The sequence below is a fragment of the Vipera ursinii genome (genome assembly GCF_947247035.1).
Source record: "Vipera ursinii genome assembly, chromosome: 1".
In the NCBI taxonomy this organism is placed as follows: domain Eukaryota; kingdom Metazoa; phylum Chordata; class Lepidosauria; order Squamata; family Viperidae; genus Vipera; species Vipera ursinii.
The window spans coordinates 126409969-126554147 of record NC_139512.1 but is presented as its reverse complement, the minus strand read 5'-3'; the positions used below and the strand labels follow the sequence as shown (position 1 = coordinate 126554147).

Genomic DNA, 144179 nt, shown 5'->3' with positions numbered 1-144179 from the left:
AATGAAGAACAATAAATTATTCAATCTCATTTTGGTAAGGATATATAAATAAAAAATTAGAGAAATGAACTGCAAATAATAATGTAACATTTAAAGACATATGCAAAGTGCTTCAGTTAGAAAACAGAAATCAAATGCAAACATACAGAATACATAGCTTGCCAATAGTACTTATGAAAAACATTCTTGGAACTGTAATCAGACACTAATTATGGTCTTCAAGCTTGGCCCTTTTATGACTTGTGGACTTCAACTCCCAGAATTCCTCAACCAGCATCCCTGGCTGAGGAATTCTGGGAGTTGAAGTCCACAAGTCATAAAAGGGCCAAGTTTGAAGACCTCGTGCTGTAGGGGGTGAATGGGGTAAGTCTCAATATTAGAGAGGAAAAGATTGAGGAGGGACCATGTGACAAATTTTGATTATTTGAAGGAATGTCATCCAGACGAAGATCAAGGTTGTCTTGTCTTGTCGTGTCTTGTTCTACCTTACATTTTACCTTATCCTTATCATTCTAAAATTTGTGGATTCAACTGAAAACTAGACATCCACCTCTCTGGAATGTTTTGCTCTGAATTCTTGTATGGAATGGCAAAAAATTCCTCTATGATTGAAACAGTCTCTTCTTCTATGATTCAAACCTAATTGTCACCCAACTCTATTATTACAAATATTCAGATATAGCCTACATGGAGACAGAGCTCCAGGAATCCAGATGATTCCGCTTAGATGGAAACTAAAGATGGAGAAGCAAACTAATGCTTTACAATTCTTACTGAGGATAAACTCAGCTCTAAGTTTGCCCAGATGAAGAGAAATCCTTTTCCGTTGTAAGTTTGAGACAGTACTCTTATTCATCACATTTATCTAGGGTTTTAAAATGTCAGTAGAGAAGTTTTCAATCATTGAACAGCCTTCCCCAATATTTGGAACATTTTGTGACATAAAACAACAGAGCAGGTTACATTTTTTATATATATCTTATATATATCTTGCATTATTCTTCTGCAGAATTCATGCAGATTAATCTGGTTTTCTTTTTTCTTCCCCCCCCCCTTTTTTTTAAAGGTTACAGAAAGGGAAATTGCCTACAAAGGGTCATATTAAAACAAAGGATAAGAATTACCATAGGAAATAATGGGAGCTCTGTGAACAGCCTTAGGAAATAATAAGAGCTGAGAAAAGATTACTGCCCTGAATAGGCTCCATTGAAATCAGTGGAAGCTCTACAGGGAATAAAGCATGGAATGGATTCTGAAAGGAAGCAGAAGGGGCCAAAAATATTGAAATGAGTTTGTGTTACCCTTGCTGCCAGATGATTTTAAATTTCCTTCCTATTAAAATATTCTATTGCAAACATCAATGTATCCTCTATTCCAGGAGTGTCAAACTCAATTTCATTGAGGGCCGCATCAGCATTGTAGTTGCCCTCAGGGGGCAGGGTGGGTATGGCCTACTGGGTGGGCGTGGCCTACTGGGTGGGTGTGGCCAGCTCTACATCGTTCGCATCAAGGGTGCCTATGGGGGCCTGGGCAGGAGTGGGACAGATCTGAGGGTCTCTGGGCCAGGGCCAAGGCAGTGGGGGCCGTTCCCTCACTGTTTCCAGGATGGCTTTGCGGGCCGCATGAAACCACTTCGCGGGCCGGATCTGGCCCCCGGGCCTTGTGTTTGACATGTCTGCTCTATTCTCTTCTTCAGTAAATGCTAGCCAAAGAGGCATTTTGTGGAGTGGTTCAGGCACCAGACTAAAAACCAGAAGACCATGATTTCTAGTCCTGTCTAAGGCACAAAACCAGTTGGGTACCTTGAACCAGTCACTTTCTCTCAGCCCTAGGAAGGAGGCAATGGCAAACTACTTCTGAAATACCTTGCCAAGAAAACTTCAGGGACTACATCAGGTAGTCACCTACCATAGAATTGGACACGACTGAATGGAAGAACAAAAATATTCGATGCATAGGAAAATGTAAGGTAAGGCTGGAATAAATGACACCTGAGGTTGGAAAAGTGGGCTCTGAAATGATCTCCCTCTGAGGCTGAATGTGGAATGTGAATGATGGCAGCTGGGAAAAGAATGAGAGGGTAATATAATAGGAGTGTAATCATTCAAGATCCTGAACTAGCAATTGTCCTTTCAGTTCCACATTGCCATTTGTTCTGAGAGGGTCTGTCTTCTAATCCCTAATCCATTTCCCCATGCCCAGGTCTATTACTCCAATGACCTGCCTGCCATGTCCTTTAGGATGGTTCTACTGCAGCGTAACAGTTCACATCAAGTATGTAAAAAAAAAATATATATATATATACAGTATTTTCCAGCGTATAAGACGACTGGGCGTATAAGACGACCCCTGACTTTTGAGATGATTTTCATGGGTTAAAAAGTAGTCTTATACGCCGGAAACTACGGTAGGTTTTCTTGTTCCTGGAAGACAAGCATGTCTGGAAGTAGCTGTTTGTTCCCAGATAATTTGTGTGTGTGTGTGTGTGTGTGTGTGTGTGTGTACATGCTGAATGTATACATATTTTGTATACACACAGACACACACACTTGTAGACAGGAAGGATATTTTTATGATTGTCTATTACTTTGGCTATCTATATATTGAATCCAAAATTCTGTCAACCCCAAGACATAGATCAGCCCCAAGAAATCAACTCCATAATAAGAGGAAAACCACTATTATTAGATTAGCTTTAGTAAAGAATCTTGCAACTCTTGATCATGATTGTGGCATTACTCATTATTTACTACCATGTTACCTCACTGTCGTCATCTGTCAGATCACCTACATCTTCAACTATGGTAGATTTTATCGTATTTCCTAAGTAAGCAATATCCACCTGTTCTTTAAGAAAATCACTATATAGCATGGAAAACTACTACCTTACAGGTACAAGCCCCATGCATTACAAATGAATCTGGGCCAAATAATTTTAATAACATTCTACATTTGTGTCAGAAATCTAGCAAGCCCTGGAGAAATTATCACCCAAATTTAAGGATTCTAAAATATCCGAAAATAAAAAAATATATATCAAGGGATTGGTATTTTTTTTATTTTTATTTTTTTTATTTTAATTCCATTTATATCCCGCCCTTCTCCGAAGACCATTTACCAAGAGCAATATGCTCATTTTGTATTCATACAACCACTGTAAATGTCTCCTATTGCTTTGCCAGGTTAATTGTTCCAAATGAATGGCTCAGTTGTCACTTATCTTTAATGCTTCTTGACCTCCTTTTTTTTAATTAATGCCCATTCAAGCAGAACAGAAGGCATCTGCAGAGAGCTAAAAAAAAAAAGAAAAGCAAATTCAAGCAGAGATTTTTCTTGATTGTTTCTTCAATTAAGAGCTTCAGCCTCCTTTACCAGTCCTAGGCAGTGCTTCTGTTTAAGGTGATTTTCTTCACCCTTTACATCAGCCAAGATTATTATTTTTTCTCCTAGATTTCAATAGGGCCTCTTACTTAGCCAGCCCACAGAGATAACCTATCGATAGAGATGGATGGTAATTTTGAGGCAAAGGTTCAGAAATTGCTTTTTAAAACCCCCGCTGCTGAATTTTCCTTCCCTCACTCCTCTTTTCAACCACACTAAACTCCCACTGTGACCAAGGGAAAGCAACAAACCGCACCCCCCTGTTGTGCTCACAGATCTGATCTGGAAGCTCTTGACCTTGCATGGATTCTCAATTACTTGTTAAGACTGTTTTCCTCTTCTTCGTGAAAGTAGCAGCACCTCCTGGACCACCACCAGTGTCTTCCTGCCTCTTTTGGCTGCCCTTCTCAGCGACCCAGTAGCCTTGTCACTATGGAAGATGCACAAGTCTACCCTTGCTTACACCAGGGGTAGGCAACCTTGGCTCTTTTATGACTCATGGACTACAACTCCCAGAATTCCTGAGCCAGCTTGGCTGGCTCAGGAATTCTGGGAGTTGAAGTCCATGAGTCATAAAAGAGCCGAGGTTGCCTACCCCTGGTCTTAGACCTTTTAAGGAAAAAGAGCTAAATAATTTAAGAAGTCATTTAAATGCAAAACTGAACCCAGCTTCTTTGGTCATTTGCATTCACTCATTTTCTTCCATCGTCTCAAAAGTTGCCGGTAGCTTCCTTCTCATCCCTTCCCTGTTGCACTTCCCCTTTTTTTTTTTAGAAATGAACAGAAGATGCGTATCACTGAAATGCAGCCTGGGAGTTTGAAAACTTGACCAAAAAGGCAACTTTGCAGAAAGGAAAACAGAATCACTTTGGCAAAAAAAAAAAAATCAACTTTGCCGACTGAAGGAACTATACAAAAGGTAGTTCTCAACTTACAACAAATTGTTTCGTGACCGTTCGAAGTTACAACAGCACTAAAAAAAAAAAAAAGCGACTTATGACCGTTTTTCAAACTTAGGATGTAGCAGCATCCCCACGGTCATGTGATCACAATTCAGATGCTTGGCAACCGATTCATATTTATGACGCTCGCAGTGTTTCATGTGAGGGGGTCATGTGATCACCTTTTCCCACCTTCTGACAAGCAAAGCCAATAGGGAAGCCAGATTCACTTAACAATCGGGTCACCAGCAACCGCAGTGATTCACTTAACAACCGTGGCAAGAAACATTGTAAAATGGGGCAAAAGCCACTTAATAAATGCCTTGGCTTAGCAACAGAAAGTTCGGGCTCATTTGTGCTCGTAAATCGAGGACTTCTGGTGTTGCATGTCTTGTTCCCAAACAGATGTCATCGCACCAAACTAGAGTTCTGAGGGTCTCACTAAATCTTGCACTCCGGCTGGCTAAGTGCTGGTTGGACTAGTTATGGATTCCACATCATCTTCAGAAGGAAGAAATAAATGTTGGGATAATGTTACGTGCAGCTAGTGTTCTCTGAAAACATTCAATCCTGAAGATCAGTTAGTTAAATCACACTGCCCTAGATATTTGTGAACAATCTTTTTTGCAATGGAGAAATAATATTGTATCTCCCTCAAGAATTATTGAGGACCCAGATTGTTGGGGGCAATTAAGCTGACTTTGTAATAATGCCGCTTGGGGTGTGTGTGAAAGCCCTAATAAGCAGGCATATACATAGAATGAAGGTTACTGCTAAGCTTGTAAGCCGCCCTGAGTCTTCGGAGAAGGGCGGGATATAAATGGAATTAAAAAAAAAAATTATTGAGGATAAACAAATTGAAAAACTCTTATGTCTTTCTGTGGGAATTTTATTCTATGGGATATTTTCTCTGGATGTTTCAAATACTCTGAAATTATATGAGAAGGATCAGGGAAACAAATGACATGGAGATGATGATGATGCATTAGATTTAAAGAAGACAGGATTCCTGCAGGATTTGAAACCATTATGATTAAACATCAATCATTACCTATCAGCATGTCCTAACAAGCAAAAGTTTCTGAAGGCTGATAAGTGATCAATATTGAACTTTTTTTTTCAGTCCGAGGTTATAAATCTGCTTTCCCCCAAATACCACCACTAGATAACACTTTGGCACTTACATAACAGCTTACATATTATCACCCTTTAATAATAAAATGGTTACCACAACCTATGCATTCTTTTTTTTTCTTGTTCAAAATATTTTACAAAGTAAAGATACAATAATATTTTCTTTCAAAAATACATTAAGTGAAAGGAAAAGCAATTTTCTTTTAGCTCATGACCTGGTAGGCAACACTTGGGTTTTAATATGGATTTAAGAGACATTTACAATCTTTGATGTGAGGTTTACATTTTTTTTATTTAATCCATGCTGGAGCCAGATAATGCCACCAATCTTATTTTTTTCATATATTAACAGTAATGACATTTTAAGAAAACCAAAGCCAGGCTGCAAATTAAAAAAAATACCCATAATTTATTATCTTAACTTTTAACCATGTTTTTCCTGTGCCTGGGGTATGTTTAAAGTATTACTAATGAGGTTTCTTCTGGAAGTGTATGGTGGGTGCTTTAATCTGAACTTTGGGAGAATATTACCATTTGAAGCATATATTTGCTTACCTTCTTTACCCAAGATAGTCCGAAAAGCTTTATTCTGAGACAGAACTTTATCGTAGAATTCCACCCCACCTCTAGCAAAACTGGGAGAAATGGAAGCTGCCTTTCTGTCTGTCCTATAATCGAACGCCTGGCTTATGGTATCATATAACAGACAATAGCCCATCAGCCCAAGTGCCAAAACTGCCATGTTGTAAATGCTTCGATATAGTACTGGAGCATTATATAAACCCAAGACCTGCTTTACAGTTATTCCAGAAATATAGGACCCAGCCAGACAAATGGGACCAACAGTTGCACATATTAGAGGCCTATTTTGTTGCAAATCAATGATCTCTCTTGCAATGGCAAACTTCTGAGCTTCTGGAGAAAGTGTCAAGGCATCCTTCAAGGCCAGGCCCTCTGGGCTTGTCCAGTCCACTTTCTTGCCTCTAAGATGAACACCTATCTTGGTAATCTGCTGTTCGCCACCGGATCTGTCACTGAAATGATATGGGATGCCCACCATACAGCCTTTGGCTCTCCATGGTAGACCAGCGCTTACAGGGTGCAATGTGCAAGTCCTAATGGCATCGTAACGATCTGCTGATTTCACTTTGACTTCCTGAAGGATGTTACAGAACAAATTCTGCAACTCTTCTGAAAGCTCCAATGGCTTTCCATGGTTCCAAGCCTGATATAGTGATTTGAACAACTCCTTTGAGAAGACGTGGTAAGTCAAGTTGGCACCAAACAATCCAGCACAAGAAATGGACAAAAAAGCAGTCCTATGTTTCTCCATTATAGAGACTGCCTTCCATAGAGAATGAAATGCCATGTTCAACTTCCAGCCAGATTCTGTTCAAGAAAGAATATATCTACACAAAAAGAAAAATCTCAATGGTTAAGTGGAATTACTTTAAACAGATAGAGAAATAACACTGTATTCAATAACCAGAAAGCAACTGCAGGAGAACAGTAATGAAGCACAACTTTTCATGTGTTATCAAACCCACATCTTTTCCAACATCAAAGAGGACGTGCATGCATGTGCATAAGGAAACAGCCTGAAGCAGCTTTTGGAGCAGAATTTGGAAAAAGATATGGCTAGGAAAAGGCATGGGCTAAAAGAGGGGCTTCGTAATTACCAGATGTACAGCCTTAATCTCCTATTTATACTAAAATTTTGTACAGGTAGTCTTTGACTTATGACCACAGTTGGGACCAGAATTTCTTTGTTAAGCCAGGTGGTTAAGTGAATTGTGCTCAACTTTACAATCCTTTTTTCCACAATTGTTAAGCAAATCACTGCACAATTCTTAAGTGAATCGCTTGGTCGATAAGCAAATCCAGTTTCCCCCACTGATTTTGCTTGTCAGAAGCCAACTGGGGAGGTCACAGATGGTGATTACATAACCTCAGGGTGCTGCAACCATCAAATACATACTAGTTTGACAAGCACCCAAGTTCTGATCACATGACCATAGGGATGCTGCAGCGGTCATAGATAGTCATAAGTCAATTTTTCAATGCTATTGTAACTTTGAACAGTTGCTAAATGAATGATTGTAAGTCAAGGACTACTTATATAATGATTCAAGACAGCTGTCCAAATCAGTCAGGGATGGATAATCGTTTGCCTCAATATAGTCACAACTGGAATGCAGATGCTCTTATTATATATGCAACTTACAATGAGAGGCAAATCCCCATTCCATGATGATCAGAAAGCAGTGTCTCTGTGTATCTGTGAAGGCAACTTCTGATTGACTGCAGTGAAAGCAGAGAATTGAAACACTTTGTGTACAAGCTGTTCTTTGGGAACAACAATGGAAGACAAGTCAAATGCCAAAAAACATGTCTAGCTTGTGCTTACAAACACAAATTACAATCACAGAAAGCCAAGAGAAGTACTTCCTTTTCTAGATGCATAGTCTATACCAGGGGTCAGCAACCTGAAACAGTGAAAGAGCCACTCGGAACCGGTTCCCTCACAAAAGGGAAAACTGGGAGCCGCAAAAAATGTGTGCACATGCGCAGAACAGGGTTTGACTGAAGAGTGGAGCCAAGGCGAGCTATGCACCTACCCTGCATATTTGAATTGATTGGTTGAACTTTTTTAGTCCCACTTTTTTTTTAGACTGCACATGGCAGAGGACTGGGAGCTGCAGGAGACGGCTGAAAGAGCCGCATGCAGCTCCGGAGCCGCGGGTTGCAGACCTGTGGTCTATACTGTATAGATGTGATTATTATTAAAGAAATTTAATATAACTGGAATTAGTGGAACAGTGATAAAAAGAATTGGATTCTGATTCCACTTGACAGTCAGCCATTAAAATATCAATGTTGGGTTAATTGTTAATTTCTTATTTTACAATTTATGCCTCACTTGGTTGTTTATAAGCAATGCCCTGAATCATCAAGTCTCTCTCTCTCTCTCTCTCTCTCTCTCTCTCTGTGTGTGTGTGTGTGTGTGTGTGTGTAAAGGTAAAGGTTCCCCTGCACATGCGTGCTAGTCGTTTCCAACTCTAGGGGCCAGTGCTCATCTCCGTTTCAAAGCCAAAGAGCCAGCGCTTGTCTGAGGACGTCTCCGTGGTCATGTGGCCGGCATGACTAGACGCCAAAGAGCCTTGGTGGAGCAGTGGGCTAATGCCTCCTTAGGTAACACCAGCTGCCTGCAATCAGTGCAGGTTCGCATCCCACCAGGCTCAAGGTTGACTCAGCCTTCCATGGTAGGTAAAATGAGGACCCAGATTGTTGGGGGCAATTAAGCTGACTTTGTAATAATGCCGCTTGGTGTGTGTGTGAAAGCCCTAATAAGCAGGCATATACATAGAATGAAAGCTACTGCTAAGCTTGTAAGCCACCCTGAGTCTTCGGAGAAGGGCGGGATATAAATGGAATTAAAAAAAATAAAAATAAAAAAGGCGCACGGAACGCTTTTACCTTCCCACCGTAGTGGTCCCTATTTTTCTACTTGCATTTTTACATGCTTTCGAACTGCTAGGTTGGCAGAAGCTGGGATGAGTAACAGACGGTCACTCTGTTATGCGGCACTCGGGATTCGACCCGCCAAACTGCCGACCTTCTGATCGACAAGCTCAGCGTCCTAACCCACTGAGCCACCGCATCCCTTACATAACACACATACACACAAATAATTACTATACATTATTCTCAATTTTACCTTTTTGCTAGAGAAGCTTATCTCACAGGCATTATTCTATTGCATTTGTTGAGTTCTTTATCAGTCTTACCATTCTTTTCAGCACTGTGATTTTGGATAGGTTTTTTTTAAATTAAATTGATCATCATGATGAGAAAAAGCAGTACAAAGGGCAATTGCACTACAGATGACTCTGAATAGTAAAGTAAGTAGATAAATCACAGGATCAATTAGTCAAAGAAGGTCAGAAGAAATAAGATAATCTTTATTGTTATTTTTTACTATGGGCACAGTGGCACACATCAAAAATGAAATTTAGTTGCCCGCTCTCGAAGTGAAAAACACACATGACACACACCTAAAACATACTATAAACAACATATGTATAGACCCACACCCCTACATACATAACAATAAAATATTAAATACTGCCTCAATACAATTCTTTGGGGCATTGCTACCACAGCAAGGAAGCTGCTTTACTTTCTGTTCAAATACCAAGCAACAATAAGTTTAAAATAGCTACATGGGGCTGCCCTTGAGGTCCACCCGGAGACTCCAGCTGGTGCAGAATGCAGCCGTGCGAGTCGTCTTGGGAGCTTCCCGATACTCCCATGTTACACCTTTGCTCCGCGAGCTGCATTGGCTACCGGTTGCTCTCCGGGTGAGGTTCAAGGTGTTAGTTATGACTTACAAAGCCCTTCATGGCATGAGTCCGGATTACCTACGGCAACAACTGCGACCGGCGTCAACTTCCCTCCGTCCAGTGCGCTCCCACAGAGAGGGCCTCCTCAGGGTGCCGCCGATCAAAGAATGCCGATTGGTGACCCCCAGGGGGAGAGCGTTCTCTGTGGGCGCGCCAGACCTCTGGAACCGCTTACCGGTTGAGCTACGGACGGCCCCCGACCTTCGCTCCTTCCGGCGCGATCTTAAAACATTCTTTTTCGAACAAGCTGGCCTGGTCTGATGGGATGGGGTTGGGTTTTTAAAACTAGTTTTAATTTTAATATGGATTGATTTTATGGGCATGATGTTTAATGGTTTTTTAATTTTTGTATTCGATTTTTATTGTGTATTGCCCTGTTCACCGCCCTGAGTCCTTCGGGAGAAGGGCGGTATAGAAATCAAATTATTAAAATTAAATTAAAAATTAAATTAATATCCTTAAAGCGCATACATATATTTGTACAATGCTGCAACAATGCATAAAGTATATCAGCCTCAACCCTTTTTTTCCCCCTTCCCTCTTTTTGGCTAGAACAGCAACTCTGGGCTAATTCCAGATCACACAACTAATCTGTAGTTGGTAGACTGATAGCACAATTCAAGGACCTCCTTATTGAAATAAACGTTGCATTTAATTATCCTGTACTTTATTCATATTTCACCTTCTTTGGCTTGACTGGAAATCAGGCGGCATAAATTATAAAAATTATTATCCTCAACTCAATATAAAGCATTGTACCGCCGTTAAGAACCCCCGTTCAGAGCTAATTTCCAGTCCATGCCACCCATCAGATAGACCAGGGGTAGGCAACCTTGGCTCTTTTATGACTCATGGACTTCAACTCCCAGAATTCCTGAGCCAGCTGGCTCAGGAATTCTGGGAGTTGAAGTCCATGAGTCATAAAAGAGCCAAGGTTGCCTACCCCTGAGATAGACAGATAGATAATAACCTTTATTGGGCACAATGGCACACATTAAAAATGAAACTTAGTTGCTTGCTCTCAAAGTGTACACATACATAACGCACATTTAAACATACTATATATATACAACGTATGTATACAGATCAAGCTTTTCCCTTTCTAAATATCCCGACTTTATACAGAACACAGAAAAAGCCTTTCGCTTTGGCTTACCCTGTCGCCTCCCTATTGGGTTATTTCTCGTTTAATCTGAAAACCAAGACGCGTGCACATAATATACCAAGGCGGACACGGAAAGACTTAGGTTGCTACATCAGCGTGCAATTTAACAAGAGAGCAACTGCTCAGAATCCCGCTTTTACCTTTCAATAGCCTCTGCGCCAGGAGGAGGAGGGGGGGGGGAAAGACGCGAAAGCCGTAAAGCAGGTGAGCTGCCGCAAAAGCCGAGTGCCGCAACGCAGAGAGGGACTGACGTCATCGCAGGAGCTCGGAGTTGCTATGGCGACGAGGAAATCCTTTATATTCTGGCGCAAGGTCACTTCTTGCTTCGGGGCTTTCTCTAGTTGGGGGTGGGGGGTGGGGAGCGGGAGTCCCTTTTATGACTTTGATGTTTTTTTTTGTGATTCTGGGAGTTGAAGTCCACAAGTCCGCCAAAGGGCCCTCGTTCCCCACTTCTGCTCTTAGTGGGACTTTGCGTTGCTTTTTTTTTTTTCCCTTTCTACGCTCAGAGCTCGTTTTCTGGCTCCTAAGACCCACCCTTCGGAAACTTTAAAGTGAGGAGTCAGACAGACCTAAGAGCTAGTGGTGTCTTCTGGAGAAAGAAAGAATGAGGATGGGAGGAAGAAAGAAAGGAAGAAAGAAAGAAAAAAAAAACAACCTGCGTCTGCGGAGATCATTTAGGACAGGGGTCTTCAAACTTGGCCCTTTTATGACTTGTGGACTTCAACTCCCAGAATTCCTCAGCCAGTATGCCTGGCTGAGGAATTCTGGGAGTTGAAGTCCACAAGTCATAAAAGGGCCAAGTTTGAAGATCCCTGTTTTAGGACCACTGGTGTCTTTTACGTGGAAAGCACCTCTGACAGTTCCCAGACATTCCTGCACTTTAAATCTATTTCCTATCTGGGGATTATCTCTACACCATCCGTAATCATCTGCAAACATACGTTATATTTAATATAATTGTGCCTTAAGAGGTGAGGGGAGCCAAAAAGCAGCTGTTCAAGTTGGCAGGGAATGTGGCTTGGAAAAAAAATGGCCCGCCCTTGTCTACTCTGGACAGCTGTGGAAATGGCCAGATGCCTTGGAGGAGTAAAGGGCTCTTTAGCACAGAAAGGCTGGAATGAGACTCCCTTGCTGGAGGGGTCCAGAGAGGAAGTCCTCCCAAAGAGTCCTTGGCAAGCCCATCTATTCTGTATGTGATTTGTATTTTATATCGGAAATGGGAATGATTCAGGGTCCTTGCTATATTACAACTAGATCATGTCATTGAACATTGGAGTGTGTGTGTTTGCATGCTGCTTTTGAGTTACAGCTGTGGATACAGTTCTCTATACTTGCTGTTAAAGCACAAGTTTTGCTGTTGTGTTTTTAAAATATTCAAAAGCAAATACTGGAATCATCTTTTCAATGTTTTAATCAAGGAAAAAGCAGCAAGATAAATAAATGTATGCTTTCTCCTCATTTCCTATCCCTTTTAAAGTACTGCTTTTGATTATATATCAAAATGCTTTAGCATATGCACATACACACAACCACACTGGCTGTGTTTACTCACTTGGGCTGAGGCAAAGAATGATTTGCTTGGCCTTAGTGTAGTGTGTGTGTGTGTGTGTGTGTGTGTGTGTGTGTATAGATGGGTAGATAGATTGATTTTGTGGTTTGTCAACCATGGATTTCTGTCACCCACTTCAAAATTAACACTAATCCCAGAGCACTATAGCAATATATATGGAACTGACCAGTATATCTAACCAATAGCACATTTTTCATAATAATCCAAGAGTTGCATGGTGCTCCTCTTATCGGTTGATATTTTGCTTTGTTTTTAAATGTTTATTGGCGTTGTATAATATTCTAATGTGAAAGAGGATTTCTAACTAAATAAGAAAATGCAGATGATTTAAGGTGCAAGTTGATGCATGTATTTATTTTTATATTAGATCAGAGCAAATTGGCTACTATTTTTTGGAACTGTTGCATTTGTGGTTTGAGGCTTAAATTGCAGGGATTTAGTTGAGAAGGCATTTGGCCCCCTTAACATAGTTTTCTCCCCCTACCCAACTCTTTGCAATCATATGCAGCATTAATACTTGGCAAGGATCACCTCCTTCCCCTTCTTGATCTGATCATTGCTTTTTGAAGCTAGCTATTGGGAATTATTAAAAATGGCAGCTAGTCACCACTCCATCCTCTTTCTTATTCTGCCTTTGCCACAGTTTGTTTTCAAAAAGGGGTACCAAGATTAAAACTTCAACTGGCTACAGTGCAGATGGAGCAGCAATGCCAACCTAGAAGAAAAGATGGAAATGCGAGGAGGAGGGAAATCTTAGAATGAATCAAAAGGTAGGATGAGGTAGGAGTTCCTGCCAGTGAGAAACCATAACTCCGAGGAAATTCAGCAAAACCACCTTTGCAGTGTTTCTTCTGAGACTGACCAAGTTAATAATTAATCAGCTCAGTGCTCCAAACCCCATGGAAATCACATCATTGGGACTGGTGCCACCTATAGAAAGAGATTTGAATGGAGAAGAATGGAAAGATTGGTAACTTACCGTAGATGAATTATTTCATTACTTAAAAAAATGTAAAACTAAGTTTTGTTGTAATATCAGTGTATGATGGTTTGTTTGCCTAAGTTCTGGTACCTTAACTTTTGGGACTAACATATTTACAACAGATTTTTACTGCTCTGCAATGAAGTAAGTGAAACTAAAATCTAGGACTGTCCCCCCCCCCCCCCCCCCAGAGGTGACTGTGGAGAAAAAGCAGACCTGGATTTTAGTTTCAGATGTTTCTGTGCATGAGGATAATCATTTATTTCCCACCATCTATAGCCCCAGGTTCTGAACATGTAAGTATTTTACTATAGCCATTACATTTACAAATACATTTCTTATAAAGTTATCTCAGCTAGTAGCAATGACAATTTCTGGCTGCAAAAGGTTTTATGATTTGGGAATGAGTACCTGAAAATATTATCACAATTTACTTTTAGATTAGCCTGCTAGATGGTGCTATAGGACATATTCTGAATTAATTCCAATCTAGCAATTTATTGTGCTTCATTGGAACCAAACTAAAAGTAAAATTATACATGATTTTCATTTGTTTCAATTCTAGGTTTTTTTTAACACAGTACTTTGTTTCCTGTCAAATTGGAATGATGAAATGGAAAAAATGCTTGTGTACAAGGTTTTTCTCCCCCCAACTGTGCCATTTCTTTAGAATAATGCTTAATTCATTTCTTTGAATATTTTAAAACATATTTTCACAGTAGTGATGGGATAAGGAAATTGAATACAGAAGGATTTCATTTTTCCCCTTCTCCCCCTTTCCTATAGAATGAAAATTAGAACATCTGTTTGGTCTCATGATTAAGGCACCTGGCTAGAAATCAGAAGACCATGAGTTCTAGTCCTACCTTTGGCATGAAAACTCCTTCAGTGGCTTTGAGCCAGCCATTCTCTCTCACCCAATTGATTGATTGATTGATTATGCTGTCCATCTCACTATTCAAAGAGACTCTGAGGGGATTAAACATAGGAAAAATAGAGCTATAAAAGGAATTAGAAATATAAAAACAGTTTAAAATTGCAAAAGGTGAAATACAGACTAAACACTACAGGCTTAGAGTGGAGCAGAGATGGTGCATTTTCTGTTACTGCACCAATTACCTCCAGCCTGCAGCTTCCCTACACCAACTTTCTGAAGGTCAGAAAGGTGGGGCCAGATCTCGTCTCCCATGACAAGATTTTCCAAAAGGGCTGGGGCAAAAAAGGCTCTTCTCTAGATCCCACAGTTGAAATTCCTTGGCTGATGGAGTCTGTATAGGCCCTTTCTGCTAGAATGAGTGGGGCCTGCCAGTTCTGTTGGGGCAAGGCAGTCCCTCAAATATCCTGGACTCATGCTATAGAGCAGGGCTTTTCAACCAGTGGTACGGGTACCACCTGTGGTACATTGGCACCTGGCAGGTGGTACGCGACCATCCTAGAAAAGTGGTAGCGGGGGAGGGGAATGAGCTGAACTGGTGGCAGCACCGCACAAGCCTGAGCGAGAGATGGCTGGAGCTGCAGGGCTGTCAGGGCTCAGTGGAAGCACCAGGATCAGCGCCAGGCTCCAGCTGGAGCTCAGCGCTGATCCTGGCGCTTCTGCTGAGCCCAGAAGAAGCGCCGATCAGCTGGAATGTTGCAGCATCTCCAGGGTCTTATGATTTACATTCAGATGCTTGGCAACTGATTCTTATTTATGACGGTCACAGTGTCCCAGGGTCATGTGAAGTGACCAAAACCTGCTGCAACCACCCAGCAGAGGGAGGGGGGGAATAAAAACTAAACACCCCCCCACCCCAGCCCTGCTGCCGTTCCTCAACAGAAATGCTCACAACAATGAAAACCTCGGACAGGAGGAAGAGTGCCACCGGGCAGGCAGGCATCTTGCTTGGCTGTGGCTTGGGGGCCACTTTTTCCAGTGCCATTGTAACTTCGAACAGTCACTGTGAACTGTTGTAAATCGAGGGCTACCTGTACTTCATCACTTTTTTCCTTTTTTTTTTTAATTGAAAAGTTTTAAGATACAATTTTCCTTTAAAAAACCCCCCTTCCCCCTCCCTCCTCCCCCCCTACCTCCCCCCCTCCCCCCCTCCCTCCTCCCCCCCTACCTCCCCCCCTCCCCCCCCCGACTTCCCAGAGCTAAATACAAGGTATATATATAAAAAAAGCAAACATAAACAACCATATACTAACAACTATAAATTCTAAAATCCATCACTCTCTAACTTATATAGGATAAAACAAACCTTAGCAATATTAAATATATATAAAAAACTAAAATAAAAAAAGAAACACTCTCTAGCTTATATAGGATAAAACAAACCTTAATAGTATTAAATATATATTAAAAACAAAAAAAAAGAAAAAAACCCCAAGATAGAAAGAGAAAAAGAAAAAGAAAAAAAGGAAAAAAGAGTTACCGTATTCAAATACTACATAATACTTCTCAACCCTATACTTATCCTAAATAGACTCCATCCATTTTGTCCATTCCATGATATAACGTTCTTACAGATAATCTTTCAAATTAACCAAAATCTTCGCCACCTCAACCAAATCAGAAAACTTTAAAGTCAACTCTTTCCTTTTTTTTTGTCATTAAGTTTTTGACACCTTGCTAGGCGACTGGTGGTACTCAGATGTTGCCATATCTTAAAAGTGGTAAAATGGGTGAAAAAGTTGAAAAGCCCTGCTATAGAGGGCTTTAAAGATGATAACCAAGGGATCATGTGGGGAAAACAGGAAGAGGAAGGACTTTTGGTATATCTGCCAACTTGTGTTATTTGTAAAAATAATTAAGGTGGGATAAAGATAGATTAATAACCTGATATTTCTACACCACAACAATTACCATTCCCCAGTGACTTAACACTAGCCACACAGTCCCAAGTAATCATTTTCTATTGCAACCTGCCCCAAGGCCTGCAGTGTGAAACTTGCCTTTGCTTCCTTTGCACTCAATTGGCTATCCTATCCAATGTGATCATCTACACAACTGCATCTACAAGCTGATCACTAAGAACACAGGAGTACAACAGTGCATCCTAGATACACTCAGCACCTTCCAGGCAGGCTCAGACATCAATAGCATAGTGTCTCAGATATGAGCTTCTGCATAGAAGGAAAAGCTAGGTTTGCTTCTGCAGGGGGGAAGGGGGGGAACTTTGTATTTTAGAAAGCTGTGGCAGATCTCTGGGCAAAAGAGAGCTAGGAAGAATACTGGTGCAAAGAGGAGAAAACTGGGATCAAGATGGAAACACAGGTAATTGAAATCAGAAGAAAAATTTGACTGAGCAGGGATTCCTGTTGGGGAAAGAGGAAAAGAAAAAGAAAAGATAGTTGTAACTATGCAGTTGAAGCACTGCCTTTTTTGTACAGTATGTATTTAATACAGTATGTATGCCTCAGCATCGTGCTTGCATGTTTTGGTAAAGGGAGTCCAAACACAGACTTGCCAACATGCTAGCATTAGGATCCTGGAAGGCAACTGAAGCTTGCCACCATATCCAACATAGGAATGCCAAGATAGATTTGGAATTATTCTGTTTCACTGATGTTAAGAGGAGGAAATGTGTATTTAGTAGGATTGTGCAAAATGCGCCTATTTTGGAATACTTCAATTTCCAAATGTCGTATTTCAAGCTTGAAACTGGTAGCTCTGCCTTTAACTGGAACACTGTGGATAACGCAGCGCTGCTTTGATCATCTGCCTAAAGCAGTAGGGTGTGTGGACGCTCATGCTTATTGGACAGAAAACAGCAGGACAGATAGACACTGCCTTTATTTACAAACCATTGGAAATAAATTATAGGTATATTTTATATAATGTTAAGATGTAAATAATGGAAAATACAATCATTTACCTCTGAAATAAGGGTTGATGTGATTCAGGTGGGCAGTGCCATCACTATTTATGCAAATACGGCCAAAAATGCACTAGCATTTGGATTAGTCTTCAACTTTAAAATAGTTGTGAGTGGTCCCTGTGAGGGGGACCTTGGGGTCCTAGTGAATATGAGCTAGCAGTGTGTGGCAGCAGCCAAAAAAGCTAATACAATCCTTGATTGTATAAACACAGAGGCATAGAATCAAAATCATGTGAAGTATTAGTACCGCTTTATAAAAGCTTAGTAAGACCACACCTAGAATACTGCATCCAGTTTTGGTCACCACATTACAAAATAGATGTTGAGACATTGGAAAAAGTGCAGAGAAGAGCAACTAAGATGATTAAAGGCCTGGAGACTAAAACATATGAAGAACGGTTGCAGCAATAGGGCATGGCTAGTCTAGAGAAAAGAAGGACTAAGGTTGACATGATAGCAGTATTCCAGTATTTGAGGGGCTGCCACAAAGAAGAGGGGGTCAAATTATTCTCCAAAGCACCAGAAGACAAGACAAGAAACAATGGACGGAAACTAATCAAGGAGAGAAGCAACCTGGAATTAAGGAGAAACTTCCTAACAGGACAATTAACCAGTGGAACAGCTTGCCTTCAGACGTTGGGGGTGCTTCATCACTAGAGATTTTTAGGTAGAGACCGGACAGCCACTTGTCTGAAATGGTATTGGGACTCCTGTTTGAAGACCTCCAAGGTCTCTTCCAACTCTATTCTAGTCTGAAAAAACTTGGATGTATATTTGTATTTGGTATAAAAATGACTTGCAGTACAGTATAAATTGCACAACGGATTTGGCATCGTCAGATGAGAGTTGATTACATACTCTATAGTATTTCGTATTGCTTATATCAGACATGTCAAACACAAGGCCCGGGGGCCGGATCCAGCCCGCGAAGTGGTTTCATGCGGCCCGCAAAGCCATCCTGGAAACAGAGAGGGAACGGCCCCCACTGCCTTGGCCCTGGCCCAGAGACCCTCCTCCTGCCAGAGACCCTCAGATCTGTCCCACTCCTGCCCAGGCCCCCATAGGCACCCTTGATGCGAACGATGTAGAGCTGGCCACGCCCACCCAGTAGGCCAGATGCACTCTAGCCATGCCCACACAGTAGGCCACGCCCACCCGGCCCCCTGAGGGCAACCGCAATGCGTTTGACACCCCTGGCTTATATGTTTAAACAAGTGCATCCTAGTTCTTAAAGGTGAAAGGTTATGGGGTTGTCAGCCTTGTTAGGTATATGTCTGTGGCCTAACTGGTTGGGTTGGCAATATATATATATATGAACTACGATTGTATCATTGTTATAGAACTGTACCCTTAGTATCCTAGGATGTCTTGTCAAGAAAGCTATCTCCTCCTTCAAGCCTTCAGTTGTGTGTATCCTTTACACATAGTTCATTCATCCCTTCCACCTTTCTCTTTATTGAAACACAATTACATTTTTCTGCTGCCCCTTTATCAAGTCTTAAAGGGCATTGCTATATATTTCAACTCCCTCTCTGTTACACAAAGGAACATTTGGAGAGTTAAAAAGGGCCCACACTGGTTGACAATAGCAATATAATGGCTTACATGACTTTCTTAAATGGCACATCTACAATAAATCTGTTGTTCTACGGATCGCAAAGTTTAGATGAAAAATTTGCTCTGAGCTAAGCTGGAGAGCTGTTTCCCCTCCCCCCCCCCAAATTTTCTCAATCCAGAAAGTTTCTGGAGAGCGAAGTAATGTCCATAGAAATAAAGTGAAAATAGCGGAAAACAAAAGAAGTTTGCATCAAATAGTGATAGTGTGGCAAATAAAAAAAAAGAGTAAATGTATGCTAGTGATTAAATTAACTGAACACTACAAAAAACAAAACCAATTAACTAAAAGAAAATGCTGCAGAGACTGGTTATTAAATTTTTGCCTACTTTGAAATAGCTAAGCCTAAAAGCCATATTTTTCCTGCTTGTCCCGTCAGAGCAGGAAGGAAAATGTCTGACAGGATCAGACGAGATTGTGCTTATGGCTTTCCAGAAACTTTTTCCAGTCTGAGCAGAGAGGGAAAAATGTCAAATTTTAGGCTTAGTTGTTCTAACAATGTTGCAAATGCTGGCATTTAAACACTTAATAAAAAATGTTACTTCATTCGATTCTTTTTAAATGGAACTTGATGTATATATTTATTTATTTATTTATTTATTTATTTATTTATTTATTTATTAGTTGAATTTATATACCGCCCTATTCCCGAAGGACTCAGGGCGGTTCACAGGGCAATTAAAACAGTACAAAAAAGAATAAAATGGAATTAAATTAGTACAGGCCCACAATTCCTAATAATAAAATTAAAATTTTAAAATTAATTTAATATAATTTAATATAATTTAATTAAATACTTTAAAATTTAAAATCCCTCCATCCAGGCCAGACAATTCGAACAACCAGGTTTTTAAATCCTGACGAAAAGAGCGAAGGTCAGGGGCAGTCCGAAGCTCCATCGGCAGTTCGTTCCAAAGGGCGGGCGCACTCACAGAGAACGCCCTCCCCCTGGGAATCACCCGCCGGCAATCTCTAACTGGCGGAACCCTAAGGAGGCCCTCCCTGTGGGCGCGCACAGGACGATGGGAGACTGATGCTGGTAGCAGGTGCTCCCTAAGGTAATAATGACTGATGAATGAAAATTTGCCCCAAGTATATATGTGTGTAAGGGGACATGGTGGCTCAGTGGGTTAGGATGCTGAGCTTGTCGATCAGAAGGTCGGCAGTTTGGCAGGTCGAATCCTGAGTGCCGCGTAGCAGAGTGAGTGCCTGTTACTCGTCCCAGCTTCTGCCAACCTAGCAGTTCGAAAGCACGTAAAAAATGCAAGTAGAAAAATAGGGACCACTACGGTGGGAAGGTAACAGCGTTCCGTGCGCCTTTGGCGTCTAGTCATGCCGGCCACATGACCACGGAGACGTCCTCAGACAAGTGCTGGCTCTTCGGCTTTGAAACGAAGATGAGCACTGGCCCCTAGAGTTGGAAACGACTAGCACGCATGTGCGGGGGAACCTTTACCTTTATATATGTGTATACATACTTCATTCAGGAGGATTCTGGTCACAAAACTGTAATATTTCAACCCAGATCTAAGGAGAAGTATATTTAATGAGTTTAGAAAAGCAGCTGATGCTTCTTAACTAATGTATTTTTAGTATTTTTAGTTATTAGCGCAATTAAAAAGAACGGAGGAAAAGCTAAATATAGGTAGTCCTTGACTTATGACCACAACTGAGCCCAAAATTTCTGTTGTTAAGTGAGACATTTGTTAAGTGAGTTTTGCCCCATTTTACGACCTTGCTTGTCACAGTTGTTAAGTGAATCATTGTAGTTGATTAGTACGTAACCTGGTTGTTAAGTGAATCTGGCTCCTCCATTGACTTTGCTTGTCAGAAAGTTGCAAAAGCGGATCACATGACCTTGGGACACAGTAAGGGTCATAAATATAAATCAGTTGCCAAGCATCTGAATTTTGATCATATGATCATGATGCTGCTGCAAAGGTCATAACTGAAAAACAGTCATAAGTTACATTTTTCAGTGCTGTTGTAACTTTGAATAGTCACTAAATGATCTGTGGTAAGTCAAGGACTTGTAACAGAAAAGAAAATTCTAAACAGTCATAGATTCAATATCTATACTCAAGAGGGATATGAAAACATTTCTATTTTTTCCTTGGAGTTCTTTTGACCAAAGAGAAACAAATTTTACATTCTTTTGTTATTAAAAAGAAATGTCATCAAATTTAAAGGAAATTCTGTATGTGAAATATATTTTTCCTGTGAGGCTTACATTTCCCAAATTAGGATTCAATTTAAACTTTACTTTAACTTTTATTAAATTGAACAACTTAGAGCAAAGTCCTGAATTTGTGATATTAATGTAATGAAATAGGTCGATCTTATTTGAAAAGTTAGGACATAACAATATCATAAAATCTGAGAACTATTTGCATTGGGTGTGACCTACTGTGTTTTAAAGTCTCTGTTGAAATAACACAGCCAATTTGTGTGAGATGAATGTTGACCCTAGGTGTTGTTATGTGGTTTTCTTGTATTTTCTTCCTTGTCTAATTTTTATTGTATATTTTGTGTGGTTTTAATATTGTTAGCCATCCAGAATTGTTTGGTGAAATAGGCATTTATATAAATTGAGTGAATGAATGAATGAATGAATGAATCTTGTAAGTTGGAAGACCAAATAATCTATTACTGAGAATACCTTGCCTTGTGATAAATAATGCAATATTTTCTGGTCCACAATCCCTAAATATCAGGGATGGGCAAGTTTGGGCCAAGGGCTATACTCCGAAAAATACTGTAGGAACAGTTGAACAAAAGTATGATGGGACCAGGACAAAATTGGATTGAAAGTAATAGAGTTATAGTAATACAAGTATGATTAATCATCATGTACTGTATTTAATATTTTTACATGGATATAGTAAGTTTTTCTTATGCCACTCAATAGACATGAAAACTGAACTTGTAACAAATAGGAGAGAAAAATTATTAGCACATTTGAACTTCAGTGCTGGAGACGATTTTCAAAGATACCACAGACAGCCAGGAATAATAATAATAATAATAAAAATTAGATCATAGAACAAATCAAGCCAGAATCCTCACTCAAAGCTCTAATGACCAGGTTGGTATTTTGGACACGGCATCTGCAGACCCAATTCCCTCGAAAAAACCACAATGCTTGAAAACCTGCAAGAAGAAGAACAGCACACCCAGCACTAAAGTGGACATATTTGATTACAATCGCAATGACTGTGCAATCAAAATATTTGAAAGGTAAAATTGAAGACATGGATCATTGTGGAGACAAACTATCAATGTGGTTAGTAACAGGCAGTGCTGAATTGCTGGCACTTAAATCAATTTTATACTGTACTATCAGGAGATGACTCTAACATATATTCATTTCTGTGACTGTGGGTTAGACACCCTTGCTATAGATATTCCAGTTATTTGCTGATGAAATTCCTCTTTAATGCAACTGTGTCCTTGAATGTTTACTACTGACCTCTAGTATCTGAATAGATTTGCAGGGGAAAAGGGAAAAACAACTATATCGAATTTGTTTTTGTTTTTGTTTTTCCTATAGCTGGGTTCTAGCCTTTTTATAATACTACATTATAAGTATGCGGTAAATACAGACAAATTTGGTCAAATGTAAAACTGACACTTTTCTAGCCAGGTTATACAATAGCTGTGATTTTTTTTAAAAAAAGTATTATTTTAAAAAATGCATTCTTACTGACTTGAATCCTAACACACAAGAATGTTCCGTAGCTAGTGGTGCAATACAGTCAAGGAATTCCAGAGGGAGATTAACTTGTAGGTCATGCAGAACAGGATGGATGGGAATAGGGAAAAGAGAGAACTGGAGCCAAATATTATGCTTTTTATCTGGCGCTCAAGAACAGTACCAGTGAAATGAATGTAGGGCTTTCTGATGCGTTCTGCATGCAGATAAGATTGAGCTTCTCTGCACCTTCAATCCTAATGCAAGAGCAAGAATTATACACGTCTCTAAATGGATTTTGCCAGAACTTAATAGGAATCAGAGCTCAGGCTTAGCACATTCAATGCAGTTTGGAGTTTAATGCAATCAAAGATCATAAACAGTAAAACAAACTAAAATGAACTAGAGTAACAATTGAATGCCAACCGTATAAATCTAAAATATCATACAAAATATTGACATTGTGCTTATGGAGGATGACTACTGCTGTAGTACACTTGTCAACATTGTGTACAACTGAGCTTAGCTTATTTGAGAGGAGAAGATTTAACATAAAAAGAGCGATCCAGACTCTGTAGTAAGAAGAGAGAGGGTTTTTTTTCTCCTCTCCCTTACCTGTCATTGTAAAAGGACAACTGAGAATACAAGAAGAAATTCGACAGCCCCTGAGACATAGGCCATAAGGACACCATTACATTTCTTATATGGAATTGCTAAAGGTGCAGTACTGAACCTGGCTTTAACAAAGGATCTTTGATGGGATAGCAAAATAAATCTACCGATATCATTATCAAGTTGTTCTCAAAACGAATTGGATGACATATAAATTTAATAAATAACCAGTTTCTATCTGGTATGTTCTGTTCATACATTAAAGGCTTCTGAGATTAGGCTAGTCTCAATTCAATGTTTGATATCTAGAAATCTTTTTCTGATTAGTTCTTTAGCTTGAGTAAATTTTAAAATACTGTATATATGAAATCTAACAAAGGCTGCATGATAGAAGACTTTCCATACCTGCCTGGGACCAGGAAAACTGAAATTGGTCACAGAGGACAAGGGGAGTCAGTCCCAAGGGAACTAATGACATCTCAAGCAATAATTAAGTATTAACAGCCACACTTGTAACATGATTTTCAGCAATGCGATCGCCATAGTAGTCTGAAAGCTGGTTTGGATGGACAATTAAAGCAGCAACATTATGAATTTAGATTGCACTATTTCCAACTACTTGTAGTTTGAGTAGAGGCTAGTCCGACAGCTATAGACAGCTGAACTAAGGATTTGACAACAAATAATTTCAAGGCTACAGGAATGCATTTCCTGCCTTTTGTGTAGAACAATTTTAATTTCCCTAACATTTTTTTGGACATATGAACCTATAAAATCTGTGTCTGCTTCCAGTGACCCCATGTGGCATGGAACATAACTCCCAGACATTTGAAACTTCTTCTTTTTTTAAAGTTTCATTATAAAATATCTTCGTCCTCTTTATTCTAATGGTGTATAAAGATTGCAATTTTTCCCTCAAATTTGGCATTGCGGGAAATTTGAGAATTCACATTCTCCCAGACAAGTCTAAAGAGTTGGAAGGAAAGGCTTGGGCATTATTTATAATGTTGAATGCATTGGTACATTCTTGTTAATTTATTTGCAGTTGGGCAAAGTTAAATCTCATATTGGAGCTGTGCTAAAAGAGGAAGCATGATTTCTATTTGGCCAATTTGCAGACAGCTGATAAAGGGCTACATCTGTGCCTCCATGTGTTTGTGTCATAAAGAAGCCGTTTTAATTTAGATAACAGACACAAAATAAAGTTTGAAAAGTAATATGAACAAAATGCTAAGTAAAAGAAACTTGGCGGTTAATTTCTGTATTGGGAGCAAACAGCAGCATCCTTGGGGGAGGGGAAAAAGGTCAAGATGGCAGTTATAGGCTTATGTACCAAAGAGTTCCTGTCACAATGCCGTAACTGCCATCTTGCTGCTTTTAAGCCACTGTGTATGCTGTTGGTGGCAGAACTGCAGTGCAGAGTTTAGTCATGCTTGCTTTGAAGAGATAATTTGGCTGAAAGTCTCTATTCACACTGTCATTTCAATTGACACATTATAATATATGTTACGATCTCTTTAGGAGAATAATTCTGCACAGAAACATATTATTCTGTCTGTGCCAAACAACAGAGATGAGAGGTTTAGCTCTTAAAAGACTGCTGGACTATAATACCCAATCCGGACGTGTTGGCAGGGGCTGTTGGTAATTATAGTTGTACCATCTTCCCACGACTGATGTAAAATGAAACTTGCAGAAACCTACATTTTTCTTTTTGCAGCTGAACACCTGTGTTGAATGTGTTTGATTTTATCTTTGGCCTGTATAGATTTTTAGCTTTATCTTAATTCAATAAAATAATGTTACAGCCACTCCTAAATGGAGAACCAGTTTGGTGTAGTGATTAAGGCATCAGGCTAGAAACTGGGAGATAGTGAGTTCTAGTCCCTCTTTGGATCGGCCACTCTTTGAGCATTAGGAAGGAATTAAGGGCAAACCACTTCTGAAAATCTTGCCAAAATAACTTCATTGACTTGTCCAGGCAATCTCTGAAAATCGGACATGATTGAATAGAAGAAAAATAAACCTAACTCTTTGGGCCAAGGCCTGGAGACTAAAACATATGAAGAATGGCTGCAGGACTTGGGTTTGGCTTGTCTAAAGAAAAGAAGAAATAGGGGTGACGTGATAGCAGTATTCCAGTATTTGAGGGGCTGCCACAAAGAAGAGGGAATCAAACTATTCTCCAAAGCAGCAGATGGCAGGACAAAGAACAATGGTTGGAAACTGATCAAAGAGAGAAGCAACCTGGAATTAAGGAAAAAGTTCCTAACAGTGAGGACAAGTAACCAGTGGAACATCTTGCCTCCAGAAATCGTGGGCACTGCATTACTGGAGGTTTTTATTTATTTATTTTATTTATTTATTTTTGGGACTTATATGCCGCCCTATCTTCTGAAGGACTCAGGGCGGCTAACAACAATAAAAAACAACAATACAAAAATTAAAAAAGAATTAAATAACAGCCCTAAAATAAATTAACTACACAGTTAAAAATTTAAAATTAAAAATTAAAAATTTTAACAGGAGACTAGACAGTCACTTGTCCGAGATGGTATAGGCCCTCCTGCTTGAGCAGGGGGCTGGACTGGAAGACCTCCAAGGTCCCTTCCAGATTCTATTCTGTTCTGTTCTGTTCCGTTCCGTTCTGTTCTATTCTATTCTCACATTTCCAATTTTGGGAGCAGGCAATGGTTCTCCCACAAAATACCTGCAATTGTACACCTGACTTCTCTCCTTGATTCATTGGGCTAACAATCACTGAATGACAGCCAAGACCTAGAATTATCTTTAACTCTTTGCTATCATCTAGTGGCCCTCTGAACTTTGCAGTCTAGATATAGTAGTACAATTTAAGAAGTTACTTGTAGTCCAAGTAATTTATAACCAGTGATTAAACCACTGTTCAAAGATACAACAGCCTTGGAAAGAGTATGGCCCATAAAGTATTTCCAACCATTGTAATTTTGTCCTCTCCCCGTGTCGTGACTATATTTTGTGTACTTGGCAATTGGTTCACATTTATGACTGGTTGCCATGGTCCCACAGTTAAATGACTGCAATTTTTGGTGTTTTGTGCCAGTTTCTGGCAAAATGTACAACCGTGTGATTCACTTAACAACCACTGTAAAAACAGTCATCCCATCATATAGGTCCCTCAGCTTACAACCATCACAACTTAATGATTGAAATTCCCAATTGTGGTCGTAAGTCAAGGACTACCTGCAATGTTTCTGAAAACAATATATAACACTGGTTCAGTACCCAGGATATTTGGTAACACTGATTCTTCAGCATCTTAAGACCTCCTGATCACAAGAGCAATGGGTGCACTTAGACAGTTCAGGATTCACTCTGTGTCTTTTGTTTGTCCTTCTGCCTGCTTGTTCTATATAAGAGATTGCTGATGATAGGTCTCTTCCTTCTGCCTTTGTTCCAAGAAACACTTACCTGGGGCGAATGCTCTCTGAATCTCCTGGTAGGATATAGCTAGTGAGGTGTTAGGCTTTGCTTATAAAGGATTTCCTTAAAAAAATTATCCTTTGTGTTTAGTAATAAAACTTGCTTAATTAATAATTGGTTTGGTCAGATTCTCATTTTGAACCAAGCTTTGTCTTATACACATGTATCCACAACACTTTAAATGACCATTGAAGAGGATCACTAAAGAAGAAACAGGCTCAAAATTCATTAAGCTCTATTAAAATCCATTCTCATAAGACAAAGGCAACAATAATTCATAGCTTAATGATGGTCTGAATATTGCCAATTGCAGATTGGCAAATTAGCAGTTTTGATAAGACTGTAAATCCTTGACACAAAGCTATTGAAAGCATAGGGTTGTATTTTTCATAAAGAAATATCCAATAACATGGTAGTAATGAAATTCCCGTCATAGTGACCCCAGGCATCAAAATGTCTGTAGGATTTTCCTTGGCATTTACTAGCTCTGTGCTCCCCTGGATTTTTGTTTGTTAAAGGAGATTTTAATTAAAAACAAAATATTATCCTCTATTAAGAACAGCACTTCTAGGAAAGTTGTAAAAAATAAAGAAACCTGCCAAGTGAAAAGGTTAGTAGTTGTAGTAAACGAGGATATACAGAGACACTAGTAACCATTGAAGGTTCAAGAGCAGAGATGTAAGATGTGCTATTCTTGGGGGCACTTGTTAACTGCCCATGGTGCGTCATTTTGCACCAGCTGAAGCTTCCAGATACTCAAGGGCAACCCCATGTACAATGAATTACAGTAGTCCATCTGGGAGGTGTCTTAGGGCATGGGTGATTGACAGTAGAGCCTCCTGGTCCAGAAAGGGTGCAACAGGTGCATAGCATAAAGCTATGCAAAGGCTCTCTTTGATCTGGAGCCATGAATCCAGAAGGAACCCCACATTATGCATCAGGTCTGTCTGGGACAGTATCTGCCCTAAAGATGGCAAATCCTTAGATAAATAAGACCCTAAAACCCAAAGCCACTATTTTATAACTGATGAGCTAGCATAGTAGCTATTTTGTGAAGCTGTGATGCTCTCCCTTTGCATATCTGTCAACATATCACTTTGAGCTCTTGGAGGAAAGGCAGAATGTAAAATTAACTGCCTACTACATGTCAGGATCATGAATGGATGGAGAACTGTTGCAAAGGGCATGTCATATTTTGCTCCATTCCACTAGCAGAGGTTCTGCCTTTCCATTCCTCAAAGGACGCAGCCCACAAAACCAGACAGGAATAACAGGCCGAGAAACTGTATTTTCTAAATGTAAACCAGAACTATATCAGAACATTGAATGAGCTCTGACTGGTTACATGTAGCGCACACATTTTTTTATTTTCATTCCTCCTTCCCAACACATTCTCTTTTTCAGGCCCTAAAGGGACAGATTCAATAACACGAAACACGATTAACCATGGCTAGGGCAGGATTTCTGATTGTGAAAACAGATTTTCCCAAACCCAAATCAAAAAATACCTTTTAAGAATGACTGATGGCTGGGATCGAAGCAGTGATTTTTATTTTCTCACCTGATTTCTGATCTTCCCCTGGTAAAGGTTTTATTCCAAGACCACTATACTTCAATCAGGTTACTCTATGGGAGGATCCAATTTACATCATGCATTGTATGCTTTGCTTTGTATGAAACATCTGTAGTATGTGATTGTGGCTATACAGCCATGGTGCATGGGTTAGTATTGTAGATAAATCAAGCTACTTGGGTTGTTCAGAAAACCACAGTGGGGGAAAAACATGGTTAAAGTTAGCATTCAATCTCAGTGATTGTCATATTTTGCTCATAACTCAATTTTGGTTTTCTGGCTGTATCCATTGTGTCAGAGGGCTCACAAAAGATGGGGAAAGAGACACAGAACCTTTTGGCACCCTACTTAGTTCCACAGCAGAGTGGGAAACCCAGTTTACTTCAAATGTCATATGTTACTCATATTTATGACAGTTGCAGTGTCCCAGGGTCATGTAATCACCTTTTGTGACCTTCTGACAAGCAAAGTCAATAGGGAAGCCATATTACTAACTTAAAAACTGCAGTGATTCACTTAACAACTGTGGCAAGAAAATCGTAAAATGGGTCAAAACCCACTTAACAAACGTTTCGCTTAGCAACAGAAATTTTGGGCTCAGTTGTGGCTGCAAGTCAAGGACTACCTGCTATTATTTAGTGTATGTTGAGAACATGACAGAAGTAAACATATACACAAACTTCTACAGGGTATGGCAGTGGTCTCATAACTGGATGTCCAGTTCAGCGATCCAAGTGATCACTCTGGCAATTTGCTTTGTGCAGATCTTCTAGGGAACCAGAGAATGCATATCAGGGGCAATCTTGTAAAATATGTTTAATAGTTTGCACACTGGCACCACTGGAATCTTTCCATCCCCATTGATACAGGTCAGAGGCATCTCTTCCAGTATCACACCTAATTCTGTTCAATTTTGACCAGACAGAGCGAGGCAGGTTAAAACCAGGTGGTTTGACAGAGGGATCACTAATGGTCAGGCCAGAAGAAGGCACCTTGCACCATTCCTCTGTTGAAAGAAAAATCTTCATCAGGGTTCAGTCCAAGCTGGGAATGAACAAAATGGAGACTGCTTTAGAAAGAAGGTTGTAATTTATTGAAGATCAGAGCAAGACAGAAAGATGGCTCTGGGAAAGTTGACCACATGTAGCTGGGAGTAGTGGGTTTGTATACCTTCTTGGGCTTTTGTGTTCGCAGTACCTGTTCCTGTAGCATGAACTTTGACCTGAGCTTTGAGCATGTCCTTTTGGTATTTTGATGGTGGTGGGTTAATCATATTATGTCTTAAAGGTTATGTCTTTAGAGTTTGGGTGGGGTATGTAGATTTTAGGGGTCTTTGTCTTTCTAATCAGCTCCTAGTTTCCTGGTTCCAACCTATCTGAATAGGATTATCAAATCTGTATTTCTAGAGACTTGGCCTCTGCCTAGTTTCTGCTTGGGGCTATTAAGAAAAACTGGGTCTGCTTTTCTGCCTTTAAGATTCTTTGGGGAAATATAATATTCTGCCTTTTAATATTCCCAAAATATTTCTTTCTCGGAGGTGTGTGTGCTGTCCTCCTACTCCTCTCTCCACGCATTCTCGGGGTTAAACTGGATAGATGTTAAATGAATAGCTGTTTGAGACGTGTTTGAATAGACCAGTGCAATTCAAAGTGCACTGAAGATGTCCCCCCGAATGGTGATGAATCGCCAAGTTCAAAGGTCAAACCAAGAGCCCATGAATAGCTGTTTTCCATGTTGGCCTACGAGATTTCAGTCTTGTAATGGACTGTGTGTTGTCCTGGTGAACAGGGAGGGCCTTGTTATTCAGCATTCTTGACCATAGCCAGACAAGAGCTACCTGTATTACAACCCATGGTTAATGTTTGCAGAAAACAACAACAAAGAATCTAGAAGGAAAAGTCAGCATGACTGCACAAAATCGTGTTCTGTTGATACTATTAGGAGCCGAGACAACAATTTTCAAATGAATGCATGCATGCATTATCATATCTGTATTCTCATCAGAAGAAATCATCGGTTTCAAGTGGGCAGTTATAGTGCTGCTGTATTGTTTTATGCTTTGTTTGCAATTTCATCCTTTGAAGATTGGATCTGATGTTTCCTTATCGTTTTAGATCCAGCAGTGCCCTGGAGAGCTGTTGTTGCTCTGTGAATAAGCAATAAACATACTCAAGACCAAACAAGAGCACTTTGCATGCATATTTAGCACACAAGTGGTAGAATCAATTTAAGGAATAGGGTAACTTGAATATTATTACCAATGTCTCATCAAGGCACAGGGAAATCCCCCAAATATATGTTTAGTAAGCATTAATGTCAATGCTAAGGTTTCCATTCTCTTATTTGGTGTCGACAATTAAACAGAACAAAGCTAACACCAACTGAGCTATTGAGGAACTGTACATTGTCCAACTCGCAGTGCTGTACTTATTTTAAGTCTTCTTGCCTTCATAAGGAGCCTTGCCCTCACTCTGATATTCTGCAGATAGATTTTTTTAGACTACAACTCATCACTCATTTCTGTAAATATACGTCATTGCCCAGAGCTCATTTATAAAGGTGGATTTATGGCTCTGCTCCTAAAATCTGCACATCTGTTTTATCTTGAGTAATGTTTTAATTGCTGGATAACATCCAAGAGAATTACCCGCTGCTTTCAGGAGACCCCATTTTCTTCAGCCCTTTGGGAACCAAGGGACCACTTAATCTCAAGAAGATATATGATACACGTAATGGCCTCTTTGATTTACACATCGATTCCTGCTTTTTATTTTGAACCCTTTAGTATTATTAGCTTGTGGCAGCAAGAACAGAACCCGCGAAAGAGGAAGATATTCTGCTGAATTTGCTCCACGGGTTGATGCATTATGCATGGCTTTTGTCTGGCTTTAGAGAGTAAGGGATGGTGAATTCACAACATTGATCAGGAAGTCTGATACTGTAGCAAAATTAATAGGCCATATGTAGACTTGTAATAGACAATTGGAGAAAATGTGAAAGGAGGAATTACTTGACAGGTGACTTCTGAATAAAGGGTGAGAACTAGGCACCAATAAAGTTAAAATTGCATATAAACACCACTGAGCAATGTTTTTTTTATCTGATAATAACTCATAGGCTCACCAAGATTACTGCCTTCTTTTGGTGAGTCTGCTACGTTCTTGCATATACGCATGCATTTATCTTTATCCTTATTTTTATTTATATTAATCTTGGTTCATCTGCAGGAGTCAAAGTAAAAGTTTGTGGGAAAACAGGCACTGCTTGTTAAAGCACTGCTTTTGGTTTTCCTATAAGAAACCAAAATATCTTATTGTTCCAAAACATAATGTTGTTTCCTTCTCTGGATATATCATAGAATCATGGGCCTGGAAGGGACCTTAGAGGTCTTCTAATCCAAACTCCTGCCCAAGACAGGAATCCTTATACCATTCCAAACAAATGGATATCCAATCTTTCCTAGAAAACCTCCAATGTTGGAGCACCCACAACTCTGGGAGGCAAGCTTTATCATTGGTTGGGGTAGGCAAACTTGGCTCTTTTATGACTCGTGGACTTCAACTCCCAGAATGCCTGAACCAGCTATGCTGGTTCAGGCATTCTGGGAGTTGAAGTCCATGAGTCATAAAAGAGCCAAGGTTGCCTACCCCTGGGTTAATTGCTCTTATTGTTAGGAAATTTCTCCTTAGTTTGACATATCAAACCTATATAGATGGTTCATACTTGGCTATATTTGGTGAATCCCAGGATTCTATTAAAACCATATTTCTAAATACTAACACTGAATTAATAGTATATATTCATTCATTCAGTTCAACCAACTAACCAACCAACCAACCAACCAATCAATCAATCAATCAATCAATCAGATTCTACAAATTATCTACCTTAGGTGTAAATGGTACTATTGTGCCATTCTTTCTATATAGAATCACTCAGTTGTGCTTATCATTAGCCCATTATGAATAGATGGAAAAACTATTTGCTTCCACTTTCTATGACACTGGACAGAAAGCTCTTAATTTAAAAAGGACTCTTCTGTCTAGCTAACATTCCATGATGACAGATTCTCTGTAGCTTTACAAAAAAAGATCTCCAAAATGCACTGCACAGAACCTAATGCATAAATTCAATCCTAAATAATGAAGATGTTTCATCTGTGTCTTCATTACAATAATGTTGCCCAAAAATTGTGAATTAGCATTGATTTTTCCACAAAACACCCTTATCTGATATTTAGCCAAATATATACAGGAATTTTGACAGGAATTCATACGACATTGTCTCCTATTTGTAAACCACCTGTATTTTCTATTACTTCCATTTTTAACACACACCTCTGTTGCCAGAGCCACATTATGAATTTTGACTGGCAGTCCTGTGCTAAGAACTGATAATCGGAAAGCGCCTTTTTGTAAAATTATCCTTTTTAAAAAACTTCTATTCAATTGTGTTCAGTTCTCAAAGACTGCCTGAATAAGCCCCTGCAGCTTTCTTGGCAATGTTTTTCAGAAGTGGTTTGCTATTTCTTCCTTCCTAGGGCTAAAATAGAGTGATTTCTACATAGCTAAAGAAGGACTAGAATCCCTGACCTCCTAACCTGAGGCTTTAATCATTACACCAAACCGGCTTTTCTTTACATTCAAAAATTATTACCTATTTTCTTTTACCCAGGCCAAGCTCCAAATACATATTACCAAGAATAATTGTGCATCAAGACAGTGGTGAGAATCTTTACGGGAAACAACTAACAGGCAGCTGTTAGAAGCGCCACAGGAGGAAATAGAACTGTTGAAACAATTGAAAGTCTCTTTCGATTGTTATTAGTACCTGCGGACACTGTGAGGCAATGCAAAGTGCCTCATTGAAGCAAACTGGGTCACTTCTTGACCTTGATGAAGAGAGTCTAGTATTCATGTCAGAAACTGCTGCTTTCTGCCATACCTGGTGAAGTAGACTTTCATATATATATTCCTGCAGCCACTTCTCAGACGTGGACTGACTTTCCCTATTATTGATGGCCAATGGATTGCTTTGGACAGGAAGAGGCTTGCAACTGATGACTTGCTGTAGTAATCCCCCCCAATGTCTGGCAGATCTTCTGTTTATGGTTCAATTCTTTGATCCTAACTATGGGGCTGCCTTCTGTTTTCATCCTGATTTCAATTTAGCCTTCTGCTTGCCTCTGGTCCCAATTCCTTCTCAGTCATGATGTCCAGTTTGTCTATAATTGGGCTATGAACTGAAACATCCTTAAGCAGGAGGTTCCCACGATCTTCCTCACCTTCCTCCTTCTCCTTTTGAATCAGGTGAATGTTAAAAGCTCCACACAGAAGTACTTAGGTGCATGCAAATATCTGAATCAGCCACCCAAAATATGATGTACTTTGAGTTGGCAGAACAAAATGATCTCTTGAACGAAGTGAGTGTGTTCCTGTCAATTTTAGTACAAAAATAATAAAAACAAAAACAAAACCCCACCTAGTTTTACCAGAATTCAGCTGGAGATGACAGCATGGACTTACGGAAAATATGCTTTTTGCTGCCTTCTTGTGGTAGTCTGGATTTTTGCAGCCCAGATCAGGAACTCTTGCCCTGCCATTTCTTTATGTTTGGGATTTGAGGCGGATGTCTTCACTTCCATATAGTAGCATATCTATTGATTATAGATAGAAAAACGTGTCTTTAATACAGCCTCTTCAAGTTTGTTACATAAAACCTAACTCTCATGCTGATTGGGAATTTGCTATATCACAACTTTCTTTTTGTGAAGTTGCTGCTAAAGACACGGAAGATTGTGGAAAGTGATGGAAAAGTGTCCAAGGCCAAGCAGTGCTAGTTCTGTAAAACCACTTTGCTTGTTGGCTGGGTCTTGGCATCTGGGTCATATGTACTCCATACATCACATTTGCTATTTTTCCCTTCTGTAAAAAAATTATGATCCCCACTGATCATACTTGTATTACCAGGTTCGCCTGGTGCGCCAGTTGCGACCCTACCTGGACCGAGATGCCCTACGCACAGTCACTCATGCGCTCGTGACCTCCCGTTTAGACTACTGCAATGCTCTCTACATGGGGCTGCCCTTGAGGACCACTCGGAGGCTTCAGCTGGTGCAGAATGCAGCCGCACGAGTTGTGATGGGGGTTTCCCGATACTCCCATGTAACACCTCTTCTCCGCGAGCCTCATTGGCTTCCGGTTGCCCTCCGGGTGAGATTCAAGGTGCTGGTAATGACCTATAAAGCCCTAAATGGCTTGGGTCTGGGATATTTGAGGGAACACCTGCTGCCGGCATCAAGTTCCCTTCGTCCAGTGCGCTCCCACAGGGAGGGTCTTCTCAGGGTGCCGCTGGTAAAAGATTGCCGGCGGGTAACGCCCAGGGGGAGGGCCTTCTCAGTGGGTGCGCCTGCCCTCTGGAACCAGCTGCCTGTGGAGTTGAGGACTGCCCCCAACCTCCGTTCATTCTGCCGGGACCTGAAGACCTGGCTCTTCGAGCTCTCTGGCCCAGGCTGAGAATTTTAATTTTAATTGGGGTTTTTATTCTCTCAGGGACTATTATAATTTTTTTAATTGTTTTTAATTTTTGTATTTCTTGTTTTAATTCCCTGTAAACCGCCCTGAGTCCTTCGGGAAAGGGCGGTATACAAATCCAATTAAATAAATAAATAAATAAATAAATAAATATTACAACCGTGTGCTCATGAGGCAGAAGTGAAGCCATGGTATCCTTGATTCTGTTTATATACAGAATCTTAGGAGTACCGATAGAGGAGAATATTTGTAGATCAGAGTTGAAATGGGGGATCTTTGGTGCTCTCTGAGCTTGGTTGTTTTCTTACAGATGTTTCATTTCCCAACTAGGTAACATCATCAGTACTAGTAGGGAGTGGGGTTTAACTCTCATTTTTTATTCTAATAGTGTGCCCTGTCAGTGTTGGTGACTGTAAGTTAATTTCACAATACATGGACAGACGTAATGTCTGCAAGAAAACAACCAAGCTCATTCAGCACCAAGAGTCATAGGTGTGTTCTTTCCTACTACTGGCTTGAGGGCTTATCCCAGGATGGGAGGTGCTTTAAAGGTTGAGTTCAAATTTGTTTAAGGAATAAAAAAGGGAAGAAATGCACCACAACTCTTCTTGCCTTTTGGCTGGACAAAACATTTCCTCCCAATAGACAAGGCTTTTAACGGCAGGCAGCTACCTCACCTGACCTTTTAATACCATTGTAATCACTATTTCTAGGAGAAAGACAATTATGTTGTCACAAGTGTCCTCCTTCCCAAGAGCTAAGAGCATGCCAGATTGCACTTCAGTCTGATGTATAGAAAAGTGTAATTATTTGGCATATGCAAATAAGAAAAATTTCAAAATTATGTTGATACGTTCCTGCCTTAAGTTTATTTCTTTTTCAATCGTGACTTAAAAATCAAGGTAATGCATGCCTAACATTTCATGCATCTGGTGAGCATGCCACGTTATGTATTTATTGCCAGTGACTAATCCTCTAAGATCCGAATGAATGCATTCTTAACAGCAAGGGGAAGATATGACTGTGCATATGGTGGATTTATTATGCCATGAGGTCAAGCTAATAATCTTGTTTCCCTGGTGGTTTTATGGCATAGCTCTCTTGTGCTACACATGGCTGCTTGGAAGGAAACTTGGAAGGAAAACATTAAATAGTGGAGGTTGGTAATGATAATGGAAGTTAAAACCAAAACACAAGCAAACAACAAAGCAAAACAAAACATCCTGTTCCAATTCAATTTTAGCAGTTTCCATGCATACTACTAATGCAGTCTTCACAACCTTTCTATATGGTAGCTATCTGTTAATGAAACACTAAAAGATAATAACTTGGAATAAGCACCCACATATTATCTGGATCTTGGTGGTAGCTGGCATACTTGTCATCAATGCTGATGGGAGAGACAAGCCTCTTTTATAAGTCCTCCCCATTTAGCCCAGGAGCAAAGTCTACAGACCCAGCTTATTTAGTCCCTGAGGCTGATGATTGTAAAAGAATGTTTTTCTACCCTAACTATATTAAATAGTTAAAAAAATGGCTGCCTGTTTATGGCTCTCCAAATCAGCTGCTTCTCTATTTTGTTTTTGGACTTCTAGCTCAACTAAAAAAGAAAGCAAAATTCTAGAGGCGCCCCTGGATCTCACTCAAACACATTTTTCATTCAAATGGATTTGAAACTCTAACACAGGCCTGGATGACGCTTTCGATCTTGATGCTTAGGAACGCATGTCAGAAACCTCTAATGAACTGAAGTATTGGTATTGCATATGCCATAGAGCTAAAAAAAATGCACCAGTAATTCAAGGCAAGTATAGTAGATGGTATCTGGTTTCTTCTTTCAATATAACAAACATACACACATTCTTACTCAGATACATTCAAATGCTGGTGGGATATTCTTATTATTGTTATGTAATATCTTTGCAGTGAGAGTAGTATTGACTCTGAATCCCATTCAAGATGCTGACTCTTACCTATAAAATCCAAAATGGCTCAAGGGCTGCATAGCTACAAGGCTGCCTCTCCCACCCAATCCAAGTGAACAGACCATGTCTGCCATTTCTATGTATTTATTTTTGCAATGGCTTGTTTCTGTTTTCATACCGCTTAGAGTCTTTTAAGAATAAGTTGGTTAAAGTATTTTAGAAAGGAATAAAATTAGTGGAGCATAGACATTCATCCATGAACCATGCTAAACTAAAAACAGGCTCGATAATGTCTTGTGGCTTCTCTTAATATGTAGTGAGGGACAAAGAAAGCATGAAAATATGCTAACTTGTGAATGGCAATTAATAAACTTGAGTGGGTTAGAATAGTATGTATACTGTCTAGCCTCGCGGTTCCTTTCCCTCCATATATCCTGAATGTTTAAATCTTTGGCCAATTTAAAAAAGGATCTCGGTAATATTCTTCTCTTCCTTTTCCTGGTCTTATTACCCTTATAGTCCAAATTGTTGTCTATAATGGCATTAAAATCTCCTAACAGACAAATCTCATCGTAGTCTATACTACATATCTTATTATGTAATGCTTTAAAAAACTGTTCTTGATTTCCATTTGGGGCATATATTTCTACAATCATTACCTTCCTATAGTTTATTTCTACCTCAACTATCAATATTCTACCCTCTCTATCATTATAAATTTGTTTAGCTACCAATTTCTCATTCACGTATAATGCCACCCCCCTCTTTTTTGTCGGTCTAATGAGACAAATAGATTTCCTAGTTTTGGTTGATCTAACAGATATTTTTGTTGTTCCTTTATATGAACTTCTTGAATTGCAATTAAGTCTAATTTTTGACAAATAAGTTTATTAAAAAATTTCCGTCTTTTCATTGGTGAGTTTTACCCATTAATATTCAGGGACAAGATCCTACATTCTTCTCCCTTTATTTTACTTATATCTAGGTTTTGTGCTTCTCATCGTCCGGGGCTCTCTCGCATCTTTATCTCTACCCCCATATATCTCTGTGGTCTCTCCAGATTTATTTCCTCTGTCCTCTGCTCCTAATACTTTCCCTTCTATGGCTATCCATCTTACATCTCTTTCTCTTATATCCCTTCCATCTTGATCTTCTACTTCTACTTCATCTTCATTATTAAAGTGGAGTTTATAGAAATCTTCTGCCTTCTCTATCAAATCCAATCTGTACCTTCTATCTTGCCATGTGACTAAAATACCTTCTGGGATTAGCCATCTAAAATTCACATTATATCTAATCAATTTCAATGTTAAGAATTGATAACCCCATCTCAAGTCCCTCATCCTTTTAGGTATTTGTTTGAGAACTGTTATCTGTTGTCCTCCAAAGTCTAATGGCTCTTCTCTTGATCTATGTAATAGTTCATCCTGAATCGATTTTTTGACCAGCCTTACATGTACTCAATCGCTTGTATTCTTTCCTTAAGCTCACCAGTATCGTTTCTTACTTGACCTATCTCTTTCTTCATCTCCTCATGGTTCTTGGTCATTGCTTCATGAATATTTTGTAAGAGGACTTGTAAATCTTTAAAGGAGTTTGACCTTTCCCTTTGTAGCATGTCCTCAATGGACTTCTGGCTAGAAGGGCTTGAAGACATCCCTAGCCCCTGTGGCGTTGCCCTCTTTCCTGCACTAATCTTAGTTAGATTTGGAATGCTTGTCATATTTAGCCAGATTACTCAATCAATACACTTTGCAAATGCCTAATTCCTTTAGCCTTGTATAAACCTTTAACTATATAACAATATAATTATATGTGTATCTATGTCTTTAACAATCATATAGTTCATTTCTTAGCTAATTATTTCAATTCTATCCAATTCTAGCAGTCGACAGTTACAGCCAAATGGTTATTAGCAGGCAAACAGGTTATATATTTATGTTTATCTAAATATGTATCAAAATCACTTTCATATTTGGTTTCCAACTCCAAAATTAACTCCTTTTGTATCTTTCCCAGCCACCAAAGGCCAGTAGGTGTCCCACTATCCAGACTTCAGTTCCTAAATTGCTGTATCACTTACTCCATCTTAGGTCTGTTATCCACCCATGGCATGTAAGGCAAAAATTCAAAAGTTCAAAACTTTTCAAGACAGTCCAAACAATTCACTTTCCTTCGATTAATAATCCACACAATTTTTTTCTCAAAAATTCAGTCTCCCAAGGATTTTCTCAAAAATTCAGTCTCCAAAACTCCAAAGTTTATCTTTGCCCCATTGCTTTTCTGTCAGTTCGCCTACTCTCGCAGCTAGTTTACAATCTACTGACTTCCTGGCTTCCTCTTCTTGTCACTCTCGCCTGTCGCCTTATCCCTCGTCGCTTGTCTCGCCACTCGCTCTGTCCCTCTGTCAGATCTTCTTGTCGGCCATTACTGGCCTCCTCCTCCCCAGTTCCTAAATGATTTTATACATGTGGATCAGAACGGTTTCCTTGCTAAAAGGCAAACTAAGCACAAGGGTAATATTGGACACCTTAGAATATTATGTATCACATAGTGGACAACAGATGGTGTTGTTATTTCTAGATGCCCAGAAGGCCTTTGATAATGTTAAATGGTCGTTCTTATATCAACAACTTAGATATATGGCTATGGGTGAAAAATTTATAAATATAATAAGGGCAATTTATATTAATCAGGAAGCAAAAGTAATTATAAACGGGGAAGCATCTAGGAAATTTCAAATACAAAAGGGAACACGGCAAGGCTGCCCCTTATCTCCATTACTGTTTATATTGGCATTAGAAGTCCTAACGAGGATAATTAGAAATGAACCGCAGATAAAAGGATTAGACATTAAAAAGGAAACTTTCAAGCTTCAAGCATTTGCGGATGATTTGGTCTTTATCATGGAGGACCCACAACATTCAGGACCGAAATTATTGGAAGAATTAGTTAAATATGGGGAAGTCGCTGGGCTGAAAATAAATAGGTGTAAAACCAAGATGATTGTTAAAAATATGACTAATAAACAGAAAGATAATTTGGTTAGCATTATGGACATAGAAATAGTTAAGAAAATAAAATATTTAGGAATCACTATCACGGCTAGATGCACTTCACTTAAAGAAGACAATTACGATAAAATAGTGAAACAAATAAAAGGTGATTTGGAAAGATGGGGAAACTTGAGCCTTTCACTAGTGGGGAGAATTGCGGTGATTAAAATGAATGTCTTGCCTAAAATCTTGTTCCTGTTTCAAAATATTCCAATACAACTTGATTCAATTTTTTTTTGAAATTTGAATAAACTGTCATTAAATTTTATTTGGCAAGGGAAAAAACCAAGAATTAAAATGAAATATTTGTAGGATGCAAAGGAAAATGGGGGATTTGGATTGCCAGTCTGGGAAATATATTATTATGCCGCAGTGTTAAATTGGATTAGAGAATGGATAATTCTGAAGAATACTAGAAGATTACTAACTTTAGAAGGCTATGATTTACAATTTGGTTGGCATGCTTTTCTATGGACTGAGAAACAAGGATTATTTCTACATTTTCAAAAACATCGGATTAGACAAGCGTTATTCAATATTTGGAACAAAATTAGAAACCAAAACTATACCAAAGTGCCAGTCTGGTTGTCCACCTTTGAAGCGATTGTTTATTCAAATCTGTTTAATTTGGGTAATAATATTACATACAAGATATTATGGATAATGAGGGGGAATTGAAATCTAGAAGCGAATTAGAACTACAAGGGATAAAATTAGATTGGTGGGCCTATCTACAGATACAATCAAGATTTGGGAAAGATAAGAAAGAATGGGGGATAAATACCCAAGAAACCCCTTTGGATAAAATATTATTGGGGCCAGATGACAAACAAATAAGGAAATTGTATAGTTTTCTTCTGGGATATAAAATGTTTGAGGAACAAGTGAAGGAAACTATGTTGACTTGGGCCAAAAATTTGGGACATGGCATCGATCTAGACATATGGCAAATGCTCTGGGATAGAAATAAAAGGATAACACTGGCCTCAGCCTATAAAGAAAATTTATTTAAAACGTTTTATCGATGGCATCTCCCCCCAGCACGTTTAGCCAAAATGTACAAGACAATATCTCCTAGCTGTTGGAAATGCTCTGAAGAAATAAGCACATATTTTCATGTATGGTGGTCTTGTAGTAAGACACAAAGATATTGGCAAAGGATTTGGACTTGGTTAAAAGAAATATTAGGATGCAAAGTCGAGTTTAGACCAGAATTTTTTTATTGGGCATAACAGATGAGAAATACTCCAAAGAAGAGTTATATTTGATGATCCATATCATTACAGCAGAATGTCGTTCGCCCAGAATTGGAAAAGGAGTGAAATACCAGAGGAAAGCGAGGTGACAAATAAAATTTGGGCATGCGCAGAAATGGACAAATTAACACTGGAAATCAAGAATAAAGATCAATTAGGCTATTATAAAATCTGGAATAAGTTTTACTTTTGGTGGGAACAAAAGGAAGGTCTCCATTTGAGTTCATGGATTGGTTGATTGTTTTAAATAAGGTATAATTGTATATAACTGATGTGTATATTATGTGTATATATATATGTAAATCTCAAAAACAATGTAAGACAAGAAGGTATGTCAGTCCGTTCACATTGTGTCCAATGTTTTTAACAATAAAACTTGATTAAAAAATAAAAATAAAATAAACTTGAGTGAGCAGCAACGGCGCTATCTTCTGATGGTTTCGCACGTTCCATTTCTGTGAACCGAGTGGAGACATAGCCTATCCTTTCTCACCCTTCTCTGTATGATGGGTATCCTGGTCCACAGAATCCCCAAGGACCAAATGACACAGCAGCAGCCAGGGCACACAAGAAGAGATTTTGTTTGGTTGTTGATGGCTTGTTTAAAGGTCATTTTGGGCAAAAACATAATTCATGCTTTGTAGAAAACCACCCTCTGATGTTGGAATATGAGTTGTTATGACAATCTCTAGCTTTTGGCATCGTCTCCTGAAATATCTGATTGGTTGGCTGCAGACTAGGAAGCCTGAATAAAGGGGAAATCAGTTTTTGTTTTTGAAAAAGCTGCTTCTTCACCTATCATCCATTTTCAATAAGTAGGATAGTGGGAAGAAGCATGAGTAGTGAGATCCTGCTTAAGTCACACTACAGGAAGTCCCAATATCCTCTCTCAAACCATCTTCTCTACCAGGAACTGAGGATGCCCTGAAACTCCAGATACACGTAACAAATAAATTAGATGGACTGGGCTGAATTATTTGTAATACCCTGTACATGCAATTGCCACTTTTTCCTGGTTCCATCCCCATAAACTCCTTTTTACTGATGCTGATTTTTTTCTCTCTCTGGACCACTGGCTCTACTCTGATATTGCTTATGTGATTCTCTTGGCTTTATAAGGGGATTTCTCCTTAAACCTTCCCCACATGCAAGATTACACAACAGCCTCTTTTTTTAAGGAATAACAGAAGGTTTGTTAAGTTCTGAACTTTGCATCAGCAGGAGAATATATTTTATCCTAAATGGATGTTCCGCCTTTCCTCCAGAAGCTTAAGCTAGCATATATACCATTTCCTTTTTTTCATAATTTTTCTTAGACATCATTTCCTTACACGTGGCTTATGTTTAATCAAGGGAATGGTCAGATGTTCCCCCCCACCCCATCATAGTAGCTGAAATTACGAGAAGACGGAAGCACTCCCCCCCCAATACTTCTTGAACATGTAGAAGTGATGGGAATTCAGCTCAATCCAAGTGACCAAGAACAGGAAGGTCAAAAAAAAAAAAAAGGAGCTGCAGGTTCTCCAAATCACACCATTGTGTTTTGTTCCTTCTCCACAATGGCGTGAGAAGGGTTGGGGTATCAGTTCTCCTTCTGAATTTCCTGCAGTTGTTTCAGTGCTTTGCCTTTGTATTTTACACACATGCCCACGCCCACACCAGCTTTCCTTGGGAAATAGGCATACAAGGGTCTATTTGTACCAGAATTGTGTGCCAGACTTCCTGGCTGGTTTCCACCACTCAGCTACAACAGCAGAGGTGCTCCCGTTATTGAGATGCAAAGAGGGTCTGTCTGCCTGCCCTCTTTCCACATCAGCCCTTGTCCTAATTGCCAGAGAGGCTATTCCCATGAACTGCTGCATATTCATTACTCTCATCTGGCAGAACAGTTGCTTTAGAGGAGGAAAAACCAGCTCGGAATGGGTGAACCTCCTCTTACGTGTGCACTGAAAGCTCTCTTTATAATACGGCTTCAAGTAAGCCCAGAGCTGCAGTTTATAAGAACAATTGTTCTCTCTGGACCATTAGCTCTTCTCTGAATTCTGCTTATATTTGTATTCTTTCACTGCATGGTTTTGGAGTTTCCCCTCCACTATTAGGCATTTTATCCAAAGTCTATATATGTGCAGGTGTAATTCACACATTAATTAGACCAGCAGCTTGGTCCACAGAGCTGTATATCGTGCCAGCAGTTTTAAAGTGGCCTCCATCTACTTATTATCATAAGACAGGGTGAGGGCCACTAATTTGGATGGCTTTAAAAAAAAGATTGGAAAAATTCATGTAGGACAGTTCTATTTAAGGCACGGGTGTCAAACTCGCCACATCACACGACGTGTCGCGACATATCATGACTCTTTTTGCATTGCCGGCAATGGGGTGGGCGCGGCTTCGGTATGATGAAACCAGCCCATGGGCCAGCAGTTTGACACCCCTGATTTTAAGGCTATTGATTTTTGCAGACTCATTATTACCTCTGAGTAATAATTACCTCCAAATAATTGTTGTACAGAGTATGTGGAAGAGGGGTATATTTCCACCACTTTTGTGCAGTACGTAGTTCAGAAGTGTCTAGTAAGCCATTATGAGACACCAAATGCTGGATTAAGATGGGCTTTAGCCTGACCCGAAACAAGGTATGCTAACTTTTTGTGTCTAACGCCAGAGTTACAGAATCATTCTTACTAATAAAGGCTAGAGGCATGGCTGATATAATTCAACAGATACCTGGAGGGCATGAAGTTGGTTAAGTTTGAAACAAAACACGTATGCTAGTAATTCCCATTGCTTTAGTAGGGATATGGAGTAGGCAGAAAGTCTATCTGGCCCAAGATTATCCAGTGAAGGTTATGTTCAATGAGGGACCTGAATTTGAACCTTTCCAATTTCAGCTTGACATCTTAATTGTGCTATACTGCTTAAAGTATCATACTGTGCTATAATTTGCATCCCATTTCCTTATGATGCAATCTGATAAAGGAATAAAGAGTGGTGCTGTTTAGTCTCCAGAATAAAACTAAATCTCTGAAACACCTGATGCAATGATTACCAATGCTTGGAACTTGTTTCCTAGTTCCTTTGTTTTCAAGAACATTGTGGTCCTTTTTTCTGTCTCATTTTTGAATACAAAGATATGTGCATCATGTTTGAATACCACTGATCATTTTCAGCCAATTTGATGTAGTGGTTAATATGAATCAATATACATATACAGTATACATTATATGGATCAATATACACCATTCCATTATCCACCATGCTACCTGACAGTATGTTTATGAAAATATCTTTCTGAATATAGAATAGCATGGAATCCTTTCCATTTTAAAAAGATTATGACTCAGATGGAACCTACATGAAAAATACATGCAGTTGTATTGCACCTACATATAAGTCCAAGCATTAAATACTGTAATCCTTGAGTTTTAGAAGTAGAGGACTGCATTAATGGCATGAGAACAGCAACTGTTTTACTGAAGACGACATTTTCTGTTTCCCAGTAGAAATCCAAGGTATCCGGAAAGAACTATAATGGGAAAACTGTCATTACATTATGGGGCTTAAACAAAAAGGCCAAAAGTATCAACCAGCACAGAATCAGCCAACCACTTCCAAAAACTCTTGCCACGAAAATTGCAGAAACTACAGAATCAGCACTTTCTGATATTATGCATCAACATTTATCCCTGTTTCTTTTCTTCAAAATAACAAAAGTAAATAACAAAATTTACAAATATTTATTATTTGTAAATAACCGTTTAATTTAAATATTTCTCAGGACTAGCAAAATGGCTGCCCTCTCACTCTTTTCAGAGCCACCCTTTTACTGACAAAACACAACCTGGCACATAGGTTGGACAACCCACATGGGGACTGACACCCCCCCATCCCCCCACCCCCATGTTCCTTCATCCTTTTTGCTGGCACTGCCTTTTAAAGATCTGGCTACACACCAGCTTCTTTTGTATACACACACACAGACACATATACATGATTTGCATCACTGAAGACATACCAGGAATCCAGTGCAAAAGGAAATTCTGCCAAGAAAGGAAATATTGACCCTGATTGACAAGACGCTCAGTACTAAGCCGAGCCATTAATGACTCTTTAGAAGTAAGGTTCCCTTAGGAATGCTTGCACATAAAACATTTTTTTAGTCACCCCAGTAATTTTAAAATAATGACTATTGAGATGGCCAACAGTTATAAAACTTGGGTTTTGTTTTGCCCCTGCTTTGGAGTAACATGTTTTTCTTTTCTTTTTTTAAAAAGGTAAAACCATTCTGCATCGTTTGCCAAATAATCGTGTGGCTGAATCTCAAGAATGCCCAGAATTTTTCCTTTTGAGTTCTTTTGGGCAGGAACTGTTTCCTTGAAAAGTCAAGTTGCAGTTAGGTTGTACAATTGTTTCTTTAGGTTCACATTGTAATGGGAAAACCCCCCGAAAAAACACAGGAAGAGTCACAAAATCACGCAATGCAGTTTGTGGGAACCAGTTGCTCTGTCTCCTCGCCACTTGGTCTTTTTCTTCTTCTGGTTCTTTTCTGGAACCTGTTGCCTGTTTGGGAACATAGAAGATATATCAGTACTGCTTTTAAGATTAAAGAACTAGCTAGAACTAGAACTAGAATTATAATTCTAGAACTAGAACTATACATTTTATATATATAGCAATAGAATAGCACATAGACTTATATACCGCTTCACAGTGCTTTACAGCCCTCTCTAAGCAGTTTAAAAAGTCAGCATATTGTCCCCCAACTATCTGGGTCCTCATCTTACCAACCTTGAAAGGATGGAAGGCTGAGTCAACCTTGAACCGGTCAGGATTGAACTGCTGGCAGTCATCAGTCAATAATATATTATACATTATTATATTATAGAGTAGAATAGAATAGAGGTGGAAGGGACCTCGAAGGTCTTCTAGTCAAGCAGGAGAAACTATACCATCTTAGACAAGTGAATGTCCAGTCTCCTCTTAAAAATCTCCAGTGATGGAGCGCCCATGATTTTTGGGGGTAAGCTGTTCCACTGGTGGATTGTTCTCACTGCCAGCAAGTTTCTCCTCAATTCCAGGTTGTTTCTCTCTTTGATCAGTTTCCAACCGTTGTTTCTCGTCCTTCCATCTGGTGCTTTGGTGAACAAACCTGCCCCCTCTGCCTTGTAGTAGCCCCCAGATGCTGGAATACTGCTATCATGTCTCCCCTATTTCTTCTTTTCTTTAGACTAGCCAAACCCAAGTCCCGTAGCCATTCTTCATATGTTTGAGTCTCCAGGCCCCTGATCATTTTAGTCGCTCTTCTCTGAATTTTTTTCAAAGCTCTCAACATCTTTTTTGTGATAATGGTGACCAAAATTGGCTGCAGTATTCCAGGCGTGGTCTTACTAGGGCTTTATAAAGCGGTAATATTACTTCGCGTGATCTTGATTCTATGCTTAGAATTAGACATCTGCCCAGGACACCTTAGTTCTTGGTTCTAGCTATAGCTAGAACTAGAACCAGGAGCTAAGAAGTCCTGGGCACAGAACTCACACAATAGTTGTGGCGGTGGGTGATTTCCATTACAAAAGTGGTGAATGAACCAAACATTCTCCCTCCCTCCTTGAAGGAGCATTCTTTTCCCCCTGAGAGAGAAGTTTAATTACATCATGCTTGTCTGATGATTTGATTTTGCATGCAGAACCAAAATGTGCTTTGTCTGCTTTTGTCTTAACATGGTTGGTCAACTAATGTTCACAGGGCACCAGAGTGTGTGTGAACCTTCCAACTGTAGCTTATTCCACAAACCATACTTGAGATATAGCAGTGGTTGCAATAAGGAACCCAGTACAGTTGAGGCTAAAATATGATGCCTCTTTTTAATAGTGCTAAATAATCCCACTAAGCTAGAAATATGGACATTAGCTACCTTAAGAATTGCCATCTACAGAGCCAGTGCATTAGTCTGTTGGGCTTTTTGTGTTCCTGACCTTGGTCTCCTTTTGCAGTCTTTTCATTTCCAGGCTAGTTATGAAATATCTGCAGAAAGAGAAGCAAGGAACACAACCTCCTTGTCCAAAAAACGTCTGTCAGCTACATATATTCCCCACTATGGAGCCCCAGGATTCTGGACTCTGCAGGCAAAGCAGAAGCTCTGTCATTAAGATTTCTGTCTTTAGCATTGGAAAGCCGTCGAAGTTGAATAAACTATTTTCCTGAACAGCTTGCACATGAGTTATTATTTCTTTATTTCTTTATTGGATTTAGCTGCCACCTGACTTCAAAACGAGACTGGGCAGCTCACAACATCAGATAGAAAACAGAATAAAAGCACAGAGTCACACAAATAAGCAGATGGCATCACCACATTACAAAAAAGATGTTGAGACTTTGGAAAAAGGGCAAAGAAGTGCAACTAAGATGATTAAGGGCCTGGAGACAAAAACATACTGTATGAAGAACGGTTGCAAGAATTGGGTATGGCTAATCTAGAGAAAAGAAGGACTAGGGGTGACATGATAGCAACATTCCAGTATTTGAGGGGCTGCCACAACTTATTTTCCAAAGCACCAGAAGGCAAGACAAGAAACAATGGAAACTACTCAAGGAGAGAAGCAATCTGGAATTAAGAAGAAAGTTCCTAACAGTGAGGACAATTAATCACTGAGAACTGCTTGCCTTCAGAAGTTGTAGGTGCTTCATCACTGGAGGTTTTTAAGAAAAGACTGGACAGCCACCTGTCTGAAATGGTAGAGGTTCTCCTGCTTGAGCAAGGGGTTGGACTAGAAGACCTCCAAGGTCCCTTCCAGTTCTATTCTGATTGGTGTTTGCTACATTAACTGATTATTTTGATGTCAAAACTAAAGCAGTAATTGTGGCAGCCTTTGCATGCAGAAAACTAAAAGGAACTGTACAGAAAAAGTATGACTCCCCAAAGAATTGGAGATGAAAGACTAAAGGAAAACCCTGTATTCACACATCAAGGTAAGTCAAAGTTATCATGGTTTGATTAGCAATCCATGTTTTTCCTCCAATACTATTTTTGCTGCTCTTACTTTATAGTTAGAACCAACAACCAATAAAGATTCATTGCTCACATTATGGTTCCTTGTCTTAAAATAAACCATGTTTTTTTTCCACTGACCTAAGGTGCATATCATACGAAGATAAAAGTAAACATGGCTTAGTGCAATATGAATCTCATAATTCTACTTAGTCTCAAGTGACTGAATGTCATATCTGGTTTGATCCAAAGTTTCTACAGGAATTCTAAAGACTAAAACATGAATTTTCTAAAGCAAAAACTTTGGAAGGACAAAAGAAAATTTTGCTATGAACAGGGCTTTTTTTCTCATAGAACGCTCAGAACGGAGTTCCGGCACCTTTTTTGGATGGAACCTTGTAGGGTAGGCAAGGTGGGTTGTATGACATGTGTGAGTTCCGGCACCTTTTTCTTTTACAAAAAAAGCACTGGCTATGAATATCTCAAAGGAAAATTAAACACAGACAAGGAGTTTATGCCATTTTCAGCCTATGCAGAATCAATATGGATGGATGGATGGATGGATGGATGGATGGATGGATGGACAAACTTATTTCTGCAGTTTGGAAATAGTGGCTGCTGCAAAAAGATATGGTATTTATTTTTTATAGTTTTATGGGCAGCCAGGCAGTGTATGTACTGTATCTATCTAAAACACCTAAATTTTAAGCTATAAAGATATATTTTGAACCCACTGTTCCACTGTAATAAAAAGACAACCAGCCTCAATTCCAGCTGCAATTTGTTCAGTAAGTAAGCCCCATAATAGAAAATCAGTATTACTTGTGAGTGTATCTATCCTTAGCATGAGCAGATAAAAATAACCTATTGAAAACATGAGATGCCACAAGGGAATATATGTAACTATTAGAAAGTTAATTTCAATTGATCTCAAGAAAATCAACCCCCAAATAAATTTGTGCACAATTTCATCTGATATGATTTAAAAAGACTGAACTGACAATTCATTTAGTAGTCAGCAGTATTTTCAAGCCTGAATACCGTCCATTAAATCTCCTACTATTTCATGATAACTCAGATTGAGATCACCAAAATCACATGCAAGAATGCAGATTCTTGTAAAATCTTTATAAGAATAATGTGATTGCAAAGCATCTCATGTATGTTTTGCATTCTTACTCAAGATTGTTGAAACTCCATGAGATTTCATTGCTTTTTAATTCATCTCGATGTATTGATGGGACTACAGATATACCTTGACTTATGACCTCAACTGAGCCCAAAATTTCTCTTGCTAAGTGAGACATTTGTTAAGTGAATTTTGCCCCACTTTACAACCTTTCTTGCCACAGTTGTTAAGTGAATCACTTCAGTTGTTAAGTTAGTAACATGGTTGTTAAGTGAATCTGGTTTCTCTATTGACTTCGTTTGTCGGAAGGTCACAAAAGGTGATCGCATGACCCCAGGACACTGCGATGGTGATAAATATGAGTTAGTTGTCACGCGTCTGAATTTTGATCACGTGACCATGGGGATGTTGCAACGGTCATAAGTGTGAAAAATGGTCATACGTTTTTTTTCCAGTATTGTTGTAACTTTGAATGGTCACTAAACATACTGTTGTAAGTTGAGGACTACCTGCATTTTTAGATTTGAAAGACACCATGCAGTCAACACTGATCTACACTAGAGAACCTCTACTAGCAGCCTATTCCAACTTTCCCAAAATTCTGCAAATTGTTGAATCCAGTGCTTTTTTTGTAAAAGAAAAAGGTGCCGGAACTCCGTTCTGAGCATTCTATGAGAAAAAAAAAGCCCTGGTTGAATCCATCTGAAGAACTTTGAATTAGAAACATTTTGGTGAAACCAAGTGTAGCCCATAGGATGTGCTTTCCAGTTTTAGAGAGATGGTTTTCATTGACAGCTTGATTACCCACAACTTCAAAGCAAAGAAACGACAGTAAAGTTGTCCTTCTGTTCTCATCCACTCACTAACCACCCCTGCCCCAGTCTCTGCTAACTTCTGTGGGCAAGTCCTGTTTCAAATTGCCCCAAAGCTGTTTATGAGGCATGTAAGGACTTTACTGTATATTATTTTGCTTGAAACAAAAATAAAAATAAAACTGTACAATGATCTAATGCAACTACAATACTGGTTTGTTTTTTTTAAGTGCCAGGCTAAACTAAGCAGTGTTTATTAAGCTTTCTTGACCTCTAAATCTCTCTGCCCTTGCGTTCTTTCACTGCCAACTAAGAACAGCCGGAAGAATGTGCAATGACTGAAAAACTTGTATCCTGCAGACATCTATTTTGTGTAGCTAAGGCTGGCAGTCAGAGAAAGCTCTATTCTAGGAAAGCTTCCTGAGAATACAACTGCAAGGCAAGGGTGTGTAACTTTCCTGGCTCAAATAATTAGCATGTTTTTCCCCGTTTTTCAAAAAATAAGAGTGTATACATGCAAAGCATCTAGTGTCAGATGTCCCATCACAACTACTGTAAAGGCCTTTGATTAATGAAGTTTGGAAAGCAGAACAATGACCCTTTGGGGAGAGGTGGCTAGTTTCTTCTATATATAAGAAGAGCAATGGATCGGGACACGATTGCTAGGACATCCTGACCCTTCAGGGTGGAGGTTCAGGGTGGAGGTTGTTGCAAAACCGCTTAGCACAAAGAAGGGTTATGTTTGCCAGAAGATATGTGATCTTTGCTAGCTGATCATAAGAGGTGGCTTGAGAATAAAATTTTATCTTGACCGCTGAGATCAGCCGTGAACAGGTTTTAAAAAGCCTGAAAAGAATTCTCTTGGGGGAAGTGCTTACCTTCACCTCTCCTTTTTATTTTTTAAATTTTTCCAGCCAGTCTCACTTCATAATCTGGCTGGGCTTTCTATGGTTGTTTTGCTTGCTTTTCAGAATGTTTGCTTGCTTCTCGGACATTTTGCTTGCCTCTTAGAAAGATCAAATGTTTTGAAAACAAATACAGATTCTCCCAAGGCTTAGTTTATACACCATATTCACCTGTAACACGATTTCTTCCTTTTGGGGTGTGTGGGTTTGGGCTTAGTGTGGTCAGAAACCTGAACCTGAAGTTCTCCTATCCAATCCAGATTAGGGTAACAGAAGAATTCTTATTCTAAAACTGAAAACTTCAAAATCCTGGTTTAGCATTAAGCCTTGAAACAGTGATAGGTCAGTCAGTCCCCCCAGGTTTCATTTTTCTTTTTTACACACACAAATTTTATTTGGTTTTCAGTGGAATAGCTTCTTTTAATGTTTGGAAGGACATCAAACTTGTGATATTTGCCTATTGGTTCAACCTATTCAGAGATGGACAAAGAGATTTTTGTAGGACCCAATCTGGGTTGGTCCACCAGGACCAGAGGATCTATCTTCTGAGTTTTCAGACTTATGCTGGAGCAAATCTTTAGGGAACTTCTCTCTAGCAGCCCATCTTCAGGAATCTTTTCTCTAGATGGCCTCCAGTACAAGAGTCCAAAAGCTCGGAAGACAGAAACTCTGGTCCCAGTGACCGACCCAGATTGGATCCTGCAACATTATTCTGGGACATGTATATTCGCCTTCATTCAAAAGAGGTTTTTGTTCCAAAGGGGAGGAAAAAAAGGCTGCTTTACTTAATGTCTCAATTATTTAAGAATGGGAATCTTTTAGTCCTCTTAAGCTATTAAGATTTTAAAATAAAAAAAAAGCCTTATTGTCATAGAACACGGGTGTCAAACTTGCTGCGTCATGTGACGTGACGTGACATATCGCGACTTTTCCTGCATTGCCGAAGCTGGGGTGGGCGTGGCCTCTGCATGATGCAACCGGCCCATGGGCCGGCAGTTTGACACCCCTGCCATAGAATATGATGACTATGTTTTGATGTCATTCTTTGAAAGTTTTATTTGTCCAAGATAAATATGGATTAAAAATAACAATCATTACAGATTTCCTGGTAAGTCAAAATGTACGAATAAATATTTAAATAAATAGGGTCTATGGCTGAGGCTGAAAACTAACGCTTAGTGAATGATTCATGAACTGTTCTTTCTAAAGTAAGTTTGATTCATGATCTTATGTTCAATTAAAACATAACAGCTAATGTTTGTGTAGTATTATTTTAAGCAGACTGTGTTTTTCTATTTTTGTGACGTTTAGAGCGCATTTTATGGCCAATTAAATGCAAAACTCCACGTAATCCCAAAGGGTTCACACATACTTTTTCTTGCAACTGTATGAGTGGAAGCCGAATCAGTACCAGACCGATTTAATAGTGGGATGGCTCACCTGATTACTCGAACAAGATCATGGAAGGCTCTGTCAACATTCAGTGGAGGATCCTTAGCACTAGTTTCTATATATGGAATCTGGAAAACAAAGGCTCAGTGATGTTTACATGGATACTATGCACATTTAGTGTAAGAAATATGGGAAAGCACAATGCAAATGCCATTTAAAACAGGAAGAGAGACTGTTTTGTATGCTAAGTTAGGGTGTTGTGTTTTTTTCTCCCCTAGGCCTGAATTCCTGAGATGTAGAAAAATAAGACTAATCAGAGGTAATCTTTACAGGTAATCTTTGACTAATGACCATAATTGAGCCCAAAATTTCTTTTGCTAAGTGAGACATTGGTTAAGTGAATTTTGTCCCATTTTATGACCTTTCTTGCCACATTTAAGTGAATCACTGTAACACGGTTGTTAAATAACTCTGATTTCCCCACTGATTTTGTTTGTCAGAAGGTCACCAAAGATGATCATATGACCCTGGGACACAGCAACCATCGTAAATACAAAACAGTTGCCAAGCATCTGAATTTTGATCATGTAACCATAGGGGCTGGTGCAACAGTGTGAAACCGGTCATTAAGTCGTTTTTTTCAGTGGCATTGTAACTTCAAACGGTCACTAAAAGCTTGGTTGTAAGTCAAGGACTACCTGTACATGGCTATAGAAACGGTTAATAAAAGAAAGAAGTATGGACAATTTTTCAAAAGCTTCTTTTATAGTCTCTTGTATGAAGTTGTTTTTTAGGGGCACAGCATTGCAAGCTTTCATCATGGTCTCATGTTCATGAATTTCCCTCCAAAATTACAAAACCAAGAATACCTGTTTATTTATTTATTTATTTTATTGAATTTATATACCGCCCTTTCCCGAAGGACTCAGGGCGGTTTACAGGGTACTTAAAACATTGATACAAAAATTAAAAAAACGATTAAAAAGATTAAATTTAATCCCTGAAAAAAATATAAAAAACCCCAATTAAAACTCTCAGCCTGGGCCAGAAAGCTCAAAGAACCAGGTCTTCAGGTCCTGGCAAAATGAACGAAGGTCGGGGGCAGTCCTAAGCTCCACAGGCAGCTGGTTCCAAAGGGCAGGCACACCCACAGAGAAGGCCCTCCTCCTGGGTGTTGTCCGCTGGCAATCTTTTACCGGCGGCACCCTGAGAAGGCCCTCCCTGTGGGAGTGCACTGGACGAAGGGAACTTGATGCCGGCAGCAGGTGTTCCCTCAGATATCCCGGACCCAAGCCATTTAGGGCTTTATAGGTCATCACCAGCACCTTGAATCTCACCCGGAGGGCAACCGGAAGCCAATGCAGCTCACGGAGTAGAGGTGTTACATGGGAGTGTCGGGAAGCCCCCATCACAACTTGCGCGGCCGCATTCTGCACCAGCTGAAGCCTCCGAGTGGTCCTCAAGGGCAGCCCCATGTAGAGAGCATTGCAGTAGTCTAAACGGGAGGTCATGAGTGCATGAGTGACTGTGCGTAGGGTATCTCGGTCCAGGTAGGGTCACAACTGGCGCACCAGGCGAACCTGGGCAAAAGCCCCCCTGGTCACGGCTCCTATGTGGTCTTCAAAATTGAGCTGTGAATCCAGGAGGACGCCCAAGTTGCGAGCCCTATCAACGGGGGGTAACACCTCACCCCCCATCGTTAAAGATGGAATAGTCTGGTTAACCCGAGATGCCGGTATGCACAGCCACTCAGTCTTGGCAGGATTGAGACGAAGCTGGGTAGGTGAAAGCAGTTGGGTGTTGGGTGAAAGCAGTTCACATCTACCACTGCCTTTATATACTCAGAGTTGAGAGTTGGAATAACTGGAGTAGCATTATGTGAATGATGAGAGATGAAGTAAAGTTCTTCAATTTCTACTTCAAAGGACTGAAAAAAATGATCAAACAGTATATCCCCCAAAAGAGAGGGGAAGTACTTACAAAAAAATAAATAAAAAATCCCAGTAAGAAAAATGGTTTGCTGAGGAAAAGAAAAACACTAATTAAAAATATGTTTTTACCGGGATCTGAACTGTAGAATTCTATATATCAATTCTGCATCTCAAATATAATAAGCACTCAATCACTGAGAAAGACTTGTAACCTACAGCAGACTTGCTTGAAGAAAAGCTGGGAAAATGCAAAATGGGCCTCCTTATGTTAAAACTGTGCTTTTGATACTTTAGGCTTGGATGCGTGTCTCTATTTAATTTTGCAAACATATATTTGTGTAGGAGTGGGTTGGTGTATTTACAAACACAAACATAGAAAAGCATATATTTCCAGTAAAAAAAAGCATATGGAAACAAAAGCAGCTGGCCAATTACTTTCCTGGAACAGAGAAAGGGAAGGTGGAGCTGCAGTAGAATTGACCAATGGGGGCCCTCTGCTACCTTCCAATCCAGACTGAATTTCTTGCCAGCCGCTGACCAAGTGTCTGTACAGTTTTTTCTTAAATTGGCTTAGAGTTAAGCCTGTATCCTCACAAAAACGTACCAGTTTAAGGATGCAGTGTGCATATGCTCTCAATTGGCTTTTCCAAGTTAAAAAAGCCTCATTTTTAACATGATTCTTTCTGTTGGCCATTTATAAGGATAACTTTTGTGTAGTGTATCCAGTTCTGCTCAATTTTTTTTCTCTCATCGGTGGAGGGGATGAAGAAGGGACAGGCATAACTATATATGGTATTCTAAGTGAGGTTTTATGGCCCTGCAGATTGGCACTAAGATTGCAAATTCTAAGCGATGGTACTGTTAAAATGTAGCCTTTCTGTCTGATTGAAACTTCGCCCACCTTCCCCTCCCTTCAAACGTTCTTTAGAGCCTAATAAATCTCAGACTTTCTCAGCAATATGTGTGCACTGAAAACTTGCACCGTTGTCAAGCTAGCTTCAAACTGTGAGTGGGAAGTATTTAAATCACCCAATGCCTAGATAGTCGTTTCACATTTGCTTCTTAACTAATGAACTCAGTATACCAATGTCTGAGGAGTTTTCGCAAACCAATTCAGTATCTCTGAGTGTTGCTATGCTTTTCTAATAGATCTGACAGATTCAAAATATCATTTAAGCAATGACATAAATGTATTATTTGTTTTTTTTAAAAAAACAAATATTTGCAACTTAATTTGAAAAATAAACAGGATTGTGGGTAAGAAGAATGCATAAACGATTCTAGACCTGCAATGGAATTTAGCATCCTTTTCTCCACTGGTCTCTGATCCTTTTCTGTATGGCATTGACAGATATGATATCAAACAATCCTCCTATAGAGCATGGAGCTGAGGATTTTCTGGATTCTAAACCCACCTCAGCTAAAAGGAATAGTGGGAGAGGGGTGTCAAAGGGGATTAAGGACCCAGAAGATCCTCAGTAGTTCCTACTCCAGATCTACTCCATGACATGCAACCTCCAAGGATTTTTTTTGCAGTGGAATTAAAATGAATTTACAATTCTGAAAAGGAAAAAGATGCTTAGTCTTCCTGACCTAACTTTGCCACCATCACATTGCTTATCCCAAATCCACTTCATAATTTGTTTTCTAATGCCACTGATGACATCCCCGTATTGAGCAGCTCTGAGAACAATTTTACTCTAAAAGGTTATCCTGGGGACAGTTTGAGCCAGGGACAATATCAGAGATATATGCAGGGTATTGTGAAAAAAGTCAAGATGGCAATTGTGGCATGTGATTTAAGTGATTTGCTAATGTAGTGGTCACGACCCTGACTATTTTTATTCCACCTTGTGAGCACCCTTGGACAATTTCCAAGTCACAGCCACAGAACAGGATGGGAAGAGACCAAGAGGACGTACATTGTGCTTGGCTGCCATTTCCTTCCCTTGGTCCTGGGTGATTTTTCTCAAATGCATTAGATCAACTTTGTTGGCCACTAAAATCATTGGAAAAGATTCTCTGAAAGACAAAAAGGAGAATGAGAAATATCAATACAATCTATCTTTGCAGCTGGTACAGGAATATCAACTTTAAATCCTTCCACAAAACAGTAACTGATGTTTTATGGTTCGCTCAAATAACATCATCCAGTGTAGCAGGTAATGTACTTTGACAACATTTTATATCTCTAGTTTTCTACACATGACTGCCAGTTGAAACCATGGACTGGCCACACTGAAAAACTTTTTATCTAGAGGCTGGAGGGCACTTACCTGTCCTTAACCCGGAGAATGAGTTGATGGAACCTATCCACGTGTTCAAAGCTGGCTTTATCTGTGACTGAATAGACAATAAGAAAGCCATCTCCTGTCCTCATGTACTGCTCCCTCATTGCACTGAATTCTTCTTGACCAGCAGTGTCCAGCACTAGTGAGAAGAGAGAGGGGAAAAAAAAGAAAATGATTGAAAGAAATTACTTGCCCACTTTGGCCACTTCTCCAAACCACATCAGACCTGTTATATCCAAACATGGGCCACTGTGTAGATAGTAAATATGTAAATGGAAATGGGCCTTTTTCTGGCTCTGTCCCTACTATTCATATTTGAAGGAAGATCCATGCAAAGGGGAGCCTAAACACAATGGTAGTTAGGCTATACTAGGTTTCTTTTGTCTCAGCAAATGATAACCAGCTGGATTAACACATATGGTTCCCATAACAAAACAAATAAAAAAATGAATTAATAATCCCATAATAAGGCAAGGGCAAATCATTTCCACTCTGCTGCCTAGTAAATGGCATAGACAGGGTCCACAAGTCTTAAAAGGGCCAAGTTTGAAGACCCCTGGATTAGGTGAATACAATGCCCCTGAGTCATTAATGTGGTGTTTTTTCCCCATCCCTCCTTCGAAAGCTCATCAGAAAAAGGAGCATTTCAGATGTGAGCACATATAATTTGGTGATTCAGACTGCAAGTGCTTTGGGTTTGGTGACTCCAGATGCATTTGGGTTGCTCCTGCAAAAACTTCCTAGCCAGCAATCTGGTCTAAAAGGAGGTCTGTTCTTATCCTTAATCTCAGTGTGTTTTGTAGTTTCCGTGTGGTCAGATCAAAGCCTGCTGTCTAATAATGGCCTTTTAAGGCTTGTACTTTTCTTCACAGAAAGAGCCTTTCTCTTGTATTATAAGGGAAATTATTTTCCATCCCTTTTCGCTTCCTAATGGGGGAAGCTCAACCTCACAGCCATTGTTAAATAATTATTTTAAGGCCATTAAGAATAGAAAGATCTCTGAAAAAGAGACATACTGTGCTGTGTTCTAGTAGCAGAGATACAGTGGGTAGGGTCCCCTCTTTTTTCTTTTTCTTTTAGTATAGGTAGTCCTCGACTTACAGCCACAATTGACCCCAAAATTTATGTTGCTAGGCAAGAGAGTTGTTCAGTGAGTTTTGACCCATTTCACAGCCTTTTTTGCTGTTGTTAAGTGAATTGCTGGAGTCGTTAGATTAGCAACACGAAGTGCCTCTGGCTTCCCCATTGACTTTGCTTGTCAGAAGGTCACAAAAGGTGATCACATGACCCCCGGGGACATTGCAACCGTCATACATATATGTCTTAAATTTTGATTGGTGCGATCGTGGGAAAGCTGCAATGGTTGTTAAGTGTGAAAAACGGTCATAAGTCACTTGTTTCGATGCCGTTGTAACATTGCCCACTAAACAGATAGGTCAAAGTCTATCTGTATTAAAACCTCATTTGAGGGGGTTAAAGTCTTGAGAGCCACTTTGGTGTAGTGGTAAAGGCACCAGGCTAGAAACAAAGAGACCGTAGTCCCACCTTAGGCACAAAGCCTCCTGGGTCACACTGGGCCAGTCACTCTCTCTCAGCCCTAGGAAGGAGACAGTGGCAAACCACTTCTGAAAATCTTGCCAAGAAAACTGCAGGGACTGGTCCAGGTTGTCTCTGAGAATTGAACACGACTGAATGAAAGGGGAATTTAAAAACAAGCCTTGAGATCTCATGGAACATTGACCATTCTGGATAGTGCCTCATCAAAATTCAGATGCTTGGCAACCCGGTTCATATTTATGACCGTTGCTGCTGTGTCCCCAGGTCAGATGTTCATCACCTTTTGCAACCTTCAGACAAGCAAAGACAATGGGGAAGGCAGTTTCACTTAACTGCCGGGTTACTAACTTGACAACAGCAGTGATTCAATTAACAACTGTGGCAAGGAAGATCGTAGAGTGGGCCAGAGCTCCTTTAGCAAATGTCTCACCTAGCAACAGAAATGTTGGGCTCAATTGTGGTGGTAAGACGAGGACTACCTGTATTAGGACGACTGTTTAGAAAGGACTAGTCCATGGGTAGGCAACCTTGGCTCTTTTATGACTCGTGGACTTCAGCTCCCAGAATTCCTGAGCCAGCCATGTCATAAAAGAGCCAAGGTTGCCTACCTCTGGACTAGTCGAAATCTTCTCTTGCCACTGCAACGTATGATGTGACTTATGGTTTCAGCTGAATGACTCACCGCTTGCAATCTAAGATAGGACAAGTTAAGGGCAGTTTTTCATCTGAATGAAGGCTAGTCTCCCGCCCCAGCTCAAGTTTTGTCTGCAAGACTAGGACTTTGGTTTAAGGACACGACAAATACAGACAGAAATGTCTCAAAACATTTATAGAAAAAAAAATCCCCTTCTCCTCTGGATCAAAAAATGTGGCAAGGACACACCTCTGGTCTTGAAAGTTAATTACTATTCTCTTTTCTGCCAGCGTTTCTGTATACTGCATCTAAAAACCACTGAATATCCTCTTACTGGGAATAGTGGGAAGTAACAAAAACCACCAGTGGCAGAGTGGCTACCACAAAAAGCTGCAATTATTCTCTTCTGACATCACTCAACTACACAGCAGTATAACCATTTCAATGCTCCTGGGAATCAGATGTTATGGCTGCTTGAAGATTGTTCCTGATGATTAAAAGCAACAGAAGCATTCCTGCATCTAGAAAGCAGCAATTCAGCCACTCAACAGTGACAGAAAGGAGGAAAATGCAGCAGCTGCAACACCCATAACTATCACATCTCTTGTGTCACTCGGGCTGCCACAATGAAGAGGGAGTCAAGCTATTCTCCAAAGCACCTGAAGGCAAGACAAGAAGCAACGGATGGGAACTAATGAAAGAGAGAAGCAACCTGGAACTAAGGAGAAATTTCCTGACAGTCAGAACAATTAATCAGTGGAACAACCTGCCTCCAGAAGCTGTGAATGCTCCAACACTGGAGGTTTTTAAGAAGAGATTGGACAGCCATCTGTCTGAAATGGTATAGGGTTTCCTGTCTGAGCAGGGGGTTGGACTAGATGACCTCCAAGGTCATTTCCAAATTATTATTGTTATTGTTATTGTTATTGATCATTGCACAGTCAGCCAATTTTCAGACTGGATTTGGCATTTTTGTCTACCTATGGAGTCCTTACCAAGGACCTGGATAGGCAGATGTAGATGTTTGATGGTATTACAGATGTCATCACAGGATGGAAGCAGTTCCTAGTTCCTAGTTTTGCAATTGACTAATGGCGAATTTGTCAATGCCAATGGTGTTCAAGTGGTGCTCCAGTTGTTTTGGGATTGGATCCAAGGCGCCTATTACTATTGGTACTACCCTTGCTGGCCTTTGCCATAGTCTTTCTATTTCTATTTGTAGGTCTTTGTATTTTGTTATCTTCTCCAGTTCTTTCTCATCTATTCTGCTGTCTTCAGGCACTGCCACGTCCACTATCCAGACTTTTTTTGTCTTTCTTATCGACAATTGTTAAGTCTGGGGTTTTATGTTGCAGGTGCTTGTCTGTTTGAATTCTGAAGTCCCAGAGCAGTTTAATTTTATCATTTTCTACTATTTTCTGTATTTTATGATCCCACCAGTTCTTGCTTACAGGCAAATGATATTTCTTGCAGATCTTCCAATGCACCACTGCTGCTACTTTGTCATGCTGCTGCGTGTAGTCAGTCTGTGTGATCTTCTTGCAGCAGCTTACCAGGTGGTCCACTGTTTCTTCAGCTTCTTTGCATAGGCAGCACTTACTGTCTGTTGCTGTCTTCTCAATTTTGACTTTGTATGCATTTGTCCTTAAGGCTTGGTTTTCTGCAGCCAGAATTAGTCCATCGGTCTCTTTCTTCAATTTTCCTGCTCTTAGCCATTGCCAGGTCTTGTTATTATCTGCTTTCCCAGCTATTTTTTTAAATGTACTGGCCATGTAGTGCTTTGTCTTCCCATTCCTCTATTCTGTTCTTCATTTGGTCTTTCTTGTAGGCCAGTAGTCAGTAAGCCTTCCTGATATACTAATTTCAGTGCATCTTCATCATTATCCTTCAGATATTCTTCCAAACCCATTTTTTCTTCTTCAACCATCTGATGTACTTGCAGCATTCCACACCCACCTATTTGCCTTGGTAGATAGAATCTATAAATGTCACTGCATGGATGAAGGGCATGATTCATTGTCATTATTTTTCTGGTCTTCCTGTCAATTGCTTTTAGTTCTTCTTGAGTCCAGTCCACTATTCCAGCTGTGTATCTAGTGAATGGAATTGCCCAGTTGTTGATTGCCTTCATGATATTTCCTCCATTGAGTTTGGACTTTAAGATCTTCTTCACTCTCTTGATCTATTCACCTCTAATCTTTTTCTTGACGTCAGTGTGCTTGATGTTGTCAGCTTGAAGGATACCCAAGTATTTGAAGTAATCTTCCTCATCCAGACTCTTAATGTTATTTTAATGGGGCATTTTGATTTCTTCAGTTTTCACTATTTTTCCTTGTTTGATAGTAAGTGTGGCACATTTGTCCAAGCCAAACTCTATTGCAATATCTTGGCTATATATACGGACAGCGTTGAACAGCGATTGTATTTCAGACGATGTTTTTCCAGACAGCTTCAGATCATCAATGTAAAGGAGGTGGGATAGTTTGGCAGATGTTTTTGATGTTTGATAGCCATACTGAGTTATTCAGTATTGCTGACAGAGGAAACAGTGCAGTAACAAATAGTAGTGGTGATAATGAATCTCCTTGAAATATTCCTCTCTTGATGTCATCATCATCATCGTTGTTGTTGTTATTATGGTACACTCAGAGATGGCAACTATAAGTAGACAGCATCAACCACTAAGGTAAGTATCCCCAAAATTATGTGACTCATAACACTGGATCTATTCCTTTCTTTATACCCAGAAAGAACAATATCAGAAAAAAGTTGTCCTATTTCTCATGTGCTTTGCTTAGCAAACAGTAGCAGCCTCCTAATACAGTATTGTACAATGATGTGGATGATTATGTCATTCCACCAATATTGTCTATTGGTTCAAGATTCCTTTCATCTATTTTTCCCCACAACAACATCTCTGTGAATTAGGTTGAAAAGAGAGAGATAGGCCTAGATTCTTTGCTTCATGCAAAGGCAGGTCTAGAACTCAGAGTTTCCCAGTTTCTAGCCCTGCTCTTTAGCCACCACACCAAACTGGCTCTTAATATTTCTGGTTATAGTAAAATATATATGTTATGTAACACACATGCACACCCACAACCAGACGTGTAACAGAATAACAGAGTTGGAAGGGAACTTGGAGGTCTTTTTTTGTACCTTCTCTCTCTCTCTCTCTCTCTCTCTCTCTCTCTCTCTCTCTCTCTCTCTCTCTCTCTCTGTGTGTGTGTGTGTGTGTGTGTGTTATATACTATATTGTTATGGTATATTACAGCACATCATATTGCATGCTTCTGGCATGACATTTGCTTGTGTAAATAAATATGCTGTAATCATTCTTCATAGGAAACAAATGGGGTTAAGAAGTCCTGTAGCTTTAAAGCAAGATTTATGAAAGAAATACAAAAGAGAGAAACCACCCTCTGTTTTGAAGAATGGTGGAAAGAACATCTGTCCTTCTACCAAAGTAAAAGTCAAGATTCAAAAGAGTCCTTCTCTTCTATGAGGAGAGAGAAATACTTAATGTCTGGCTCAAGATCAGCATCAGCCAATCCGAAAGGCAATGGGGTGAGACTCCTATTGCTGGGATATTCTCCTGCCAAAGGCTTTTGAAGTGATCAGCACAGCTCATGTTAATGAAGTTCAAACTATAAAACCAGAGTGAGTTCTCCTGGATGTTGCTGAAACAGGAGTTTTCTTCACCATTGGTTAGGCTTACTCTAACCCCTGTGGTGCAAATTCAGATTCACTGTACTCCACACTGCTTCATGAATATTAGGCCTGAGGTAACACTGGGATTTTCTGACCTAAGCCTAGAGCAGGGGTCTTCAAACTTGGCCCTTTTATGACTTGTGGACTTCAACTCCCAGAATTCCTCAGCCAGTGTGCCTGGCTGAGGAATTCTGGGAGTTGAAGTCCACAAGTCATAAAAGGGCCAAGTTTGAAGACCCCTGGCTTAGAGGTACCCTACTTTAATCTTGCTTTGACATTTTTTCCATTCCATTCCCTTCTTCTTCTTTTTTTTAAAGAAAGTTACTTTTCACAGCCATCTGGTGATAATCTTTAAGAAGTCCTGTAACATAATGGTAACTGGAAATAATGCTTCTTTTAAAAATCAACCCTTATTATTTAAAGGAAACAATAAGCTCCTTAGCCAATCACACAAGACTGAATGCTTTTCAAAATCATCATCGACAATTGCACCTGGTCAATTCACTTTCAAGTTGCCTTGGCTGTTTATACAAAAGCAGACAGCTGAAAAAATGTGCTTTTTTTAAATGAAGTAAAAATGCATCTACTAGTGGTCCAAAGAAAACATTGTGAGCAATGCTAATAAAGCTTATGGGAAGATTTTAAATTAAAACTTGAAATATAGTTGCTTGCCACTGAACAAACTGGACGTTGCTTCTGAACAAACAAGAATACAAATATTCGCTTTCCTGTAGTTAGCACCCAACATGCTGGATCAAAGGAGACAGTGCAAGTAGTTTTTGCTGAGTGACCACTCATTCAGCAACCATGTAACAGTGAGGGGGACTTGCAATCAGTCCTTGAGGTTGTGGCCGTCGTAGCATCTCCATGATCATATGATCACAATTTGGGCATTTAGCAACTAGCTTGTAATTATGATGGCTGCAGTGTCCCTCAATCATTTATGGCAGTGGTCCCCAACCTTTTGGGCACCAGGGACCGGTTCCATGGAGAAAAGTTTTCCCATGGACCAGAGTGTGCATGGTTTTGTGTGCTGCCTGGATCCCATGGATGGTGCTTTGCTTGTTCGTGCTGGCATGCTGTGGCCTGCTCCCAGTCCACGGACTGGAGGTTGGAGACCCCTGATTTATGGCAATCATTTGCAACCTTCACTGCCAACTTCCCACAGGCAAAGTCAGTGGGAAAGCTGGCGGGAAGTCACAAGTCATTCCTGCTGCTTTTTCTCCCAAAGAGCCTCTGGGTGACGTGGGGAACTTTATTCCAACTTTGGGTTGCAGCCTTCTATGTGGGGGGGCTGTTCCACCACATCGGTTGCCTACTAGGCCTTGTGCGCTGTTCTTGGGTAAGCTGTTCCCATAGTGTCTGCTTTCAATCCTGTCTCCACTGTGCAGTTGGTGTCCAGCTTGATGTACACCATGCTCACCCAAGCTGTGTACCGAGAAACCTGCAGGCACTCTAATGCCACTGTTCTGTACCAGCCTGCTACCAGCCCTGCAGAAAAGGCAGGGACAACCCCTTTTACAAGAAGGCAAGAGGCTGGAATTACGCCTGCCAAATTTATTGCTACAAAAACAAACGGAACAAGACAAACCAAGAAACAGGAGCTTTAAGAAACAGGAACTATCCAAGCGGTTGCCTTCAGCAAACCAGCCCTCCCACACATTCCCCTTATATAGAGTTCAGGGCGTGGCTTCTCTCTGCCTCCTTCCGAGGAGCCCCATTGCCTTCCTCTGTTTACTCCTAATTGACTGCCTCCTGCGTCGGGCGTCCTTGAACAGGGCCAGCTGTGGGTCATCTTCATCCACGCTGTCAGGCTCACACAGCTGGGTCTCCGTGGTGACCAAGTGGGAGGGGCCTGGCTGAGGGCTCTCATCAGCAAGATCTTCAACCCCCTCAGCAAGGTCTTCAACACCCCCCCCTCCTCTGAGTCGTCCGACCCAACTGCCGAACCCACAGGCTGACCTTGAATCACAACAGCCACCAGGAAAAGCAGCATCAGCATCACATGGTGTGACAGCCCACAGCTTCTGGAGCCATGACACAAACAGGCTAGTAACTATAAGATCTTGCACCTGCAATGGCTTGCTGCTTGTTTACCTGATACACGGTTTCAGTGGTACAAGCAAGAGCTTCTGGATTCCTGTCTCTTCCCAAAGAGAAAACCAGTGCCTGAGACTTCAGGTTGTCCCTTTCCTACTTATTATTATTATTTATTATTATTATTATTATTATTTATTAAATTTTCCTCCTGAGCACCAAAAGGTTTCTAAGCATTTCAGGCCACTGAGCGTGGGACAAAGTTTGGGAAATATGCTTTTTTCCTCATCTAATTGGACTCCACGATATTACATTTCAATGCAAGAAAAGGACCTGAACAAAGCGTGCTTGCCTATAAAGGGAAGTCTGTCATGAGCAAGACTTGTGACTTTCTGCCAGCTTCCCCACTGACTTTGCTTGTTGGAAGTGGGCAGTAAATTGCAAGTTGTGGTCATGTGATGTTGTACTGAATAACTGCACATCGCTGGCTTGATGACTGCAACCAAAATTTCCATCGTAAGTTGGCGCAGTCACATAATTTTACATTTTACAGCTGGGTTACTTAGTGAAGGAGTTTCAGTCTAATTATGCTCGTTAACTGAGACCACTTGAACATATCTTTCATAAATGTGGTTTCATAAAGTGGCACCTAGTCTTAAACCATTATCTTTGTTGGAATTTTAGATGTACATCTGTCACATCAGAGTTATAAAAATCCCTAATAGATAATGAACAAACATTCAATAGCAGACATGTCAAACTCGTGACATCACATGACATCGCGGAGCTTTTTATCCATTTTATCCATGGGGTGGGTGCGGTTTCCTGGTGATGTGTCTGTCCTGTGGGCCGGCAGTTTGCCACCCCTGTTCTATAGTTAAGCTTCAGCATATATTGCAAAATAATAATAATAATAATAATAATAATAATAATAATAATAATAATAATAATAATAATAATAATAATAATAATTGGCTCCTCTTTCCAGGGTTAACAAATTTTCTCAGTTGAAAAAGCTGTTTTATTTTTAACTCTGTTTGTATTACAGCATTAACTTTGCCTTTAGGGCTCAAAACAATTCTGTGATGTTTTCCTTCCTTCACAGCTACCTGTTAATCATTTTTCGAAAATTAAGGATTTGGGGGGATAGTATTTGATGCTACTGAAATGAAAGTAATTGGTCCAGCAACTGTCATTCTTAGATTCCCGCAGTATATGCAAATCAACTACATATGCATATATATTAAGCCATCAGGAACTGGACATGCCGATTCCAAGAGAGAAAGAATGAAAATTCCATGGGGACGAAGGTGCTCCAGAGGTGGTGAATGCTCCAACACTGGAGGTTTTTAAGAAGAGACTGGACAGCCATTTGCCTGAAATGGTATAGGGTTTCCTGCCTGAGCAGGGGGTTGGACTAGATGACCTCCAAGGTCCCTTCCAACTTTATTATTATTATTAATATTATTATTATTATTATTATTATTATTATTATTATTATTATTATTAATTATTATTATTTTTATTATTATTATTATTTTATTATTATTATTATTTTATTATTATATTATTACAATTGTCAGACAGCATCCCATCATGAATAACTAACCCATTGTTTATACATTTTCATAGCTTTTTACACTTTTTTTTTTCTTTTTCAGATGAATTTGTTCTTAAAAAAGAAAAAAAAATGTGGGGGGAAAAATGAGAAAGACAGCCCATGGCTGAGCTGAATTCTGAGATGACGTATGTTTATTTAATCACTGTTAGGAAAACTTTGAATGGGAAAGAAATATATTCATTTGCAATCAAGTGTCTTGAAGAAGGCCTAGATCTCAATACCTGTTTGGCCATAATAGTCGTGAGATCGTATAGAAGATTTCACACTCTCTATTTCACCAGTTCTAATGAAAAGGAAACTCTTATCTGCCATTTGTCTTTGGATATTGGCTAGAACTGAAGCACTGCCATGAAACAAATAATATTGCAAAGTTCTTCATCTCTTTATGTCATCTTGTGTCCCCAGAGCCAGCACAACAGTATTTCTTAATATTACTCTGGATAGGCTTCCAGGAACACTGTAAGGAGAAAGTTTCTGCATTATTCCATTTATGCTGGAAATAGTTGGAAATAGCCCAGAATTGGTTGAAAGATGGTGGCTATATAAATATACTAAACAAACAAACAAAGTGACCCAAGATTATTCATCCCATTTCTTTTCTATATCCAATTATGGGTTCTGGCCATTGAAGTTGTATAATTGCTGGCCAGAATGTTTAAGATCTGTGCACAGATCTCCTTTTTGGCTCAACAAAGGGCACGGTAGTCCTCAATTTACAACCATAACTGAGCCCAAAATTTCTGTTGGTAGGCAAGACAGCTGTTAAGAGAATTTTACTCATTTTATGGCCTTTTTTGCCACAAGTGTTAAATGAATCACTAGAGTTGTTAAGCGAGTAACATGGTTGCTAAGCGTTACTAAGCATTAAGTGAACCTGGCTTCCCATTGACTTTGCTTATCAGACAGTTGCAAAAGGTAATGACCCCGAAACACTGCAACTGTCATAAATATGGTCAAGCGACTGAATTTTGATCACCTGGGGATGCTGCAGTTGTCGTAGGTGTGAAAGAAAGGTCACTTTTTCCAGTGCTGTTCTAACTTCAAACAGTCACTAAACAAATTGTTGCAGATGAATTGTGAGAAGAGAAAAGAAAGTCTCTCTTGCTCTGCTCCTGGCACAGAAGATGGTCAAAATGCAGCATCTTTCCTGAACTAGCCACAGTTACAGTAGTATTTGCTGGTAAATTATTTGCGGACTTACTTAAAAAGTTGCTTTGGATAAAATAAGTATTTATTTATTTATTATTTATTAATTTTATTTATATACCGCCCTTCTCCCGAAGGACTCAGGGAGGTGAACAGGGCAATGCATGTTAAAAGACAAAATACAAAAATTAAAAGGGATTAAACAGAATGCCCACAACTCTTACAATAAGTTAAAACACAATAAAAAAGTTAAAACACATTAATAAAACCCAACCCCATCCCAGGCCAGCTTGTTCGAAGAGGTAAGTCTTTAGATCGCGCCGGAAGGAGCAGAGGTCGGGCGCCATCCGAAGCTCAACCGGAAGATGGTTCCATAAATCCGGCGCGCCCACAGAGAACGCCCTCCCCCTGGGGGCCACCAGTCGGCATTCTTTGACCGGTGGCACCCTGAGAAGGCCCTCTCTGTGGGAGCGTACTGGGCGGAGGGAAGTTGATGCCGGCCGCAGGTGCTCCCTAAGGTATTCCGGACCCATGCCATGTAGGGCTTTGTAGGTCATTACCAACACCTTGAAGCTCACCCAGAAGACAACTGGAAGCCAATGCAGCTCGCGGAGCAGAGGTGTAACATGGGAGTATCGGGAAACTCCCAACACAACTCTCGCGGCTGCATTCTGTACCAGTTGGAGCCTCCGAGTGGTCTTCAAGGGCAGCCCCAAGTATAATCTGAACTGAGCTAGTTAAGTTCTATTAGCTGCCTTGGTATCAAGCGTATAATATACATAGCACCAATTTATGTCTGAAAACACTGGGGACTTTCATTGAAAAGCCAGTCAAATCTGGAAAAGGTAACTTACCATCCAGAATTGCCCATTGCCCATCTATCTCTGTGTGCTTCAGATAGGAATCTTCAATTGTTGGGTCATAATCTGGCACGAAGATTTTCTGGAAAAACTGAATGGTGAGGGCACTTTTCCCTACACCTCCATCTCCAACCACCACTAATTTGTAAGTGGGCAGGTTCTCACTTGGCACAGCACTGGTAGCCATGGTGTCAAATGGGGCCAAATCTAGAATAGAAATGACATGCTTGAAACAGTGTAGTTTGGCAACAGCGTGTTGGCTGTTATTGTAAGATGCATAACCCATTATCCATTCAAATGCAATTGACATAAAATATCAAAGCAAACTTTGAAAAAAATGCATAGACACGTTATTTAAAAAAGTAATTCAGAAGTCCAATTTAAAGTGGAAAGAATAAAGGTCATACAATGTGAATTTTGTGTCTTGAAACAGGAGAAGCTCTCTTTCTCTCTCCTGGAGCACATTATACTTCAGCTTAGATAGCTGCAGTCAAGAGTTGAACAACGGTTGAATGCCCTACTACCAGCTAATTCATGTTTATGATTGGCAGACCAAGTTGTGCATATGTGCTTCTTGACCCCACTGGAGAATCAAGTAGAATCCCCACCTACTATTTCAGCAAGACACAACCCTTCCTGAACAGACTTAACACTAAACCTCGAAATCCAATTTCCTTTTGACCAAAAGCATCATGATTTTCTCTGGGTGTCATTTCATTTTGCTTATCATGGTCTAGCTTATGTATCAAGGAGAAGTCAAAAGAACTAACAAGGAGCTCTCCAAAATAACAAGTCAGGCACAAAGAAGAGTTAAAAATATCTCCATCTGTTAGCTGTTCTGTTATTGGGAAATTTGTTCTACTGTCTTCTTTGTTTGTATTATATTAAGAAAAATATACGGTAAAGGCTCAAATGATTTGGTTATGAAGTAATAAATATATGCCACTTTGCCAAGAGCTGCAGATTTGCAGTTGTATTATTTTTAGAAGATTTGCAAAAGCCCGAGGACCAGGAAGACGTGGCTTGGATTTCCACCAGAGACACAAACAAAAATGAGGGTGAAAGTTTGTTCTCCAAGCTTGTGGGTTGGTTTCCAAACGTTTCATTACCAGGCTAGGTAACATCTTCAGCAGCGTTTAGGGCAGGAGTAGGCAACCTTGGCTCTTTTATGACTCGTGGACGTGAACTCCCAGAATTCTGGGAGTTGAAGTCCACGAGTCATAAAAAAGCCAAGGTTGCCTAGCCCTGGTTTAAGGGACCCCCTAAACCCCACTGAAAATGTTACCCAGGCTGGTAATGATATGTTTGGAAACCAACCCACAAGCTTGTAGAACAAACCTTCACCCTCATCCTACACCTGAGCTACAGATATTTGCCACAATTGCAAACAAACAAACATATTTCCTTAGCTGAAGTGGAAGCTGTTCATTCAAATATAACTTTCAAAGCTTAGGAAAAAGCTTAGGTTAAAATTAATTATTGCCCCCATGATATGGGCCTTCCTAAACTCAGGCCAGGTCTTCAAGAACACTTTGAGCAGAGGCATTCACTTGGACCACTCGCTGAAATTTTTATTTTCTATGAGCATTACATTTCCTAAAAGCTCTAGTTCTTTCTGGCTGGACTTCCAAACACTACATTAATTCAAGAGGAAGTAAGCAAGTAAGTTAAAGTTATATGATTTTGCTTCCCATTCTGAGCAGTAATTAATCCTCACAGTTTGAAAGAGATTATGAAGTTCACAATCCAGCCATGGAAAAAAACAGAGAAAGTTCTATGGAAATAAGGAGACATTTTGGAGAGAAACTTCCTGACTCAGAAGCTGTGCATGAAAATAATTTACTGTAGCCATAGTAACATGTGTGACGTTCAAATGGCTTAATCCTGTTATGAAACCTTCAGAAAAAACACACAACTCATACACAACAACAGATGCTGGATTGTCTTAGAATGTTTGTGGTAGCCCTCTTCTGTCTCCTAATCAGCTTATATATACATACATACATACGTACACATATACATATATATATGTGTGTGTGTGTGTATGTATATATGTATATGTGTATATATATGTGTATATATGTATATGTATATGTATATGTATATGTGTGTGTGTGTACACACATACATACACAGATACACACACACACATATATGTATATGTATATGTATGTGTGTGTATATATATATATATACCTGTATATTTGTACATGTATAAATATATACACATACACACACATATATATAAAATGCTGGGTATTCATCCATCCCATTCATTGATGGCTTAGAAACAGCCCTAACAGTGCAACCTTAATATTCCCTACTAAATTTTACAATAGGCCCCGACAATAGAGTGTTCAGAGCTTCAGCTGTCAACCCTTCCAGGTAACCCAGTTAGGAAAGAAAATGAGATGAGCTAAATCTACCTTACTGTAAGGCTACATTAAAAGAACCTTGCAAGTCTGAAGACACAAATCTCCTGCAGCCACTTTTAACTGCCTGGTCAATTAGGGCAGGTCCTTCCTAAATTTCTCTCTTTCACTATTTAACCCCTGGGGGCTTCTCCCTCTCTTGTCTGATTGTTTCCTAGGCAGTATCTCCTCCTCTCATCCCTTAAGGCAGGGGTGTCAAACTCAATTTCATTGAGGGCCGCATCAGCATTGCGGTTGCCCTCAGCGGGCCAGGTGGGTATGGCCTGGGTGGGCGTGGCCTATTGGGTGGGCGTGGCTAGAGTGCATATGGCCTGCTGGGTGGGCGTGGCCAGCTCTACATTATTCGCATAAGGATGCCTATGGGGGCCTGGGCAGGAGTGGGACAGATCTGGGGGTCTCTGGCAGGAGGGTCTCTGGGCCAGGGCCATGGCAGTGGGGGCCGTTCCCTCACTGTTTCCAGGGTGGCTTCGCGGGCCACATGAAACCACTTCGCGGGCCGGATCCGGCCCCTGGGCCTTGTGTTTGACATGTCTGCCTTAAGGTCATTTCCACATACCATTAGAGCAGTTAAAGTTGCATATGATATACTGATGCCTGCAGTGGCTATGCTGTCTCTGCTTATGGCTTTTCTGAGGATCTAAATCAGGGGTGTCAAACTTCCAGCCCATGGGCTGGATGCGTCACGCCAAAACCGTGCCCACTTCATTGCCGGCAATGGGGAAAAAGTCACGATACGTCATGACATGTGACACCCCTGATCTAAATACTGGGCACATCCAGGAGAGCCTGTTTAAGTTGGTTTAGTGTAATCTGTGAGCCAATATTTTCCAGTGTCTGCTTTGCCATGATAGTATGTCCAGGCAAGTGATATAGCTTAAAGCAGGGGTCTTCAAACTTGGCCCTTTTATGACTTGTGGACTTCAACTCCCAGAATTCCTCAGCCAGTGTGCTTGGCTGAGGAATTCTGGGAGTTGAAGTCCACAAGTCATAAAAGGGCCAGGTTTGGGGGGCAGGGGGGGAAGTGGGGGTGGGAGGGGGAGTGATGGAGTATACTTAAAATGTACTGTAAAACTTTTCAATAAAAAAATAATAAAAAAATAAAAGGGCCAGGTTTGAAGACCCTGGCTAAAGCATTGTTATAGCCTACATTTTCTTAATCTCAGCAACTTTAAGATGGGAGGACTTCAACTCCCAGAATTCCCCAGCCAGCTGTACTGGTTGAGGAATTCTGGTAGTTGAAGTCCCCCCCATCTTAAAGTTGTTAAGGTCGAAAAACATTGGCTTGCAGAATTTAGGCCAAATTAAGGCGTAGAAATTAGTGAATTTTCCACTCAGTGAAAAAAACAAAAACAAAAACCATCCACCAACTGCACCTCCAAAAATGGGCTGGGGGAAGAAGCAAACATTAATTGATGACTAGCCACCTGTTAGTTAGAAATATTACCATTTACAGCAATTTGTTGATGATTTTTCCACTGGCTGTGAAATCCACGCACCTAAACCAGCAGAGGTTTTAGACATAGTGAGATCCTAAGCTATGAGATCTACTTGACAAGCACTAACAGAGAATAAGACTGTGTAACAATTGAATTTAGCAACAATGCCATCAGGAAACCTAAGAAACCCATGATAGGAGTGGGAAGGTCCCGTTTTGGAGGTGTGCAGCCTACCTTTATCTAGTAATGAGGGTCACGTGAGCTATACAGGTGTACTTAATTTTGTGGAGATTTTCATGTATAAAATAATAAAAGTATATCTGATTTTTTAAAAAAAAAATCTGAAATTTTAGGAGGCCCCTTCAGATTTTGAAGCTTGTTTAGCTTAGGCTTAGTTTATATGCTGGAGTCTAGCCTTGCCCTTAATATACCCCAGAGAAAATCCATGGAACAGCAATACAGCCAATCCTCAATTTACAACAGTTCATTTAGCGATCGTTCGAAGTTACAAGAGCACTGCAAAAAGTGACGTATGACCAATTGCCACACTTATGATCATTGCAGCATCCCCATGGCCCTGTGATCCAAATTCAGGCACAAGGCAACTGGCTCATATTTATGACGGATGCAGGGTCCCGGGGTCACGTGATCACCTTTTGCAACCTTCTGACAAGCAAAGCCAATGGGAAAGTCAGAGATTACTTAACAATCCTGTTACCAACTTAACAAGTGCAGTGGTTCACTTAACAACTGTGGCAACAAACAGTTGTAAAATGGGGCAAAATTCATTTAACACATGTCTCACTTAGAAACATAAATTTTGGGCTCAGCTGTGGTTGTAACTTGAGGACTACCTGCATGACATTCTCTCTATCAACAGTGTCTCAACAATGACCATGCTGGCTAGAGACGTTTGCAGAGTACCAAGAACTGGGGAGGATGGCGTAGGGCAGGGGTGTCAAACTCAATTTCATTGAGGGCCGCATCAGCATTGCGGTTGCCCTCAGGGGGCCGGGTAGGTATGGCCAGGGTGGGCGTGGCCTACTGGGTGGGCGGGGCTAGAGTACGTATGGCCTACTGGGTGGGCGTGGCCAGCTCTACATCGTTCGCCTCAAGGGTGCCTATGGGGGCCTGGGCAGGAGTGGGACAGATCTGAGGGTCTCTGGCAGAAGGAGGGTCTCTGGGCCAGGGCCAAGGCAGTGGGGGCCGTTCCCTCACTGTTTCCAGGATGGCTTCGCGGGCCACATGAAACCACTTCACGGGCCGCATCCGGCCCCCGGGCCTTGTGTTTGACATATCTGGCATAGGGCCTGCATTTTTTCCCAAGTAAAACCCCCATTCTGTCCCTCATCTAAAAGTCCTAGTGTAAACCTGGCAGCCGACGTGAATCCTTTCTATAAGTGTTTCTGTAAGCAACAAGAAGCTTTTCAAAGAGCCTTTCTATAATCCTGAGCTCCATTTGATGCTCGTCAGGCATCTTCACCTCAGGGGAACGCACAAAACCACAAACCCGCTCTTCTCAATCTATGCTGAAAGGGGAGCAGTATGATTCATATTGTACTGATAGTGCTTGAATGGCACAAAAAAGTTAGCCAAGAGCATTTCGTCTTGATGAACACTGAGCTGTAACATCGGGAGTCGCAAAATTATAACCTCAGCAAATACAACTCGCATCACTGTCAACTGCTTGGGCAGGCAGAAGCAGAATGTTGTTGAGCTGCACAACCCTTCAACAATCCTGCAGCTAAAGGGATGAGCAGAGATTACGTCTTTCTCTTCCCACTTGCGATCTCAAGTTCATTGGAAAGATTAACGCCATCAGTAGATTTCAGGACCCATAACTGGAAGACAGAACTAGATAATTGATCCTTGGGAAGAGACCAAGAACAGAAACAAGAGCAAAAAGAAAAAAAACCATCCCTCTAAGGCTCAAATATCTTTACACTGATAGTTGGCTCTACAGAAGTGTATACAGAAACACTTAAACTCTGCTTTTATCCTTCAGTTCCACTGATATTTAACAGGGCTTTTTTTGTCATAGAACGCTCAGAATGGAGTTCCGGCACCTTTTTTGGATGGAACCTTGTAGGGTAGGCAAGGCGGGTTGTATGACATGTGTGAGTTCCGGCACCTTTTTTTTTTTTTTTTACAAAAAAGCACTGTTTAAATGTAATAGTGGTGTGTAAGGCAACAGGTTTAATACTTTACTCTGTGATGCATGCTGGAATGGAAGTGACTAGCGCAAAAGATTAACTGCATATCATCATGTGCAAATAGCCACTTGGGAGAAACACAACTCTCTTTCCACTGTTGGAATTTTTTTTTAGCTTGGTGCAACAATGTTGAACAAATTAATGTTAACTGGGTTGTTTCTGCTACTCTTACCACATTTATTTCACTTAGGGCAGGGGTAGGCAACCTCGGCTCTTTTGCTGACTCAGGAATTCTGGGAGTTGAAGTCCATGAGTCATAAAAGAGCTGAGGTTGCCTACCCCTGACTTAGGGACTTCCTATTTTATTCTTTTAAAATGTCTATCAGGCTGATAAAATAGTGACTTATCTGGTGCCTGTTGAATGTTATGGCTCGGAAGTATAAAACCTGCAACCTTCAAAATCTTTGGGGCAGCCCTCAGATACTTTCTAAAATTTAGCCAAATTTTCTGATGGAAGAAATTTGCTGCTGATAAAAAAGCCTATGTCCCAATGAAGTTGGTTAATCTTGAAGGTGTCAAAGGTGAACATGGTATTTTTTCCAACGAGGGGTTTTTGGTGCTTTCTGAGCTTGGTTGTTTTCTTGCAGATGTTTCATTACCCAAATTAGGTAACATCATCAGTGTTAGTCTGATGATGTTACCTAGTTTGGATAATGAAATGTCTGCAAGAAAATAACCAAGCTCAGAGAGCGCCAAGGACCCTTCATTTCAACTCTCTGAACTACACACACTCTCCTTTACTGGTACTTCTTCCAATCTCCAAATGTTGCATTAATCTGTACTGCATTTAAATTTGAATTTACTTCTAATTAAATGTGTAACATACCACTCAAAGGTCCAATGTAGCCATCCAGCTGTAAAAGGTTCTGCATGTGTCCTCTAGTAATTGCGCAATGCTGGTTCTCTAATTAAGCCCCTTTAAACTTCATAAAAAAGTATACTTACGGTATGTTTCCATTTTTCCAGCTGGAATAAGTTATATTCTTATAACTTATAGCTCATCAAGATACTATCCCTTGATGAATTCCTTCAAGGATTTATTTTTTAAAAGAAGCTATGACCATTGCTTAATTTTTTTTAAATGCTCAAGTGAAGAATGTTCTCTTTATTGTATAGCAACATAGAAACAATGAATCTAAATTAACTATTCAGCAGAAAGAAATCAGATATTCCATAAGTTCAGTTGCCTGCCCATGTAGATATAATAGAAAAAGGACACTCATCTAACCAAAAAGGAAATGATTTGGAATTCTCAAAATGTGGCCCTTCCCATTAATACAATCCCTGGAAATGGGCAAGTCTCTCCTAGAATCACAGCCCTTTGATACCCAATAATGCCTTCAGATTATTAATCAGGTCACCACAGATCAAACTTCTCAAGGCATTGCAAATCAAAGGGAAAATCCTTTGGTGTTATAACTCTCCTTTTATGTTTATTTTGGATGAGAAAGAGATATAAGATCAGGTTTGCTGTGGAATCCAAGGAAGGATTCCGGCAAACTTTAGAGCACAGTCTTTATTCAGAGGATGTCTGAAATGCCATGCATGTACTGTAAGTCATCAGTCCTTGGATCAGTCCCTCACAGGGTTAATGTAGGGAAAATAGCGGGAGGAAGAAATATATATGTTCTGCCTTGAGGTATTTATATACAATTTGGTGCAGTGGTTAAGGCATGATGCTAGAAAGTGGGAGACCATGAGTTCTAGTCACACCTTAGCCAAGAAAAGCCCAGCCAGCTGACTTTGGGCCAGTCACTATCTTTCAATCCAATTCATCTCACTGGGTTGTTATTGTGCGGAAAATAAGAGGAGGAAGGTGTGTTGTTTATGTTCATTGCTCTGAGTTATTTGTAAAAATAATAAAGGCAGGATACAAAAAAACCATAAAATTTTTAAAATAATATCTTGACAAATTTTCCTTTAGTTCAGCTGGATGAATCTTTAAATGCCAGAAAGTGTCATGAAACTGCAGTACAAATAAGGGATAAGCTTTGTGTTTTAGTACCCAAATAAAAATACCGTATATACTTGAGTATAAGCCGAATTTTTCAGCCCACTTTTTGGGCTGAAAAATTCCACTTCGGCTTATACTCCAGTCAACAAAAAAACTTACCGAGGACTTGTGCGCGGCCGAGGCTTTGGTGCTTCCGGGATCGCACGCACCTCTCCCAAGCCACCGCCGTACGGAGACCTGCCGAAGTTTGGGGAGGTTTGGGGAGGTGCGCGCGCACCTCCCCAAACCTCCCCAAACGTCGGCAGGTCTCCGGACCTCCGTGCCCTGCCTGCCTGCTTCTTTCCGCTGCGGAAAGAAGCAGGCAGGCAGGGCACGGAGGTCCGGAGACCTGCCGACGTTTGGGGAGGTGCGCGCACACCTCCCCAAACCTCCCCAAACTTCGGCAGGTCTCCGGACGGTGGCGGCTTGGGAGAGGTGCGCGCGATCCTGGAAGCACCGAAGCCTCGGCCGCGCGCAAGTCCTCGGTAAGCTCCGGGCGGTCACTTGCTTCGTGTCTCCTGAGGGAAGGGGGGGCGACTGGAGCGGGCGTGTTTCCTCACCTGCTGGGCGCCGCGATTTGCCCGGGGAACGCGCGGGCCCCGAATGGCAGCGTGGAGCGAGGAAGCGGACAGCCAGGGCTTCCCCGAGACCCGCGGCCACACAGGGTATTCCTGTGTATTCAGGCTTGCAAAATGGCGGATCGAGCCTCTGCTGGCGGCAGAGGCTTGCAGAGCGCGGATCCAGCCTCCGCCGGTGGCGGAGGCTTTCAGAACGGCGTATCGGCTTATACTCGAGTCAATAACTTTTTCCAGTTTTGGGGGGTGAAATTGGGGGTCTCGGCTTATACTCGAGTCGGCTTATACTCAAGTATATACGGTAATATCCTACATTCCAGGGCTGTAAAATCCTCTTTCTCTGGGGGAAGGGGGGGGGAAGAAATCCTGCTTTGAAGTTCAAAAGCCCATGTTTTCCAACTTCTTCTAACAAAAATGCAAACTGGCTATAAATTAAAAAAAATCCACGGATGATGAATGTGAGTTAACAATTGGTCTCAAGCTTTACAGTAGTAATTCATTTGCTTTGTGTATTGTAATAATTATTTTTGGTTCTCTTGGATTAATACACCAGCTTTTTAAATTTTACAGGATGTTTTATGCTTATATTGTTAAATTATTTCCCTATAGGTTGAACTTTTAGGTTCCTTTTTAGAGTTAGATAAATTTTTTATTCAAAATTAGTAGCTCTAATAGTGTGCACTATTGTATCATTTATTTCATCCTGTTTATTAACATCCTCTCTCCCACAAGCAATTTCCATATCAAACAAGCTTTCTAAATTTCCAGAAGAGAAGCAACGTTCTGCCACAAGAGATTTGTTTTCTTTTGCTTATAATGGATGTAGACAGTATTATCAATTTCATAGTTTAAGTTGACCACCAATCGAAGAAGGATTGCTCATATTCTTGATAAGTTTGTGGATAGAAAATTCTCTCTGCTACAAATATGCCTGCCTTGATTTTTGAAACAATATCCTTAAACAAAACACATGGAATTAAATAAACCTTCTTGGGGGATGTCAAGAGAGGATTGGGATTGTATCCCAGCCAAATCCCATTGAATCAGAGTTGAATCTTCATGTTTGGACTAAACTGCTGTGCATCAAGCATTCATTGACAAAATTCAGTGCACAGCCTATGTATACATTCATTTGCTTCTTCTAGTTCAATGTCACTATATCCTGGAAGTAAAATAAACATTCTCCCTCTCTCACACACTCTAATCTCAAAATGGATCACTGTCTCTGGAGGCTTGCCTTTGTAAAATTTACACAGAAAACAGTGTGAACAAAGAAGGGATCCCCAGAAATGAACCACAACGCATATGAAATCACTCTAGGGGTAATTATGATATGTCAACCTTAGTGCATATATGGATTTCTAGGAAGAAGAGGAAACACATCAGATGAAGTGTCTAAGGACAAAAGCTGTAAACCATCCATTGAAAAACCTGATGCCAACTCTCTTCAAAAGAAACAGAACAGGGTCCCATAGACAGTGCAAATCCACAGTGTATTTTTCCAATGTGCCAACAACACTGAAAAATAAAAACTTTATAACTTTATGTAGAACCTACATATGCCTTTTTGGTGGATGCACAGAAATCCACTATTTTTTCAACAAATTTGCACCAATATTTCTCACTGCAGTAAATGTTAATTTAACATACTTGAGATATTTGCATCCTGGGGAGGGGTTCCTTTTTCTAATACATGGCAACCTAATGTTTCACATCCCCTTCTCTTCAATCAAGGTGTAACTCACTTTTATTGGAATGATCATGAAATATTGAGATAAAGCAATAAAGCAAGCCAGGTCAACTCTCAGAAAAGAAGGGTAAATATGAGACAGAACCTCATTTCTTTTCAGTGGCTGGAAGCCTCCATCCTCATCAAAAGCCTATGGATGTTCCCCATATTATTCCCTCTAGTCTACAGCAACTTTCCAGGATAGATCTATACTGACTCTCAAAACAAATAGAGTCTTTTGCCATCTTTTGGCTTTTACAAATATAGGTAATTGTGTCTGACTCTAGGAGATGGTGCTCATCTCCGTTTCTTAGCCAAGGGAGCCAGCATCATCCAAAAACATTTCTGTTGTCATGTGGCCAGCGTTACTATACACTGAAGTGCGTAGAACGTGTTATCTTCCTAACAAAGTTGTACCTATTTATCTACTCACATTTGCATTATTTTGAACTGCTAGGTGGGCAGGAGCTGGGGCAAGTAACAGAAGCACCCTGTTGTGCAGCACTTGGGTGTCGAACCTGAGCTGTCAGCTTTCCAGCTGACAAGCTCAATGTCTTTAACCACTGAGCCATCACACCCTTTTACAATTATAGGAAATGTAAACAACACAATGCCTCTCGATAGTGTGGTGATACACCTTCTCAGAAGGTGTATCATCGGAATAGTACCCAAGGACATTTCAATTAAAGCATCATTCTTCAAGCGCATCTATATATTCTTCCTCCTTCAGAGATTGTTCTACAATTTGGGGAAAATTAAAACTTTAACTAAGCACACTATGTACAAAGGAAAGAAAACCCACAAAGAAACTGGAGAATAACACTAAAAACTTCCTTGCCCTAACAGTTCTCTTCCACATTTACAGTACAGGCCGCAATAACACTGAGGCGGTAATATATTTCTATGAGACTTTGTCACAGAGATAATAAACCTCTAGCTCACAAATCTAAAGGAAGAATATTAATCAAACACAACTTACCAATAGTTAAAATGGCAAAAGATTTCAGCAACCAGAACTCCATTACTAACATGCTATCAAATTTCCATGGGAAATGAGATAACTGGAGAGTCTGTTTGGAGTCACTGCCTTATGCACTATTTTAGGATCTAGGAAGGATTTTGTGAGCTCCCTGGCCCATAACTGAAATGAATCCCCATTTTGATTGCACTATTGATTCTCTTAAAAACAGGTCAGAACTGGCCTGGCAGGCACATTAGGAGGAGATTGGCAATGGACAGAAACTGTGCTGTAATTTTGGCATTCTAACCCCAAATGCTTACTTAGAAACAGTTTTGTAAAATGGAGCAAAAAGAAAGAGTAAGCACATCACGTTTTGCTGTACAGCTTCCACAGACTGGCAGCCAGGTTTGGCTTTGCACCCTCCACAATGTAGAATTTGATTCAGGGAAAAGAAACTCTCTCTTTGTTGAATTGGGTGCAAAATAGGTTAGTCTACACTGCTTAATCCTTATTCTGTATTCTTGTGGCACTTCTCTGTGCCTTTAATTTATATTTCAGTAAGCAAGATAGTGAGGTATTGATAGTTCAAATGCCTCAGGTAACCTTCTTTCACAAAGGACTAATTCTGGGAGGGTGATGATGAAGAACATGATTTTTCTCTTTTATTTGTACTTCATGATTAGTTTATGGTGAGTGTAGATTTCTATGTAATTGCTAATTGATTATCTATATGTATCATACATTCAAGTATCTTGAAAAAAACATGGAAATAATAAGCATGTCTTAAGAATAGAAAACGGGTCGCGGTGGCTCAGTGGGTTAGGACACTGAGCTTGTCGATCAGAAGGTCAGCAGTTTGGCGGGTCGAATCCCGAGTGCCGCGTAGCAGAGTGAGCGCCTGTTACTCGTCCCAGCTTCTGCCAACCTAGCAGTTCGAAAGCACGTAAAAATGCAAGTAGAAAAATAGGGACCACTATGGTGGGATGGTAACAGCGTTCCATGCACCTTTGGCATCTAGTCATGCCGGCCACATGACCACGGAGATGTCCTCGGACAAGTGCAGGCTCTTCGGCTTTGAAATGGAGATGAGCACTGGCCCCTAGAGTCGGAAACGACTAGCACGCATGTGCAGGGAACCTTTACCTTTACCTTTAAGAATAGAAAACTGTCTCTAATATGAAAAAAGTGACATTTCTGAAACATTTCCTAAGGAATGGAGGGCAGACTGTACCAACGTATAACTCACAGTCAGAAAGCCAATAAATTGTCATATCAGAGTCAGTGGGGTTAAAGATCTTTGAAATACATATTAAGAGATGTGCTAGAGCAGAGGTCCCCAACCTTTTGGGCACCAGGGACCGGTTCTGTGGAGAGAGGTTTTTCCGTGGCTTTGTGTTGTGCCTGCATCTCATGGATGAGGCTTTGCTTGTTTGTGTGGTCCGGCTGCTGGCATGCTGTGGCCCGGTGCTGGTCCATGGTCCAGGGTTTGGGGACCCCTGGCCTAGAGTACCACTGGCAGAAAATGGGGAGTGAAAGCGATCAAACATGAGCTAGAGCCTCTGTTAAGAGCTTACCTTGTGGCAGTAAGGACAGCAAAACATAAACAATTTCTCCACCCTGTTTTGGGTGACTTGGTCTCTCCTCGAAGGGAGTAATACTGAGATTCACCTACAGGGTTGTTGTGAGGAATATGCTGCACATCCAGCAAATAAAGTCACTCATATTGTCTCTACATTTGACTCTAGTCTTGGAGCAGAACCAAAGGAGGTTACAGAGGCTTGAGTTCCATCAAACCGGAGGACCACAACAGGGTTCTTGCAGCTGCTAGCTTGGCCACTGTTGTGTTAGATCTCTGCCTCTGGAGCTGATTAAAGGCTACCCAGGAGGGGACCCTTGATTGGGTCTGAGTTTTGGTTAATTCTTCCTTGAGAGGTGGAGTAGATTCACTGTCTCTTAAAGAGGCAGTGGTACACCCTCTCCTCAAACAGTTATTGGTTGACTCAACTAGTTTGGACAATTTTGATTCAGTCTCCAACCTTCCATTTTTGAGGGAAGAGAGTGGTAACATGGCAGCTTCAAAGGACCCTGGCTGAAGTGGATTGATTACCTAGACCTCAGGATTTAGGTTGGATTATGGGACTGGGATGGCATTGCTGATACTCTTGAACCACCTCTGGTAGGAGTGGGATAGGGCTGCCCATCCATGCTTTTTATGACCTCTCAGTGGCCTTTGATACATTGATCATGATATCCTTATGGACTAGCTTCAAGAGTTGGGGGGGGGTGGCACTGTATTGTTCTGGTTCTCCTTCCTTCTGGTTGGTTCCAGTCAGTATTGATAGGGGGAAGATTTGGCCCACAACCCCTACTTTATAAAGTGTCCAGGACTCAGTTCCCTCTCCTTTCCTATTTAACATCCACATGAAGCTACTGGAAAAGGTGATCCAATGATTTTGGGTGAGGTATCATCAATATGTTGGTGTTACACATCTTTATGTCTCTACTCCCAGCTACTTGAGTAATGCCATGGATGTCCTGTTAGAGTGCCTGGAGGCTGAAGGAGCTTTAATGGGGTGCAATGGGCTTTTGACTCAACCCAAGCAAGTCTGAGTGGCTTTGAGTATTTGGGCCTTCCAGTGACAAGGTTTGTCTACCTCTGGTCCTGGATGGTGTGTCATTGCCCTAGGCCAGGGGTAGGCAACCTCGGCTCTTTTATGACTCATGGACTTCAACTCCCAGAATTCCTGAGTCAGCTATGCAGACTTGGTAAGCACTTTGGAGGTACTCCTGGACTCACAACTCCTGCTAGAAGAGGAATCAACAAAGGACTAGATTCCCAATGAGGGCAATCTCCGTCTGGGAGTTGAGATATACACAGTTGGAAGTCACCTGGATGGAGTCTAGGTGGTCATTGGGGAAAAACATTGGCAGTTAGGGAGAGGGAAATGGAGACCTTTCCAGAGAACATTCCACATTATTGACTGTCTGCACTATTGGGCTCTTTTGCTGAAGAAACACTGTAGGCTAATTATTTTTTCACTGATTAAGCCACAGCAAAACTAATCAACTGATTTCAACAGAAGCAAAACACCCTGGAATCTCTGAACAAAGAGCTATGCAACACCAAGGAACATGCTGTGCAACAAGGAATCTACCCTTTCTCACAAAGAAATTAACACTTTTCTCTGGTTTTTCAGAGCAGACAGGAAGAATGAAATCCAAGCAATGTATATGGTTCCTGTGCTTTTAGAGATAAAACTGACAGTGCACATGAGAGCTGTGTAAAGCTCTGAAGGAGTGTGTCACATTAATGAAAATCGAACAAAGCACTCCCCTGAAGCTGTTTATGAAATCTTGGAGGCCCCCTGCTTCTAAGACCAAAGTGTAATTATATAGTCTGTTCAGAGCCCCTCTCAGCCAGCTCTCCATATAATTTCTTTACACTAAAGTGATTTCATTCCACATTTGTTCCACAATGATCAAAATACAGTTCCTACCCATATACCAGTATCCAATTGTTTGCTTTCAAGGATTTGACCATCATAGTTCTGAAAACTCCATAGTCATGGAGAAATCCAAATTGTTTCGGATGGAAAAAGGAAACTTGATTGTGCATTTTCTAGTGGTTATTCACAGCAGCAGAGAGAACCCCTTCTTCCAATTTTTGTTTTGGCAAATTTTGTTGAGAAGCAGGTGGAGGATAATAACAATTTATTAAATGTTTAAATTTATGTGCAGCCTGACTCCCAGTGACTCTGGGTCGTGGTCATAGATGTTCCTCTCACTAACATTTGTGAACTGCCTAGATATCTGAAAGGAGGAATGGCTTATGAGTAACTGAATTGTCCAGATTATCTCTTTGAGTCAATCTAGAAGTGGCATCTCATACAAGCTTTTGAAGGGGTTGCAGTATATGTTACTGGTACATATAATTGCTGAACAAAGAGAAAAAACAGAATCAGGCCTTTAATTGCAATATGGAAGAAAAAGAGAAACAGCTGTGGGTTTTTTTCCTAAGATCTATTTTTTAAGAAGAATAAAACATTTTTCTAGTTCTTTTTTTTAAAAAATGAAAACCAGCATGAACATGAACAAATTTGGAAATGCATGTCCTCCCACATACGGCCATCTGTGCAGAATTTACAGCAAACCCTGCTAGTTTCATGAAGAAAAAAAAAAGATATGACATTGTTGTATTGAATTACACCTCAACTATTAGGAAAGAATTTTCAGAACCAACTTCTCAGACTTTCAGGAATGAAATTTGGTGGAAAAGTAAGGGTTTTATTATCTTAAGAGCAGTGTGGAAGAAAATTGTTCCAGAGCTGCTGAATGCCTGAAGCAGGCACTGAACTTAAACTTTTGTAAAGATATAAATGGTGAACAGTTACAATTGGGAGTATCAATGCAGCCAGGCTTGAGCATAATTTAATTTAATTTAATTTAATAACATTTATATACCGCCCTTCTCCCTGAGGACTCAGGGCGGTTCACAGGGCAGAATAAAATAGCAAATACAAACATTAAAAGGAGATTAAACAATTGCCCTAATTAAAACAATAGAGGTACAATTCTAAAAAACCCCGAGATAAAATTAAAAGACCAAAAATAAAACAACCCCACCGATCCCCATCAGGCTAGGCCAGCTTGTACAAACAAAAATGTCTTGAGATCGCGACGAAAGGAGCGAAGGTCGGGCGCCATCCGGAGCTCTACCAGTAGCTGATTCCACAGCTCCGGAGCGCCCACAGAGAAGGATCTCCCCCTGGGGGCCACCAATCGACATTCTCTGATCGGTGGCACCCTGAGGAGGCCCTCTCTGTGGGAACGCACAGGGCGCAGGGAGCTTGATGCCGGCAGCAGATGTTCCCTGAGGTACTCCGGCCCCATGCCATGGAGTGCTTTAAACACCGTTACCAGTACCTTGAATCTCACCCGGAAGACAACTGGCAACCAATGCAGCTCACGGAGCAGAGGCGTAACGTGGGAGTATCGGGAAACTCCCAACACCACTCTCGCGGCTGCATTCTGTACCAGTTGGAGCTTCCGGGTGGTCCTCAAGGGCAGCCCCATGTAGAGAGCGTTGCAGTAGTCCAGACGAGAGGACACGAGCGCATGAGTGACCGTGCACAAATCATCCCGGCTAAGATAGGGCCGCAACTGGCGCACCAGGCGAACCTGGGCGAAGGCCCCCCTAGTCACAGCTCCTATGTGGTCTTCTAAGGTGAGCCGTGAATCTAGGAGGACTCCCAAGTTGCGAGCCCTATCTACGGGGGGTAATAGTTCACCCCCCATAGCCAGAGGTGGAATGTCCGAATAAACCCGGGATGAAGATATGCAAAGCCACTCAGTCTTGTCGGGGTTGAGTTGAAGTCTGTTCCTCCCCATCCAGACCCGAACCGCCTCCAGGCAACGGGACATCACGTTGAGGGCATCACTGGGGTGGTTTGGGGTAGAAAAGAAAAGTTGGGTATCATCAGCATACTGATGATACCCAACTCCAAAGCCACGAATGATCTCACCCAGCGGCTTCATGTAGATGTTGAACAGGAGAGGCGAGAGGACCGACCCCTGAGGAACTCCACAAATGAGAGACCTCGCGGTCGACCTCTGCCCCCCTGCCAACACTGACTGCGAACGTCCCAAGAGATAGGAGGAGAACCACTGTAAAACTGTGCCTCCCACTCCCAGTCCCCTGAGACGCCGCAGCAAGATACCATGGTCGATGGTATCGAAAGCCGCCGAGAGGTCTAATAGGACTAGAACAGAGGAATGCCCTCTGTCCCGAGCCCTCCAGAGATCATTCACCAGCGCGACCAATGCCGTCTCCGTGCTGTGCCCGGGCCTGAAACCCGATTGGTAAGGGTCTAGATAATCCGCTTCATCCAGGACCAGAGGGAGCTGATGCGCCACCACACTCTCAACAACCTTCGCAAGAAAGCGGAGGTTGGAGACAGGACGAAAGTTGTTCAATACAGCTGGGTCCAGGGCAGGCTTCTTGAGGAGAGGCCTCACCACCGCCTCCTTCAAGACGGCGGGGAAGATACCCTCACTCAAAGAAGCCGATATAACTGCCTGGAACCAGCTGCGTGTCCTCTCCCGGGCTGCATAGACCAGCCAGGAAGGGCACGGGTCCAATAAACATGTGGTGGTGCTCAGCCTCCCCATGATCCTGTCCACTTCCTCCGGAGTCACAGAATCAAACTCCTCCCAGGTGATATCGACAAGACCACCCGTGTCCTGATCGTCAGACTCTGCCCAGTCAGAGTCCAGACCGGTCCGAATCCGAGCGATTTTGTCCGACAGATGTTGGTTAAACTCCTCGGCACGACCCTGCAAGGGATCCTCTCTCACCTCCTGATTTAGGAGGGAGCGAGTCACCCTAAACAGGGCGGCCGGGCGATTATCTGCGGACGCAATAAGGGTGGCGAAGTGGTTAGACCTCGCCTCCCTTATTGCAGCGAGATAAGACCTAATGTAGGCTCTTAGTCGCAATCGGTCGGATTCGGATCGGCTGGACCTCCAACCACTCTCTAGGCCCCGTCTCCGACGCTTCATCTCCCGGAGCTCCGCAGAGAACCATGGAGCTCAACGGGATCTGCACCGGGTCAAGGGCCGCAGGGGTACAACTCGGTCAAGAGCCTCAGTGGCCGTCCTTTCCCAGGCTTCCACTAAGGCATCAGCCGAGCTGTGAGCAAGGAAGGCAGGTGGGGACCCCAGCGCGGCCTGGAACCTCTGGGGATCCATTAAGCGTCTGGGGCGGTACCATCTAAGTGGTTCCAAACACCCACGGCGGGGGGTGGCAAAACGGAAGACCAGCCGCAGGAGATGATGATCGGTCCATGACAGGGGCATAATAATTGGAGAGCCCCCACCAAGATCATCTAACCACCGTCCAGACAAAAAAACTAGGTCAAGGGTGTGGCCTCCTTCATGAGTCGGTCCCAAAATTACTTGCGTCAGGTCCATGGCCGTCATGGAAGCCATGAACTCCCGAGCCAACTCAGATGATCCTCCCAGCGATGGTAGGTTGAAGTCCCCCAAAACTATAAGTTTCGGGAACTCAACCACCAGCCCAGAGAGGACATCGAGCAGCTCAGGCAGGGCTGCTGCTGCGTGACTAGGCGAAAGGTACACCAGCAGCAAGCCCAACTGCGCACCAGGGCCGCATCTCAAATTGATTGCTAATTCCAGAATGAAGAACTGTAGTTTTTTATATGGACCTAATTTTACCAGAAAGGGGGAAGCATGTATACTAATCCTAATGCATGTAGCTATTTTTCTGCTTCCCAATGTAATGATGTTGCTTTTATTATATAGGAAGGGGGCGTAATGGCTCAGCGTTTAAAGATTCTGAGCTTGTCAGCTGAAAAGCAGGCAACCCAGGTTGGAAACCCAACAACGTGCCATGAGATGAGCTCCTGTTCCTTGCTCCAGCTCCTGCCCACGTAGCAGTTTGAAAGCATGAAAATACGAGTAGATAAATAGGTACCACTTTGGTGGGAAGGTAACAGCATTCTGTGAACCTCGGCATATAGTCATACTGGCCAAATGACCACAGAAATATCTTTAGACAGAAATATCTTTCCACATTGGCTCACTTGGCTAGGAAATGGAGATGAGCACCGCCTTCTTGAGTTGGTTGTGATGGGGGGGGAAACCTTTACCTTTCTTTTAATTTTATGGAGTGCCCAAGTACAGCAGTGGCATTACTGTTTGAATGAGGATAATCATTCTCATGAGTAGGAGGAGCTATTTAAATGGGTGGTCACACGTCCTCTTGAAAATGCTGTGTGCAGGACTGAGCCTTAAAAGGCAGCTCCAACCAACTAATTGTCTCTGGTATTTCCACAGAAAGCAAGGGACTTTCTGGTCCTTCAAAGGACATGACAATCAATAACAAAGAAGACAAAGAAGAATGAAAAATCAAGTGGACAATCAAGGTTATCCAGGAGTTGGTTGCTCAAGTGACAAGAGTGAAGACCTGGGGCAACAAAGTAGGATTGCCTTCCATTGTGGTTTACCTGTTTCAGTGACTGCAAAAGGTAAGCCTGTACAATATCTATGCAGCCATGAGTTTTGAACCATCATACTTATTCTGTTAACCTAATTTAATTCCTGGGACGGAAGATAAAGTGAATACCTGTAGAAGGGAACAACATGCAAGCCAACAGAACAAGGCAGAGTTGAAGTCCACACATCTTAAAGTTGCCAAGGCTGAGAAATGCTGCCTTAAAGACTAAACAATGCTCCTTTGGCTAGTTACAAAGTGTGCAATTTTATGAGAATTATAATCCTAAACATGTTGACAGATCTGAAAGCAGATTCTAATCAGTGAATTTTTTTTAGCAGCAACGTGCATGACATACTAAATGCATCACTTAAAGCTCATCATTTCAAAACTTTCTTAATATTGAGGCCAAGGGGAGAAGAGTTTTTCATTGGGATCAACAGAGTTAAGTCTCAACCCTAATGAAAATTGCTTTCTTTTCTGACTGTAGATATCAGCAATTGAAAAAAGTCAATGGAATTCAAGCCTTACAGTTATGGATGAGAAATATTGGTTGCAAAGTTGGCATTTCTGGATGTAATAGAGATATTTTGGACTTATTTTTGTTTCTTTGCATGTTTGATATTTTTAAAAAGGCATATGCTACTGACTATGCTTATGCACATATGTAACATCTTTTGCTAGGATACATGACCACTGCTTGTCCAGAATGTGAAAAGTGAAAGATTGTGACTAAACAAAATTTTAATGTACAGATAATACCACCAGAAATTATTTTAGCCTTTTTTAATAAATGTTGTTACTGATGTTAAGCTCACCGTGGAAAACATCATATATTGTTATGTATATAATTATTTAAAGACTGAAGTGCAACATAACTAGATTCTAAATAATCTATTTTTCAAAACATACAACAGTCCAAACAGTAAAAGTAAAGTCCAAATTAAGAATATTTCATTCTTAAGAATTGTTTAATTTAAAGTGGTTTAGTTGTAATAGAGTATGTACAAAAGATACTACGGTATTTTTTTCTAGCATCAGCTAAATTAGACAGAGAAAAATGTTTCTCATTTCTTTCCTGTTACCTTTATTGATTTCATTGCAGATATGTTAACATAGGAAACATATTATTTTGTTATCTAATTTTACCTTCCAAAAAACAGAAGCAGATGAAAAATGTGAGGTTCTTTCCTGTTGGCTTTTTTGAATTAGCTGTTTTAGATTCTAAAAGTTTAGTTCTTAAAGAAGTAACCTAGTAAATAATTTCAATGTCCTCCTCTAGTGCAGGGTAGGCAACCTTGGCTCTTTTATGACTCAAGAACTTCAACTCCCAGAATTCCTGAGCCAGTATGGCTCAGCTTGGAAACCTCTCTCTTTCCCCTCAGAATGGCTAGCTCAGGATTTCTGGGAGTTGAAGTCTATGAGTCATAAAAAAGAGCCAAGATTGTCTACCCCTGGCAATAGGCTTTCGAAAGCCAATAGAGCAGGGGTGTTAAACTGCCGGCCCGCAGGCTAGAGCGTCACAGAGAAACCGCGCCCATCCCATTGCTGGCAATGGGAAAAAGTTCTGATATGTCGCGCGACGTCACGTAACGTCATTTGACATGTCTGTAATAGAGGGAGCCTTTTTTTTTTTTTTTTTTGGCAAAAAAGGGTGCCGGAACGCTGTTCTGAGCATTCTATGAGGAAAAAAAGCCCTGCTTAATTCAATCATCTCCAGGTCCATTATTTTCCTCAGAATGAGGAAAAAGAATGCTACCAAATTCTAAAATAAAAAAGTTATTTAGCTGTCATCTTCATTTAATGCAAATTAAATCTTTACATCTGTTCTGTATTAGAAAAGACCATACAAATAATGGAAAAGAGCAGACAAGGAAGAATATGCTACTTGGAATATAATTCAAACATTTGTAATGTATTATTGTATCCAAGATGATTTATATATCAGTATAAAAGATAATTAAAGGAAGATCTCATTTATAATTTGACAATATTCTCTAACCTCATTCACTATTTTTAATCACATTGATAGGGCAACAGGCCAGATTTCATAATCAGAAAGCCAACTAGAAATTGAGGTAGATTATTAATATTATTTATTAAATTTATATGCCCTCTGATTCCCAAATGAACCTGGGAATAAAAATAAAAATGTTAAAAACAGGAAGAAATTAAGAGTGATGGGAAAAAAGAAGAGTAAATAGAACAAATAAAAAAATGGAATGGAACAAACCCACATCATCCAAAGAAACTTTTGTTCTCCTTTGGAAAAGGCCTGGATGAAGAGTCAGGTCTTCAAAGTCCTTCAGAAACACCAGTAGGTTGGAGTCATTTGGATCTTGCAGGGAATCTTATTCCAGAGGACAGGTGTTGCTATTGAAAAGACATGCTTCCAGGGCCCTGATAAATGGCATCATTAAACTGAAGGAACTGGATTATACAAATCCTGCCAGATCAAATTGGCCAAGCAGCTACAAGGGGAGACAGGAACACCCACAAGGAACCAAGTTCTTTGCCATATAGGTTTTATAGATAACTGCTGTACTTTGAATTGTGCATGGAAGCAAACTGGCAACCAGTGCAGCTGGCAAAACAGAGGTGATATATGGGTATACCCATCATTTCCTGTACCACTGCATTCTAGACCAGCTGAACCTTCCGGTGGTTTTCAAGGGCAGCCCCATTTAGAACACATTGCAGTAGTCAAGCTGTTAGGCAACCAGGGTCTAAGTGACCGACGTATTTCTGTGGATCTGATTCATCAGAAGACCAATGCTACTTTTTCCAATTCAGTCCTTTTTATTCCCTATCCATATTGCTGTTATATATATATATATATATATATATATATATATATATATATATATATATATATATATATACACAGACACACACACATATATACTCTGAACAATCCAAGAGTAATCACAGAGGGGAAGAGTCATTACAGAAGGGAGCTTCTGATACTTGGTAGAAAAAAGAGACAACACTCATATAATGATGCCTCCCAACAATTCATGAAAATCTAAATCCAGAACATGCTTATTCATTATGATGATTTTTTTTCTTCCTTGACTTAAGGAAAACAAGATAATCAGACAAAAACTCTATCAAGGCTATCACCTTGGTGAATAATTAAATCTACTCATTGTGTGGGATATTAAAGCTTTGTAAGATTTTGACTATTTCCATATAATAGTTAACTCCAATAAACTATCAGCCCACCACATACTAAAATGTCAACAAACTGGCTTCAACTCTTAACAAGGAAAGTAGTTTGTGTGGGATCTAAAATACCACCCTCAGATGTTAACTTTAAATAAAATAAATTATTTCACTGTTCCAAGTTAGGGGTTATGCTTATACTGCAAGGAGTAAATTTCCTGTTGGTTTTGCCTGTAAATCATTAAGTACAGGCAGAATCAACATACTTTGTTTGCCAAAATAAAAATAAACCAATTTCATGTTTGGCCAACATTTTCATCTAGCTTTAAAAAGCACAAATTGAATGAGATAATTACTAGATATATAAACTGACACTGGACTCTCATTTATAATTCTCTCTTTTATTTTCCTGGTTTTCCCAACATCTATAATTTGTATTTTGTCATAATTAATAATGAACTGTTTAGATCAGGGGTCTTCAAACTTGGCCCTTTTATGACTTGTGGACTTCTGGGAGTTGAAGTCCACAAGTCATAAAAGGGCCAAGTTTGAAGACCCCTGATTTAGATTAATAGCCACTTATAACTGTCCTCATACACAGGATAGTGTCAAAGCATAAGGGAAAAAAATCTTGTTCCCCAAATATTTCAGATGATTAAAAGCGCTGTATAAAACATACAGCTAATGTTCACTCTAAATAAAGGAGCTACCAAAAAAATCTACTTGTGCCCCTTTGCGGTTGGAGTGCTATTTGAAAGCTCGCCATAATATCTTACCAAGACTTGCACTGGCATTGTACAATCAGATAGAGCAGACATGTCAAACCCAAGGCCCAGGGGCCAGATCCGGCCTGCAAAATGGTTTCATGTGGCCCGCGAAGACATCCTGGAAACAGTGAGGGAACGGCCCCCACTGCCTTGGCCCTGGCCCAGAGACCCTCCTTCTGCCAGAGACCCTCAGATCTGTCCCACTCCTGCCCAGGCCCCCATAGGCACCCTTGATGCGAACGATGTAGAGCTGGCCCCGCCCACCCAGTAGGCCATACGTACTCTAGCCCCGCCCACCCAGTAGGCCATGCCCACCCAGGCCACACCCACCCGGCCCCTTGAGGGCAACTGCAATGCTGATGCGGCCCTCAATGAAATTGAGTTTGACACCCCTGAGATACAGCAATATTTGTTTGGGACAATTTCTCCCATACACAAGTGTATATTATTTAACCAAACCAAAAGCAATAAATGGTCACTGTACAGATTGGTGTGTGTGTGTGTGTGTGTGTGTGTGTGTGTGTGTGTGAGAGAGAGAGAGAGAGAGAGAGAGAGAGAGAGAGAGAGAGAGAGAGAGAGAGAGAGAGAGAGAGAGAGAGAGAGAGAGAAGTAGTGGATTTAGGGATTAACAAATCCATTCTCCAATCAGATGCCCAGGGATAGTGTTTTGCGTAGCAAGCAAGATGGTATGTGGATTGCTTTGGCTTCAACAATACCTTATTGTTGTCCAGGAATCTGAAGCGATCTCAGGCTCTGTTTGATATGGCATTCTCACAGTTGTGAGCTGAGCAGTATCTTAATTGCTATAAATAAATAAGTACTCTTGTGAGCTGCAAACTGATTACTAGGAATGCCGCAGAAACAGCTGAAGCACATGGTTGTTGCAATCAAAAGACCATGTGATCTGAAATTTCCTGGATTGATTTTGGTGAGATTTGGGTATTTCACCTCCTCCTAATAATTAAGCTTTCCTCCTGTCCCTGCAAAACACCCAATTTTTTAAAGGCACAATTAGACATTTTATTTCTTCTATTTGAAAGACCCTGCTAAGGTGCTCTGGGATACAATTTAGGGCAGAAAAGGGAGGATAAAACCTATAAATAAAGTTGATTTTTACTGTGTCATTCCTGAGTCACAGTTATGATAGGAAAGTTGATCCTTGTGGGAGAAGATATTCAGGAGAAAGATCAGGTCCACTTATTTTATAGACAAAGAGATAATTTCCATCTGGTAGCCTTCTCCCAGCTCCAAAATGCATCCAGTATTACAAATGTGATAGAAATTGATGAAACAGAACTTACACTGTCTTAGGTTGGCAATTTGCTACAGGAAAACTAAGGGAGGGGTATTTAGTCCTTTTTTCACTCCAAGTTATTTACCTACTCTCAGAGGATGCCACACTAGCTTTTATTTCACACACTCTCACACACACACTCTCTCTCTCTCTCACACACACACACACACACAGAGAGAGAGAGAGAGAGAGAGAGAGATCATACTAGAGAAGAGTGCTGTGCCCACCCAGATCCATCTCCCATGAGCCTCAAACGGTTTGAAGGTGGAACCAACTCACAGAAAGGAGCCCAGCAGCAAAGCCATGGATGGCCCAAACATCCCATCTCTGCTTTTCTCCCATCTCAAGAGTTGACATCACTTCTATTTCAAACTGGAATAAAATCCTTCACATTGGTCACCACCATGCTTAGCCAGGCCTCTTTGATCTTTGAAGCACTACTTCCAGGGGTGTTTCTTTAACCTTTTAAGTTATTGCTCTTGCTGGAGTCTGGGAATAATATCCTCCCCTTTTCAGCCTTGAACCTGAATTCATCCTCAGATTTGCTCATGGGGATACTGCAACGGTTGTGTGAAAAACGGTCATAAGCCACTTTTTTCAGTGCTGTTGTAACTTTGAACAGTCACTAAATGAACTGTTAGAAGTCAAGGACTACCTGTTCGCATAAAGCTTTATGTTTGCATAGATGCCATGGTACCTTGGAAGAGGGTTATGTTGCACCTGACCGATCCGATGATTAAGGAGCAGATGGAGCTATATCCTCAGCTTGCAAGTAAATTTCTGACAGCACATTTGAGAGAGAGAGAGAAAAAAGATAGGTATGTATCTAAGTATACTAATTGCACTTGAAGCATAAGAACCTGGCTTTGTGGGAGGAAAGGAGTGGGAGTCAATCTTTCTTCTTTAGGACTCATTGCAGAAAGTGAAGAAGTGAAAGTGAAGCACAGAGGGCACACAATTAAGGCCAACGTGAAGCGACCTCCATGGAGGACAGGGTCTAAAATGCTTATTCAAGAAGAGAGGTGCCAAAAGGAAGATTCTGTAAGGAAAACAGCTGAAAGGGAGTGGTGAGAAGTAGGTGGCCAGAAAGCGCACAAGTCAAGATGAAGTCTTGAAGTCACTGGAATTGACCAACTGATGTGAGGTTTTGGGAAACAAACAAGGAAAGCAAGCCAAAAAAATAGCCATCATCTCAACCTTTCTAGAGCGACGGAAAGGACTCTCAATTCTGCAAGGACCAACAAAAGCAAAGTTCTCCGAGATTCAAAATAAGAAAAGGCAGTGTGAGTGGTGAGAAGCTCACTGCCATAAAGAACAGATAAGCTAGACTTGTACTCTCTTCCTAATGCACGTGTCCAGGTTATAATGAAAAGATTATCGGGCTCATGAAATGGACAGATTGTTCTCCATTCCTGCTTAACCAAGCACAAACAACACTGCTGGAAAAATAGGCTTGGCAGGAGGTTTGTTTTTGTTTTTCATCTGATCAAGGGAGCTTTAATCTAACCCAGAAAGAAGAGATTAAAAAGAGACCTAGACTCAGATAGAAAAGCCCTGGCCTTTAGAAACATGGTAGGGCAGAGTCAAGGAAATTTAAGGTAGGAAAGGGGACATGGAAAGGTCCAGTGTATGTAGCATGGAGATCAACAGTGACATCCTCAGGGCCAATTTTTTGTACATTTGTGCTCAGAATATGGATAATAAACCAGGAAGAGGGCAAACACGATTGTACCTTCACATCACATAAACCCAATGGGATGAGAATGAAGGATATAAAACTTAAGGGACCTAATGTGGCTTTGTATGTAAAGAAGCTATATCCCTCTGAAACAATTTCTCTAAATACCACAGTTATGTTACAAACCTTAGAGTAAGATTGAGGTTAGCAACAAAAGCGATATTATTGTGGGAGTTTACCATCAGCCACTCACCTAGTAAAGAAGATGCAGACAAAGCCTTTCTAAATCAAATCACCAATTGCTCAAACCGCAGATAATAGCAGCAAAGTGAGATATCAACTGACCCTGATATCTATCTACTGGAAAACTACCTCAGCTAGGAGTATAACAGGTTACTCATGTCTCTTGTTTACAAGTTCATTTTTCAAAAGATAGATGAAAGATCAAGGTGAACAGCTATTCTGGAACTGATAGCTGGACAAAATAACCAGAGAAAGAAAATATTTAAAGAGAAATCAGTCGGTATCCTGGACTTTAGGAAGGCAATTTTTAAAAATTCAGATGAAAGTGGACAGCCCAGGGATAATATGAAAGACCAGAAGGACATAAGATGATCGACAAATGTGAAATACAATGGGGAAGGAGAAGGAGAGAAATTTCGAAATGAAAATCAAAGATGCTGTTGATCTGTTGCTTGGGGAAATAATAATGCGGAATAGGGAGAAGATGTAATTGCTTAGGACCTGTGTCTCTCTACTCTCAGAGGAAGGCCCCTCCTAATATGACTAATTTGGTAGAGCAAGGGAATGCTGTTGGATGTAGCATATCTTAGTATGGTATTTGACAAAGCACCTCATAAAAATTCTGCAGACAAGATAAATATGGGTTGCCGGGTTCTGTAGCCCAGATGTCCCAAAGAATGCTAGTAAATGGTTCTGCATTGACCTGGAAGCCTCCCAAGAGCTTCATCCTTGGCCCAATACTATTCAATATATTTATAAATGATCTATACAACTGAACAGAATGACCCACTCTTTATTGAAGCCAAAGGTGGAATGAAGACCCATGGGTTGAAATAAAAAGGGTGGAGGTAGGGAGGGGAGAGAAATTCAGATTGAATAGCAGAAAAAAAATCCTTACTAAAAGAGAGACAAGACAAGACAAGACAAGGTCAGCCAAGGACAGTGTACTGATTATCATTGGAGATTTTCAGATGTGGGTCAGAGATTTTACTGGATTTGATGATGGTGGTTTTGTGGCAGCTTACCCATTAGATTTTATGCCAGAATATAGAAAGTGACTTCTATTGCAGGCTCCCCAATAAATGCTCTAGTGTGACTGTAAATCTCTTCCTATTCTGATGGAAAACAAAACAAAACCAAAGTATGCTGAAATGTGACAGACGCATTCTTTGCTTCCCCCCCAAACCTCAAACTAAATCTGACCATGAAGTGGGATCACAGTGCCCAAGAATAATCAACACCAAATCACTCCATTCTCCTAGTTCTGAATTGAGCCTCAGAACAGATTGGGTGATCTGAGCACCCACTTTTGTGACTTATATGCCAGAAAATGTTAGAAAGTTCTAAAGAAACTCACAACAATTTGTGTTCCTCAGCATCCATTCTCTTCTTGCTGTATCTTCTGCAGGGAAATCCACAAGGCACAACAATGCCAGTTAAGATGATTATTCATCATATCATGCTATCCACTTACATCACAAAGGTTCACTGCCAAATAAAAGTGCAAGTCTACGTGTGACACGGCAGGCGTCCAATAGCTTGGGCAGACAGAATTCATCATTTCTGATTTTTTAATGTCTATGTTGTGCCTCTCTGGCAGCCCCACCCTTGCATTGTTAAGATTGTTAGGTTGAGACTGTTAGAAAGAAACTTCTTTTGGTGTGCATGAGCAGATTGGGTAAAAAGAGGCAGTTGTGAAGTTCTGTCTTGTTACAATAAATTTTAAAAAAAGAACTTTACACAATTTTTATTTGTTGGGAAGAATCTTAAATGTCATCCTTCTTTGTGTGTGTGTGTGTGTGTGTGTGTGTGTGAGAGAGAGAGAGAGAGAGAGACTGTAGAGAATCATTAGAGCCACTGTTGATATAGTAGGTTACTGATACTGTATGTGATTCCTCTTTTAAGTATTAACAAAGTATACAGACTAAAATTATGACCAGTTGGAAATTACAAAGTGTTGATTATGGAATCAGAGTAGCTCCTTTGGATCTTCAAATATGAGACACAGTTTATTCTAGGAAGAAGTGCATGATGTGCAATACTTCAAATGTTGTGAAAACCACAGTTGCCAGCTGTCCTAGCCAGCATGGTAGCCAATCATATGGGATACTAGAGGAATTCTGACTTAGTATTGTGGGGGCTGCACACTGAGTGGCCACTATGGAGGCTCTGCCCGTTGGATTTATCAAGCCTAATACCTGCATCCAAAGGAGCTGATTAACATGCAGGTCACACAGGTGCTCATGTCAACATTCAGTCTTCAAACATGTGCACACAAGACTTTAAGCTTTATGAGCCATTCCTGTCTGAACATTCTCATCTGATTTGGTCTTTGGCCCTCCCTTACTCAAGCCATCCCTAAGCATAAATGTAATCTCTTCTTTATAAATTGGAATGTGACACCCTTATCTGTTTTATTAGAATTAATAAATATAAATAAAAGAGCCAATGTTCAGAAGGCTGGGAAATAAGTAAACATCTAAAGAATTTACTGTTTTTGAAAGCCTTCAGATCTTGGAATTTCATAATCTCCTACTCATATTGGAGAGATTAAGGTTTAAGAACAGTTGGCAAACTATTTAGCTGCCAGATATTTGAGGGGGTGAGGAGGATTGGCTTTGATGAAGTAGTCTTTCTCCATAGATCATTTTGTAAAAAATTATTAAGTAGAAGAATTCCATGGTTTCAAGATTATTCACATAGTTTTGGAATCTTCTTATCCTATTTATATTGCTCATTTTATCCCCTGGGGAGGAATCTAAATTTCCAGTGCTGATTTCTCAGGCAAAGAGAATGTATTGCATGCAGTGATGCACCCAGAGGAGATGGGGGTCGGTTGATGGACAGAACATGATGCAAAACCCACTTATGTTCTACATGTGTTATAATGTCAAGTGTATGTGTGAAAGGGAGAAGCTTCCAGCATCAAAATGCATAATTTTGACGAAAGAGAGTTACATGCAGATAACCCTTTTTCTGCCTAAATCTACTTATTGAAAAGATCTTATACTGTTGAACTCTTACCCAAGATTTGAGACAAATATATTTAATCACAACAGACCACACAAGCATAGATGGACCAACAGTCAGGCTCATTTCTCCACTGCAGCAGCATTTGATTTGTGGATTATAATTGTTGTGACACATCCATTCCTTGATCTAAAACAGGGTATCAATATAGCCAGAGCAAAGTATAAATGGCTCACCCCCAAATTAGTACTGGGGTGAGAAAGCTATATACAACCCAGATCTATAAAATAAAGTATGCCTTTTTCAAACTTGGTCTGCATTTCAAATTTTATTCTCCAGAATCTTGGCCTTTAGTCACATGGTAAGTTAAGTTATATGGCCAGTGTAATGTTCACAGCCTTTTTGTTCAAGGATATTGACCTTTTTTCTGCCTATACTTAATGCAAGCTCTTCCTACTTACCACTATTATGGAATATTTGACCCTACTGACCCCGGCAGGGGGCACAGTTGTGCAAGACACAATTTAATGTACACAGAGGGTTGGTTTCCAATTTGATTTTGAAAATGAGCATCAAGACAATGAATGAAGCAAAGCTTCTATGCACACATTTTAATTCTTCCCCTTGCTAGTTTCTCTAAATAGCATTCAACAGACGTCCCAATTATGCACACATGAGTCTTGGCAGAAAGCTTATTGATTGCAAGACAGTATAGACAACTACAATTTCAGGGTCAGGACCTTCTAGTTGTTGTTTGTACTGTCTGGGTAGGACATAGCTTGTTTTGGACATTAATGCAGAGTCCCATTGCAGTGAATTAAAGCTCTATGTTTACTAAGACACAGATGGGTGAAACTTCCTAAAAATATGACTCGCTTACTTTAAAAAAAGATTTAAATATCCACATAAGGCTTCACCCAAAGCTCAAGTACTAATAATCACTTAAACTATGATTACAAAAATCTATCATTTTAGATTTAGGGAATAATCATAGTTAAAATAGGGATCTTTTGGAAAGGGTTTTTTTATTTTTGGTAGGCAGAACCAAGGGAGATAAGGTGAAAAAATAACCCCCTCCCGCAGCCAAGAATAAAGCAAAAAAAAAAAAAAGAGGACAAAATATTCCTTCTCTAAGGAAATACACATAACACTGGTACGAAATTGAGATATACTTCTAAGTAATTTCAAGTATAGGACAAAATATTCCTTCTCTAAGGAAATACACATAACACTGGTACGAAATTGAGATATACTTCTAAGTAATTTCAAGTATATTGTGTACTTGATAATGGCACATCTTGGTAAGTCTTACTGTAGGTCTTTTTGGTTTCGGATTAGCGTGATCCCAGCCATGCAATTTGGAAAACCATAAGCGCTATAAGTGAGTCCCGCTAATAATATTTATTTATTTAATTAGTTTTATGATAACTTTATTGTGTACACCAATCGGCATACATCAAAATGAAATTTTGTTGCATACAGCTCTCAAAGGGTCACCACCTCCGATATATACTTCTTGTTCGTGGCCCGCTCAAATTTCACATTGTCCATTTTAGTCTCTAGGGAGTGAACAATGGCACACAGGACAGATGGAAATGGGGCTCTATGTTGATTAGCCCTCAAATTCGCTTGCATTCTGACAACCTCGCCTTCTTTCCTTTTTCTGATCCTGACTCTTCCACCTTTTCCTTAAAGAGGCCTTGCTTCTTTTTGCCCCTGGAGCACTCTGCTGCTGCCACCAACTCCTCCAAAAGCCTCTCTCTCTTCCTCTGGGCCTGCCGACAGCCTCATCCAGTTCCTTCACTCCATAAGCTCCAGGTCCTCTCCTCCTCTGCCTCCTCTGGAAACAGCCCTGATTTGCAATACAATCCATCACTAGGCCAGCAGTCCGATCTTGCTGCTGGTAGAACAAATTCAAACAGCGCCAACGACTTTTAACGGTCTCACCAACAGTTCCAAAACCACTAGAAACTCGCCAGGCCAGCAAAGATTGTCGGTCGTATGTATGCAGACCATAATTAAAACAGCATTTATACAGTAACAGAATTCAATTGGAGCTCAAAAAAATCCCTCATTTTTGAGTGGGAGGGAACTCAGATTCAGTTCAGCCTTATCAATTCAGCCATGCCTTAATTATTTTGGCTATTCAAGATTGGACTACTAATGATGTTTGAAACTGAAGCTCAGTGGTGTTGGAGAAAATAACTGGCCCAAATTATCCAGTGGACTCTGTGACTGAGTATAGGCTTGAATCTAAGCCCACTTGATCCAAATCTCCCACCTCAATTGCTAAAACATACTAGTTTTCACGCTGGATTGGATTTAGGCATAAATGTTTATTTATACATAAAAGAACACGTATGCTACCAACGATTCTAGATTGTTCACAATAGGGTGAAAATCGCATCACACAATAAACTGTTAAACATTAAAGTCAAAGTTAACACCAACCACATGACCTCTTAGCTAAGTAAATACTTTTTCATGGATTGACTGCTAAATTGCACTTCCAGCCACAACAGCCCTTTAAAAGAACATGCTTTCTGAATTTTGATTCTGTCCCCTTAATCTCTCCTAGGGGAGGGATTCTCAGCCTACCTCCCTGGCTTCTGTGGAATGGAGTGGCAGACTCTTCCTGAGTTAGATGGCCCCAAAGATAACAATCATGTCTGAATGAAACACAAACTTCTTGGATAAAGGCACCAGTTTTGAATTTCTTGCATCTCAACAAAGTAATCCGTAGAACAGGAACTATTATTTGAATGTGCAATTCAGGAAAGCCAAAGCTTCATTTAGATCTTAAACTGTTTGACCCAATTACTTCTGTCCTCAGTCTCAAATAATATCACCACCCCCAGCCTCAAAACCCAGAGTGTTGTGTTATTCAAGCATAGCAGCAGTCCCAAACGGGATCCTCAACTCACAGACAAATAATTAAACATTCGTCCATTAGCCCTAGGATATGCTCAAATTACCACTTTGGGGGTTATCTCCCCCCCCATTTAAGAACTGGTTTACTATAGAACATAAGCAGAATTCTGCCCATTTACATACAAATAATGAATAGGAAGGAATAACTATAGAATAATTATAATTGAATTATAGAATTAAATCACAGAATAATTAAATCAAATAATTATAGAATAATTGCACAGAAAAAGGCTTCTATGCAGTCTTACTATGGCATTTCAGAAGCCATTCTTTCTGAATCGATTTAAGGGGTCTTGGGAATCCAATATTTCATTTAGGACCCTATTTAATACATACTTAATCTGTTATTGTCATAATGGCAATAGTTTATACTCCTTGAGCCCCACAAGATTTGCACATGGTATTAAATCCTGGTTTTTTGATCATTGGTTATTAATAAAATCAGTTTGCCAGTCTGGCACACAGTAATACACAAACCTGGATGATAGATCACAATTGCCTGGGTTTGCAGAATAAGCTACACTAGAATGAAGTACGTAAGCCATTTTACAGTATGTGATGTGTATGTTCTATCACCTATTTTCTGTCTTGGAATCGTATTCAATATTTTACATTGTGGAAGTATGTAATCTGAAAATGCAACAACAGCATTTATAACTTTCATTCTTCCTACTCCCTATGAGTTTGCTTACTAAGATTCATATTAAGATGTATTCAGCATGTTAGTTTAATGGAGAAGCAAGAAAAATATACCGAACCTTATCTGTTCATAATACAAACACAGAATTCATCTCCTTTTCACCATTCCAATACTTTGTATACCAAGAGCCAAGGAATAAAGAACATTTCCAGCGTTCTTTTAGTATTATGTCAACATGGATTCAGTGACAGTTTGCAAGTTGAACACATCTGCTGAGAATTTGGAGGGTGTAAATCCCTGCATAATTCATTTCATGGTGTATGCAGTTGCATAGTTTTTATTTTTTTTTAACCACACTTTCCAGTTGCAGCACCCTTCCCTCTGTACTGCACTATCACAAACAGGCTGAAATACACTAACAGCATGATGACAACTTCCACAAAGTGGATCAACACCCCCACAGGTGATGAAAGCCCAGATTTAACAGAACATGATGTTCTCTCTTGTGAAATGAAAGTTGTCTTGGTGCTGGAAAGTTGTCACATTAAAACAACACACACACCCCCAGTGTTGCAAGCTAGCTATGTGGCAAAGGTGTCACATGATCATGTTCAAGAGCCAAGTTGCATGCAATGTCTACAGAAGCAAAGTTCATCCTGAAACGAGAAGATTGGTTTCATTTCTTAAAATGTTCAGCTAGGCTGGCTATGCTACGTTCACAACTGGTCCACAAATCCACAAGAATCATGCTGTACCTTCAGGAATAATGGATAATGTGGGATAAACTTGTAAGGATTAGGATCCACTATGTTAGAGGATCGTCAGAGAATTAGTTTTGCTTCTTTTACATCATTAACCACAGAAGTTGCTGAATAACTGGCTTCTCAATTGTTTGTTATCAGCATTGTTTCCTTAAGGTTACAGAAAGAAATTGTGTGGCTTGACCTTCTACCACCAACTCTAATAGCATGTTACCTGCACAAATCCTAATCCAGAGAAGCATCCTTACAGTCATTTGACTACATTTGTAAGGATTTGACCAGCTTATTCTCACCAGCTTGCCACTTGTTTGGCATTGTGTTTTTCTTCCTAACACTGTTTTCCCTTCACACCTGAACAGGTTCAGATTTTCAGTCTCCTCCCCCAAGTTCCAAACCTACTTTTACAAACCATGGTTAATTAGAATGCCTATTTCTGAATTCGAATTTGTTTATGCTACGGAAGCCCTGTTTCGAAAGGCTGGTTTTGCAGCTTTGCATCCAGCCCACTCCCCTCCAAGGCTTTTGTCCTCTGAGGCGTTATTGCATAGGGCTCTTTTTTTTAAAACAACAACCCCCCCCCCAAAAAAAACCAAAAAACCGCAAACGCCTTTTCTCGAAAAAGTGCACCTTTAAAGATCGGACTCGCCAGCACCCGTGGCCGAAATGGGTTGCCTCGAGAATATTGCCCGAATGCATCACGCTTACGGGGAGAGTAAGCGCAGGAATGAATAATCCGCGTGGGGGAAAGAAAGAGAGAGAGAGAGAGAGAGAGAGAGAGAGAGAGAGAGAGAGAGAGAGAGAGAGAGAGAGAGAGAGAGAGAGCTACCCCGAAAACTATTGCCGAAAGAAGTTGCAGAAGAGTTGCGAAATGTGTGTTTTCCTATATTTCCCAACCATAGAAGATCGTACCATAGAACTGAAAAAGAAAGAAAGAGAGAAAGAAAGAAAGAAAAAGTGCAAGGGGTGAAGCGAGCGGGACGGACGCGAGCGAAGTTCTTGGATGACACCGCGCGTGTTACTCACCCGCTTTGACCAAGCTGGCTTGCCGGTCCCAGGGACGAGCCCCCCCGTCTAGCTCCAGCGGGCGCCTCTTTCTTCTAAATCCCAGCCATCCCTTCGGAAAAGCCCAGAAAAGATGCCCATTTTCTCTCCCCCGCGTTCGCCGCTCACTCCTCCCCTTCTTTCCCCCCCCCACCCCTCTCCTTTAGGTCCAATCAGCCTTCATCCCTTCTCTTAAAGCTGCAGCATCCTCGGCCGAGCTAGAAGCTCTCTGCAAATTGCAGCCAGGGCTGTTTATAAATAACACCGCCTCCCCACCACCACCACCACCTCCTCCCAAGAACGGCGTACGGGAGGGGGAGGTAAATTGTCGTGTTTTGTTTTTTGTTTTTGCCCCCAGAGCTGGCTTATTTTAAACGAGGGAGGCGATCGTGCTTTGGTCATTGAGGGAATTAATGAGAACGAAAGGGTCCTTCCCCCACCACCGGCCGCCGTCTCCCCTGGGACCCACAAGAGTCGATCGAACCGCTTTGGAAGAAAATGGTTCAGTCCTCCCCGATTTTAAGATGGATTTCACGAGCTTGGGAGACGCTGTGAGGCGATTGGGGTTCTTTGTTCAATGGAGCCCCCCCCCCCGACTTCTTCGGTTGTGCGTGCGTGGGCTGGGCGAAGGTGATGGTCAAGCAGGGCTTGTAAGCGAGGGAGATTTGTTTTTCTTCTAAGGCAGGGAGGGGTCTTCAAACTGGGCCCTTTTATGACTTGTGGACTTCAACTCCCAGAATTCCTCAGCCAGGCTTGCCTGGCTGAGGAATTCTGGGAGTTGAAGTCCACGAGTCATAAAAGGGCCGAGTTTGAAGGTGACGGACAATCTTTGCATTTGTAAGATGCGGTGATTCCCACCCCCTCCCCGCCCATCATATCTTAATGATCGAGAAGGATATTGACGAAGGCCAAAGAATTAACACGGGAGCCTGTTGCCAAATGTTCACAGCTATGCTCTGTTGAAGTTGGCCTTATTGATTCGAATCGGGTTTATTTCAGGCTTGGAATCTAGCACGAACTTCCGATCTTTCATTTATTTGGTATTATAAAAGAAGAACGTGGGAACTGATGAAGTTGAGTGGAACTGGGCACTTTACTCCTTACCAGGAAACAGATGGATAGATAGACAGACAGACAGACCATTAATGAAAAAGAAGCAGTGGGTTTATAATAAAATTTTATTTGGTTTACGGCATTGGGATTATCCATTTAATGTTTGTTTAAGTATCTGACTTAACTGATATCCTTACCATGTTGTTATGAAATGGTCTTAGATATGTCAACAATGTGTATACTATTCACCTAATTCCCCATCATGTGAGAATAACGCTAATGGCCTAACTGTGGGACTACTCATCATTAATTTATAAGCAAGTGGAAGCACTCAATCAACCAATTTCTTTTTTTAAAAAATGGATATAAGAACATTAGGAAATCTCTGAAATATAGACTCGACTGGGAAGCTGAAACAAAACTCTTAAAGATAGTGGTGGCAAACTGTTTCTGTTATACTATTGCCAAGAAAATCATCTTAATATAATCTATGAAAGAACTGACCTTGACTTGAGGCCTAATCTTATACTATCTATTAGATGGAGAGACATCATGCTAAATTGGTTTGGATCAATATATTGTATTGATATTTAAAATGATGGTATGATAATGGATGGTTTAGTATGATATCTGAATCCAGCCAATTGTGGCTTATTAAACAGACCATGGTTAAGGTAATGTCAGTACTTATGAATGCTTCCAGGTAGAATTTCTAGGCTTTCAGTGGTTGTTATAGTCAATCTAAGAGAAATACAGAATTAAAAACCTCTTGATACCAGGTGCAAAGAATCAGGACTATATGTTAAGTCCCAGTAAGGAAGATTTATTGCTTAAGCCTATACACAAGAATCTTGTCAAGTAATGGTCAGTACTAAATTGGCTGATAATCAAATGAATTCAAGGGGACTGGATTTGGACCACTTGTGTGAATGTAACTAGTCTAGGCTTAGTCCTCCTTTGACTCTGCCCTGGGGTATGCCTCTTCTTCTCCTAACTTGATGGACTATGGCAGGGGTCCCCAACCCCCGGCCTGTGGACCGGAACCAGGCCGTGGCATACCAGCAACTGGGCCGTGCAAACAAGTGAAGCCCCATTCACTGGATGGAGGCAGAACAGGAACAACTCCAAACATAAAAGCCCAAGGAGGTATAAAAACCCATCACTCCCTGTTCCATGTGGTCAGCTTTCCCAGAGCCCTCCGTCTGGCTCTGCTCTTCAATAAACTACAGCCTTCTTTCTAAAGCAGTCTCCATTTTGTTTATTCCCAGCTTGGACTGGACCCTGATGAAGACTTTTCTTTCAAAAGGATGTTGCTACTTGGCTTTAATGATGTTATACTTTAGAGTTAAGGGAAGGGGAACTTGATCTGGTATCTAATCATCTTCACTTATTTAGACCAGGGTCTTAACTCAGCTTGTCACTAGTTCATTAGCCCAAAGGCTGAAACACTGATATCTTTTCATTCCATTGATCCAAAAGCCTCTAGTGAGTTGAAACTGAAGGGTGTTATATTATGCAACTAAGCATAACATTTCTGATATAAAAACACATTTTATTACAAAATAGAACTATTTTTTTTGCCCTTTCCCTGTGGCAGAGAACTAATAGGGCAGCATTTCTCATTTCATGAGAACACCAATATTTGGTTTGATTGTTGTGGAATAGCAACATAAAACCTTTGAACTTAATCATCTGAAACTTGGCAGAATCTGTCTCTTTGGAAGATGCAGCAATGCCTGAAAATTTCCAATTCTGGCAAGAAATAAAAATTATAATGGCAGTTCTCAAAGGAGGAAAAATGTTTTGCCTTCAATTTGGCACAGGTCACCCTCTTATAAGAAGCTGCAATTAGTGCAAATTTAGTTCAGCCTCAGATTTTAATGGAAAACAGGCTAAAATGGATTAAATAAATGTGTTCTGCACTAGAAGAAGACAAAGAAGAAAAAAGCAATTGGCATTTGGTGTTTTCCAGTTAATTGTGAAGCCTGACAATGTAGGGTCTTTCAATCAAACATTATTTGAGCTGATATTCACCACTCTTAAAGCCGCCTCTGGGGGAAGACAGTTAGGCTAGGGCAGGGGTAGGCAACCTCGGCTCTTTTATGACTCATGGACTTCAACTCCCAGAATTCCTGAGTCAGCTGACTCAGGAATTCTGGGAGTTGAAGTCCATGAGTCATAAAAGAGCCGAGGTTGCCTACCCTTGGGCTAGGGCAAAACCCAAGTCCCCCCCCCCAAGAGTTATAAGAATGTGTGGAAGGCTGGTGCTGATTGGGAACAGCTTCAGTGGGCAGGTCCTGAGTGTTGGCTGAGCAACAGTCTTGATGGAGAGCTCTCCAGAGTTCAAGCTTCTGGTCACATCAGAAGTGCCTATGCGTCACATGTCCCAAAGGTGCTTTTCCAAAAGGCAACTGGGTTTTCTTGGTGTTTTTTTTCCCCTCCTTGAAAATGTTTTGCTTTTCATGCAAGACGGTTATGAAGAACTGAAGAAGCTTCTTGGATGAGAAGCAAAACGTTTTCAAGAGGAAAAAAAACCCCAAGAAAATCCAGTTGCCTTTTGGAATAGCACCTCTGGGACAACCATGACCTGGATGATTGAGAATCTCCATAGACACGTGTGTCACATCCTTTGCGTCTAGAGGAGCGTTCCCTTGCTGGGAAGGCCTGCTATGAGAGCCTGCAGCCCTCCTGCTTCCAGCCTGTGCTCTTCTTTCCCAAAGTGGCCATTGTCTTGCATCCTGAACAAAGCCACCCTGGCTGGATCCCCCTTTGGTTGGCCGGGGTGGAAGGTGTCTTGAAGTGGTGAATCACAAATGCACGGGGAAGCCTGTTCTCCCAATTATTCTGTCCCCCTCTAGCTTGTTGCTAGCAAGATCCTCTCCATGCTTTCCCAGAAATGGGGCAGGTGAAGCCGATCTAAACTTTTGCAGCTGTGTGTTAGGCTACAAGAGAATGGACGTTCTGGGAAAAATGGACAGGATGCAACAGCGATTGAGCCAACCTGCCCAAGTACGCACGCATCTCCTGACAATATGGCGAATAAAATGCCATCTCTGTCTTCTGGAGATGAAGATGTGTCAGAGACGAGTTGGCCTTGGCCTAAAATGCAAGAGTTCCCTGATGTGCTTTTTAATCAATTTTATTGCTGTAGATTTTGTACTTTATTGACAGTTTATGTATGTAATCTTCTCTAAAAGACTAGTGCTACTGCTTTTTTTTTTTAAATGAGGGTAATTTATCCTTGGGTATTCCCAGAGGAATCGCCACTGGAATAAAGTTCAACTCTGAAAGGAACTTGGTAGGTAAAAGAGGTCAGCATATCTGGTTTTAGATAAATTGCCAGTTTAAGAAAAGAAAACCCAGGTTTTTTTTCCCCTCCACTACATTTTATATTTAATTTAATTTAATTTTAATCCCATTTATATCCCGCCCTTCTCCGAAGACTCAGGGCGGCTTACAATTTAAGCACAAATCAATGTGCTTAGCAATAGCCTTCATTCTACAGTATGTATATACCTGCTTATTAGGACTTTCACACCCCCCCCCCCAAGCAGCATTATTACAAAGTCAGCTTAATTGCCCCCAACAATCTGGGTCCTCATTTTACCTACCTCGGAAGGATGGAAGGCTGAGTCAACCTTGAGCCTGGTGGGACTCGAACCTGCACTAATTGCAGGCAGCTGGTGTTACTTAAGGAGGCATTAGCCCACTGCGCCACCAAGGCTCCTAAATATAGGCCTGTTGCTAAAGAATCAGATAAAAGTCCAACTCTTTGAAAATGAATTATGAAAGTATATAATTTACATAATATCCAGTAAAAACCATGTGTTGAAGAAGAGGGCTGTGTTTTGATCCCCCTTCTCTATCCACTGCTGTAGTTTACATAATATCATTTCTCAACTGCTTGAAAAAATAGAAGAAAAAAAGAGGAAGAAATTCTATACAGTAATGCTTTTTTAACAGAACAGCAAAATATACACTCCCCTCACCAATTAATAAGATAATATTATGCTATTATCTAGCGTAAGAAATGAAATGGATTTCATTATTTGGCAGAAGAGGACGTTGTGACAATTAGGTGGCAGACGTAAGAGCAGAGATCTACCAGAGAATGATGGGAATGTTTCAAGTAGAGTGGACAAAAATATTTCCCTGATTTAAATTGTGAAATTTTGGAGTTCTTAATTATAAAATCAGCTGCTTTGGGGTTGACATGAACCAATGGGTGGAGAGGTATTAGGGAAATGAAACATTTTGTTTTCCCATGTTCCATTAGTTAACTTCCATTAATTCTGTGACCAAGATCCTGACGTAGGCAGGAATGAACTAAGACATCCAAAGCAAAACGTAGTAGCTAAAGCATGCCACATACTGTAGTTTGGCCCTAATGCAGATATGACACCATTTTCCCCTCTCTAAAATATAACTATAATAAATCATACAACTCATATTTCACTCTTCTTTCATGACAGCTCAAACAGGCAATCTGATACAGCTGCCTTGCTGTCTAATGGTAGGGCTGACATATTAAATATAGGCTTAGTATGTAAGCTACATGTACAGTATATAAAAAAGCATCAGAAAATATGTGAACCAGTTCTGATTCTAGACCTTTCCCCACTACAAGATGAGTTTTATTTTTTCCAGCTAAGCACATTGATTGTTGGAAGAGCAAGAAAACATGAGAAATATCCCAAGAGGTTCTTAATTGCAATGATATGTTTGATTTGCTTCAATATTCTTCCATTTAAAGTCTGAAAGTCTTAGTTGGACTTGAACAGTTTGTGGTGTTAGGGAGACTCAGATGATGATGTGAATAGCAAGACAAAAATGATGTTGAAATTAATGAGGGAGAAAGTGTAGATTGATGTTTGATGTAGCACAGCAATTATATTTCCAAGAGATTTGCTTGCATGCTACTCAGTTAACCTCATGAGCTCAGAAATAATTTTATGCAAGAATAAGAGACTCTGATGCAAATTTGGAGCAGGTCCAAGGGTATATGCAAACATTACACTCTGACTTGCTTTAGCAATTGTTAAGAAAGTTCCAAAAATATTTCAGTGAAGTAGCTATTTAAGAGTCTACATAAAATGGAAAAATATTTTTGTTTTGAACTCAGAACAAACAGACCTCTTGAATGTTCTCTCCAAGCATTTAAAGTTGATTATTTGTTGGAACAAAGTTGAATATGACTTGTGTTTTCTGGATTCCATGTAGATCAAAACTCAAATTGTTTTGAGTGTTCTGGTCATAAAAAAGGAACCTATAAGCAGGCTTGTAAATCCTGTTATTTAATATAAGCTAACTAAACAGCCTAATTTCAAATAATGCATGAAACCTCAAATGTAACATTTAAGGTTAACACTAACCAAGTAAAACATTGTTGTGGACACAGTCTTTTCAACTGATGAGGTCACATTATTGCAACCCAGTTGAAAGAGTCTTTGAGAGACATCATTCACCTATCATCATTATCATTTGTGGATGACAGGAAGGTGATTGGTAAAAGTCTGGATGGTGAGATCAGGGACTAATCTTCAGTCCTCTTGTGACAAGACTGAAAAGTTCAGCAGAAGGAATTCATCTCTAGAAGAATATGAGTTGTCTCACAAAATCTATATCCTGGTGTGAGTGATGGATATCATCATTTCACCTACCCTAGTAAAAAGGTCCCTCATTGGGGATATTGATTGGCGGGAAGAGACAGATTTGGATAAATCTAAGATGGAATAGAAATTCAATAACAACAGTGTAGAATGACAGCCAATAAGCACCGTGATGAACATGTTTTTCATCTGCATTGTATTTGTGAGCCTCACCCGTGTTACTTATCTTTAGAAAATTTCTCCAGTATGATGAAGACAGACAACCAGTAAAATGTGAAACTGCCTTCTTGCTGTTGTTCCTTCTTCTTGTTCAGAAACAGCATATAAAATTTATACTGGAAAATAATATGGCACTGCTATAAATGGTCACTGCACTGATGCCCAATTTGTTTCCAGCTATACTTCAAAGTGTTGATTGTCACTTTGGCTTTGGAACTCAATTCTTGCAAGACTGTCTCTTCCATCAGGCTCTGATCCATCCTGTGGCTTCTTGCAGGGAAGGATGAATGGGGTTCCTGACACACACACACACACACACCACACACACACACACCACACACACACAAACTGAAAGAAGAGAGCTCTTCTAGGAGTGGGAGGAAAAAAGGCTTGAACTCATTATTTGTTGCATTTCTTCCCATAAACAGTAGTCTGGGTGGTTTTACAATAAACTCACAATGCAATAAAATATCCCCAGTATGAAATAAATGGGGACAACAACATAACAACTCACTTTTTGCAAACAGAAATCTATAACCACCGGTGACAATTTATCCCTCAAAGACTCAATTTTTAACAGATTGCAGAAAGACAGAAGTGTAAGGCAGCGTTTCCCAACCTTAGGAACTTGAAGATGCGTGGACTTCAACTCCCAGAATTCCCCAGCCAGCTATGCTGGCTGGGGAATTCTGGGAGTTGAAGTCCACGCATCTTCAAGTTCCTAAGGTTGGAAAACGCTGGTGTAAGGAATGACTAAATTTAGGGGAATATGTGTGTGTGTGTAGGGAAAGCCTATTTCAAAGTCTAGGTGCAGCATCTGTAGGACTTCTCACAATTGATAATGAGAAGCCACTAGTAAGTGTTCTCAGCATGTATATATTGGGCAGGTCAAAAATGACTGGAGAGTACCATCAGTTGGAGCAATAACTCAGCACCTAGCTATGTAGGGCTTCAAAAGTGTATAAAACAATGTGAAAGTATGCAGCTGCCACTGTTGCTCAGTTAATAAACTCAAGGCAGCTGAAGTCAGAGACACATGGGTGCCTCTTTTCTGCTCTCCAAACCATGAGCAGATTCCTAAGGATCCTATTTTTTTTTCTTACCAATTACATGTGTTAGTCATTAGAAAAATGGTAACGTGGGAGGATTCTCACATGAGAATCCCAGTAAGAGTTTACTCCATCAAACCTCATTAGATTTTATTATGGCTTCCAGCAATCCTCTTCTCTCTTTTTTATCTTTCCAGTGAGCAAGGAAAGAGTGATGGTTGATTCAAAATGGAGGTCTCTCTTGAGAATTTTAGGTTTTTCTAGCCAATTCTTAGTTGTTTCGGAACCACACTTTAAAAAAATGTAAGTATTTGAATTATGTGCCTCATAGCTTGTACATACCAGGTCCATTCATCTCTGGAACAATTAATTGGATACTTGTTCAGGAATACTACTAGCATGGAGTGAGAATGCCTAACTATGATTTTACAGATCGTGGAATATTACAAGCCAATCTAAGCTAACTGATTACAGTGTTTGCACTCCTGGCTTTAACAGTCGATTATGAATCTTTCATTGGCTGTTGCTGTTGCCTCGAGATAGGGAGTGCAGAATCTGAATTTTCTGGACGAAAAAGGAAATCGCTCACTGAACAGCTTCTCTAGAGTAGGAACAAAGCCATCATTAAGCTTTGATCGATGGAGAGAGCTAGGGAGAAATGTGAAAGAGAAGGCAGATGGCACGGCTTCTCCCACCCCACCTTGATACTGGCCTGCTTATTACCCAAGTGTGTGAAAGCAGAAGAAAAGCAAGTGCATTCCCCTTCTGGGCATAAGCTTGTCAAGATGTGCCTGTATTCTCTGAGCTGCACTTTTTGTCACTTTCTGCTCTTTGATTGAAATGGATCTTTGAAATCTGCAGGAAGGCTTCACGTTTTAGGTCGTTTTGCCTTGCTAAAAGCGGGGACCAAATTCTCACTGCTTAAAATTAAAATGAAATTGAAGGTAGACGTTGTCTGATACCCTGGTACTGCTCAGGCTAGCTGACTGAGTAAAGGAGTCTTCCAGACGTTAGGGATAGCTTAGATGGCTGCCTTAAATCTAGATATCAAGCTAAAAAGGCAGGATGCAATGGAGAGAACATTTCTTTTTTGAGTTCTTTCAGAAGTTTGCGTATCCATAACAACTGCAAAAACTATATAGTTGTGGGGTAAATGGAGAGAGGTGTTGGCATCCCTCTTCTGAATTGCCAAAGACTCAATTGTTTATTATGGTCTATAAAATTATTAGGGGCTGTGTGCCATTACACTTTCTTTGCTTAGCGCAACAGCTGCTACTCTGCTACTTACTCCTGTATTTTTGCTACTCTGAATCAAAGGTCTCCAAACTTGGCAACTTTAAGACTTGTAGACTTCAACTCCCTGCTACCTGAGGAATTCTGGGAGTTGAAGTCCAGAAGTCTTAAAGTTGCTAGGTTTGGAGAAGCCCCTTCTCCTCTAAATGATGGGACTGTGGATTGAATTGTCTATGCAGTTGCAATTGATGAAAGTTGAATGCAAATGATATTTTCAGTTTTCTGTGAATCCATGTGGTTCTTGGCAATCTTTGCAAGTAATCTGGGAGAGGCCCATAAACACATACACCTGTCCTATATGAAAAGCCGGGGTTACCTAAGTCTGTAACTGTGTATATGTTTATCATGATGATCAAACCAATTGGCTCACAGCCTCCTTTCTGATCTTTGCAGGCCTCTGTACAACCATCAAACCAATATGCAGAAATCTATATGAGTGTGCAAGGCTTTAGGATGTTGTTTTGACTATAGGCTGCATTTCTTTCCCATTTTAGTCCTGAACATGAGTAAGTGAATGCTGGAATAAAGATGGATATTCAAATGACACACACACACTTTGAAGCAGTAATGGGGTTCATGGAAAAGGTGGAATGGATGAATGATCCATCAGGAAAATAATGCATTAATTTACATCTCTGTTCTGACATTTTTAGCTGTAATCCAAAAGACAAATGCTTTATTTCTCACAGTTCAAGTGAAAGCAATGGCCTTGTCACACAAACTTTGTTCTTGTCTCTTCATACATATGAGAAATGCTTGAGTCAAAAACTATGTTAAATGGATTGTCACAATTTCTGCTATTTTGCCTGTTACCTTTTGCCTGTCTGAGTAAAAGCAATTAGGCAACTGCTTTTGAGACACACAGACTTCATATTATTAAGACAATAAATGCTTCTGCAGTGTTTAAAAGAAAACAACACATTCTCAATAATCAGAAATTTCACTCCTTTATCCTATCTTAACAATACCACATATTTATGGCCAGGGCTTTTTTTCTCATAGAACGCTCAGAATGGAGTTCTGGCACCTTTTTTGGATGGAATCTTGTAGGGTAGGCAAGGTGGGCTGTATGACATGTATGAGTTCCGGCACCTTTTTCTTTTACAAAAAAAGCACTGTTTATGGCTATTTGTGTGTGTGTGTACGTGTGTGAGTGTGAGAAAGAGAGAGAGTGTATCTTCAAATCACATTTGACTTGTGGCATGTAAGAGAATTGGTTTTCCACCAGAGACACAACTTACAATTTATTTGATGGCTGCCACTTCTCCCCTTTCCTAAATTGGACCCGAACACATGGCCTCTGAAAAATAGTCACCATTTGAAGCAGTAGATTCTATTGTAAGGAGCAAAAAAATGGGAACAATTGCCCGTTTGTTCTGGTCTTAGCCTGCTGAACTTTCCCAGTTGTCTTCAACAGTTTAAGAAATCTGAGGATACATCAAACAGGAGAACCTACCACCCCCAGCTCCAGTCGAAAAGCAAACATTTACACCCATCTCTTGATTTACTTTTCCTTGCATACCACAGCAGTCTTTTTATTTTATTTTATTGCACAATGGATAATACAAAGTTTCATCTCTTTTTACTGAAAAAAATGTTTTGCCTACATTTTTTGCCCCAAGCATCTTGATAGAAGTAGTTTTTAGATAGGTTTGCACTGATCTCCTTCCTTCCTTCCTTCCTTCCTTCCTTCCTTCCTTCCTTCCTTCCTTCCTTCCTTCCTTCCTTCCTTCCTACCATGTAAGTACATATTCTTAATTGCAAAGTCAATACAATTGATATTGAGGGGGCAATATTGCTTGTGAGCTGAATAACAAGAGCTAGCCTTAATATACAATCAGGATTTTGACATCTCTCTTCACAGAGCTTTCAAAATAATTATATTAGCCATGCAAAATGTAAATGTATGACTCTTTCTTCAGTTCTGAGTAATATCACAGCAGAGGCACTGTGTTTATCAACTACTGGCACCTTTCTACCAAAGATTAAACTTCCATGGCAGAAATATGCCATCCAATAAAGCTATAACAATTTTGCCTCAACAGATGGTCTGTGCTAACTTTGGATTTGGCAATAAAATAAAGTGGTGTGCTGATACCCTATTAATATTAATAAACTATACATATCTTCAACAGTTTCCATAGTAATATGCTTTTTTAAAACAAGAATAACAATAGCAAAGCAGGCCTAATATCTGTTACATTTGTTAAGACTATACAGGGTATTTATTTACTATAGAACATATATTCTGAGTGGTCAATGACTGAAATAAAGTTTGTGTATACTAGTGCTTATTAACTTCAGCAGCTTAAAGATGTGGGAATTTGAACTCCCAGAATTCTCTACCAGTAATGCTGGCTACAGTTTTTTTGGGAGCTGAAGTCCCCACGTCTTAAATTTGCCAAAGTTGAGAAACACTGGTCTTTATATTAAGTGAGAGTATCTATTTATTCATTCATTAGATTTATATTTTTTTTCTCCAGTTCAAGATAGTAATCCAGTCACCAGAACATTCTGCATTCAGCACCATCAAAGACCATTTCCCTCCACCAATGAATTAAATAGCAAATTTCAGAACGAGGGCCAGTTCACCCGGTCTCTTACTATGCATCTTTCCCTTATTTATGTAACTTTTAATTATTATGTAACTGTAAATTAAGGTGTTTCATGTAAACCATCCATCACTTTCATTCTTGAATTTGGGCTAAATCCAGGAGATAACTGACATGCTGACCTGACATGCTATGGTCCATGGGGCTGTGAAGATTTGGATATGACTTAGCGACTGAACAACAGTCAATGGAATTCAAGGGAGGGAGGGAATGGTTTTAGAGAATTTGTGGTTGCATAACAGTTTGGCGGGTTGAATCCCGAGTGCCGTGTAACAGAGTGAGCCCCTGTTACTCGTCCCAGCTTCTGCCAACCTAGCAGTTCGAAAGCACATAAAAATGCAAGTAGAAAAATAGGGACCACTACGGTGGGAAGGTAACAGCGTTCCGTGCGCCTTTGGCGTCTAGTCATGCCGGCCACATGACCACGGAGATGTCCTCAGACAAGCGCTGGCTCTTTGGCTTTGAAACGGAGATGAGCACCGGCCCCTAGAGTCAGAAACAACTAGCACGCATGTGCGGGGGAACCTTTACCTTTACCTTTTACAGCCTTAATCTCCTATTTATACTAAAATTTTGTACAGGTAGTCCTTGACTTATGACCACAGTTGGGACCAGAATTTCTTTGCTAAGCCAGGTGGTTATTAAGTGAATTGTGCTCAACTAAGATCAGTCCTCTCTTGACTCAACCTTCAGGCTTTGCCTTTTCTTCTCCTACAATCTGACTAAGTCTTACTTACCCTGGATAAGCCCTAATAGTGCATTCAAATCTTAATAACTGCTCTGATTTTGCAGAGCTGGAAAACTCAATTCAGAATACATATGAGGAGTCACTTAGTGACTGTTCAAAATGGCAGCATCCCCCTCCCCCCCAAAGATACTTATGATTTTCGAACTTATGATAGTTGCCCTCCCAGTCACATGATCTCATTTTGAGTACTTGGCAACCAGCTCACCTTTATAACATTTGCATCTTCCCACAATCAATATGTCCATATTTTTTTACTTTTCCCCCGCCGGTTTTCAGAGTTTATTTCTGGATTCCCAAAAAACTGGGAATTACGTATAAGGAGTCACTTAATAATTGCAGCGTTTGTTTAATGACCACCGCAAAAAATGTCCTAAAGTCAGGTCTGGTTACATCATGATCCACTTAATGACCACAATGACTTATGTTTGTAATTCCTGGCTCAGTTACACTCATAAGTTGAAGACTACCTGCACATGGTTTTGTAACACAGAAGCACAAGAGTATTGCAAGGAGAGTAAAATCAGCAAAATGGTGAATGGAGTATCACGATGCCAGAGCTGTCACTTTTGTGTGTGCATCATCACATATTTCAATGGGGCAGGCCTTGCATCTTCATGCTCTCTCCGCCATCTTACTGAGATTTTGATTATCTTCCATCCCTGTCCAGGGGCATTGATATAATGGCATTCATTTCCAGTTTTCAGACCCACGAAGAAAAAGGCAATATTTCTCCACTTACATTTTGATCACATTTACTTAAGATGCCTGAAGTCTTTTACCATCAAGATGGAAGAAGAGAGTTGAAGCATTAATTTAATTACTGCAAGATTGTGCTGATTAAGCTTAAATACCCCCAATGGACAAATCTCACGGGGCCAACCTCACTGAACTGCAATCCAATTAGCTTTAGCCAGCTTGCACAAGAATGTATATTGTTTTGATGAGAAAAAAAATAAATTAGCTCCACATATTCTACTTTCTTCCCTCCTATGAATGCTTCTTTCTTTAGAAAAATCTACATATGTGTTCTTGATAATCAGGTAGCATTTGGGCCTCCCTAACTACTCCATTTTTGAACAAAATATATTTTAAGATTGTATGCTGCTAAATTACGTTTTAAATATATGCAACAAGAATGTTATTGTGTTGATGTATTCTAATTGTGTTCTTTTTCATTGCTTATTTTATTATTCTAATTACTTCACTTCTGTTCTGTTTACACTCTTTTCATTTCTTTTTATTATTGTAAGTCATCAGGATGAACTATGTGGCAAATAAATTTAACAAATAAAATAAAATAGAATAGAATAAAATAATAAAACAAAAAAAATAAGTTAAACGATGAGCAGCTAGAGTGAATCTTTAATTCTTTTACTTAGAAGGCAACCCACTCCAATCAGTAGGGCTGACTTTTATGGAGACATACATAATATTACTTTATAAAAAGGCTTGAAAAAACAGTACTTTAAGCCATTCAGTCTCTCTGCCGTTTTTGGAGTGAGTAAATGAGGACATCCTGTGGAATAACAGAGCAATGACAGGGCAACTGCTGGAAATCATTTTGCTGGCATCTTGTATGAAAAAAGGCAGAGAATCTACAGTGAGATTAGCTTTTCAACTGCACATAAAAACACAGCAGTGACTTTATTGCATTAATTTAGATAAGGAGTTCTTCATACTTAAGTTACGTTGTCCTATTACCTGCCTGTGAAAAAAAAGCCTCTTCTGAATTTTATGGTGCAACATTTAGTTAAAACTGTTAAGTTCTTATTTTCGATCAAAACACAATATCTGTGAAAAATAGGGTGGAAATAATGTACAGAGTTCACACATATAGTGCTTAGAGACATGCTAGAATACAGTTCTGAGTCTGATATCTGCAAAGAAACGTGTCCCACTGGTTTGAGTAAGTTTGCTTTAATGACACTCCTGGAATCAATCTGTAATTTTGGATCCCATGTGATGTAAAGAGAAAGTCATTGGATTAGAAGTGAGAAGATCCAGCTTTAAGTTTATCTTCAGTCATGGAAATGTCCTGGATGATTTTGAGCCAATCAGCTTAACTAATTCATAGGTTGTTTTTCGATAGACAGTCAGTGCTTTCCTGTCCAAAGTTATGACAGGAGAGCAAAGTGATGTATGGTCTCTGCTCAAACAGGACTGCTTTCATTCTCTGCTTTTTTCTTCCTAGACCAGGGGTGGTGAACCTATGGCATGGTGCCAGAGGCGGCACACAGAGCCCTCTCTGTGGGCACGCGCGCCATGCCCCAGAGATGGCAACTGTCCCTCTTCAACCAGTCACCTGCTAACTCACCAAGGTCTCAAGTGGCTAGATGCATCCTGGCATGGCAGGTTTCCCTCCCCCACATCCCGTCCCTCCTGGCCTCGCCTGCTTTCCTTTTCCCGGGCACAACCCACTGCATTGCCTCCTCAGCTGTCGGCTGGCCATCCATCTCAGAGGCAGCAGCTTTGAACTTCTGGCGATGGGCTGCGGAGCCCTAGAGTGCACCGGTCCAGGGGACAGCAGGCTGTGGCTGCGGATGGACACCATCAGCCCCCATGTGCTCACTGGCCTCCATGTGTGGGGGCCGATGGTGTCAGGCAGCAGCCACCCCAGACCTTGCCTTGCCCCATGGCAATGGCACCCCCACCCTCACCCCACAGGACGAGCCTCCTGCCTATCGCCCCACCTACCAGAGACCCCCTGGATCTCCCCCAACACTGCCCATCCCCCACAGGCATCCGTCCCCACGAGCAACATTGAGATGACCACACCCACCTTGGCCACACCCACCCAGTCTGCCATGACCACCACAGCCACACCTGCCCAGGGTTTTGGGTTGCAGTTTGGACACTGCTAACATCGGATGTTCTTGCTTTGACACTCAGTCTCTAAAAGGTTCGCCATCACTGTCCTAGACAATGCTTCCAGGCACTAGGTAAAGACTTCCATTCTCCCCCCCCCGACCAGTGGCGTAGCGTGGGTTGTTCAGCACCCGGGGCAAGGCAAGTAATTTGCGCCCCCTAACCTGTGGATTTTAGCACTCGAGTCTGCACTGTCCCTCCCCCAGATAGTCCCTCTCTCTCTCTCCGCACCGCACGCCTGGCACCCCCCCATCCATAGTGGGCGGTGACCCGGCGGCTCGGATCGGATTCGCACAGCCAGCACTGCAGTGAGAGAGAGTGAGTGAGCCAGGCAGGGGCAGAGAGCTGCGAGTGCGAGCGCGCCCCCCCAGATGTTGCGCCCAGTGTGGCCGGCCCCCCCTGCACCCCTCACGCTACGCCACTGCCCCCGACCCCCAGGTTTTACCATGAATATATATAGCATAGCCAGGTATTATCAGTGTCTCAATAATAGCAGAAGTGTGAATTCAGTGCTGCCGACTCTTCAGTATCTCATAACTTAATGGCTAAGGAACAGTGGGGTATAGATAAAGAGTCAAGGTCCAGGTCTGTGTCTCTCTCAACCTAAGAATTTGCTAGTCAGAATCATTATAATAAAAACATGACCAGAGATTATTCCCTTTTGCCTTTGGTTTTAGAACACATGAACTCTGGTAGGAAGATATACTCAGCTAGGTGTAAGGCTTTGCCTACTTCTATCCCTCCCCCCCTTGTAAATCAATCTCCTTTTTGCCAAAGCATAAAACCTGCTTGGGTGAGATTCCTACTCTCAGGAAAGCTCACATAGACATTTAGTCCTTGATTTACTTCTGTCTGAAGTTACATCAGACTCCACAAAAGGTACTTATAATAAGGTTTTGAGATTCCAATCGCTGCTACCCCCCCCCCAAATGGCCACGCAATCACATTTTGGTTGCTTGGCAACTGGCCAATGCATACTGCAATTTTTGGCATTTTTTGTCAAAGGTATTTACCTCAGCATTCTCTTAATGTCCACAATGTTCACTTAACAACCACTGCAAAAATGGTCATAAAATCAGTCATGATCATGTAGTGACCCTCTTAATGACTGCCACAATTTACAACCATAACTGTGGAGTCAATTACGGTCGTAAGTTGAGGACTACCTGTATACACATGGGACACTTCAACCTTCAGCAGATAATAGCTGACCTGGACCTTGTGGATTACTGCTGCTCCCGGTAGCAGCTTCATGTTGATATTAAAGGGCAGAGTGGAAAGTGATGAGTATAAAGAGTATAAAGAAACTAATAAGGTATTGGAAGAAAACTGTAATGCGCTGTTGAATGATCCATTTGCTTTTTAAAGCACACCAATTCCACTGAAGAAACTGTTGTCAGGGTTTCTGTACAAAACAATATACAGTAATCAAGTCCTTTGTTTGTGTACGTAGTGAAACATCAGAATTGTTTTGCAACTTTTTGTCTGCATTTTACAGTCAATTCTTACTGGACTCCTATTCTCAGAGAGGAATCGAAAACATTGCTATGGCAGATGGGTCCAGAGCACGGCTGATGAAATAAATGAGCGGTAATAAGTCTTTTTCTTTTCAGGGAACAGTTTGCACCGAAAGTTGACATCTCCAGTTATCTGCATCAGCAGCCAGGGGACTGGCAAGGGAGAGATATTGAATGAGCCTCAGGAGATTTGATAAACGCCCGTTCTGGTGCAATTCATTCCTCTTCAGCTGAAATAATAGGCTTCTAGCACTGACAGAATCATTATCCTTTTGTGGAACATGTAAAGGGGAAAACGCTTCTCTCAACCCATAGAAACTGAAAATCCCTTGTTCTTCAGTGGAAACTGCAGGTTACAGAAAGGGAAGGAAATACTGAGAGACTGAAGGGAGGAGAAGCCAACTGAACCATATGGCGCATTTATGGATGACAGGGCTGTGTGCTTGAGCCACGCTTAACATAACAAGAACCACCATCCCTGCCAGAAGCAAGTTCATGACCAGAGCATTAACGTATAAATTGTTGATATGAGGAAATATCCTGGATCTATTTGGATCCTCTATCTGATGGAGTGATCTCTGTAGGTATGAATGCATAGGTAAAGGTAAAGGTAAAGGTTCCCCCGCACATGTGTGCTAGTCGTTTTCGACTCTAGGGGCCGGTGCTCATCTCCGTTTCAAAGCCGAAGAGCCAGCGCTTGTCCGAGGACGTCTCCGTGGTCATGTGGCCGGCATGACTAGACGCCAAAGGCGCACAGAACGCTGTTACCTTCCCACCGCAGTGGTCCCTATTTTTCTACTTGCATTTTTATGTGCTTTCGAACTGCTAGGTTGGCAGAAGCTGGGACGAGTAACAGGCACTCACTCTGTTACGGGGCACTGGGGATTCGACCCGCCAAACTGCCGACCTTCTGATTGACAAGCTCAGCGTCCTAACCCACTGAGCCACCGTGTCCCAATGAATGCATGTGTATATCTAAATCTAAATCTACATATATATTTTTAAAAATTCTCTTCTTACCAGTATGGGTGGAATGTATCTTTCTTGATCTTGGGTCTTCTGCCCTAGGAGTTTGAGGGCACTGCTGTCTTCTGGAGAGCAGCTGTGATATTGTTCATGGGATATGTTGGAGCCACTCTCCCACCTTAGGAGTCACACCCCAAGTGCTCCTACTACCACCGGGATCACTTTGGCTTTTACTTTCCATATCTTCTCTAGTTCCTCTTTCAGGCCCACTTCAGTAGGACTAATTCACAAAGGACCTGTTATATATTTGTGATGGTTAACACTACTAACTCGTCATTTTCCTAGCATTATTCCTGCAGGTACAGGATCCACTTTTCGGATTGACAAACGCCATCTTGCACAATCAAACACAGTGGCCGGGTCCAACTGGGCATTTTTCATGTCTGCCTTTATTTTATCTTGCAACCTGTGTTAAAGTGGAAGGCGATGCAGGGAACAGTGTGGGGTGCTACTTATAGGATATGGCCATACCACAGTAGGTGTCTTCCCCTCATTTTCTCAGGTATTAGTGCAATGCCCATTTGCTGCAATACTGTACCATTGCTGACATGATCAAGAAGAGAAACATCTAACAATCAACAAAGGATGTGCATCTCATCAGTGTGTAAAGAGGGCTCAATGTATTTGGTGGTTGGCCATATAAAACTATTGGGTGAACCAACTGGGCATTAATTATTGAGTGTTAATACTATCAACTGCTCACAATTTATTGATCCAGCTACTAGGTTATTTTGTTTTTATCTCCCTTGTGTGTTTATAGAGTGTCCCTGAACAGCATCAAGTTCCCTTCCTCCAGTGCGCTCCCACAGGGAGGGTCTCCTCAGGGTGCCGCCGGTTAAAGACTGCCGGCGGGTAACACCCAGGGGTAGGGCCTTCTCAGTGGGTGCGCCTGCCCTGTGGAACCAGCTGCATGCGGAGCTTAGGACTGCCCCCAACCTCCGTTCATTCCGCCGGGACCTGAAGACCTGGCTCTTCGAGCTCTCTGGCCCAGGCTGAGAATATTTTTAATTTTAATTTTAACTGGGTTTTAATTTTCTCAGGGTTCTATTTAATCTCTTTTAATTTTGTTTTAACATTTGTATTGACTGTTTTTAAATGCCCTGTAAACCGCCCTGAGTCCTTCGGGAAAGGGCGGTATATAAATCTAAATAATAAATAAATAAATAATTACGATCGACACCCTGTATGACAGCCCACTATAAACATGAACAATTTCCCACATTTGCTTCTTTGAACTCTACTATGCAGGAGAAACAAAATCTATTTGGAGAGGTGGGGTGGCTGTAGTTTAAAAGAAGTATTGATATGATCTAGGGGAATTCATTTCCTTCTTTCTCCTACAGAGCTCCTTCATGCTACCATTATAAGGAATGCAAATAAAAGAAATAAACAATATATCTCAGTCACAAAAATATATTTTGCTTTAAACTAGGTCCAATTGAAAGTGTTGTGAATATTTCCTTTACAATTTTCATTGCATAATCCATCATATACTGAAACGGAATAGTGTAACTAAGGCCATACAGGATTGGTGGAAGAAGCAAAATATTGCCAAGTCGGACTCAACTTCTGCTGATTTCACAGATGCGTTGTTCTTGGCAACATCACCAAAGTGGTTCAGTATTGCCTTCCATTGTTTTTGTTTGATTTCCCTGTCTAGCTTACAGCCTACTCACAACCCTATATAGCCTTCTGAAATATAGCCAAAGTTGACCAGGGCCAGCCATCTACCTCAGCTATACGTATTCGATGAAGAATTTTGGTAACTGTGGGAGTTGCTGCTAGTATGAGGCAAGGATGATGCTAAATACAGTAAGCAAGACAATAATCAATGGACGGAAACTAATCAATGAGAGAACCAAACAAGGACTAAGGAGAAATTTCCTATCAGTGAGAACAATTAATCAGTGGAACGACTTGCCTTCAGGAGCTGTGAGTTCCAATACTGGAGGTTTTTAAGACGAGATTGGACACCATTTGTCTGAAATATATACGGTCTCCTGTTTGAGAAGGGGGTTGGATTAGAAGACCTCCAAGGTCCACTCCATCTCTGTAATTCTGTTATTCTGTTTTTATCCAATTATTAGCCCTTGTAAAGTTATGTGACATACAGTATATAGTTGTCTTATGCCAAATGGCAGGAAGGAGATTTTAAATTTAAATTTCCATTTTCATGCGTTATCTGTAAGATACATTTCCTTCACTCTTCACTCTTAATTTCAGGCATTTCATAAGAGAGAAATAGGCAATAGAGTGTTAAGTTGCTGTAAGAAAAGTTGGATTTGCAAAACCAGCCAGCAATTTAATGTTTTGTTCAGGATTGTAAAAAATTCAGAGAAATCATGCTGGTTCCACTTGCTTTGAGCAACACTAGAACTAATTTGGTGTAAAAGGTTTTGAAGTTTAAATGTGTTCTTGCTGACTGAACTGATTGAACAAGTACCCTGCTTCTTCATAACTTGGTTAAAATATACAGTTTGAATATCAACTTCAAAGTGGACCACACTGTGTGATTTTTATTGAGTTTGTCTTTTGTGCTCAAAGCAAAAATCCACGCTATGCCAATCTTTAATACCAGAAAATGGCCAGTGGCATGCTTGAATTCTCAGTGTTAATTCTTGCATTTTAGGATAGCCATTGGTACCATTCATATTCTGCCCAGGACAGCTGAAGAGAGTCATTTATAAGGGTTGATATTTTTTTTGGTATATCATTTACCAGACTCCAATTTCAGTCCTAGAATGGAATTATTGTATCTCCCTTGTGAAAGAATTAAGCATCTGAAAGATGGTCCAATTCACTATGATTCAAAGGTTACGTAAAAAAGCAATAATTCCAACATTCATTTAGCTAGCCTTTGTTAGGAATATAAATAAACTTACCTTCTCTATCTAATACCTTCATGTCCTTCATCATGGCTTTTGACAATACACAGTGCAGCATCAAAGCATGTCAGTTTGAGCAGGACTGGAAGGCTTCCAAGGCCCTTTCCAATTCTATTATTCTGTATTCTATGTTCTGTGCCTTTCTTCTCACTCTATGCCAGACTTCTCAGAAGTCTTCAAGAGAATGGAAAACATGCCTAACAAATTTTATACTGCTTGATGCTGTTCTTGGTTAGGATAAGGAGAAAACACTACTTTTATCCAAGTCCAGCTAAGTACAACTTAGGGCTGCCTCACTATTGTTGGAATAAAAGGAAGGGAACATGGAAAGAAAAACAACACACTCAGCAGGAAATGGGGAGGGGGGGAAAAGACCAATTGATTCAATAGGCATTTTGTAAACCACATGCGTCTCAAGGCATCCTTGGTCGATCTTACCATTCGTTCTGCAAGTCCGTTGGTCGACGGGTGGAAGGACGCGGATGTGGCATGCCTAATCAAGTTGGCCCTGGTGAAAGCCTGGAAATCAGTAGATGTGAATTGCGGGCCATTATCTGAGACTAACACATCAGGCAGACCATGCGTGGCGAAGAGCCCCCTCAGCACCTGTACCGTTTTGGCTGTGGTCATGCTCTTAACAGGAACTACCTCTAACCATTTTGAATAACTGTCCATGACCACTAAGAAGAGTTGCCCCTTAATGAATAAGAAAAATGGAGTGGTTGTTTATGTTAAAAGTGCTTTAACAGCAGACTTAATTGAAGTAGATAAGCATGGAAGATACGTTATGATAGAGTTGCTGCTAGAAGGTAAAAAGACGCTTTTAGTTGGATTATATGCTCCTAATCAACAACAAGCTGACTTTTTTAGTTTACTTCATACAAAGCTTACCCAGTTGGATTATAAATCTTTTATTTTTATGGGGGATTGGAATGGTGTTTTGGATGTACAGATGGACAAGGCTGGAGCTTTTAAGCGCGTCCCAAGTCATGCTAGACTGCCTAAATCCTTTTTTGAAATGAAGGATGACTTGGAACTGCGAGATATTTGGCGTGAGAGACATTTGCAGGAAAAGGATTATACTTTTTTTTCTGACAGACATCAATCTTTTTCCAGGATCGATTTTATTTTGTTGACTAATGATTTTTTTTAAGGACTAAGAAGGTGAAGATTTGTGCAAGAACTATTTCTGATCATAGACCAGTTTGGCTAGAGATTGATAAGGAGAATAGAGATAGGCGCTCGTGGCGCGTAAATGAGAATTTGTTTAGAAATCAGAGAAATGTGGAAGAATGCAAACAGCGGATGAAGGATTTTTTTGAAATTAATATGAATAAGGGCACCTCTATGGACATGGTTTGGGATGCTAGTAAGGCCTATATGAGAGGGGTGTTGATATATATGAATAATAAACATAGACGTGCTGTGGAAGCTAGGAGGAAAGAACTGGAGAATGAAATAAAGGAAAAAGAAAAGGCTTTGATTTTGAATTCAGAGGATGTGAAGACTAAGGAGGCTATTAAACTGTTAAGAGGACAATTTGATAAATTAATGGCTGACCAAGTGGCAACCAATTTGCGGTTTGCCAGGCATAATACCTTTTGCAACGCTAACAAACCAGGTAGATGGTTAGCTTATAGATTGAGGAAAAAGCAAAGGGCTTCTAATATAGACAAAATTGAGCATAAAGGAAGGGTTGTGTTTCAACAGGACCTTATCAAGGATGCTTTTGTGGATTTTTATTCTAAATTATATGCTAAGGAGAAGATTAATGAAAAAGACATTGATATATATTTGGAGAATGCTAGCATCCCGGTTCTTACGCAAGTACAAAAAGAGGGGATTAATCAATTAATTACAGAAGAAGAAATTTTTACAGCAATTAAGGAATTGAAGGTGGATAAAGCACCAGGTACGGATGGTTTGTCTGCGGCTTATTACAAAAATTTACAATTAGAGATGATAAAACCGTTAAAGGAACTGTTCCAGACAATCCATAGGGGGGGAAAGGTTCCACCGTCTTGGAGAACAGCTTTTATTTCCTTGATTCCGAAGGAAGACCAAGATGCTACTCAAGTTAAAAATTATAGACCGATATCGCTTTTAAATACAGATTACAAGATATTTGCTAAGGTGTTGGCTAATAGACTGATGAGGGTTCTGCAACAGGTGATTCATGGGGACCAAACGGGGTTTATTAGTGGTAGGCAAATGAAAAATAATGTGAGGCATATAGTTGATGTGTTAGAGTTTTTGGAAAGGAACAACCAGATCCCTGCGGCGCTAATCTTTCTAGATGCTGAAAAAGCTTTTGATCAATTGAATTGGCAATTTTTGATGAAAGTTTTAGACAAAATGGATTTTGGGGAAAAATTTTTACAACCGATTAGGGCATTATATCAAAAACAAACTGCCCGAATTATAGTTAATAATAGCCTGACAGAAGCATGTAATATTGAGAAGGGCACAAGGCAAGGGTGTCCGTTATCGCCCTTGTTATTTGTGTTAACATTAGAGATATTATTGGTTAAAATACGGAATTCAGAAAAAATTAAGGGTATACAAATTAGAGATCAGGATTATAGATTGAGAGCATTCGCAGATGATCTGGTTGTTACAGTGACCCAGCCAGAGAACTCTGTTGTGGACCTGATGGAGATAATAACATAATACGGGAAGGTTTCTGGATTTAAAGTTAATATACAGAAAACCAAAATTCTGGCCAAAAATATGACAGTTTCGCAAAAGGCTCTCTTAGAAGGATTAACTGGATTTGAGATTGTTAAAAGGGTTAAATATTTGGGGGTGCTTTTGTCGCCCTCTAATACAAAGTTATATAAAAATAATTATGAAAAACTATGGGGGGAAATTCAAAAAGAATTGGAGAGTTGGGAAAAATTGCAATTGTCTTTGTTGGGACGGATCGCAGCAGTGAAAATGAATGTCCTGCCTAAATTTTTATTTTTATTTCAAATGATACCGATTCTTAAGAAAGATTCTAATTTGGAGGAATGGCAGCGAGGTATCAATAAATTTGTTTGGGCAGGGAAAAGGCCACGAGTTAAACTTAAGATTATGCAGGATACTCGTGAGAGAGGTGGTCTTAAAATGCCCAATCTTAAACTATATTATGAAGCTGCTGCATTAGTAGGAATAAGTGATTGGATTAATTTCACACAAGAGAGATTATTAAATCTTGAGGGCCACGATTTGTTGTTTGGCTGGCATGCATATTTGTTGTATGACAAGAAGGTAGACAATGTGTTTAGAGTGCATATTTTAAGACAGGCATTGTTGAGAGTTTGGAAGAAGTATAGACATAAGCTAGATTGCAAGATACCACTGTGGGCAATTCCAAAACACGCAATAGAAAATATACATGCTGGTTTCAAACATGATGTGACTACGTACAAGGAGATTCTGAGCTTGGAAAGAAATGTCTGGTGTTTGAAATCATATAGCCTCTTGTGAGAAGAGAAGGTTGTTCAAACTTGGTTTCAATATATTCAGTTACGGGCCAGGTGGAAATAAGACCAGAAAATTGGTTTTACAATGACTGATGAAAATTTGATAAAGCAAATTAGAAATCAGGGTCCAGCACATATCAAACGGATATATCTTGCATTGATAGAAATTGACTCAGAAACAGAGCTTGTTAAAGATGGTATGATTAAATGGGCCCAAAATATCCAAGAAGTTATTACAATGGATACGTGGGAAAGGATTTGGGTGAGGAACGTAAAATTCACACAAGCTCAAAATCTAAGAGAGAATTTTTACAAAATGTTTTATAGATGGCATTTAGATCCTAAAAAGTTTGCAAGTATGTATCCAAATTATCAGCCTAAATGTTGGAGGTGCGGTGACGAAGACGCAACATATTTTCACATATGGTGGACTTGTAAAAAGGTTAAGGCTTTTTGGATAAAAGTCTGGTGGAACATGCAGAAGATTTTTAAACAGAGGATAAAGTTTTGTCCGCAACTTTTTTTGTTGGGAATAATTACAGATGCTACAGTTGTGGACACTAAGTTGATGTTGAATTTAATTACGGCAGCAAGACTCTTAATAGGTCAGTATTGGAAGAAGGAGGAACTGCCGACTATAGAAGAATGGACTTTAAAGGTTTCTGACCTGGCAGAGATGGCAAAGATATCGGCCTATTTGAAAGATCATTCGCAAGAACGCTATATTATGGAGTGGAGAAAATGGATTGAGTATATCCAGAACAAATACGGGACTAAGAAGTTTCATGTAGCATTTGAATAAGTCTTCCTTTCTTTTTCCCTTTTTTTATATATATTTTTATATATTTTATATTAATAGTGTTTGTAGTTATCCTATATGAGCTAGAGAGTGTTAGATTTTAGAGTTTACGGTTGTTAGCATATGGTTGTTTATGATTCTTTTTTTGTTTTTTATACCTTGTACTTAGCTCTGGGAAGTCGGGGGGGAGGGGGGGAGGGGTAAGGAGGGAGGGATAGGGGAGGGGTAGGGGGGGTTTGTTAAAGATAAAATGTAGGATAAAACTTTTCAATAAAAAAAAAAGAAGAGTTGCCCTTGGAAGGGTCCCACATAATCTATGTGAACTCTAGACCAAGGGATATGCGTTGCCTCCCACTTATGCACAGGAGCATGTGGTTGCTGTGGTCTGGATGTTTGACACTGGTAGCAACCAGCTACTTGTTCCTCAATTGCTTTGTCCAGGCCTGGCCACCAAAAATAACTCCGAGCTAAAGCCTTCATTCTGACTATACCTGGGTGCCCCTCATGCAAGGGTTGTAGGACCCTATCATTTAGCTTTTCTGGAATCACAACCCTGCTTCCCCACAAAAGGCATCCTTTATGTGAAGACAACTCATGCCTTCTTGTAAAGTATGCCTGAAACTCAGGGCCTGGGCTCTTTTCTTGCCATCCCGATACTACCCAAGCTAACACCCTGCTCAGGACCTTATCAGCCGCTGTGCCAGCAGCAATGTCCTTAGCGTGAAGTGGGCATTCAGGGAGTTCCTGGATGGCTAAAATTTCACCCGCCGGTGCCGGGTCTGGTTCACCAACCTCTAAAGGCAACCTACTTAACCCATCTGCGTGGCACATCTCCTTCCCCAGTTTGTAGACCAATTTACATGTGTAGGCAGAGAGGAATATAGACCATCTTAACATTCTTGGGGACAGGATTTGTTGTGTTTGCCTATCTGTTGTGAACAACCCCAACAAGGGTTTGTGATCAGTGAAAATGGTGAACTCCCTCAATGTGCTAAGCACATTGATTTGTGCTTAGATTGTAAGCCGCCCTGAGTCTTCGGAGAAGGGTGGGATATAAATGGGATTAATATATATATATAAAGAATTTGGGAGGCTAAGATGATCATTTCGAACTCTTTGAGATTCGAACCTCAGATAAAGGGTATGACTAACTGATGAGAACATAAAGAGTTCGAAATGATCATCTTAGCCTCCCAAATTCTTTATTAGCAATTTGAATAATTTGCACAAATAATGAGCTGTCATAAGTTGACTAGTTCCTGTGGATAAGCCCTGAGTCGGGCCAAAACAGGAATGAAAGAGTTAATTAGCAAGGTCCACTCAAAAAGCCTTGACAAATACTTAAACATACGTTTGCCTTGCCTTCCAGCTAATAAAAAAGAGAGAAAGAACCCGTGGCTCAGGAAGTTAAAACACTGCCTGATATATATAATCAGCCCAGGTTCGAATCTCAGATAAAGGGTATGACTAACTGATGAGAACATAAAGAGTTCGAAATGATCATCTTAGCCTCCCAAATTCTTTATTAGCAATTTGAATAATTTGCACAAATAATGAGCTGTCATAAGTTGACTAGTTCCTGTGGATAAGCCCTGAGTCGGGCCAAAACAGGAATGAAAGAGTTAATTAGCAAGGTCCACTCAAAAAGCCTTGACAAATACTTAAACATACGTTTGCCTTGCCTTCCAGCTAATAAAAAAGAGAGAAAGAACCCGTGGCTCACGAAGTTAAAACACTGCCTGATATATATAATCAGCCCAGGTTCGAATCTCAGATAAAGGGTATGACTAACTGATGAGAACATAAAGAGTTCGAAATGATCATCTTAGCCTCCCAAATTCTTTATTAGCAATTTGAATAATTTGCACAAATAATGAGCTGTCATAAGTTGACTAGTTCCTGTGGATAAGCCCTGAGTCGGGCCAAAACAGGAATGAAAGAGTTAATTAGCAAGGTCCACTCAAAAAGCCTTGACAAATACTTAAACATATCTATATCTATATCTATATCTATATCTATATCTATATCTATATCTATATCTATATCTATATCTATATCTATATATCTATATATCTATATATCTATATCTATATCTATCTATCTATCTATCTATCTATCTATCTATCTATGCAAATTATTCAAATTGCTAATAAAGAATTTGGGAGGCTGAAATGCATTTCGGACTCATTAGTCCTCATCAGTCAGTCATACCCTTCTGAGATTCGAACCTGGGCTGCTTGCACGTTAGGCAATGTTTTTACTTCTTGAGCCACAGGTTCTGTCTCGCTTTGTTAGCCTTTTTGCAAGGGGAGAAATATGTGTCATATGTTAACTCTTAGATTACCTTGCTAGGCCCCAAACATGGGGCAAATCTTTATTTCCTGTTTTCAGCCTTATCTCAAAGGCCATCGAACAGGCTGTAGTAATACCGGACAGTTCATATATTTGTTTAAATTACTAACAAAGAATTTAGGGAGGCTGAAATGCATTTCGGACTCATTAGTCCTCATCAGTCAGTCATACCCTTCTGAGATTCGAACCTGGGCTGCTTGCACGTTAGGCAGTGTTTTTACAAATAAAGATTTGCCCCATGTTTGGGGCCTAGCAAGGTAATCTAAGAGTTAACATATGACATATATATATATATATATATATATATATATATATATATATATATATATATATATATATATATATATATATATATATATATATATATATATATATATATATATATATATATATATATAGTCATGGAATTTTTTTATGCCAGAAACTATGGCCAAAGCCTTTCTATCAATCTGGGCGTAATTCCTCTCTGCCTTTGAGAGTGTTCTGAAATAGTAAGCAATCAGCTTTTGCTCTCCATTTCCATCCAAATGACTTAATACTGCGCCCACCCCATAAGGGGATGCATCACACGCTATGCAGATGGGCTTGTTCTCAATGAAATGTGTGACTGTCGAATTGCTGGACAGCAGTTGTTTAAGGTTCCAATTCCAAGGGGCTTTCTTATCCAGTAATCTGTGTAATGGCTCTGCAATAGCTGCCTTGTGGGGCAAAAATGCATAATAAAAGTTAAGTAGCCCCAGGAAAGCTTGCAGTTCTGCCTTGTTCTTTGAAGTAGGAGCCAACTTAATTGCCCTTATCTTGGAGTCGGTGGGGTGAATGCCCTGTGCATCAATCCTGAATCCCAGGAACTCTGTGGATGCTACTCCTATACTGCATTTTTCCCTCTTAAGTTTGAGCCCAGCAGAATGAAATCTGCCTAACACAGCCTGCAGCCTATCTGCTAAAACTTCTTCTGACTCTCCTGCAATTAAAGCATCATCAAAATATGGGCACACCCCAGGAATACCTTTCAGCGTCTTTTCCATCACTTCTTGAAAGATCCCAGGAGCCACAGAGATGCCAAACTGTAAGCGGTTCACTCTGAAAGCTCCTCTGTGAGTCACTATCGTCTGGACATCAGCCGTTTCCCGGGTAATGGGGAGCTGCTGGTACGCTTGCACCAAATCGAGTTTAGCAAAGATGGTGCTGGACTGTATTGCCGAGAGGACGTGCTTCACCATTGGAACCAGGTAAGCGTGTGGATTTAAGGCCCGGTTTACCGTGGCCTTGTAATCCACACATATTCTAATTTCACCGTTAGATTTTAAGGGAGTTACAATGGGGGTTTCCCAGTCACCCCCTTCGATGGGCTCCAAACCCCCTGCCTAACTAACTTTTCCAGTTCGCTTTCAATCTTGTGTTTGAGAGTGAACGGAACTCTCCTCACTTTAATTCGCACTGGCAGGACATCGGGTTTTAAATTAAACTTAATGGGGGGCCCCATGTATTTACCCAATTTGCCATCGAAAACGTCTGCAAATTTTTTGCAGATGGATTCGAGACTCCTGGCCTGGATGGTATTACCCCCCCAGCCAAATGCCCAGGGCATTGAACCAGTCCAGCCCTACCAAGCTAGCTCTCTTGCCCTCAGTTACCATCACATCCAATGGACCCTGGAACCCCTTATAACCGACTAACAAGGTGGCCTTTCCCCTTTATTTAATTGGGGCCCATTGAAAATCTGCTAATTGAATTTTGGTGGGTTTTAAGGGAATCCGCCACCTGCTCTGGCCACAGATCGATTGAAATATCTCATAAGATATTATTGAGACAGAAGATCCAGAATCAATTTCCATCTTGCACTAATTATACTTTTTAAAACAAAAATGAAGTTTTATTTTATTTTAAGCAGTGGATATATCAGCACCTCTCATTTTGACACATATTTCAAAGACTATGCTGGATTCAAATTCTGTATAGCGGGTCCAATGTTGGCAGAGGCTGAGGAGCATCTAATGGGAAAAGACTGATGTCTACCCTCTAAGGAACTCAGAAGGCTGCAATCAGGGTACAGTCTCGTGATATGGGTATCATCTGTATAATTTAATAGAATAGAGCTGGAAGAGACCAATTGTTCGACCAGTTCGAACAATTAATCAGTGGAACAACTTGCCTCCAGAAGTTGTGGGTGCTCCAACACTGGAGGTTTTAAAGAAGAGATTGGACAACCATTTGTCTGAAATGGTATAGGGTTTCCTGCCTGAGTAGGGGGTTGGACTAGAAGACCTCCAAGGTCCCTGTATTCTACAGCCTGAAATTAGGCTTTATTTAAAGTAAATAGCAAGAAAGATGGAGAGAATCCAGTTTCTTGAACCTATAGGTAACACAAAAGCTACCCCTGCTCAAGCAGGAGAACCCATACCCTTTCAGACAAGTGACTGTCCAGTCTCTTCTTACAAATCTCCAGTGATGGAGCACCCACAACTTCTGAAGGGTGTTGAAGCTGTTCCATTGGTTAATTGTCCTTGCTGTTAGGAAGTTTCTCCTTAATTCCAGGTTGCTTGTCTCTTTGATCAGTTTCCAAGCATTGTTTCTTGTCCTGCCCTCTGATGCTTTGGAGAACAGTTTGATGCCCTCTTCTTTGTAGCAGTCCCTCAAATACTGGAATACTGCTATTATGTCACCCCTATTTCTTTTTTTCTTCAGACTAGCCAAACTCAAGTCCTGCAGCCTTTCTTCATATGTTTTATTCTCCAGGCCTTTGATTATCTTAGTTGCTCTTCCTGAACTTTTTCCAAGGTCTCAACATCCTTTTTGTAGTATGGTGACCAAAACTGGTTGCAGGTATATTCTCACTAGGGTTTTTATAAAGCAGTACTAATACTTCACGTGATATTGATTCTATGCCTCTGCTTATGCAGCCCAAGATTGTATTAGCTTTTTTGACTGCTGCTGCTTATTGCTGGCTCATAGTCAAGTGACCTTCCACTAGGACTCCAAGGTCCCTCTCACAGTTACTGTTTTTGAGCCAAGTCTCCCCTAATCTGTACTTATATCTTTGATTTTTCCTGTCTAAATGTAAAACTTTGCTTTTCTCCACATTAAAACTCATTTTGTTGGATAGGAGCCATTGTTCAAGTTTGTCTAGATCTTTTTGAATCCTGAGCTTTTCTTCTGGCATGTTGACTGAGCTAACATCTGCCAGATCCTTCAGAACTCCTGGATGTAATCTGTCGGGCCCTGGTTATTTATATTCGTCAAGGTTGGATAGGTGTTCTTTTTGTTTCTAGTTTGTGTTTTGCAGTATTTTTTTGGGTATGTTGTGCTATAATTTCTTTTTGTGTGAAGACTGATGCAAAGAATGAGTTAGGCAGCTCTGCTTTCTCCCTATTACTTATTACCTCCTTGCCAACTTCTCTCTTTAGTGGACCTACAGTTTCCTTGTCTTTTTTCTTATTATTAATTTGTTTTTGTTTTATTATCCTTGATTTCTGTTGCAAGTCTTTGTTCATTCTGAGCCTTTGCTTTCCTGACTTCGTCTTTGCATGTTCTGGCTGTCTCCTGATAATCAGCCTTAGTTATGTGTCCCTCTTTCCATTTTTTTGTACTTGTCCTTTTTGTCTTTCAATTTGTCTGAGAAATCTTTGTGCAGCCATTCTGGTTTCTTCTTGATTTTCTTGTTTTTTCCCCTTTTTCAGTGGTATTGTGCTGGACTGGGCTTTTATGATAGTATTTTTCAGTTTCCCATGCTTTTTGAGTTTTTTTCTCTTTTAGGATTTTCATCCATGGAATCTTTCCTAGGTTTTCTTTGAGTTTGTTAAAATCAGCTCTTTTGAAGTTTAAGATATTGGTTGAATTATTTTCTATTGCTTGTGTCTGCATTATATTGAATTCCAGTATGATGTGGTCACTTTTCCCCAAGGTTTTGGCAACTTCAACTCCCTCTATCATTTCTTCTCTATTAGTAAAAATTAGGTCCAGTATAGCTTTACTCCTAGTTTCCTCCTCTACCTTTTGGATGTTGAAGTTGTCAGCTTGGTTGGTTAGGAATCTGTTTGATTCCCCGCTCACTGCAGAGTTTGTCTCCCAGCTGATATCTGGGTAGTTGAAGTCTCCCATTACTACTGTGGTATGCTTCCTACATACATTTTTTAACTGGTTGGCAAAGAGTCCATCTATTTCTTCTGGTTGGTTGGGTGTGCTGTAATATACCCACATGGCAATGTGTGATCTTTACAATTAAACAAAATATATCAGTAAATGTTATCCTCTGTTTTGAACTGCCTCTAAAAATCTACTTACTATACTTCAAATTTATCAGAATGAATAAGCATGGTTTTCATGTGATCATTGGCACTGGAATGTAGATTGGATCCAAGCTGACTTTCTTGGGTTTGAACAATTGGAACAATATTTCAAAAAATGACACAGATACTATGCCAGGATAAGAGGACTTCAACTGCAGAGGAATTAACCATATAATAGTACCTTTTCAGATATGATGAAGCCATTCTTTGAATTCTGTTTAAAAATACTTTTCTGCAAATTGCTATATAAGAGCACATTTAGGGTATAAAAATAGATAGCTAATTGGTTTTCTACTGCTTCTGAACAGGGAAACTCTTTATGGTTCTACTCTGAAGTGCATCACTTTAAGTATAATTTTTGTACTCTTGCAGAAGTGGGTATATTATTATTAGTGTGTTTGCAGTTAATCTTTTAATTTTTATGAAAGGCTTATTTTAAATGAATAACAGCTTGTAAACAATTACGTTACAGAAATTTGATGTGGGCTATAGTTCTAAGCTTGTGAGGGTCATTTCAGAAGGTTGAAACTTGGGTGTGGGGATGTTGCAATAAGCTCTTAGAAATATTTCTAAATTGGCCAGGTAACTTATACAAAAATAAACTTAGTATTGGAAAAAAAAGATTAATAGGAGGGCCAGGTACATCCAAGAAATATGAGCAATAGATACTGTTGCTGCTGCTGCTGCTGCTGTTATCTGCTCACAACAGTGTGAAGCCATAGCTGCCCTTTCTTTAGCTGGTGTTGGCCTTCATATACATTGAGTTCTTCCTGAGAACCTAGGCAGTTTTAATGTATCAGTAAAGTATATGTGCAGATACAAGCAGTGTGGCCTTTTGTAATTGACAGATGAAAATTTTGTCAATGCGCAGATTTTCCAAGTGCTGTCCAAAATTTTTGATATGGTACCCAGTGTGCTGATAACCACCAGGACCATCATAACCAATTATACCATAATCTTTCAGCACTGATTTTCAAATCTTGGTATTTTGTAACTTCTCCAATTCTTTGTCTTCTATCTCCTGGTAGTGCCACATCAATTATCCACACTTTTTCTTCTTTATTATTAGGGTTTGTTGCACTGTCAGCCAGATATTAAGACTGGATTTGCATTGTTTATCCACCTATCAAGTTTTTCTTAACACCCTTGGATAGACAGATGTTTCATTGAATGGTGTTAAAGCTATCATCTCAGGATGTAAGCTGTTCGAAGCTGCCTTTTGCAATTGACTGATAATGATTTTTGTCAGTGCTGATGATATTTAAGTGGTGCTCCAGATCTTTTATGATTGCACCCAAAGTACCTATCATGTTACTATTGGTACTATCTTTGCTTTGTTCAAGACTCTTGTAATTTATAGGTCTGGGTATCAAATAAAGTTTAGGTTTAGGGAACACAGCTGGAATACTATGGAAATAGACAATAGTTATTATCATCATTCTAAAAGAATTTGGGGAAGAAAATTCTTCATGAATTGTTTGTTCATTTAGTTAATTAAAGAATGCAATAGAACTTTTTGCAATTTATATCTAAGGCAGAACTAAGATCATGCTTTTAAAACTAACCTGCAAACATTGTTCAAACGTATGTTTTTTTCTCTGAACAAAGTTAACCTGAAGATACTTAAAATCATTGGCTTTTGACACATGGTTTACCTAAAATAGAGCAACTTTTGTTATTTCCTGGAAGTGGATCAAGCTTCGGTCAGCCTTGAATCAATCAATTTGCAAGCTCCCTCTTGCTGAAATGAAGGTGGCTGAAAATGTATAGTGGCTCTGATCTATAGCACAGATTAATTAACTCACCTGGCAGTACATCTGAAATTTCATCCCACTGCCACTTTCAGGGCACCTTTGAGTGGAGAATAGGTTCTTTTACTCAACTGAAAATGTTTGCAATGGCATTTTTTAATTTTGCCAATCTTTCACAACTGGAATGGCAAATTGCAACCAGAATGGCAAATTTGGAGCAACATTATGACAGCAAACGGTTCCACAGGGGTATCTTTTTTATTCTTGTGGCACTTAGCTAACCTTGGCTGATCTCAAAAAATGAAAAAGGTTGGACTTGGTCAGGATTTAGATGTGAGATTACCAGAAAATCCTGGTCTGTAGAATAGAAGTGGAAGTTGCAGAAAGCAAGATAAAATCATTGTTTTCTTGCTATGAAACTGCATGGATATGTCGCAAAGCCATACAAAATGAACTTTAATTTGGAAAAAAGTTGTTTATGCTGGGAAGGACCCAATGAGACATCACAAGCACAAAGCTTAGTGGTCAGAGAAATAAATCTCTAAATTTACAGGAAAAAAACCTCTAAGCAGAGAAAAATGGAATAAATAAAATTCAAGATGAGTAGATTAGGCTATTTCTACAGGAAACTGAAGTCTATACTGAAGGGAAGCTTTTTAACACTCTCACTTCCCTAAACTTTCTCACAAGGGTTTTTGGTATCTGCCTTTCCTTCAGATGTTGTTAAAGAAACAAGAAAAGAGATTTCCTCAGGGATACTGTTTGATATGGAGCCTTTCAGAGGGAGAAGCTGCCAGCTGGGAACTGCCTGGCACAAAGGCTTTATCATCACTCATCCTAATCAGTGGGATTAGCCATTGCTGGACAGCAACAGTGTTCAAGATGCACAAATGTGCCCATATTTAGGTCTGTTCACATGAATAGTAAACTTGTAAAGGAGAAAAAGTTCCATCCTCCCAACTACAATGAGAAAACTTTATTTGCTAGTAAACCTGTCAGAAGTCCAAATAAATTTAAATTTTCTTTTCAAGTGACATTTGTGTATTTTAATGGCTATTTGCCCACATTTCCTAATTAACAACTGTTACCAATTGAAATAGGATAAAACAAAATACAATTCTCTGCTTTTTCATTAGATATGAATTCATTAGCTATAAAAAAGAGGTTGAGACTCTGGAAAGAGTGCAGAGAAGAGCAATTAAAATGATTTGGGGGCTGGAGGCTAAAACTATGAAGAATGGTTGTAGGGATTGGGTATGTCTAGTTTAGTGAAAAGAAGGACTAGGGGTGACATGATAGCAGTACTCCAATATTTGAGGTGCTGGCACAAAGAAGAGAGGGTCAACTTATTTTCCAAAATACCAGAAGGCAAGAGAAGAAGCAATGGATGGAAACTAACCAAGGAGAGAAGCAACCTAGAACAAAGGAGAAATTTCCTGACAGTGAGAACAATCAACCTGTGGAACCGCTTGTCTTCAGAAGTTGTGGGTGCTCCATCACTGGAGGCTTTTAAGAAGAGACTGTACATCCATTAGTCTGAAATGGTATAAGGATGTCCTGCTTGAGCAGGGGGTTGGACTAGAAGACCTCGAAGGTCCCTTCCAATTCTGATGAAGAAGATGATGAGATGTTTCTGCAAGAATGGCTGCTTTGGGGAGGATCTGTTTTTTTGTTTTGGATTCTTTAAGGAGCTTTCAGGATTAAGGTCTCCACATTACAACTGCATGGATTCCTGATCTACTATGGCCCTACGATTAGGAGGTAGCCATGCCATTCCCCTGGTTATTTCACAGCTTCCAGATGTAAAATGGAGAAAAGATCCCCACCATAGTTTTAAGCAGCAAAATATTTTAGGCAAGCCTAAAGGCAATTCTTCTTGTGTTCTAATCTAATAAACAACGGGCTGGTTCTGGCCTTTTATTCTTTTATGATTTTGCGTAACATTGCTGATGGGAATTATGAGAATTACAATCCCCCGTATCAGTCTCTTGTATTTCATTCTACACTATCTAATAAAGGAGCTAAGGAGAAACTACCAATATGGATGTTCTCACACACACACACATACACACACACGTGCAATCTTAATAATAGAAAAAACCTCAGGTTTCAATGGATAAAACATTGCTTTAGAGCAGGGGTAGGCAACCTCGGCTCTTTTATGACTCATGGACTTCAACTCCCAGAATTCCTGAGTCAGCTGACTCAGGAATTCTGGGAGTTAAAGTCCATGAGTCATAAAAGAGCCGAGGTTGCCTACCCCTGCTTTGGAGTATTGTTTTCATTTTACTTTGTTCTGCTTGTTCTGTACAACTGAACAAAAGTTACATTTGAAAGAGCCACTCAACTATATATAAAACAATGCAAATTTTTTTTGTTTTTCCAGCTAAGCCTGAATGTGGACGTTCAATAATACATTATATTGGACTCATGGTTTCAGTTACAAACATATCTCAGATAACTGTTCCTCTTGCTGGAAAAAAAAAACCACCCTCTCTGGCTCTACCTTTTAAAATTATCCTATTCAGCTCAATTATTCTATTTAAATAGAAACAGTTCTTGTCTTTAAAATGCTAATATGAGTATGTATCATATGTGACTTCTGCTCTGCTTTGGTCACTATAATATAGCAGGCTACAATTTAGACTTGTGTTTGCTTATAAAAAATGATAAAATGGTAAATAGGTATAAATTTTAAAAAAGAAACTTGCTTCCTTCTTTTCGCCTCCTTGCTTAATCTAATTTGACTTGACTCAGGGGAACAAAGATATAAAATAGAAATAAATGAATAAAATAAAAAGTTTGACTCAAATAAGTAATTAGCAAAATCTATCTCTGAAAAGTTCTACAACAGTGCAACCTGCCACATCAGCAGGATTTGTCTTTACACACAGAGACAGGACCAAGTCAATAAAATTAAATTTGTTTTAAGATAGGATTATCCTTTCTCTGCTTCAAATATAATTTAAGAAAATGGTTTTAAGTGCTCCAACAACAAAGGGTATTTCTATAGACAGAATAATAAAACTTTCATAGGATTTGATCAGACATCTAAGGCTTTTAGCTGCTTTCCATAGTCCATGATAATAAATATTTAAGCCTCCATAGTTCATTTCACTTCGTCTGATATTTAAATATTTGTTTAAACACCCAATTTAAGCTTCTTGAGATTTCATTTGATCCAATTTTTATATCATAAAGAAAAGGTATAATTTCAGAGACTTGCACATTCAAGATTCTCCCACACGATGGCACAAAAGACAAATGAGTACAATTCAAGGTGTGGTTGTTCGGCTAGAAAAGTGGAAAAATTTGATGAAACCACTGTTGAGTGACTTGCATATCTATGCACAAATACGTACACACATATGTGAAGGGACACATGCATTATACTCAAAAGTCATTAGAAAGGCCAGAGAAGACGTGCAAGACGAATGCAACGCAAGACACACCAAGGGGAGCTGATGTGAAATTGGCAAGGTGGAATAACAGGCTTTCAAAAGTGTACAAAATTTGTATAGCTTTCCCTAATGGATCTTTGAGAAGACCAAGGGGTCATTTAGAATCCAAACCATTTGTAACGAAAACCCAAGAAAAGCTTCACAACAATAAGGGCTAGAAACTTGCTTTTCTTTAAAAAAAAAAAAGAGTATGTCCTCAACAGAACTATGGTGTGACTTTGAAATGCTGGAGGCTCCTCTACCATATTCATAAATCTTTTTTTAACTGCATTGCATATTAGACAGATTAAGCATGTATGTATGTGTAAGTTTTTAGATTTATCATTTCCCATTCTGTTCAATGATTTTCTTTGACACCAAAACATCTTCCTGAATAGAGACGTGTGTATGTGTGTGTAAAACAGAGACAAAGTGGACCAATTCGTAAACAATATTTTCAGCTCCAGGCAAATATGCTGTTGTTTACTTGGGCATTTTAATTTGTGGTAGCCTTTTTAACTGTTAGGACTTTGGATTGTTTCCAGAAATATTCAAGCCTCTATCAAATACTATAGCAAAGATCAACACAAAGAGTTTCTTAGCTAACTGTCAGGAGGTAGCTTTGTCTTAAAATGACTATTAAACTTTATTTATTTATTATTTATTAATTTAATTTAATTTATATACCGCCCTTCTCCCGGAGGACTCAGGGCGGTGAACAGGGCAATACATAAAAACTAGATACAAAAATTAAAAATTATTAAAACGTGATTAAACAATGCCCATAATAAATTAATACAGATTAAAAATTGAAGTTCATTTATAAAAATCCCACCCCATCCCATCAGGCCAGGCCAGCTTGTTTAAAGAGATGGGTTTTAAGATCGCGCCGGAAGGAGCGGAGATCGGGCGCCATCCGGAGCTCGACCGGAAGATGGTTCCATAAATCCGGTGCACCCACAGAGAACGCCCTCCCCCTGGGGGCCACCAGTCAGCATTCTTTGACCGGTGGCACCCTGAGGAGGCCCTCTCTGTGGGAGCGTACTGGGCGGAGGGAAGTTGACGCCGGCTGCAGGTGCTCCCCAAGGTATTCCGGACCCATGCCATGAAGGGCTTTGTAGGTCATTACTAACACCTTGAACCTCACCCGGAAGACAACTGGTAGCCAATGCAGCTCGCGGAGCAAAGGTGTGACATGGGAGTATCGGGAAACTCCCAATACAACTCTCGCGGCTGCATTCTGCACCAGTTGGAGCCTCCGAGTGGTCTTCAAGGGTAGCCCCATGTAGAGAGCGTTGCAGTAATCAAGACGAGAGGTCACGAGCGCATGAGTGACCGTACGTAAGGCATCCCAGTCTAGATAGGGCCGCAACTGGTGCACCAGGCGAACCTGGGCGAAGGCCCCCCTAGTCACAGCTACTATATGGTCTTCTAGGGAGAGCTGTGAATCTAGGAGGACTCCCAAGTTGCGAGCCCTATCTACAGGAGGTAATAACTCACCCCCCATAGTGAGGGGTGGGATATCCTGAATATCCCGAGATGCCGGTACGCACAGCCACTCAGTCTTGTCAGGGTTGAGTCGAAGCCTGTTCCTCCCCATCCAGACCCGGACCGCCTCCAGGCACCGGGACATCACATCGAGGGCATCACTGGGGTGGTTTGGGGTTGAAATGAAAAGTTGGGTATCATCAGCATACTGATGATACCCAACTCCAAAACCACGAATGATCTCACCCAGCGGTTTCATGTAGATGTTGAACAGGAGAGGCGAGAGGACCGCCTGAGGGACTCCACAAATGAGTCCAGACCGGTCCGAATCCGAGCGATTTTGTCCGACAGATGTTGACTAAATTCCTCGGCACGCCCCTGCAAGGGTTCCTCACTCACCTCCTGATTAAGGAGGGAGCGGGTCACCCTAAACAGGGCGGCCGGGCGATTATCTGCGGACGCGATGAGGGCAGCGAAGTAGTTAGACCTCGCCACCCTCATCGCTGCGAGATAAGACCTAATATGGGTTCTTAGTCGCAATCGGTCGAATTCAGATCGGCTGGACCTCCAAACGCTCTCTAGGCCCCGTCTCCGACGCTTCATCTCCCGGAGCTCCGTGGAGAACCATGGAGCCCATTGGGATCTGCGCCGGGTCAGGGGCCGTAAGGGTACAACTCGGTCAAGTGCCTCCGTGGCCGTCCTTTCCCAGGCTTCCACTAAGGCATCTGCCGAGCTGTGAGCTGAGGAGGCAGGTGGGGACCCCAGTGCTGCCTGGAACCTCTCAGGGTCCATTAAGCACCTGGGGCGGAACCATCTGGTTGGCTCAACAACCCCACGGTGGGGAGTGGCAAAATGGAAGACCAGCCGCAGGAGATGATGATCGGTCCATGACAGGGGCATAACAATTGGGGAGCCCCCACCAAGATCATCTAACCACCGACCAGATAAGAAAACCAAGTCAAGGGTGTGGCCTCCCTCATGAGTCGGTCCATGAATTACTTGCGTCAGGTCCATGGCCATCATGGAAGCCATGAACTCCCGAGCTAACTCAGATGCTCCTCCCAGGGATGGTAGATTGAAGTCTCCCAAAACCATAAGTTTGGGAAACTCAATCACCAGCCCTGAGAGGATATCGAGAAGCTCAGGCAGGGCTGCTGCTGTGCGACTAGGCGAAAGGTACACCAGCAGCAAGCCCAACTGCGCCCTAGGACCAAACCTCAATAAGAGAGATTCACACCCGACTATCTGAGGAACGGTGGCCTCCTGCGGACATAAGGTCTCCCTCATAACCACAGCCACTCCCCCACCCCTACCCTGAGTCCGAGGCTGGTGTAGCACCCGGAAGCCTGGTGGGCAAAGATCAACCAGGGGGATACCGCCCTCTGGGCCCAACCAGGTTTCCGTGATGCAGGCCAGGTCCGCATGCTCACCCTCGACCAGATCCCGGACGAGAGGAGCCTTGTTAGCAACGGACCTGGCATTCAGGTACACCAGCCAGAGCTCAGGTGGCTGCACATCCCCGCTCCCAGAACCTTGGGTCGAAGACAGAGGGTCGGAGCACCTCACCGCTTGTAAATAGCGGAGAAGCCCTCCCGGAGGTCGGTACGGCCCAGGGCAATATAGAAGTTATTATCTTTTGCACTGAAGTAGCAATATTTCCTTCTCAGGATTCCTTGCCTTGGTATTAAGTCATCTTCCCTAGCAAAATTGATGAGAAATGGCTCCTTCCCAACAATTGACCTTCAATGATGTCTCTTGAGACTTTTTTTTCCTGAGCAACATTCAGTAATGAATATCTGAAGGAACACATTTCTGCAGATCAATCAGCCCATTTTTTTTCTTTTGTTGGAGATCCATCATTGTACAGCAGAGGAAAAGTTATTTTGGGCAATGGACCACAGGATCCACCCATGGGATACTTTGCCCAAGAAAGCTTGCCACAGTGAATATAAGGGCAATATTTTTACCTGTAGGCAACTATGCTCTTCTATACCCAAGCCTTTTAATTTGTGGCAGACTTTCTAACTGTTAAGAAAGTTGTTGGTCCTTTTGTGATGTAATTGCTTATATATTACCCTAAAATCCTCAACACAATCAAGGGCAATATAGAATTTTTTTCGGAAATTAAATTAGCTTCTTCTTGTAGAAAGAAATCTACATAAAAGCAATTCAGTTGGCTTTCTTTAGTTTGCCTGAGTACTCTTTGTTAGGGTAACCTTGTAAAAATGTATAGTTTAAAGAAATGTTCAGGCACAACGAACTAATGCAAACTGTATCATGCAGAAGTAGGTGATCTGTAGCTCCAAAACTGCATTTGGCTCTTGAATTCTTTATTTGTGACCCAGCACCCCCTCCAATTCCAGCTGCTGCCACTTGAGGTAAAAGAAAAATTCATGAACACTCTCTGGAAAGTCCTAATTTTAATGTATAGTTTGGGGAAAAGCTACAATTAAAACACACACAATTCCCCAAATAAGAAATATAAAAAAACATGCTGGCCGTACCCATGCATGTGAAATGGCCCTCCTATTTTTCCTATCTAAATTGGCTTGGCTCCTAACCCAACTCTTCACAGCAGCTCCTGGCCACCATCTTGGCAAACCTGTGTAGCAACTGAGAGGGGGCATACTGTAGCTCTTTTTCATCAATCCCACCTTGCGGTGAAGGGAACATGTGGAGAAATATGAATCAACAATACAACTGTAGAGAATAT

General features: G+C 40.6%; 2 protein-coding genes across 8 annotated transcripts; both read right to left on the bottom strand.

Annotated features, from left to right (window-relative positions):
* Positions 1-5510: 5510 nt before the first annotated feature.
* Positions 5511-11204, bottom strand: TMEM177 (transmembrane protein 177). 5 transcript variants are annotated; one of them, XM_083349886.1, is made up of 3 exons: positions 11016-11137; positions 9175-9346; positions 5511-6865 (listed from the first exon to the last, which is right to left on the bottom strand). In XM_083349886.1, the coding sequence occupies exon 3, from the start codon at positions 6823-6825 to the stop codon at positions 5881-5883; it is 945 nt and encodes a 314-aa protein (XP_083206012.1). In that variant the 5' UTR covers positions 6826-6865; positions 9175-9346; positions 11016-11137; the 3' UTR covers positions 5511-5880. The 5 variants fall into 5 exon arrangements, with proteins under 5 accessions (XP_083206012.1, XP_083206010.1, XP_083206011.1 ...); XM_083349884.1 differs by lacking the exon at positions 9175-9346 and adding an exon at positions 7681-7757 and having other exon boundaries at positions 11016-11074; XM_083349885.1 differs by lacking the exons at positions 9175-9346; positions 11016-11137 and adding an exon at positions 11165-11204.
* A 33302-nt stretch (positions 11205-44506) lies between these two features.
* MRAS (muscle RAS oncogene homolog) lies at positions 44507-103138 on the bottom strand. Of its 3 annotated transcripts, none has more exons than XM_083348387.1 (6): positions 102990-103138; positions 68162-68374; positions 56590-56743; positions 56236-56335; positions 52431-52510; positions 44507-45719 (listed from the first exon to the last, which is right to left on the bottom strand). In XM_083348387.1, exons 2-6 carry the CDS (start codon positions 68352-68354, stop codon positions 45623-45625), a joined length of 624 nt encoding a protein of 207 aa, XP_083204513.1. In that variant the 5' UTR covers positions 68355-68374; positions 102990-103138; the 3' UTR covers positions 44507-45622. The 3 variants fall into 3 exon arrangements, with proteins under 3 accessions (XP_083204513.1, XP_083204514.1, XP_083204515.1); XM_083348388.1 differs by lacking the exon at positions 102990-103138 and adding an exon at positions 96022-96039; XM_083348389.1 differs by lacking the exon at positions 68162-68374.
* Between the last annotated feature and the right edge of the window lie 41041 nt (positions 103139-144179).

Excerpts from the sequence above, each read along its gene's own strand:
- TMEM177 (XM_083349885.1), bottom strand. The coding sequence starts at position 6,825 with ATGGCATTTCATTCTCTATGGAAGGCAGTCTCTATAATGGAGAAACAT.
- MRAS (XM_083348387.1), bottom strand. The coding sequence starts at position 68,354 with ATGGCTACCAGTGCTGTGCCAAGTGAGAACCTGCCCACTTACAAATTA. Across the intron at positions 56,336-56,589 it reads ATTCTCCGGGTTAAGGACAG|AGAATCTTTTCCAATGATTT; the intron begins GTAAGTGCCCTC and ends TTTGTCTTTCAG. Across the intron at positions 45,720-52,430 it reads GATCTTGTTCGAGTAATCAG|GCAACAGGTTCCAGAAAAGA; the intron begins GTGAGCCATCCC and ends GTTCCCAAACAG.